Source organism: Macaca fascicularis, chromosome 16 (assembly GCF_037993035.2).
Source record: "Macaca fascicularis isolate 582-1 chromosome 16, T2T-MFA8v1.1".
NCBI classification, from domain to species: domain Eukaryota; kingdom Metazoa; phylum Chordata; class Mammalia; order Primates; family Cercopithecidae; genus Macaca; species Macaca fascicularis.
In genome coordinates, this window is record NC_088390.1 from 75,189,452 (window position 1) to 75,313,769 (window position 124,318).

Consider the following 124,318-nt stretch of genomic DNA (forward strand, 5'->3'; position numbering starts at 1 on the left):
TGAGGCAGGAGAATCGCTTGATTTGCTGGGAGACAAAGACTGATCGTTCCATTCCACTCCAGCCTGGGAGTCACGGTGAGATTCTGTTTCAACAGCAACAACAACAACAACAACAAAAAACAAAAACAAAATAAAAAACCAAAAACTTCAGTACACATCTCTCATAGTCTCCAGCACTCTTGGAGTGGGACTTCACTCTTCATTTACTGACACTCTGGTTTTATGTCACTATGGTAAGGCAAGATCAGGATAGTCCCAGGACAATTACATTAGAGTTGCACAAGTTTACAGGGATCAATGAATGAAGACCAGTATTGGAAACATACATGATTGCTATGTTTGGATTACTGTATTATAGTCAAGTTTAGGTGGCAGTAAATTGAGAGGATGCTGATACCAGGGTACACATAGTCTGGATCAAAGGCTAACAGCAAATAATAGATGCTTTTCCTTAAGGGATGATCCGATGATCATCCGATGATCTTGGTCACGTGACCTGAAGGTTCCAATTCAAACCTAATTATATTGTCTCCTTTAGCTCCTATAATTTTATTTTTACAATTCCCCAATAGTAGAACACAGAAGTATATATTGTCTCGGTTCTTAAAGCAAAACTTTCTTAAAGTTAATTTTGAAGCAAAATAGGATGATCCTTTTGTTCATCTTATTTTCGGAATGACATAAATTTGGATTTGTTAACTTTAAAATTGCCAAACCAGCTGGAGATGTGAGCTTATTTGTCATTTCCATGCAGCACTGAGAAGCAAAATACTAACGGTAGGGTCAGACTCCTCTGGGTCAGACTCCTCTGGCCGCCAGTCAATGTTAATTAGAGACTTTCAACAGCTGCAGGAAGTCAACAATTTAATAAGAAACATCACAAATACCTAATTTGCTCAGCATGACCACAACACTAAATTCCCACATCAACAGGGAGACAAATACTGATTCAAGCAATGTGAATCAAAGCAGATGCTAGCTGGCTTCCTCCTGTTAAACTGATTCAGAAATGTAGGACATAGTTGTAAGACAAGGTTACTCTTGGTTGCATATCAATCTAGTTAGGTGTTAAGAGGGAAATTTATAGCACTAAATGTCCACATCAGTAAGCGGGAAAGATCTGAAATCAACATCCTAACATCACAATCAAAAGAACTAGGAGACCAAGAGCAAACAAATCCAAAAGCTAGCAGAAGACAAGAAAAAACTAAGATCAGAGCAGAACTGAAGGAGATAGAGACACAAAAAACCCTTCAAAAAATCAATGAATTCAGGAGTGTTTTTTTTTTTTTTGAAAAAATTACAAAATAGATAGACCACTAACTCAACTAATAAAGAAGAAAAGAAAGAAGAATCAAATAGATACAATAAAAAATAATAAAGGGGATATCACCACTGACCCCATAAAATACAGACTACCATCAGAGAATGCTGTAAACCTCTATGCAAATAAACTAGAAAATCTAAAATAAATGGATAAATTTCTGGACACACACACTTTCCCTAGACGAAACCATGAAGAAGTTGAATCCCTGAATAGACCAATAGCAAGTTCTGAAATTGAGGCAGTAATTAATAGCTCACCAACCAAAAAAAGCCCAGAACCAGACAGATTCACAGCTGAATTCAACCAGAGGTACAAAGAGGAGCTGGTACCATTCCTTCTGAAACTATTCCAAACAACTGAATTTGTTGCTTCCTAACTTATTTTATGAGGCCAGCATCATCCTGATACCAAAACCTGGCACAGACATGACAAAAAAAAAAAAAAAAAAAAAAAAAAAAAAGGAAACTTCAGGCCAATATCCCTGATGAACATTGATGGGAAAATCCTCAATAAAATACTGGCAAACCAAATCTAGTAGCACATCAAAAAGCTTATCCACCATGATCAAGTCAGTTTCATCCCTGGGATGCAAGGCTGGGTCAACATACGCAAATCAATAAACATAATCGATTACATAAACACGACCAATGACAAAAACCACATGATTATCTCAATATATGCCGAAAAGGCCTTCGATAAAATTCAACATTCCCTCATGTTAAAAACTCTCAGTAAACTAGGTGTTGATGGAACATATATCAAAATAATAAGAGCTATTTATGACAAACCTATAGCCAATATCATACTGACTGGGCAAAACCTGGAAGCATTGTCTTTGAAAACTGGCACAAGACAAGGATGCCCTCTCTCACTACTCCTATTCAACATAGTATTGGAAGTTCTGGCCTGCACAATCAGGCAAGAGAAAGAAATACAGGGTATTCGAATAGGAAGAGAGGAAGTAAAATTGTCTGTGTTTGCAGATGACTTGATTCTATATTTAGAAAACCCTGTCATCTCAGCCCCAAAACTCTTTAACCTGATAAGCAACTTCAGCAAGGTCTCAGGATACAAAACCAAAGTGCAAAAATTACAAGCATTCCTACACACCAACAACAGACAAGCAAAGAGCCAAATCATGAATGAACTCCCATTGATAAATGCTATAAAGAGAATAAAATACCCAGGACTACAGCTTACAAGAGACGTGAAGAACCTCTTCAATGAGAACTACAAAACACTACTCAAGGAAATGAGAAAGGACAGAAACAAATGGAAAAACATTCCATGCTCATGGATAGGAAGAATCAATAGTGTGAAAACGGCCATACGGCCCAAAGTAATTTATAGATTCAATGCTATTCCCATCAAGCTACCATTGACATTCTTCACAAAATTAGAAAAAAATACTTTAGATTTCATATGGAACCAAAAAAGATCCTGTATAGCTAAGACAATCCTAAGCAAAAAGAACAAAGCTGGAGGCATCACACTACCTGACTTAAAACTATGCTACAAGGCTACAGTAGTGAAAACAGCATGGTACTGGTACCAAAACAGAAATATGGAGCAATGGAACAAAACAGAGACCTCAGAAATAACAGCACACATCTAAACCATCTGATCTTTGACAAACCTGACAAAATCAACCAATGGAGAGAGGATTCCCTATTTAATAAATGGTGCTGTGAAAACTGGCCAGTCATATGCAGAAAATTGAAACTGGACCCCTTCTTTACACCTTATACAAAAATTAACTCAAGATGGATTGAAGACTTAAATATAAAACCCCAAACCATGAAAACCCTAGAAGAAAACCTAGGCAATGCCATTCAGGATATAGGCATGGGCAAAGAATTCATGACTGAAACACCAAAAGCAATTGCAACAAAAGCCAAAATTGACAAATGGGATCTAATTAAACTAAACAGCTTCTGCACAGCAAAAGAAACTATCAGAGTGAACAGACAACCTACAGAATTGGAAAACATTTTTGCAATCTACCCATCTGACAAAGTCTAATATCCAGAATCTACAAGGAAATTTAAAAAATTTACAAGAAAAAAACAACCCCATCAAAAAGTGGGCAAAGGATATTAACAGATACTTTTCAAAAGAAAACATTTATGGGCCAACAAACATGAAAAAAAGCTCTTCATCACTGATCATTAGAGAAATGCAAATCAAAACCACAATGAGATACCATCTCATGCCAGTCAGAATAGAATTGCTAAAAAGTCAAGAAACAATAGATGCTGGCAAGGCTATGAAATAAGAATGCTTTTACAGTGCTGGTGGGAATGTAAATTTCTTCAATCATTGTGGAAGACAGTGTGGTGATTCTTCAAGGATCTAGAACTAGAAATACCATTTGACCCAGCAATCCCATTACTGGATATATACTCAAAGGAATATAAGTCATTCTACTATAAAGACACATGAATTTGTATGTTTATTGAAGCACTATTTACAATAGCAAACACTTGGAACCAACCCAAATGCCCATCAATAATAGACTGGATAAAGAAAATGTGGTACATATACACCATGGAATACTATGCAGCCATCAAAAGAAACAAGATCATGTCCTTTGCAGGGACATGGATGAAGCTGGAAGACATCATCCTCAGCAAACTAACACAGGAATAGAAACCCTAACACCACATGTTCTCACTCATAAGTGGGAGTTGAACAATGAGAACACCTTGACACAGGGAGGGGAACAACACATTCTGGGGCCTGTCTGGGGCTGGGGGGAATGGGGAGGAAGAGCATTAGGACAAATACCTAATGCATGTGGGGCTTAAAACCTAGATGACAAGTTGGTAGGTGCAGCAAACCACCATGGCACATGTATGCCTTTGTAACAAACCTGCACATTCTCCACATGTATCCCAGAACTTAAAGCAAAATAAAATAAAATTTTTTAAAAAGGACATCAACAACAGACATTGCTAAGAACAAAAATAAGTATGTGAATTTCTTGAATGGTAGAAATGGATTTTTTGGAATTCGATATAATTGTAAACAACAGATTTACTTCATAAAAAATATTCAAGTAGAAAGGGAATAATCAATCTTTTTCACTTTATAATTATTCAAGAATTGCTAGAAAGGTTCACATGCCTATCAAAGATGATGAAATAAAATATTATTTGCCTCTATATTGATTCCCTGATTGGGGAACATTGTGGTTTTTTTTTTGAAACATTAGGCTATTTCTGTTTCATGTTATGCATCTGAGTTCCTCACACATTACTTAGATCCAAGGAGGGAAAAACAAGTACAAATTTTTACAAGGACCTTTCCTCCACACATTAAAGGCATGCCTACAAGCTGTATCATGCCAACTCTGGAGATCTTTCTCATGATTGTATTAGATACCTAAAATGTCTACATTATCCTAGCTGTCTAGGAAATGTGTTATAAATGGCACATGTGTAATATTAATTAATTTATTTGGAGGGGAGTGCAGTTAGAAAGGGAAAAAACTCCTTGATAAATTATGAAATTCCTCTTTAACTTTGTATCTTTTTTCTGTTTCTTTTTCACAGTTTGTTCTTGCCAGATGAATTAGTGAAGATTACACACACACAAATGCACACACACACACGTCTGTGTATATGTCCTGGTATATACACATGTAATATGTAATGTTACTTTTGTGAACCAAGTGTCAAATTTCACTCACTGGGTGCTCTTCACTTTTATGGGTCATATTCTGTTTTAGAGAGAAGGATTTATGAAGGAAGTGACTTTCGCTACAGCACACCTGTTGGCTGCCCATTCTCACATGGGCCTTTCTTTCTAATTGCTACTCCCTAAATAGCCTCATCTAATGTAATGCAGTATCCTGTGTACAACTGAAGCTCTCTGATCTCTCCTTGGCTCTGCTTACTAACTTCATTTCCTCAAACTGCTTTTCTCTCTGACTCTGGAGCCGTATCTGTGGACGACTCCAAGTTTTCACCTCCTTAGCTTAACTATCACAAGGGAAGTGGACTCCTGCTTCACTTCTTAATACTGGAGTGCTGAATCTAGGTATCCTCTCTTGGATCACAGGCTCACTGCTTTGAACCAACTGCTAGAGAGAGAGGGGTGAAGTTCATGACTGTCTCAGCTTGCCAGGATCAAATAGAATGCCACAGTTGTTATGGAGGACATGAAATTCCTTCTAGAAAAAGGGCATGGTTAAAGAATAAAGGGGAGGCTGGGTGCGGTGGCTCATGCCTGTAATCCCAGCACTTTCGGATGTTGAGGCAGGAGGATGGCTTGAGTCCAGGAGTTCAAGACCAGCCTGGGCAACACAGCAAGACCCAGTCTCTATTAAAAAAATAAAAGAATAAAGGGAAAAGAGATGCTAAGAAACTAAAAATAACAGCTGTCTACTTGTCTTACTTAAGTTTCAAATATCTTAAACTAAGCCATTGCAAACATTTTTAAATATTCATAACATAAAAGACAAAACAATAATACTGTTTTAGGAAGGAACCTAGAAATTTTTAACGGGTTTTAAATACTTAACTAAATAATAGATATTGATAGTTTAATACCTAGATTTATATGTTACCAAAAAATAAAGTTTTTCTATAAACCACTAACACAGTCTAAGACAAAAGCATTACAACCAAAAGAACTAATTTAACCCTTGATCGTGCTAATGTGAACACATTATTCAAAAATAAATGAAAAGGCCAAATTCTTGATGAAGCTGACACAATACTTAAGTCATTTAAGGGTGGACAAAGATCAAAAGTTTAATTAGAAAAAAGAAAATACACGCAATTTATCCCTAGCGCCTCTAATGTCGAAAATAAGTTCCCCAATGATCAGGGTTCATTTATGTTCATGCTCTCAGGAAAACCAGCTATTAAAACTGTTCTTTGTCTAACTATATCATAGCATGGGTTATGCTTATTATGAACCTTAGACTGTTTCAATTCCAATCTACTTTTTAAATGTTAAGAGGAGATGCTACACTCCTGGGTTCCCCTAGCTCATTTCTCTCCCATCTGTATATCCCAATAGACACTATGTTTAAATCTGTGCCCATGTATTGCTGAAGTCCTTTAGGCATGAAGTATTCCAGTGCTGGGGAATTCCCTGTAAATCTGCATTCTGAGGGTAGAAGGTAGGGGTCCACACATGGCAGAGGGTGTGAGCCATTGGGGATATCAGGGCTAGAGATGCTGGCAGGTAAAGATTGGCAACATGCCAGGTCAACATGCCCAGGCAGGAAGTGATGCTGCTTGAGCTACCTTTTCAGAGCAGTCAAGACTGGAATATCCCCAACAAACCAAACAATCCTTGAAAAATGAGATCAGAATAAGCTAAAGGAAAAAGAATCAGGCTAGGGAAAGAAGAATGAATGGCAAAGCTTAATGACTTCAATGGTAAGAATTTATCAGTAAGAAGCAGAAACAAACCGCTCATGTGGAGAGCAGATGTTGTGGACTTGATTTAAGTAGGACCAAGTGAGGGCAAAAGCTTGCAGGAAGACATATTCAGGACCAGTCTATTAGAAATGCAGTTTTAGTCCCAATACATCCCTTCACTTGTCTTGCCTTTTTCTCTGTATTATTCCCCAGCCACGTTGCTTGAACATTAGTGGTTCAAACAAGGGATATTGTGAACGGTCGACCCACTGAAAAAAAATTGTCCTGTTATTTGCCCTGCCCCCTGTCCCGCAAGTGTTAAGCTGAGGGTGGAGTACCATTCCAGGCCAAGTTTCCTTTTCAAATGTGCCCTTGTTAGCCTTTTTTTTTTTTTTTTCCAGGAACTCTTCAGTTTCTGGTTCACCATACTCACTATACAGTTGTTTTTCCATAATCTCTGAAGATTAGAGTGGGAGGAAAGGACACATTTATCTTGAGACCTAAATCTTTCATTTAAGTTGAGATAGCAAATAACAAGGGAATACAGCATCAGCCTCTTCTTTCTCTTCTCCCCTCTCCACACTCACAAGAGTCACTGCCAACTGAAGTAACTTCTCTGCAGGAATTCTCTTGCTTTCCGCTCCAGGCTCATTGTGGACAACTCCATACTTTGCTACTGCACATGACTTAGAATTCTACCTTGTTATAGTATGCTTCCTTATTACAAGCTTCAGAGGGGATGTACATTGGTTAGGGGCAGATCACATATTTCTTACTTTCCTTCTCTTTATTTCCCCAAAGATTCCTCATAAAGACTTTACTGAACAGTAGGGGGTAACCAAGGAAAGAAAGGCCCCATTCTCCTGTTTCAGCAAACTCCTGAGCATGCATGGGAAAGATTCTTCAAGTCATCCCAGGATAGGGTGGTGAAAACTGGATTTACTCTATGCCCAAGTCTCAAACACAAGCAAAAGATAAAATGCATTTAATTGCTTTAAATTTAAAATTTGAAAGCTAATTTATGTAAGAATCCAAGTGATTTAGTTTTCTTTCAGCGCTTATCAAAGATGTTTAATAGTTCAAATCTGAGCTTTTTTATGTATAAAAAGCAAAAAATAAGTTATACCAAGTTCTTAACCACATGACTACTGAGTTTCCCAGTTGAAATAAGTTAAAAGCAAATACGATTGTGAAGATTTTCTTTCATTTGTTTCTAATATTTAATCCAAAGTTGATGAAACGTTAGATTTCCCTCTTGACCTTGACCTTAGCTCTACTTGGCAAAGAATTCAAATTGTAGAGTATTTCTTGCTGAGGAAAGCGTTCAATGTTTGACTCAAAAATGTACAGGCACTGCAACATTTGGACTTAAGGGAGAAAAGCTCCAGGATACAGCTTGAATAGAAACATGGAATCCAATCACATTTTTGGTGTTCTGGAGAATCTCAACTCTGTATCACTGTTGTCATTAGAGATGCTCAGGACTAGAAGAACAAGGTGGCCATCAACCTTGTCAACATACAGGAAGTTATTTGAAATATTTGTAAGCAACCAATAAAATGGTTTACAAATACAACAAAGTGGATAAAACCCATTATTTCCTGAGGTCCTTGCTCATGATGTTGGGAACTCTCAATTAACCTAAGGAATTGGTCAGCAGCATATGATTTTTTAAATTCTTCTTTCTATCATTAAAAAAATAAGAGTATTAAACTAGAAAAGTTTCTGAGGTGAGAATCCTATGGCAAGTGGCTTTGTTTTGGTTCAGGGTATGTTTTTGGGTAAGAAAGGAAACTTTTTATGCAGTCTGAATATTTAAATATTTAAATTTAAGATTGATAATAATGGATGCATACCAAGAAGAGTATGGAGATCCTGGAGTAGTGACCAAAACAAACAAACAAATAAAAAAAAAACCACACAGCAAAGAATAGAACAAGAAACTCCTATGATAAATTTGATTCTGTTCGTCATCGAGCAATTTTTCTCTTCTCCTATACACTTCCACAGCTGTTCATCTTCCAGATGTTCTCTCTTGTGAAACTTTGTCTTTTAAGGGGTTCATGTTCCTTCAAGATAAATCGTTATTTTCCATTCCCCGAAGTGTTACTTGCTTAAAACAAGCCATTCTTCTAAGCCTCATTTAAACTTTCCTAAATTTAGCACAACTCTTTTGGACACTAAACTGAACAATTTATAAACTTGAAGTCTTGGTGGAAGGCAAAAACTGGCTGTCACTGTGGCAGCCAAATGGACCAATCTCCCTTCTTGCCTTCTCCTGTTAACCTGGGGGCAGGCAGATTATTCAAGCCCAACTAGTAAGATGCTCCTGCTCAAGTCTTTGGAAGCAGAGGAGGGGAGGTAAAGATTAAAGATGGTAGAGATTATTCACAGTAGCAAAGACATGGAGTCAACCCAAATGCCCATCAATGATAGACTGGATAAAGAAAATGTGGCACGTATACACCATGGAATACTACGCAGCCATCAAAAGAAACAAGATCATGTCCTTTGCAGGGACATGGATGGAGCCAGAAGCCAGTATCCTCAGCAAACTAACGCAGGAACAGAAAACTAAACACCACATGTTCTCACTTATAAGTGGGAACTGAACAATGAGAACACATGTACACAGGGTGGGGAACAATACACACTCAGGCCTGTCAGGGAGTGGGATGGGAGGAGGAAGAGCATTGGGAAAAGTAGCTAATGAATACTGGGCTTAATATCTAGGTGATGGGTTGATAGGTACAGCAAACCACCATGGCACATATCTACCTATGTAACAAACATGAACATCCTGCACATGCATCCTGGAATGTAAAATTAAGAAAACAAAAGATGGTAGAGATACCGTTTCATGGTGTCCATACTAAGAGCTCAGCAGCAATGACAGCTTCGAGAATTCAGTGGCCGCATTCAGTGCTGTTGGCGTTGATAATCCTGTGGTAGTTGTCTGGCACTCTGACCTTGAAACAGATTGTCTCTGCAGTGTGACATTGGTTGTATTTCCCAACTATCTAGCTTCTTCTAGTTCTTGACCACATTTTGAGGCTAAGTCTATAGCTTTCCCAACATTCCTGTGAACTCTCTATTTCTTTACAATAACGCCTTAAACAGCTGGCAGATTTGACTCCTATTATTTCAACCAAGATTGTTACACTATCTGCAAAGTAATTCTTCGAGGCTTTGGCTTATGAGTGGGACCTTTCTTGTGTTTCTGGTTTTGGCACCAAGGCATATATGTATGTATTCATGGGTCATTATGTAGAATAGTTGGCTTCTCTTCACAGAAAGTTGGCAGAGAGAAAAGGAGATTAGACGTGTCAGTGTACTTTACTTTCTTAATTCAGATTCTTTTTCTATAAACTGCCCTATGTAGATTAAGGGAATCAGGAAGGCAGAGGGTTATGTGTGCCCACTGACCCTTGTTGGAGCCTGTCTCCAATGAGGAACTCTTCTGATTTAGACATTCTTGTGCTTTTCTTTTCCCAATGGGTATATTTGCATACCATAAGCTGTTCCAGATTCCTGAGATCCTGGTGAGAACCACATGTTGCCTTGTTCTGTGTGTCTTCACTGGGTGTATTTTTTACGGTGCATGCCCATCACTACCCAACCCTTAGCTCCTGTTACTCAGACAGTCATGATTTGTAATAAGCAACTCTGTTTCTCAATCCCAATTGCCTCAAAGCAACACGAAAAACAAGGTTGAGTTGGAGCCAAGGGAGAAAGAAAACCTGCAGTATTGGGTCATGCGATAGGGCAAAACAGGCACGCAGATTATCGCTGGCTTCTTAAGGGCTTCTTCTTCAGATGCTAGGCTGCTGCTTCTTCTCCCCAGCATCTTTTTGACTGGGAAGTCAGACAACAGTTTTGGTGGAGATTACACTCTGGACGCTGCCCTTATAAGACTTCTTCCTTCTCCTGCACGAGCTATGTTTGAGTTGAGGAATGCCTTCACAAAACGGGCAGGTTCTCAAATAGCTCACATTTTGCCAGGCTCTCATGGGTATCTCCTGTGCATTCATAGGTTTGTAGACAGTCAGGTATGTATGGAGAGTTAAGTTTCTCAGATTTTCTATGCTTGTGGACTTCCATGGTTCCTCCATTAAATTTCTTGCTGGTCTGCTTACTGCTCCGAATTGCATTCCATGCCTCCAGTTGTAGAGCTGTGGGTCTTTGCTGTCAGCTTCAATCTGGCATCGCCATCTCTCCCCACCTGTAATGATGCAGGTTCTGAAGCCTCAGTGTGCTGGAAAGGACGAGAACAGCTCCAGGAAAGAAGGCCACATACTCACCACTACTATACCAGATACAGCAGCACCATTTCAAGAGGAAAATCTTCGCTATTTCTTGTCTCTCATTTGTTTTTGTTAGTCATTGTTTTCAGTACCTCAAAATAATTGTTTTAAATAATTTGGTCCAGTTTTGTGCTTGTTTTCTAGGCACAGGAATTATCTGACCTCATGCTGCCTTTACTGGAAATAGTCTTATAATTGTTCTGGGAAAGAAGACAAATGAATTTTTATGGGACTTTCAGTTCTCATATATGAGTGTTTATTATATTTCTCACAGAAAAAATAAAGTTGCTCTTGATAGAATGCCACCACTATGGAGTTATTTTCTGACCTACCTACAGGGGCTATTTTTAAAAATTTCCTTTTCGTTTTGTGGGGAATGTTCCAGACTGATACAGCTGTCTCTCTCTAGAGGTCTTTTGCAGCTGCAGTATTTTCAAGGGTTCATTTGTTGTTAAATCTGGCTGTCCAGAGTAGGTTAATCCCTTTGAGATACAGCTGCAGCGATTTTTAATGGCAGAAAACGCCACTATTTTCTTTTAAAATCATTTGTACAAATGGAGTATCATTTTACATGTTCCTAATTTTTTCTCCATCCTTTTCCTCCTCTCATTATGTGTTTTCTCGGTATTGTTGCTGTTTTAGGTTTTTTTTTTTTTGTCATTTTACCCTTGTCCCAATAGTTTGGTTGTATTTTTTTTTTAATAAGGTATTTGAACTCCTTTTTATCAATATGAGAGGGTATGAATAAAAAAATGAGAACACTATATTTAATAATTCAATCATTTTCTTTTGAAATTCTTCCATGTTTACGTTAAGAGGCACATTCATTACATGGGGCAACTAAGAACTGTGGAGTAACCCACAATCTGCTTTCTGCATCTGATACAAAAATCTCAAGAGAGTAACAGAGAAGGAGCAAATAAACGCCTCAACCTGTGTTTCTCAGTCTTTTAAAATCTGAGATCCCTTTAAATGAGAAAACATACTCTCATTGTGCTATTGATGTTATGTGAAATGTACAACAAAATATAACAACCTCAGTTAATTTGAGAATATCTTAATCTATAAATTTAACAGTTTAACTTTTTTTTTTTTTTTTTTTTTAGACAGCGTCTTACTTTGTTGTGCAGGCTGGAGTGCAATGGTGCAATCTCAGCTCCCTGTAGCCTCAAACTCCTGGGCTCAATCTATTCTCCCACCTCAGCCTCCTCAGTAGCTGGGACCACAGGCACGCATCACCATGCCCGGCTAATTTTTCCTATTTTTTGTAGAGATGTGGTTTTGCCATGTTGCCCAGGCTCATCTCAAACTGCTGAGTTCAAGTCATCTGCCCAGTTTGGCCTCCCAAAGTGCTGGGATTGCAAGCATGAGCCACTGTGCCTGGCCCAGCTTAATATCTTTGAACCTCAATGGAGGAGGAGGTTAAAGTTCTACTATTGCCTCTTGGAACATAGCTCTACTTGTATTTTAATTCACAAATGTAATTAGATGTTCTGCAAAGGAAATGTAGCTAATTTGATTTAAGGCATCAAAGTTTCAAATGCAACGTGAATGCATTGGGAGGGGCTGAGAACCCAGATCCTTACCTGCTCAAGTGACCTGTTAGATTACTACTAACTCTAGACTGGGCGTGGTGGCTCATGCCTGTAATCTCAGCACTTTGTGAGGCTGAGGCGGGTGAATCACCTGAGGTCGGGAGTTAGAGACCAGTCTGGCCAACATGGTGAAACCTCGTCTCTACTAAAAATAGAAAATTAGCTAAAATTAGCCAGACAGGCCGGGCGCGGTGGCTCAAGCCTGTAATCCCAGCACTTTGGGAGGCCGAGACGGGTGGATCACGAGGTCAGGAGATCGAGACCATCCTGGCGAACACCGTGAAACCCCGTCTCTACTGAAAAATACAAAAAACTAGCCGGGCGAGGTGGCGGGCGCCTGTCGTCCCAGCTACTCAGGAGGCTGAGGCAGGAGAATGGCGTAAACCTGGGAGGCGGAGCTTGCAGCGAGCTGAGATCCGGCCACTGCATTCCAGCCCGGGCTACAGAGCCAGACTCCGTCTCAAAAAAAAAAAAAAAAAAAAAAAAAAAAAAAAAAAAAAATTAGCCAGACATGGTGGCTTGTGCCTGTAATCTCAGCTAATTGGGAGGCTGAGGCAGGAGAATCACTTGAACCTGGGAGGCAGAGGTTGCAGTGAGCCGAGATTGCGCCCTTTAACTCCAGCCTGGGCAAAAAGAGTGAAACTCCGTCTTGAAAAAACAAAAAACAAACAACAACAACAAAAGCAACCAAAAAACCGAAAGATTACTACCAACTCTGTACTTACCAATACTCTATACTCTATCCCTACTTACTATTATTGCCATCAAAAAGTAAGGAAACGATTTCAGACTAAGTGCTTACCAATTCCTTGTCCTGGAACCTTTGGAGTATACACTTAAGCAGTGTGGCTTAATAAAAACACAAACAAAAACAGTATATTTTTTGAAGTCTGGGTCATCAGAAATAACTTGCATAGTGGTTTTGAGTGGAGAAGAAATAATGCTATTGTAGTTTTACCTTAAATTGGAATATTTATGTTAATTGCATCATTAGCTCATCGTCAGTAGTATTAGAGGTTCCAATAGCTTAATAGGCCTTTCCTGCTTCTTTAAATTCAAACTTCTCAAACTTTGGTTCTTCTAGAGAGCTCTGGCAAGTTTTTATTGTGACTCAAAATGGCAGCCAACCAGCTCCCTTCTTCTCCAGCCTGGGATCCCTTAGCCCCATCCTGTCATCCCAGGGCTCATTTTCTTCCTTTCTGGATTCTTTGCCAACACTCTTTTTCTGCCCTGCTGGGATTTCTTAAAGGAGCCAGGCTTTTCACCTTTCTGAACTGCAGAATCCCTATTCCCTGAGACACAACAATATTGAGATTAGACCAGATAATAACCCAAATAATAATCTTACAGGGTGCAAGATTGGATTCAGGAACAACAGGGTGGAGGCTAATGCAGAAATCTGGATGCCAGGTGATGGCAATTTGGACTAGGGTGGTAGCAGCAGATAAAAAGAAGTGAATAGATTTGGGATGCCTCTTGAAAGCAAAGTCAACAGTACCATTGGATCACCCAAGGGGACTGAGGGAGAGAGAAATAAAGGATAGTTCCTAGCTTGGCAACTAGGGTGTTTCTATTTACTGAGGTGGAGAAGGCAAAGAGAAATGTTAAGAGTTCTATTTTTGATGCATTTTCTTTGAGATGCCAACTAGATATTCAACAGGAAAAAACATCCAAGTGGTTGGATGTATGAGTGAGGCTCAAAAGAAGGGTCTGTCTGCTATTTGAAAGTTTTGCTTTATTTAAGAGATTGGATTTCAACAATTTTGCCACCCCTCTTCCTGTGTGCTTTCCTGTATTGCAGAGACCTGGAATTTAAGGTGCTACAAAGCCTCCTCTTCTTAGTTTCAGAACCACCACAACCATTCCAGGGAGTCAGGTTTCAAATCAAAGCCAAAATAATCAGAACTTCTAGAGTTTGCTATGTTTTACCCTCAGTAGTTCTCTGACTGGTGGTAGCAAAACAACCTCAGCCAAGTTAGAACTTGGATACATGCAGCCGGGCACAGCGGCTCACGCCTGTAATCCCAGCACTTTGGAAGACCAAGGTTGGTGGATCACCTGAGGTCAGGAGTTTGAGACCAGTTTGAACAACATGGTGAAACTCCATCTCTACTAAAAATACAAAAATTAGCTGGGCATGGTGGTGCACGCCTGTTGTCCCAGCTACTCGGGAGGCTGAGGCAGGTGAATTGCTTGAACCCAGGAGGCAGAGGTCGCAGTGAGCCAAGATCATGCCACTGTAGTCCAGCCTGGGTGACCGACTGAGACTCCATCGGGGGGGGGGGGGGGGGAAGGACTTGGATACACGCTACCTCTCAATCCCAGCACCAAGACTTCAATCACTCAGGCTCCCAAAGGCTAAACTCTCAACTCCAGAACTTCTATTTAGTTTATGGGTAGACCTTGTTTTATTATGCTTCCCAGATACTGTTTTATACAAATTGAAGGTTTATGGCAACTCTGTGAAGAGCAAGTCTATCAACACCATTTTTCCAATTGCATAGGCTCACTTCATGTCTCTGTCTCACATTTTGGTAATTCTAGCAATATTTTAAACTTTTAAATTATTGTTGTATCTGTTATGATGACCTGTGAACAGTGATCTTTGGTGTTACTATTGCAATTGTTTTGGGCCACTACAGACCATACCCATGTAAGACAGCAAACTTAATGATTAAATTTGTGTATTCTGACTGCTCCACTGACAGGCTGTTTCCCTATCTCTCTCCCTCTCCTTGCACCTCCCCATTCCCTGAGACACAATGATATTGAGATTAGGCCAGATAATAACCCTACATGGCGTCTAAGTGTTTAAGTTAGTGGAAAAGTCACATGTTTCTCGCTTTAATCATAACATTAGTGAAGAAGGCATGTTGAAAGCTGAGATAGGTTGAAAGCTATGCCTCTTGTGCCAAACAGTTAGCAAATTTGTGAATGCAAAGGAAAAGTTCTTGAAGGAAATTGAAAGTGCTACTCCACTGAACATATGAATAAGTAAGCAAAACAGCCTTATTACCAATATGGAGAAAGTTTTAGGGGTCTGGATAGAAGAACAAACCAGCCACAACATTCTCTGAAACCAAAGCCTAATCCAGAGCAAGGCCCTAATTCTCTGCAATTCTGTGAAGGCTGAGACAGGTGAGGAAGCTGCAGAAGTAAAATTGGAAGCTAGGAGAGGTTGGTTCATGAGGTTTAAGGAAAGAAGCCATCTCCATAACATAAATAAGTGCAAGGTGAAGCAGCAAGTGCTGAAATAAGAGCTGCAGCAAGTTATCTAGAAGATCTAGCTAAGATAATTGATGAAGATAGCTACACTAAGCAATAGATTTTCAATGTAGATGAAATAGGCTTCTACTGGAAGAAGCTACCATCTAGGACTTTCCCCATAGCTAGAGAAGAAAAGCTACTACCTGGCTTCAAAGTTTCAAAGGACAGGCTGACTCTCTTGTTAGGTGATAATGTCGCTGGTAGCTTAAGCTGAAGCCAGTGCTCAATTACCATTCAAAAAAATCCTCAGGCCCTCAAGAATCATGCTAAATTTACTCTTCCTATGCTTCATAAATGGAACATCAAAGCCTGGATGGGAGAACATCTGTTGACGGCATGGTTCACTGAATATTTTAAGCCCACTGTTGAGATCTACTACTCAGAATAAAAAGATTCTTTTCAAAATACCATTGCTCATTGGCAATGCACTTAGTCAGTCAAGAGCCCTGTTTGAGATATACAAAGAGATGAACGTTGTTTCCATGCCTGCTAACACAACATCTATTCTGCAGCCCATGGATCAAGAAGAATTTCAGTTTTTATGTCTTATTAGTTAAGAAAGACATTTCATAATGCTATAGCTGCCATAGATAATTTTTCTTCTGAAGGAGCTTGGCAAAGTAAATGAAAACCTTCTGGAAAGGATCCATCATTCTAGATTAATTACATTTACTAATTACATTAATAATATTTGTGATTCATGGGAGGAGGTCAAAATATCAACATTATCAGGAGCTTAGAAGAAGTTGATTCCAACTGTCATGGATGACTTCGAGGGGGTCCAAGACTTTGGTGGAGGAAGTTACTGCAGATGTGATGAAAATAGCAAGAGAACTAGAACTAGAAGTGAAGCCTGAAGATGTGACTGAATTGCTGCAATCTCATGATAAAACTTGAATGGACAAGGAGTTGCTTCTTATAGATGACGAAGAAGTGGTTTCTTGAAGTGGAATTTACTCCCAATGAGGATACTGTGAATGTAGTTGAAGTGACACAAAGATTTAGAATATTACATAAATGTAATTGATAAAACAACAGCAGGGTTGGAGATGATTGAGTCCAATTTTGAAAGAAGTTCTACTGTGGGTAAAATGATATCAAGCAGTATTGTATGAGACAGAGAAATCTCTGTCAAAGGAAGAGTCAATTGATGCAGCAAATTTCGTTGTTGTCTTATTTTAAGAAACTGCAACAGCTACCCCAATCTTCAGCAATCATCACCCTGATCAGTCATAGCCATAAATATTGAGGCAAGACCTTCTACCAGCAAAAAGATTATGATTTGCTAAAGGATCAGATGATTATTAGCATTTTCTGTTTAGCAATAAAGTACTTTTTCATTAGGATATGTGCATTTTTTGCACATAATTCTATTGCACACTCAATAAACTAGAGTGTGAACATAACTTTCACATGCACTGGGAAACCAAAGAAACTGTGTGACTTGCTTTATTTTAATATTAACTTTATTGCAGTGGTCTGGGATGAAACCTACAATGTCTTCGAGGTCTGCCTGTAGGTCTCATCTATAGTTTTCTTAGTTGGGAGGAGAAGGATCAGGACTCAAATTTTAAAATATCAAAAAAAGAGTAAGGACATTCTGGAATTTATAAAAAGAACATTAAGCCTCTCATCTTTCAAAATATTGCTATTTGCCCTCTACTGTGTGGTGGTGATGGTTTACTTTCTTCCCTCACTCCTTTCACAGCTGGAAATGGTCTTCTTATTGAAGAAGAAAAATGATGTATCTTGAGGCACTCAGTTCCCACCATTTAAAGACATTGCGTATCACCCCTGTTCTCTTTAGCATCTCTTTTTCAACGTATTTCTTGTCCTCTCTGAGATCTTAGACGATTGTACATATTTTTTTAATTGCAAGAAAAATCCTCCCTTATAGTTTTAATTCAATGAAGTCTTTAAAAGACTTTGTTGAAATTTGCATAGGCCTAGAGAGAAGGAGAGATAAGAAACATGAAAACAGAAAAGCAATTTAAAGTACAGAAACTGGAATAAGCAGGAGCCCAGGACAGAGAGACACAAACCATGTTTCCTTGACCCTTGTTTACCTGGTTGAAAAGTGAAGAGTTGGCTGGATGTGGTAGCTCATGCTTGTAATCTTAGAAGTTTGGAAGGTCAAGGTGGGTGGATCACCTGAGGTCAGGAGTTCGAGACCAGCCTGACCAACGTGGAGAAACCCTGTCTCTACTAAAAATGCAAAAAAATTAGCTGGGCCTAGTGGCGCATGCCTATAATCCCAGCTACTCAGGAGGCTGAGGCAGGAGAATCACTTGAATCCTTGAATCTGGGAGGCGGAGGTTGCGGTAAACCAAGATTGCACCAATGCACTCCAGCCTGGGCTACAAGAGCAAAACTCCATCTAAAAAAAAAAAAAAAAAAGTGAAGAATTGGTTCATTAGGCATCAGAATTGTTTCTACCATGCCAATAAATTAATTTTAATTGCACGTATCTTTCAAATACAATTTGGTATAGTATCTACACAACCAGAGTAAAAAGAAAACAAAGAGAAGTTAAACTAATTTTATAGAATATGAGAAGAAAAAGAAGGGTGGCATAAGATTGGCCATAAGAAGCAAAAGGAATTACCTTTCATGCAGCAATATGTTTACTGCCTTTTGTGGCCTATAAATATAACTAGTTGTGGCATACTGGGGGTAATATAACGCTTTCAGTTCCAGGTTTGCTCACTGGCCTCTGAAATGAAATCTGCCAGCCAGTCATCAACTTTTTACGGTTCACCATGCTCTGTGTCGTTCTAGGTTTGTAATAGTGGATTTCCTTTGCAGATATATCAGGTGACATCAGCACCAGACCTTGGGCTCACATAAAGCCACATGAAAAGTTGGGCAGGCTTTTCCTTGCAAAAGAGCAGGTACAAAACATCAGCTCATTTGACACAGTTGTTAGTCTCATTTTTCCAAAAATGTGTTTGTCTGTGGTATCAATGCTGGTTGGATCCCTAGGCTAAATAAAAATCCTTTTTGGTGCTGAAACTCTGCCTGCCCTGGGATATCTCTCCCACTGACCTCCCAAATACCTTCAGATAACAAAGATTGAGCTAGTTTATACTGTTTCTTTGGATGACAGCATGAATTCTTCTATTGAAATAAATTTGTTTAGCGCATTATTTGCAGATATCTCAGTTGGCCATTGGGAAATGAAGTAAAAAAAAGAAGAAGAAAAAACAGGTGCATTTTGATGTGTCACTGAAGAATTGAGGGAATAGGAGCAGGAAGGGAACCATCCAGGATGTGAGAGAACTTGGAGTTCTGGGAACAGCCAGGGAGCTGCTTGGTGCTGGTATTGCTTTTGTCATTCTTGGTTGCTATGGTCACCCTCTGAAGTGGGTACTGATATCTCCATTTTCTGGGTGATGAAACAAAGTCTGTGTAGATGATAAATGGCAGATCCCAGATTAAATTTAGGTCAAGATCTTAATCACTGTGCCATTCAGCAGCATTTACTGCAAGAAGAAAGTGAATTTTAATCATCCATTGTTTCCCAGAAGAAAGGGTGTGAGCAAAACTGGCAGAGAAAACTCAATCATCTCCCTGACTCAGAAAATCTTGCTTAATTATATTTCACACATGTAGATAATCATGTATCTTGTACTTTTAGAGGATTATTCTAAGAAGTGTTTCTGCTTTCCACCACTTTTTACTGCCTTAATCGTGATGTGGTGTTTTCTTTGTTTATATTTTGGTAGAAGATTGATTAAACCAGCAAACTAGCTTTAATTGTGTACTTATAAATATTCTTTAATCTTCCCAAGTGTTTACATTTTCTCTTCCTAATTTGATTATAAGCATTTCACAAAGCAGAACTACACATCCAATTCATACTGAGTTCCCCAAAAAGTGTTTAATAAATGCTTGGAAGCAAAATGGGCTAATGGAAACTTCATGAACTTCAGGCTTGAGAGAGAACCCACTTGGTTCTGTCTCTTAGAGAATGTCTATGGCAATGACCTAATTTTACTATTATTGATCCTAAATAACCTCAAGATACATTAGAAACTGTGGTCTTATTTTTAAAAAGAATAGTCTGAATGCAAATTTCAAAATTTGACAGATTCAAATACACACCAGTGTTAAATGCTAGTTTAACACACCACACACACATACACACACACACAATTATGGTATTTTAAGATTCACTGTCTGTACGATCTTCATACTACTCAAGATAGTGGTATTAGAATTAAACCAGTAAAAGTTTAGCTCTTTGGAAATAGGTATACATCTTATCAGTACATAAGAAGGATTTATGACTCTGGGATAACATATTCAAAGTGCTGAAAGAAAGAAAAGAAACTGTGAATCAGATATTTGATATCCATCCTACCTACTATTCAAATGTGAAAGTGGAAAAAAATACATTTTCAGATAAATGGAAACTGAAATTATAATTTATTGCCAATAGACCTGCCATAAAACAAAACAAAAACTTAAAGGACGTTATTTCATCTGAAGGTAAATGAGACTAGATGGCATTTCAGATCTTTAGGAAGAAACAAAGAACACCAGGCTTTGTAAAAATATAAGCAGATAAAATAAATGATGCATATATTTTCTTTGTTTTCTTAATTTTGTTGATATAATATGGTTTTTTAAAGCAAAACATATAACATTATTTTGATGGTTTTTTATAATGTACATAGTTGAGATATACAACAAAATGTGGTGCAAGGAAGGGAATAAATTGAAATATACTATTGCAGAAGTTCTTTATTATGCAAGAAGAAAGTCAGTATCAACTCTGTATAGATTACCATAAGTTTAATATGTGTTGTAATTCCCAGAGCAACCACTAAAATGTATGCAAAGAGAAGCTGCTAGAAAGCCAATAGAAAAATTAAAATTGAATGCTAGTAAAAGGCAAGATAGGAAAAAAACAAGGCAATAGTAATAACTACAGTATCTGAAAAAAGAAAAGAGACACAAATATTAAATGATATGATCCTATCAATAACTACATTAAATGTAAATGAACGTAACATTCCGATCAGAAGATAAAGCCTCATACTTGATATGAAAGCAAGAACCAAGTATATGCTGTGTACAAGAGATATATTTGAACCACAAAGACACAAATAGACTGAAGGTAAACATATGGAAAAAGATATACCATGAACAAGATAGCCAGGAGAAAGCTGCAGTAACTATGTTAATATTAAAAAGAGACTTGAAGATAAGGAGGGACACTACAAATGATAGAAGGGTCTATGCGTTAGGAAGATATAACAATTTTAAATGTGTATTTGCCTAATAACATGGTGAAAATATGTGAAACAAAATCTATGACAGAAAAATAAGGATAAGCAGATAAATCCACAAACGTGGATGGAGACTTTAACACACTCTCTAAGTAGCTGACAGAATAATCAGATCTAAAAAGAGAAAGTCTAAATGATGCTGTCAATGACTTTATCCCAATTGACATTTACAGAACACTAAAACAGCAACAGCGAAACACACATTTTAAAAAGTGCATCTATATAGATACGCATAGTTAACACCCAGTATTTGCACTCTGAGATGCCTAGTGAGGTCTACTTACATAAAAATTAAATAATGCAAACAATGGTGAGAGGAGGAAATTATCAGCAAAGGGTTTGAGAGAACTTTTGTTGCAAATGGCAAAGTCGTATACCACAATTGAGGCATTGGATGATATGCATATAAATTATATATATACACACACACACAATTTGATGAGTTTTGACAAATGCATATATTTGTCAAATGCATATATTTGTCAAAAATATATGTATCTGTGTGTGTTTGTCAAAACTCATCAAATCATGCATTTATAATTGTTGACTTTTATTGTATATAAGTTACACTGTAATAAAAATACTCATCCCCTAAAACCCAATGATGAACTCTTGTGAATGTTAAAAATGGAAGGAATAAATGGCTACAATTCATGTCTACAAAAATATAATCACCTTTCATTTAGCACATATTGCATACCTACATAGCCCTATAGGTATTTTTAATGATACTGAGCAGCCATTACTCTTAATCTTCTCTCAATGTACTTTGCCATCAATAAGAATAGTCATTCTTATTCTTAACAATTTTAAGAAGGTTGTATTGATTATAGAGTACTGTATTTTTACTTGATATTCACAAAAGCAGCCATGGGCTACAATCTAGTGGTTCTCAAATTTAGCATGCATTAGCATTACCTGGAGGGCTTGTTAAATACAGATTGCTGAGTACCATCTCCAGAGTTACTAATTCAGTAATTCTGTGTGAACCTCTGGATTTTGCATTTTTAGCAAGTTCTCACATATGGTGATGATATTGGCACATGAACTTTATTTTGAGAACCAATATTATGAAGACTGTGGAGAATAAAGGTGATCATGGGTTTTTCATGTACGTTCAAGACAGCAATTTGAAGCTATACATGGGGGGCAACACAAAGCACAGAGAAATTATTTTTTAGTCCAAGGATCTCCAGAGTCACTCACCTTATTTGAGAGAGACTGTTAGTCAAAATATATTGTTGTTATTTTAAGTATTTAATTATGTGCCTTTTCCAGGAGTGACTCAACAAAGGAATAAACTTCTTTGCTCAAGAAATACATGTCATTATAATATTAATTTCAACATTTTTTCATACTCTGGATGAAAACTCCACTAACATAAAAACCATGTCTTCTTCTTTAGCTTAGTAATACAACTAGAGTAAGCAATCCTAACTATCAATGGTGAATTACCCTATATATTGATGCTCTTCAGTTTTTCTTACTCAGAATGTTATTATTTTTTTCCCCTTATGAACTCACTGTTTTCTTTAAAATCAAGCTTGAATTCCTTTTCACTCATAAGAATCTTCATTAGATAACCTTAGTTCAAAACAGATCTTAATTTTTGTAGACAGCACCTTTGTTGATAGCATGCCATGTAACACTTGATTATATAATATTGTTATATTTTTGCTTTCTACCAAGTATATGTAATTTCACTTCTGATTGAATCGTAAGCACATCAAGAAGCTTCCGGGTTTTCTATGTCCACTGCCTTCTGAATTAAGTTATCAGTAAGTGCTTGAGTCAGCTTGAGGTAGTGGGAAAAACATGGGCTTTGGTATCAGATGTTGTTGAATGCTGGATGGGCTAATGACCAGTTGAGTAATCTTGGTTAAGTTACTTGTCCCTTTGAACACAGATTTGCATATCTAAAAATAAGAAGGGTTTAATTCCTGAAATCCACCCCAACTAGCAGCAATGGAGTACATTAAGTCTTGACAGGGTTGTAGGATTTACTCCAAATGTATATATAAAAAATAAGACTTATATTTCTTGGTATTCCAAATCCCAGCATATTTCTGTATAACACAAAAGTTGAATTAGACAGACAAAGTTAAGCCCAAGCAAATAGAAATATGAGTATTCTTTTCTATGTTAACTGTCTGGTTTTATGGCTGTAAACGTGAAGGAGTGCAGTACCAGGAAGTATGTAGAGTTGGTGTTTCATTGTTATACTTGGTAAACAAGGGTAATAATTAGGCTAATATCCCAAACGTTAGCTTAAATAGTATAGCAGAAAATTCTGTTATGGGTCTTAAAGTCCAGTAATTATGCTTATATTAGAAATTATTTTTAATGAAATTTGTAAGTAGGAGGCCACCGAGTTAAGAAAAAGACACATGAAATAGAGAACATATTTCAAAACTACATATATGAGGTTTATTTCACATTTTATACCTACTCAGTCATGTGACCTGTTGCTACATTTGTGAACTTTCTGAAACCAAGTGACACATATCCACAAAAGATCAGTTACAATATAGACATCTACATTTAAAAGTCCAATGAAAATGGCACACAGTTGGGTTACAGAAATAAAAAAAGTACAATATATTTGAAATAGTAGGTTTTTGGTTTTCAGTTTATGCCTACATCATGGTGTTAGCTGTGGAAATGTTATCAACTACATTGATATCCGATACTATGACCCATGACATTTAGTATTTTTAGCAATAAGAAACACACTTAAATCTATTTCAAAAAGTATGACATGTTAAATTCTTAGGAAAATATCAACTTTACAAAGTATCAAACACCCAGAAGAGTAAACGCATGAATTTCTCAGTCTAGGTTAGAAAAAAATGTTTTAAGATTTTTATTTAAAAAATTTAAACAAAATTTGTTTAGCATATCTACAAACTTATACCATCATATAAAAGTAAATTTGTTTATTCGGTATCACACAGAAAAATGGAACCAGGGCGGCCTGCAGAGATACAGAGGCTGTGAGAGGAGGTTGGCTTAGTCAAATGCCTCTGTCCACACTGACACGGCACTTACCCATCACCCATACCTCCTTCCACCACACGAAGAACCATTTCTGTACTTATAATATAGTTTCTAAAAATAGAACATTGATGCTATAAAAATAAATGTATTAAAAAAGAACACCACGGGTTTAAACAGGAACACAGAATTTGGGGTTTTAAGGCTCTTCCTTGGGGAGGAGCTTCCACTTCACCGAGGAATCAAAATCCTCCTCAAAATCACCCAGCTCCTGCTCCTTGGAGAGCTCCAGGAAAACCTGAAAGGGAGGGAAGAAATAAAGAGAGGAGAATAATGCCATACTGTCTTTGCAGCTCCAAGTGAATACATTATACACATCTACCGTGGATGATATAGAATCACTAAGAGTGACCCACCTGCTCCAGGGTAGACTGTGAGAGGCTGTACTCCTCTAGGTCAAAGCTCTGTTTAACTGCATAGGGATGAACATGTATTAGTTCACATATTTCATATCTAGAGGTCTCATACACCAGCATATAGTGCAAAGGATATATATTTTTAAAATCTTCAATAAATAGGTTAAGGTGATATTCATTCATGTCTTAAGTACATCATTCAGTTAAGAATACACCAATGCATTTATTTAGGTTTGGGAAAAAAAGTGCTTGGACTATGCTTGTATGTGGTGCAGTTTTTGTGAACTGTATTTAAAGGAGAAAATGGTATTGAGTAAGCTTTCTTTCTTGCCTATGAGCCAGTGGGTTTTGCACATTCAACACAGAAAGAGGTGGAAGCCAGGCACATTTTGAAAAGGCTTGCATCAGAAGGTTATAGAGAAGGATTTGTGAGCTGTTTTAGAGAGCAGGTATCTTCACGGACCTCTATCCAAAAACCATTGCAGCTTCCCCTGATTGGGTTAGAAACTGTTCTTATTGACCAAAATAGACTGGGAGAGGCAGTTAGGGCTCTAACAGGAGCTCGGCAGATTGGAAATATGCCACCAGAAGTTTCAGGTCAGTACTGGGCTTGTTGCCAACCTGAAGAGTGCTGTGAATGACCACATGGCCCAGAAAGTTGGATTGCTCAGATCCATCAGAGCATGAAAAGAAGATGCATTACTGTGACCACAGATGCTCCCAAGGAGAGAATCAGACAATTCCTGATGCTCTAGGAAGTTAGACAATTCCTCTAGAACTAGAAGACCTGAATCTCTTCCTTAGGGCAGGGGATAAGCAAGCAAAGATATATCACTGAGCAGTGACAATGAAAATAGCATAACAAGGGGGTTCTGACTAGCACAGTTCAGAGTAGCAGAGTTAATGAGCTAAAATTGCAAGGAAAACATGAGCCTGTGATGACAGATGCAGGGCAGTTAGTTTTAAAATGTGACAGATGCGAGGAGATTGTTTCAACGACCAGACAGGAGTCAGTTTCTTAATATACAGCCTAAGACAGTAAAATAATATGCTGGTCCATGAAAATTTAATTTTACATATATATGCATAGACATTTCGAAGAAAAATTTTCTTAAATGCATATATAAATGAGTTTTGACTTAGGTTGTACCAATATATGTGAAAAATACATGACAAAACCCCACAAAGCAAGTGAAAACAATCACTCTCATTATCTCCTGGCACAGACACAGAGAATCCCTCTAGCTCCTTGATTTTGGTCTTACTAAAATTCAATTTGAGACTGTAACTTTAAAATTTAGTGCATTTTGTCACATTTCATTTTTGTCATAAAGATGATTATTTTACAATTCGAAATTATCTTCTTTCCAGGGTCTTATTTCAAAGTCATATTTCTTACCCTTCTCTAATTTGAAGAAAGCTTGGGCTAAAGGTCTCACATCTTCCACTGGCAACTTATAAACCATCAGAGAGGAGTACCTGAGAGGAAAGATCAATGGAACAGAATAGAGTGCCATATTGTTTTGATTTGTGTAGCTTTGTATATGGGTTGTTATTTCTATAAATGAGAGTCAGTTTGGTGTAGGAAAAAAGGATAAGGTGAGTCGATATTAATCAAAAGGAAGCAGTTCACAAGGAGAACTGGGGGAAGGGAGTGTAATACTCAGACAGTTTAGTGTTGTTGGCCCCTTGGATGGAAGTGAGTAGGGGCTGTCCAGATGATATTTCAAGATTTGCAAAAGTCACCTTCCACCTTATTTTCTAATTGAATACTTGATCTTCAACTTCAGCCTTCAACGAGGAACTTATACTGCATAGTTTCTTAAAGTTCCTCAAATAGGGTGGAAATCTAGATATATTTCCCACAAGTCAAATATCTCTCCTTCTCCTCCATCCTACTCAAATTGCCTACCTAATATAGGATAATGTAATTGAGCCTCTGGTTAGAAGAGCAGGAATTCAACACCAAAAATGTAGGCAACAACAATTGTTAATATTTTGTTTCTCGGATAAATGTTTGTCTTTTCATCATTTGAAAATTAGGAAGATGTACATTTCATTTCATAAGACATCATTACATATGTTTATGGTGCATCATTCTCACCTATTTTGCTTATTCCTTGTGGCTTCATGATGTATTTCTATACAGCCAAGAACTGGACATTGAATTATAGCATTGCTTTTCCATTTATATTACACTGTAGAAATATATTTTCCCATATTGTTATTATTATGACTTATTTCTCCTTGTTGTTATTTTTCTCACCTAACTCCTAAATTATCTATCATCTGCTATAAATTCTAGGTGTTAAAAATGATCCTAAGGCTACTCTTTAATTTTTTTCTGTCTATGAAAATAAATACATCGGGATGGTGCTGTTACCAGAATTTACATAAAATTGGAAATGTTAATTGATTTGAAATAAAATAATTAGGTTTACCTCTTGGTTCTGCCACTTGTTAACTCCTTATGTGACCTAACCTGTCTCTCAGTTCATTTCCTCTTAATAAAGATAGTAATCAATTTCAATTACAAAGGTCCCTGTAAAGGTCCCTCACAACCCTTTTTTGAAGTCCACTCACTTTTTGCTGGAATAGTTATGTCTACACTGAAAAATCTCTGTAAGTTTTGGATAGGATAACACAATACCAGGACAGTCCCTGGCACATAGTGGGACCATGACACTTGCTATATCAGCTCTTACGTCTGCTGTCTCTTCTCTGGTTTACTTCCGGCAGAATCCAACAAATAATCCCTTTCTTTTAGGTTTTCCTTTTGAATGACTATGAGTCAACATAACTGACAAGTAACATTGAACATTTGGTACCATTTCCAAAACAACAACCACGTTTACCTTTCCTGCCGAGCAGCCTGGGGGAAAAGCCTCAGGATCTCCGCGTGGAGGGGCTCCACTTGTGCCAGGTTCTTCACCTTCATCTCCAGCAGGTAATCTTTGCCAAATTTGCTTTTCAGGTGTTGGATGGAACCGATACATCTGGAGGTAGGAGGAGGATGAGGTCATATGAGAAAGGAGAAAAAAAAAATTCAGTATAATGTTTGAGAACCTTGATTTGCTGCTAGCATTGTCTCAAGGTCCCTATTGTTAGACCTGGGCACAGTCATTTCAGCTGTTTTCAGTGATCTCTCCCTGCCCACAGACAACATTTTCCAGCAACGCACCTTGGGCTCAAGTGTGGGTCCAGGACAGGCACTCACCTCAACCTCCCGGACACCATGATGGCCACTCGGTCACACACAGCCTCAGCCTCTGCCATGTAGTGGGTGGTCAGGAGGGCGCCCCTTTCCGTGTTTCTAAAGGTGGCCCGGATGGCCTGCCTATAATGTCAAGAGATGATTTGCAATTTAGGAAATCCTCTAATTAATCAGAAAGAGATAGAGAAAAGAATTTTTAACTGGCATGCATGTGAATAATTAGCAAAAAGAGATTAAGCAAAAGAGGGTTGTTGGTAGGGCAGATAGGATGAGGAAGGGCAAGCTAGTTGAGAGCTGTTAAACTGGAATCATGCATTGGAAGAGGGGTGTTTACAGAACACAACATTCATTACAGGGTTGTATTCAAAAAGAAGCGCTAAGCAAGAGAGGTTTGTTTATGAGAAGTCTGTGTGAAGGGGAACAGAATGACATAAAATTTAACAACAGCATCTCACGACCTAGTGAGAAGAAAATAAATGCACAGTAAACGCACACAATGACAATCACCTTTATACCTTAATGAGAACTACTGTTCTCATGCTCAGTACGGAACACTACGTGATTGTGATCCAGAAATGCACCTAAAAGATCAACTGAGCACTTATGAAACTCAAGAGTGAGACCTACGGGCCCTAACAATGGTAATTCTTTCTTCAATAAGAAATGTTTATAAAATATTATCAGGGAAAGATTTTTTTTCAAAGTATTGGTTTTACAAGTGACATTGATAGTTTTTTTTTTTTCCTCCACAAAAAAGTTTAAAGGACAATTTTTACAGAAGAAAAATGGTTCACAAACTCCATGCAAGTCATCCACGCTGGCCCTGACCGTGGTAATGTTCCTCACCACATTTGCTGCTGCCCCTCGGGGTCCATCCCGGTTGACGGCTCATCCAGAAGTACCACTGACGGGTTCCCCAGGATGCTCAGGACAAAGCACAGCTGCAACGGGAGGAAGAGCCTATCTGGTTCCCATCTATGGCACTTGCAGAGCAACACCAAGCCCTGCCCGTACCTTTCGTTTTATTCCCTCTGACAAGGTCTTCACAGGAGACTTCAGCTGGTCCTGCAGCTTGAGCGCATCCACTAACCTGAAGGAAACAGGAGAGCTGTACAGTCTTCTTGACAAGGCGGAAGTAGATAAGAGGATAACCCAAGCAAGGGTGGAGGAGCAGAGCTCAAAAATGCAGTTCTGGAAATACATGTGGTGGTGTTGGGGGCAGTATGGGGGAAGGAGGGGTGATATTACTGGCTGACTTGCTCCTCCACAAAAGATAACGTTGCCTTTTGAAGAAATAGGACATGTCATTATATCCAAATAGTTGTTCTATGACAGTCCAAATTTTAGTATTTTCTATACATTTTAACAATGAATAATTACTTTTTAAATTTTAAATTTTATTATTATTATTATTTTTGGGGACAAGGTCTGACTCTATCCCCCAGGCTGGAGTGCAGTGGTGCAATCTTGGCTCACTGCAGCCTCTGCCTCCTGGCTCAAGCCATACTCCCACCTCAGTCTCCCAAGTAGCTGGGACCACAGGTGCACACCACCATGCCCGGCTAATTTTTGTTTTTTTTTGTTGTTTTTAAGAGATGAGGTTTCACCAAGTTGCCTAGGCTGGTCTGAAACTCATGAGCTCAAGCAATCCACCTGCCTTGGTCTCCCAAAGTGCTGGGATTAGAGGCATGAGCCACTGTGCCCAGCCTTTTTAAATGTTCTTATTTAATATGAGAAAGAAACTTAACACTTTGACATCCAGGAAAGGAGTTTCTAGTTGTAAATCTACCCAGCGTGACCTGGGTCAGCATTCAGAGTCTCCCATCCTGAATTTCCTGTGAGGGTCATCACTCCCAACCTTCCCCTCCACCCTCCCTTGGGTATAGAACAGATGTGGCTCCTCTGTGTACCGTGTGATGGCAACCTTGGCATCCCCTTTCCTCAGCCCTTTCACGGCGGCGTACACCTCCAGGTGCTGCCTCACTGTCAGGTTGGGCCATAGTGCGTTCTCCTGAGGGCAGTACCCCAGGAACTCCAGGGCATCCCCTCCACTGCTCCCTTTCAGTAGCACCTGCAGATGAAAGTTCCCTCTCAGAACCTACATTATGCACTACTTCTTTGATTATATCCATGACATCTTTCTCTTCACAAACCTAGAAAAACTAGAGGAACTCTAGGACCTCATTGGATTTAATAATCTGTAATCATTTTGCATTGGAGAAAGGCTGTCAGAGAGCAAATACATGAAAATAAGTGTGTCCACAGCCAACAATCCAATCTCAGCTGAAAAATCCAATATCCCATAAATGTGGTGCCTGTCCATCCTGGCCAACAGTTGATATCAATTTTTTAAAATCACTGTCAAAATGAAACATATTGATTGAGTTACTATTTAACTTCACTCATGGATCAACATCTTTTGAGTACCTCCTATGTAACGAGTGCTATGTTGCCTGTGGGTACAGTGGAGGGTGGAATAACTAGTGCCTCTGTTATCAGGAGTTTTAATTCTACTGAATGAATCAGGCAATAAACAAGTAGAAAAATCAATACACAGAGTAAAGACAGATCAAAAGTTGTGCTGTTGTGGAAATTCAGGAGGCTGGGGTAGAGAATAACTGGGGAAGTGACAGTAGGTAGGGTAATTAGAAAGAGCCTGTCTGCTGAGGGGCCATTTCAACAAAGAGGAGAAGATGCTAGTCATGGAAAAAAGGCAAAAGGCAAGGAATTTGGGGCAGAGCAAAAAGCAAGACCAAAGCCCTGTGCAGGGATGAAGCTTGATGTGGAAGCTTGACGGGGAGGACAAAGATGAGGCAGGAGGGACAGGGAAGCCAGCTCCTGCAGCTACCCGCAAGACAAGGAGGGTTGTGTCTTTCCAGCCATAGAGCAGCAAGTGGTCACTGAAAGTATTTAATCAGGAGAATGTATGGATTAAGACAAACTCACACTGGCTGATCCAATTAAGCTCATTTTGTGATCCTTAAATGGCTGGCTTTCTAGTTCAGATCAGACTTACCTTTTAAAGGATTTCATTCCAATGTATTAATGAGCAGTTATCTCCTTCCTCCCATGCTTAATGAGGAATAAAATACCGACTTAGAGCCCAGGTGGTGACTGAGTTGGAGGGTGTCCATGATTGAAGTTAAGGACTAAGTTAGAATTGGCCAAGCCACCAGCAGAGAGGCATCTTCATGAACATCCGCTCTCACAGTGGCTACAGAGGGATTGTGAATGTCCGTTTTCTCTTCTTTCTTTAGTGGGATATTTGTCAATAGCATTCCAAGCTGTCTTTTCCTTTCTTGGCTTGACTACTAGCCCCTTTCCCATGGTACAGTTCGACAGGTATCTGCTTTATATTCTGTTCTGTACTTCCTCTGGACATTCTTTGTAAAAGCGTTCTTAAGGTTTTCTATTCTCTGCCATAGAATTTGGGAGAAAATGTTTTATCTCTACCACATGATGTCTCTCTTAGATAAACCTGAGTTCTTTTTCTGTTTGCCTAGCCACCTTATACAACTAAATTGTAAGTACAATTAAAGTCAATTTCACCTCCTTGTTTCTCATTTTTGATATATTTCTTGAAAACACTCACAAGAAACAGTTGCATTTGCACAGAAATGTATGTTCCAATAACTAAGCAGTTTGTGAAGGACAACTGTCTAATACAGGTTTTTTTTTTTTAAGTTTTACTAAAGAGTAAATATTACATACTGGAAAGACAATGCTCACTAAAAGTGCAAATCCATGTGACTGATGGCAGTATAAATAGGATTTTATGAATTCTGGCATTAATTTCATCTCTGATGCTGGACATTCTCTTAATGCCTTTAATAATTACCCCTTGAAGGTGGCCGCAGCCTGTCTGCAGCTGCTGCGGTGAAGATGCCATCTGCAGCAAGGGAGATGTCTTAATGCCTTTAATAATTACTCTTTGATGGCAGTGGCAGCCTGTCTGGAGCAGCCACAGTGAAGATGCTGGCTGTAGCAGGGGAGGTGTGACTGGGGCTGTGTACTCCGGGGGGCTGGTGGGCGCCAGAAACAGGTGGGAGCCTTGCCCTTTACTGAATTGGGGCATCCTTTACTGAATTTCAGGGGCTGGTGCATGCTCCAATTTTGGAGCAAAGTTGTGGCTGAGCCCAGGTGCTGTTGCAACCCTGCTGGGTGTGTACACACCCAGGGTGGCACCAATATGCCAACCTCTTGCCGCCTCAGCCCCCTCTGGACTTTAGGCCCTGACAAGTGTGAGAGGGAGGCCAGGAGGGTGCTGAGGGCAGCTTGGCACAGACCTGCAGGTGCCCCTCAGCACAAACAGCCTGGGTGCTATAGATGGCATGTTGATGGCAGGAGGCACACAGGCTCCTGGGTAGAAAGGGGTGGTTCTCTGGTGAAACTCCACCTTCAAGCTAAGGAAGGCCTGAAGTCTGGGGGCCAGGCTGCCAGTTCTAGGTGGAGTCTGTGGCCCAGAGTGAGAACTTATGGTGCTTTTTCCAGGCCTGCCCAAGGCTACTCATGGACCAGTTGGCACACACTTCCTCATTTCTGAGCCCATAAAAATCCCAGACTCAGTCAGATTCACACAGACATAGGGACTACCAGCTGCAGAAAGCTGCTACCCACTTTGGGTCTCCTCTCTAGTAAGAGCTGGACACTCATCAAGATGACCTGCCTGCAAATAGGAGACCCACTTTGGGTCTCCTGAGAGCTATTCTGTCACTCAGTGAAGCTCCTCACCTCCAGTTGTCCACATACTTCATTCTTCCTGGACATGGGACAAGAACTCAGGACCTGACAAATGGTGGGACTGAAAGAGCTGTAACACAAACAGGGCTGAAACACGCCCCCTGCTTGCCATGTTGTGGGCAACGAGGAGAGAAGAGCTGCATCCCTTCAGGGATCCCAGGCTTAGGGGCTCCCCGAGCCAGGGCTGTGACACCTTCTTTAGGACTCTGTGGTTCCTGGCACTTCCAAGCTTCTGGGTGCCACCACGTTTTTCGGTGCCTGCAGTGGAAGCTGCTTGCAGTATGCCTGGTCCAGCCACAGCCTTACACGGAGCTGGTGCCTGTGCCTGTGCCTGTGCCTGGAGCTGCCTGCCCTGCCACAACCAGCATGCCTGGCTGTGTGCAGCAACCAGACCCCATGCTTGCTCACACACCCATCACCACTCTGTGCCTGGCTCACTGTTGGCAGGCTTGGGATCTAGGCTGGTGGCATGAACAGAGTGCAGCCTGCTGAGCTGAGTGGGCAGAAAGAATGCAGTGGGTCTGAGCCAAACTTGGGCAAAGGCACCACCAGCCACAGAGGTTTTGACTGGAAAAACGACACCCTAAGGATTCTGTGACACCCTTTCAGTGCTTAACTTTTATGTGCATTTATGTGATAATTCATGAATTTATTCTCCTGTGTATTCATTAATCACTTCAGTTATCTAATGATTAAGTGACATTTGTTGTTTTTAAGGTCATCAAATCTTATAAATCTATTTCACCATTAAATAACATATTTTCCACATAATTCACCTACCTGTCCAGCAGTTGGTTTTGTGTCTCCAGTTATCACCTTAATGGATGTGCTTTTACCAGCTCCATTGTGTCCTAATAATCCTAAAACTTCACCTGAAAAAAAGGTTATACTTAATGTTTATCTATTTTAATGGTAACATTAAGAGTAAAACATGGTTGAAGTCTCACTATGTGACAAGCATTTGCTATTAGTTGTCATTTAGTTGTCACAACCACCCTGAGAAGTTATTGTAGCGCCTTCTTATGCCATTGGGGCAGAAGCTCTCAATGATGGGGTTGCCTGCGCAAAGTCACACTGATGGGAAGTGGCAAAACCACTCTTGGAAGCCAGGTGTGTCATATTCTCTCTCCTGTGATCCTAACTTTGGTGCAATATTGGCACAAACTGAGGTCATCTAACACTTGCTGGCCAAGCCTTCAGAGTGTGCTAGCACATCTTGTCCATTAACTTGTGAAAAACAATGAACATTAGGTAATCAATTGTGTTCATTTAATAGAAATGTTATGACTTCAAAAGTTCATCTTATTAGAGAACTTATGGTTTCACTGTAGATGTGACTAGGCTCCTCTTCATGAGGTGAGTTAATTTAAGTTAGAAAGGAAACATGTAAAGGAGGCTATTATTGTCACTGTCCTCTGGGTCTGCATGTGAACCAAGAGGTGGTATCCAGAATAATGCTCATTAGGAATCAGGAAGCTCTAAGGAGGGCTCTGAGCCAGCCGTGGAAGATCCCCATGGCCAACCTTTTCTAACACAGAAGGAGACATTTCTTGTGGCTATCTTATTCTTCCTCTTGGAAAAACAGCCTTTCCGCTTCCCCACATACTCCTTGCGTAGACAGCTGGCAATGATGACTGGCTTCTGTAAATGACAAGAAGTTATGTCAGACCTTAATTTTCTCCATTAGCTTTGAAACAAAATTCCACCTTCTCATTAGTTGGACCCTTTGTTGCCCCAGTCATGCATCAAAGAAGACCTTCTATTTGGTGACATGCTTCTTGGCCATGTCCCTAGCCTAACACTTGGTTTTGGAGAGGAGAGATTGTCATTTTCCTCTCCTACAAAGGCAGTTTTTTCAGGAGCACATTATTTTATACAGCTTGCCTGTCTTTCAGAACAAACAGGAGCAATGAGACGTAGAGAAGCACTGATTATCCTCAAACAACAAAACAAATGCTGTGGGCTGGACCTGACCCTGAATTTGTACTGTGCACTTTCTCCAACAGGCAATGATGTTTGTTGCTTAGTTCAGTTTCTGAAATTCTTTCTTGGCTTTAATAATTTCTATTGCACTCTATTTTTAATTTATTCTAAGAAGAACAAAAGAGTTAATGTGACTTTTAGTCTGCTCATTTAATTGTAAAAATGATGACTACCTACTAAAATAGTGATCCTCATTTGTAAGGAATAGAGAAACTCAAAATCATTAGAGAATTAGACTGGTAGACTGACTAGTAAAAAAACCTTTGTGTAATGTTTTACCTCATCAAAATTAGTAGAATTCAAGGCATTTGCTGTTCTCACTCTTTCCATCTGAACATCTTCATCTTCTCCTTCTGGTTCTTCTGGATTTTGACACACATCACTGCTTCTTGGAGAAATTCTAGAATCAAAACCATCCATTAATAATTGATTTCTGGCTTTCATTTTTGTGTCAAAAGTTGCATTCTTTAAAGCTTATGTTTGAGCAGTATGAGCAATTAACAAACCATTATAATCTCCCTTCACAACTCCCATCCCCTTACAACCTCCTTGCTTATCTTATCTAGAAATATGTCTTTTCAGTATCAGTTTTAACTTGAAACCGATTAGCTGACAAAGAATTTTTATATCATAACTCAATGGAGTAATTTTTCTGGGAACCATAGCTTTGACACCAACATGTTGACATCATTATGTTTTCATGAGGAAAATGGGCCAGAATATTTGTAATCAGGAGTTTCTAGCAAAATACAAGTTAGATGCTTGATCCCTCATTTCTTTGGAATATGTGGCATATTGACCTTTCCTCTCCATTCTACGTCTGATCATAGCCAGGATATACTTATTCTAGTCTCTCTTCCCTTGAGTGCCTCCTTCATACTGATCTCAGAAGATTAAAGGTCTGCTCTCATCTTGGCAGTCTCCCATCCAACTTTCTGTAATAGCGAAAGATGAAACTGATGTGGTACGGGAGATACAGAGGGAGTAAGATGCTTATGGTTGCTCTTATTTGTATGGTGCCAAAAATAGTCTCAGCTTTTAAGTCCCATTAATAACCAAACCGGTCTGTCATCGACCGGCTGGGATGCTCACTACCAGGAAAAGAACACAGCTATTGCTGTCCTTGGCCAGTGGATCATTCTGTTCCTTCCTCCTGGATGGACAGCATTTCTCCCACTGGCATTATACTGTTTGTTAGGTGGGACCGGCCACATTTAACTTTCCCCAGTGCTCCACTGTGGACAGTGGCAGACAGAGCCTTAATACTCCATGCTTCAGGTCTGTTTCTTCCATTAGATCATAACCTTCTTGGGTTTAGGTATCTGGATCTGCATTATTTGTATGCGTCCATGGTTCCTACTCCAGCCTATCCTAGCACACGGCACCTCTTTGTTAATGAATTGATTTATGCATGAAAAATATTTTACGATATTGATCAACAAAATAAAAATCTGATTTGTTTTTTCCAACCTAAAGAAAGGATCCTTTCTCATTGATTTCTTTCCAAACTTCCATTCCAGACATCGAAGAATAAAAAGAAAAATGATAAAATGAAGGAAAGGCTAGGAATAAAGAGAGACACATGATTAGAAACATAAAAAGATAATTGTTCAATATCAGAGATGTGCTATAAATAACTGAACTTCTACAAAAATGCATTCAGTGAAATAATTACAAATTTCTAATAACCTATCTAGCAAATTGTGAAACTATCAAGTTCATTTTCAATCTTTTTTATAGAAACATAGGAAACAACTATACTTATGTGATATCATTACTTTCTCATCTTCTCTAACAGTTGTACAGTGTCCTTAAAATTTGGGAGGCACATTAGCTAGCCAGTTGATCTTTGTAAAAATAATTCTTCCAGATTTTACAAGCATTATATCTCCTTGGGCTATAGATATCTATATCTTTACCTTAATAAAAATGTTTCACAGTGTGTACAGGAATGAAAATTATTAAAATTAGTAAAAAGCGATAATTTTTAAAGAAGAGTGTGTTCTTACAATTAGGAATACCAGAAATGGCTGTACATCCATTCGTTCTTCAGACAAGAGAGAAGAAAAGAGAAGCTGCAAAAGAAAAGACAATTGCTAAACTGGGAGATTTTTGTTTCCTGAAATTTGTCCACATATATGTGAATTGGCCCTAAACAGCCCTGCTAACATTTGACCATGAATATCACGTTAAGTGCCCTTTCTAAAGTGTAAAGCAAGGGGCTATCTTCTTTCCTCCCAAGGTCTATGAACTTTCGTTTGAAGCAATAGGATTTATCAATTACTAATCACATGGCAAGAGAATCCTGGAGATCCGTGCTAACCTCCCCAAACAGTGAGAGACAGTGTTCATTCTTCTCACACAGAACTTCACACACCTTCCTGTGCCTATTGTTTCTCTTTGTGAGGCCCCCTTCTCTACCTTTCCCCTTCCCATAGATACCTCTTCACTCATGTACTGTAACTTCCTTTTGCAGAACTATAGGTATCAGTCAGCCAGAAAAAAGGACTTTGCTTATATTGGGTGCTTCCTTAGAACTCTGAAATCCCAAAGATTATGGACATTTCATTTACTTCCTTCTAAAGCCGAGCATATCAAGGAGGAAATAAGTCCCCACATGAGTGTAAGGACTACTCTATTTCCCACCACCGCTTAAACCCTTCCTCCCCATATATTAAGCAGGACCAGATTTTCCATTACCAGTCAGCTGGAACATATTGTCTTATCTGGGAGAAGATCAATTGTATTCCAAGAGGTAGAAATGTTTGAACTCCATGCACTTTAAACATGTTGTAGTAGACCTTCAACACTGGGCAAAGTTTCACAGTTGGTCATCAGTTTCAGGGGACTGGGACAGACTGTGTCATTACTTACATGAGAAGATAAGAACAAACAGCCAATCATTGTGGCAGGTGGTATTAAAAAAGTGAAGATAAATGGAATATCACTTTCAAAGACATTGAATGCAAATCCAGCCACAGAGAATACAGTGATCTAAAAAAAAAAGCAAATATGAAGGTTAATCACCCTGAATTTCAATGTAAGTTCCAAATCGAGAGGCTCATCTTGAAGATATTAGTAATTTCAACTTCAATCTTGCTAACCAAGCTGAAATCAGTATATCTCCATTAACAGTTTATTTTAGTGACTTAGCCAAATTCCTTTGGCCTAGAATTTCACAAATGAGATATCACTTGATAAATATAGGATGTGATATGTAGAATTTCTTTCTGTTTTTTTTGTGTGTGTGTGTGATGGAGTCTTGCTCTGTTGCCCAGGTAGAAGTGCAGTAGTGTGATCATGGCTCACTGCAGCTTCAAACTCCTGGGCTCAAGTGATCTTCCTCCCTCAGACTCCCAGAGAGCTGGTACTACAGGTGCATGCCAACACACCCAGCTAATATTTTTGTATTTTTAGTAGGGATGGGGTTTCACCATGTTGCTCAGGCTGGTCTGGAACTCTTGGGCTCAAGTGATCCACTGACCTAGGCCTTCCAAAGTGCTAGGGTTACAGGTATAAGACACACCCAGCACCCATACATATAATATTTTAATTAAAGTAGATAAACTTTAAAAAATAAAAGTAGATGAGTAACAATCTAAGAAAAAAATTGAAATTGATATCTAACAGGAATAAAACAACAAAAATAAAAGGTAAGACTTTTGGTAACTATACCAATGGGGAAACAAAAGTATTTAACAACATGGAATGGCTTAAGCAGAAGTACTAAAATAGAAAATTTAGGGATAACAGGAAGTGATAGGTACACTTGAAGCCCTGATATTTTACCTTCTAATACACTGCAATGACTACTTAAAAGTTTTTGTACTTTTAATTTCTCTGTGTGCAAACCATCACCTTTATGGCTATCAAAGTATTCTTCCTGCAAGTTTATCTCTAATCCTATTTGTGTTCTGCACTATGAGCTTTTAAATTCTTCAGCACATCATTTAAGGGCAGCCAAGATTTTATTTTTTGCCATAACCAGGACCATGGCCATTGTGCATCTTGTTTTTAGTCTATATTTAGGCGAGATTATTACCAGTTCCTAGGATCAGCATGGGCTTTTCCTCTGCTGGGTTTCTGTTCATTATTTCTATTTGTGCCTCATACTTCTCTCAGCTGAAATTTTACTCTTTTTCAGATTTCACCTTTTAAACAAAATCTCTACTTTCATTTTCATAAATGAATCTCTGTTTTTCATGGACCTCTTTATTATTCAGTTGTATAATAGACTCTTAAGATGGAAAATAACTCATGACTGTTTTAATAAGTGGTTGCTTACTCATCTGTTTATCTTTTGGGAGCTCTTTCAGGATTGAAACTGTCCGTTTAATCTCTTTCCTCCCATTATCAGTCTTAACTTGGACACACTGCAGAAGTCAACAATTATTTATTGAATTAATAATTTGCTTTTTGGCATCCTGAAATCATAGGAAATTAGAATAGATACTCTTAAATTATACACATTTTCCTCCTAATTTAGACAAAAGAAGGGAGGCTTTATGGAATTAATTCTCATTAGGGAGTTTGGTGAAGCAATTTCTAGTTTTAACCATGCTAGTAACTGAATTTGTACTCTTGTGTTTATTATAGACAATAATATCATCATCCTACAGAGGGCAAAATTTAAAGGATTAGCTCAGAATTGTATATTAAATATATACAGTATACATCCACAATAAACATACTTACAACATAGAAACAAAATGACCAAATGCCACTATTTTTTCTCCCCTTGTGAAAGATGAAGGAGATCACGTATGTCATGAAGATAAGGGAAAAGGAATAACCGACAGCACATGGGATCTAAAATCAACAGGAATGTGAAGCTTAGTTAAATACAAATGCAATCAAGGAAAACATTTGGGATTCAAAACATTGTCATAGCCCAGGATTTTATAATTCTTTAATTTATGACCGTATAAATATTGATAGAAATATTTCAAATTTTCAAATTAAATCACACAATGATTTTGTGAATATTGTCACTTACTTGAATATTGTCACTTACTTGAATAATATGAATTATTGTAAGTAGCATGTCTTCGAGGTTTGAAATGTAGCTCATTAAATATATAAAAACGAAGACCAAGAAGTACAGGGAAACATCCACCAGCGCCTGCCCAAACCAGTAAGCAGAAGGGGAGAGTCCCGAAATCCGTAGCTGGGACCGAGCTCTGTTCTAATTAGCAGACAGCAAAGATACAGAGTTTGTGGCTTAAGAAAATGTGGATTATGCAAGGAACTATTCAAGCAAAATCTTTATTTGTAACAATTCTAGATTATGTCTACAAATGTAATCTGGACTAAGGGATGTGGATAGTTACAAACATAAATAACCAGTCTGCTGCTTTAATGAACTACACTGATGTTCATCACACACCTGGTAGAAATATGTAAAAGAAGACCTTAGAATAATCAAAGCATTGAACACTGCAGCAAACAAAATAGTGATTTAATGCCTTACAGGGGGATAGGGGTGAATGGGATGGACAGCTTATTCCCTTAAACAACTACATTCTCATCACAGTGATTTCTCTCTCTCTTTTCTCTCCTTCACACACACACACACACACACACACACACACATAATTGCTTTATCCTTTAATTGGAATAAAAGAAATTGGGTTGTTCTGCCATAGTCCACATTCAAATATTTATCACTCATTCAAATATTTATGTGTATCTACATAAATATAAATACATTTATAAATGTAAATGTATTTTACATTATTTGTCATTCTCTAAATAAACATACTAAATTACATATTTTAAAACTACTTATGAAGTGATATGGTTTTCAGTATAATCAATAGGTTTATACATGAAACTATTCTAACAGTTGTGAATTTTTTTTCTTTTAAAAAATACTTAAATTCATTTGTTGATGGGCTTTGATGAGCTAAATGATGCTCCTGCCTGAGACATAATTTGACCTAAAGATTCATATCAGAGCCTGCCTACATCAGACACAGGTCTATGCCGGTAGTTGAACTGGTAAAGAATTGATGATTGACTCAACACATGAGTGGAGGCAAGAGAAGAATTAAGGATGATTTTGGGATCTTTAGGAAATGACTGAGCATGTGGTGCTGCTATTTATGGAGAAAGTAGTGAGGTGGGGGAATACATTCAAGTAGCTCTACATTCCGTTCTGTTTTGGAAGCATGAAACTTGAGACATCTGTGTTGCCTACAGTGGAAATGCTGAGAACAGAGTTTGTATCAACATTGGAGGTCAAATTAGATACAATTAGAGATCTGGGGTAGAGTCAGATCTGGGAGTGACCAGCTGGTAGAGGGGATTCGAAGCCATAGAGCTAGATGGGTTTGCCTAGGACAGAATGGCATCTAACATGAGAAGACAGCCAAGGGCCAATATCTGAGGATTTCCGAAATTAAGAGATTACATATAGGAATGAGAATCTCCAAAGAAGACAAACAATGGACAGTCTTAGGATAAACATGGTGAAACTACGGCATCACAGAAGCCAAAGAAAGAGTTCATGTTTCCTATGGAGGAAGTTTTAAAGTTTGGATTTACACCAGAATGACTTATAGTTACATCGTACTAGTAAATAGAATTTCTTGAGATTCCTGCATATTCCACATGAAAAGGGAACATTACGTAAATCTTATGCTTTTTGTGGGCACTAGAGAGACAGAGAAAACGAAACAGATGAAGATGACACAGTGAAGATGCTTACACAAGTTTTCATAGATTTTTTTCATGAAGTCACAAAAATGGGAGTTGGCCTGGGTTGATTAATCATATAAATTCACCGCCTATGATTGCCACTCAAAATCTGGCTCCACTGCAGAACTACTGAATCAGAATCATCTTTTAAACAAGATGCTCAGGTAATTTGTGAACGCATTATAGATTCATTTGGATTAATGAGTGTCTGTAAATAAACATTTGTAAGTTGTCAGTTCAATATTGAAATTTTCTCTTATCTTTTCAAGTTCTCGCATTTCCAAAAATATCATTTCCATTTATTTCAACAATCTCTTTTTAATTTTGGGGGCATAATTCTCAAACAAGAAAAAGTACCCATATTAAGTATATAGTTGAATGAGGTCTGATGAATGCATATGTTTCTGTACCACCATCATAGGCAAGGTATAGAACAACCCCTGAAGTTTCCCATGATCCTTTGCAGTCAATAGCCTTTACCACTGGTTACAGGTGACCCCCCACACCCCGAGCCTGCCTTCTGTCACTACAGATTAATTTTACCTTTCTAAGAATTTTATATAAAGTAAATCATCCTAATTAAAAGTACCTAATTATTTGTGGTTATCGTTCCCTCAGTGTAATGGTTCTGAGACTCACCTGTGTTGGTGCATTTATTAGTTGTTCCTTCTGTTATAGTGCTGAATAGTATTCCATTGTATGGCTATATCAGAATTTGTTTGTCAGTTCACTGCTTGGGGGACACTTGGGTCTTTTCGAGTTGTTGGCTGTTATGACTAATGCTGTTCAGAACGTTAATGCTCAAGTGTTTATGTGGAAAGATGTTTTCTCTTCTTTTGAGTAAATACTTAGGAGAAGAATTGCTAGGTCATAAGAATAAGTATATTTTTAACTTTATAAGAAACAGCCAAATTATTTTGCAAAGTGATTGTACAATTTGCAGTCCCACCCACAGTGCATGAGAGGTCCGGTTTCTCCACATCTTCATAAACTCTTGACATTGTTGGTCATTCTAACACTATTAGTTTTATTGAGTGTGTAGAGCTATCTCATTGAGGCTATTTTCCTGATTACTCGTGACATTAACCATCTTTTCATGGGAATATTTTCCATCTGTACATCTTCTTTGGTAAAGTATATACACAAATACTTTGTCCATTTAAAAAATCAGGCTATCCTCTATTACAGAGGAATGAGAGTTCTTTACATATTCTTGATACAAATCTTTGTCACATATATAAGTATTGTGAATATTTTTCTCCCAGGCCGTGGTTTGCCTTTTATTTTATTTTATTTTTAAATTAATTAATTAATTTATTTTTTGAGATGGAGTCTCGGTCTGTTGCCCAGGCTGGAGTGCAGTGGCACAATCTCAGCTCACTGCAACCTCCGCATCCCAGGTTCAAGCGATTCTCCTGCCTTGGCCTCCTGAGTAGCTGGGATCACAGGCATGCACCACCACACCTGGCTAATTTTTGTATTTTTAGTAGAGACGGGTTTTCGCCATGTCGGCCAGGTTGATGTCAAACTCCTGACCTCAGGTGATCTGCCCACCTCGGCTTCCCAAAGTGCTGAGATTACAGGCGTGAGCCACCAAGCTCAGCTGCCTTTTATAATTTATTGGTGTTTTACAAAGAGCAGAAGCTTTTAACTTTGATGAAGTTCAAGTTATTTTTTTAAAAATGCTGCTTCTTCCCTATCTGAAAAATATTGCCTATCACAAGATCTGTGATTCATTTCAAATTAATTTTGTGCATGGTGTCACGGATGTGAAGAACATTTTTTTTTCTTTTATTCAGAATGATATCAAATTGTTCCACCACAGTTTGCTGAAAAGTCTAATCTTACCCCCATTTAAGTTATTTGGTAATTTTATTGAAAATCAATTGATATATGTGTGGGCTTATTTCTGAAATGTCTATTTCATTTAAAATATCTACATAATTATTCTTAATTAATACAACACATTCTTAATTACTACAAGTTTGTAGTGAGCCTTGAAATCAGAAACATATTTTCCAGCTTTGCTTTTTTTTTCAAAGTTGGTTTGTCTATTCTAGTTTGTTGGCATATCCAGATAAAGTTCAGAATAATTCTCTATTACCTATTTATCTGTATATTTCAACTTATAAAACTTTCTTTTATTTTTATACCTTAGAATTTATGTCTGAATTGGCTGCTCAGTTAAGCATGTATAAATATTCTTATGAAAAATCCTGTAAAATTACCTTCTGCTTCTGACTATGCCAAATAATGGAAGTTGCAATTACTCATTATTACCTTATAATCATCGATGCTGCTCATGGCAATGTAAGGTGGGCAACTCGATGTTAAAACCAGCCAGAACATGATATATGCCAGGAATGCGATTGGATTGTCCTGTCCATTCTGAAAAATTCAAAGAATACAATGAACTGAATGAAGAAATTTAAAGTTCATTTTCTGGAATACAGTTTTAAAATTTTAGATTAAGTTTACATAATTCTGCCTTAGGTCCCTTTTGAGATTCCCAGACTCTTTCATTATCCTTCCAGTTTTGACACTTAACTTTTGGCTTTATACTCAAATTTACAGATAAGTGACTGAAGAAAATGAATGCACTGATAACATCTGGAAAACAATAAGAGCAAGATTTTTCTCTTTTCTTGCCTTATGATTCTAAAATGTATTTTGGTGCTAAATAATAAATTATAATTCACAGTTGACACATTCAATTTCTTAGCTGATCTTTATCTCAAATGTGGCAGCTTGACTCAAAAAATATCTGACATTTTATGGCTACAGTGATAATAAGCTAGTTTTTTAGGTATGAGACCTGATAAATATTGGTTAAAGATGCAAAAGTAGAGATGAAAAACTAGAAGGGAGAGCAAAAACACCAAGAAAACCTTTGCCCTAGTTCCATCTGTTGTTGCTCCTGTTTGTAACAATCTTTAAGGATAAAAGACCACAAACTCCCTTGAAAGCCAGTCCCATGTTATTTTCATGATTCACATAGTTGCTTCTTTGATTAAACACATCACTGAAGAAAGTTCTAATCAGACTCTGGTGGTCTTCAGCTTGGTCACCAGAAAGACACTTGCTAACCATAGATGATAAGATTACAGCTTGTTGTCTGGTTGCTTCCAGAACGTCCTGAGTACTGGGTAGGTTTAATACTTAGTGGCTTAACTACTAAATATATATACACAAATGGTATATATACAAATATACACATACTTTGTCCATTTAAAAAATTAGGTTATCCTCTATTACAGAGGAATGAGAGTTCTTTACATATTCTTGATACAAATCTTGTCACATATGTAAGTATTGTGAATATTTTTCTCCCAGCCTGTGATTTGTCTTTTATTTTATTTTTAAATTAGTTAATTAATTTATTTTTTGAGATGGAGTCTCGGTCTGTTGCCCAGGCTGGAGTGCAGTGGCACAATCTCAGCTCACTGCAACCTCCGCATCCCAGGTTCAAGCGATTCTTGAACTCTGGGCAGGATAGAAGCAAGTTCTGAAACTCTGCGAAACTCTGACTTTGGGGGCAATGAGCAGGTAAAGCAGAATAGAGAATAAAATGAGTTGCTGGGGATATTGGTTAAAGTGACTATATCAGGCACATAAATACAAAGTCAGCTGAGCTGGTTGGTATCTAATTAACTCTAGTTGAACAGGATATCTTGATAGACAGAAGTCTGAGGCAATTTGCCCAATTACTGTATACTGCTCTCAGAAACCAGAAAATTGAAAGATGTTAAAAATACATGATCTTTGTGTTCAAAGAACTCTCTGAAAGGGAGAAATGTATGTATACAATAACTAAAAATGAATCATTACGAACTGTGATAGTTATTCTGGTTCTAAACTTAAAGGGCTGTATACATTTCGATTACTTGGACCTTTTTTAAAAAATAGATTCCCTCCTCTCACCATGCCCATGAGGAAAAGTGGTTTGATTGGTTTGAAGTAGGCCAGGGGAATTAATATTTTTGACAGGAATCTGCAGTAATTCTAATGTAGACAGTCTGCAACTCTAGCCTGAACTTTGTCATGAATTTCTTTTGTAAAATTTCTAAAAATAATAATGAAGCTCCTTCCTTCCTTTATTCTTTCCTTCATTCTTTCCTTCCTTCCTTCCTTCCTTCCTTCCTTCCTTCCTTCCTTCCTTCCTTCCTTCCTTCCTTTATTCTTTCCTTTCTTTCTCCTTTGTTTCATTTATTCACTATTCTTGTGCTGGTCACAGTGCTGTATGATTTCATTTTTATTGCTTCATATTCTCTTTGAAAAAATGTTTTGTTCGTTTTATTTTACTTTAAACAAATTGAAGCTCTGAAAAGGCATTGATTTTCCAAAGTCACAGAACTAGAATGAGTCCAAATGTTAATTTATTATGCAGTGGTTTACTCAATAAAAACAAGATTCCAGCCCTTAAAAGGGTGATCTGGGAGATTCCTGTTAGAGGAAAGTCAGGAATTGTACGATTATATATACTTACCTCCAAAAATGTACTTCTTTCAGTTTGGATATGTACTGATGGTTTAACCATTCCAAGTAGCCCATTACTAACAATGTCCATAAGAACTGGGAAGCAATTCAATCTTTTGGCATTGCATGCTACTGAAAAGCTGTAATTCTAAAATATAACAAGTAAGGATGTAAGTTTTCAAATATCTTCATTTTGTTCTCTAAAATAGTCAAAATTTGACATTTAAGAGGTTATACTTTTCTTGTGGTGTCAAATAATCAAAGTAAAAAGCCAAACACTGTGTAAGTAAAATCAAACACTGTATAAGTAAATCAAAATATGTATATAGTAAAACTAAATCATGTAACTGATATTTAGGACACCAGATGTCTTGCTTGAGGTTAGCATCATATGTTCAGTGTTTATTGTTTAAGAACAAAACAGAAGTTTTGGAATACATGTATTATAAAATCTTTGAGGGGAAACAAGAAATTTTTGAACTTACACATGGTCTTGATAGTAGGTATTCTAGAGTAGGTATTTTGCTAATAGTTTGTGCCAGTAGACAATGATGGATATATGAATTATTTATGCCAGTGAATACAATTCACTAAGTAATAAATGAAAACAGTATTTGCTTTCCATTTTTATTTCTTGAGTTGAAGGCCTGAGTATATTGATATTATGTTAGCTTTTCACATTTTTCAGAAAGATTATTAGAGACCTGCATACCTTTTCACTACCACACACTGTGATGGCTCCATTATAAGATGGGTCATCTGTGCCGTTTCTAGTTCCAAATGCATCCACTTCTAAAGCTATGTTCTGGTGCTCCACAGAATGTATGAAGTCATCAATGCTTGCCCCTAAGGTGTAGTTAAAGATAGTAGGTATCACAAAACTAAAAAAATTAATGTCAAGTTGTGTAGTCAAATTACAATTAATGTCATTATGTGATGCAGTAATATGGACCATCAGGATATTTTCTACATAAAATGCTTGTTAATGTGAATTAAAATATCTATTTATTTCTCATGGAATTCCTTTATGATATTTTTATTTGCTTATGATTATTATTAATGTGAAAGATTTTCTTAGTTCCAAATGTCTTTCAAAATAGATTTCTTTCTAGACTCTTGCAATGAATGGCCATAACCAATAAGGCTTTAATGATACAGAAAACTTCTATTGATTAACCACCAAGTTTGCTAAAAGCCATTTTACTACTGCTAGATTATTAATTAATTTTCAAAATTTTCTTGATACAGGAAGACAACATGTAGACTAGCAATGTGAGGAGCTCTGCAGACCTTCTCCCCAGAAAAACAATAACATAAAAATTCCTAAAAAACCAACAAATTAAATTTTTTTGAAATTGTTCTAAGAGCATACAGAACATGATGACACACTTATTTAATAAAATTTATTAAATCTCAGTAAGAGCACTGAGAAATTGTGGCATTTGAGCCACAGCCTGATCCCTCCACTCCCCACTTGCTTCTCAGATCTGTGTAACAGAAGCTTCACTCTGAAAGGGTGTCGGCAAGCACGCAGGGATCCTTCTTCCCCAAGTCCAGTTCAGGGCTATAGTATCTTCATGGGAGGGGCTTCCCATCAACTTTTCTCATTTCCCCACATCTATGTTGCAGAAGATCAATACCAGGCAAGAGGGGCTAAGAGATCTGGAGTTCTCTTCCTCCACCCATTCCCTGATCCTAAGGTGGAAGCTCTACCCTAGGAATAAGAGACCAAAAACACCGGGACACAATAATCTTTGTGCCATCTCACGTGTAGGACAGAGTTTCCATTATAGGAGAGGCAAGCTGAGAAGACCAGAGGCCACTATCCCTGCCAAGTACCCTGCTCATAAATCAGGGGCTCCACACCAAGAGAATCAGGCATGATCCATGCTTCCAGCTCTGAAGCAATGGTGAGATTCTTGTTTCAGGGGCAGCGGCAAGCCATAAGAACAGTACGTGCTGAAACTCTCCCTGAAGAAACTGACTTTAGTTGGAACAGAGTTTGGGGAAGTTCAGGCCTAAGAGTGCACTAAAAACTGTCAAGATTTTGTTGGTAAGCAATTGACAGGAGATTGCAATTTACTCGGTTAAACCGTACACCAGCTAAAAGTTTACTAGAGAGAGCAGCAAACCAGAGAGTTAAGAAGAGCCCTTCTGTGGAGAGGACAAACCTCAATAACTGGCCTAGAAGACTTTTCCTACAAACAAGACCATATTTATAGTAGTGCTCCCTTATCCATGGTTTCACTTTCTGCAGTTTTAGTTACTTTTAGTCCACTGCAGCTCTAAAATACAACATGAAAAATTCCAGAAATAAACATTGTGTAAGTTTTAAATTGCATGGCATTCTGATCAGATGGATGAAATCTCATATCGTCCACTCTGCCCTGTGGAGGATATGAATCAGCCCCTTGTCTTGTGTGTCCACACTGCATATGCTACCTACTCATTAGTCACTTAGTAGCCACTTCTGTTATCAGATTGACTGTCAAGACATCACAGTGCTTGTGTTCCATTAACCCTTATTTTACTTAATAGTGATCCCAAAGCACAAGAGGAGTAATGCTGGCAATTTGAATATGTCAAAGAGAAGCCGTATATTGCTTCCTTTAAGTGGAAAGGTGAAAGTTGTTGACTTAATAAGGAAAGGAAAAATATTGTATGCTGAGTCTGTTAAGATATACTCTGAGAGCAAATCTCTTCTGTAAATAGTGAAGAAGAAAAAAGAAACTCATACTAGTCTTGCTGTTGCATCTCAGACTGTAAAAGTTATAGCCACAGTGCATGATAAGTGCTTAGTTAAGATGGAAAAGGCAATACAATTGTGGATAAAACACCTGAACAGAAACGTGTTCTCATGGATGGCCATTAGGTTTGCTACTATCTATGGCTTCAGACATCTGCTGGGGATCTTGTAATGTTTCAGATGAGTGGGAATTACTGTAATTGGATCAAACTGTGGAGCAATTTATGCACGTGGGCATTTTTGAAAACAATAGGCCAATCAGCTTGCTACTGGTGGTGACTAATAACTGAATGTTATACCAGTGGAGTTAGCCAGTTTAATGGAGAGATCAGGGAAAGACACAAAGAAAGGTCTGCTAAATCTATTGCCATCTCAGGGGAACAATGCACATGGCCAAAGTTATGCCTCTGAAGAACAGCATCAGAGTTGTATAAAGTAAGGGAAATGAGCAAACAATAATAACAAGCTTCAAGACAAGTTGGCGATCATTATCCAAAGTTGTTACAATGTATGACTTTAAATGTCCAGTTTTCAACCAAAATTATGAGACATGCTAAAAAATAAGAAAGTGTCACCCTTATACAGGAAAATGGTAGGCAACAAGAACAGCTTTTGGAAGACTGAGATAGCAAACTTGAAAAACAAAGACTTCAAGGCAGGTATTGTAAGTATGCTCAAAGAACTAAAAGAAAGCAAGTTTAGAGAAGTGAAGAAAGGTGTGATGACAATGTCTCATCAAATAGACTATACCAATAAAAAGTTTTTTAAATAATAAAGAACCAAATAGAAATTCTGGAGTTGAAAGTACAATAATTGAAATGAAAAATTCACAGAAGGAACTCAACAGTAGATTTGAATGATCAGCAGAATTACAGCAAACCTGTAAACTACAGACATGAAGACAGATTAAATGGGAAATTATGCAATCTGAAGAACAACAACAAAAGAAAACAGAACCTCAGAAAAATGTGGGACATTATTAATCACACTATTTCATATGCAGTGGAAGTACCATAGGGAGAGGAGAGAGATAAAGGAAGAGAAAAACAACCACTGAAGAAATAATGACTGAAAACTTACAAAATTTGATTAAAAACTTTATACATCCAAGAAGTTCCACCAACTCCAAGTAGGATATATGCAAAAAGATCCAAATCCAGGCACATTAGAGTAAAAACAGTGAAGACAAAGGCAAAGAAAATGTTTCCTTAATGATGTATCAGGAAACACCAATAAGAACCCAGCTGATTTCTCATCAGAAACAAAGGAAGCCAGAACACAGTAAAATGACATATTCAAAGTGCTGAAAAAAAAATTCAGCAAAACTAGCTTTCAAAGATGAAGGTGGTAATAGGTATGATGTATACTGTTTGAGTGATGGTTACACTAAAAGCCCAGACTTCACCACTACACAATATATCCATGTAGCAAAACCACACTTTTATCCTCTAAATCTATAAAAATAAAAATAATAAAGAATAAAAAATGGTGAAGGTATAACTTTTTTTCCTAGATAAACAAAAATGAGGAATTTGTTACTAGCAGACTTGCCTTATAAGAAATACCTAAAACTGAAAGCAAATAACCCCAGATGGCAATTTGAATCCAAGTGAAAACGCCAAAGAGGATCAGCAAACACAACTATGTACTTATAATCGGTAGTACAAATGCATATTTCCCTCTTGTATTAACTCATTTTAAAAGCAATTGTATAATGCAGTATCATATAATTTTATTGTTGAGGCTGTAAAACATAGACATGTGAAATATTTGAAAACAATGGCACAAAGGAGGCAGGTGGAAGCCTAGCTGTACTGGAGTAAGGACATCACATAGGATGATAATATGAATTCACAGGAACAAATGAAGAGAACCAGAAACGGTAAATAAACTTAATTTCAATGAGCTACAGACTCTTTCGTCTTATATAGCTGTATTCACTCTTCCCTGTTTTGATGTTATTATTACACATATTATTACACATCTAAATGTTTTAAAACCAGCAATACATTGGTACTATTATTACTCGATATGATTTCATATCTTTTAAAGAAGCTGAGAGAAGGACAGCAAGTATGTATTTGTAGACTTTGTTACATTAATCTTAAATTTGTGTAAACTTTAAGTAGGTTAAAATAAGATGTATATTCTAGCCCCAAAACAACCCCAAGAACATAATTCAAAAATATAATAAAAAATCATTAAAAGAATTAAATCATTAAACTAGAAAGTACTCAGTGCCAAAGAAAACAGTAAAGAAGAAATAGAGGAACAAAAAAGACATGAGACTTTCAGAAAACAAACAATAAACTGGCAGATATAAATCCTACATTATTAGTAAAAATATGGTTTGTGAATAAAATAATACACACAAAAGGCATAGATTGTTAGGTTGTATTTAAAAACACTATCCAACTATATACTGCTTATAGGAGACACACACTAAATTACATTTACAGGAGACACATATTAAATTTCATTGAAACAAATAGATTGAAAGCAGAAGGTGGAACAAAAATACATCATGCAAGACAAGACCGTGGGAAAACTGGAGTGGCTCTTCTAATATTGGACAAAATAGATGAAAACAAAAAATGTTACTAGAAATAATAAGAGACATTTTCTAATGATACAAGGGTCAAAACAAGGTCAAAACAGCAGGAAGTTATAACATTTATAAACATATATGCACTTAACAGAGACTCAAAATACAAAATAGCACTGAAGAGTGAAATATACAAATTTTCACTCACAACAGCAGAAAGCATATTCTTCTCAAGTGCACAAGGAACATTCTCCAAGATGAGCTAAAGGCAAGGACATCAAACAAGCCTCAATACTTTGAAAAAAGTTGAAATTTTATAAACTATGATCTCTGACCACAGGGGAAGAATTCAAACTTCAACAACAAAATCTTAGAAAATCACAAATCTTTGGAAACGAATCTTCTCCTAAATAACCAATGAGTCAGAAAAGAAATCACAAAGGAAATTAGAAAATATTTTGAGAGAAATGAAAATTAAAACATGATATACTGAAACTTATGCTATGCAGCGAAAGCATAGCTTAGAGGGAAGTTTATAGCTGTAAACACCTATGTTAAATAAAAGAAGAAAAATCTCAAATCAGTAAGTGAAACTTCTGTGTTAAGACACTGAAAAAGAGAGGAACAAGCTAAGCACAAGGCAAACAGAAAGAAATGAAACCAAGAATATTGGTTTGGAAATGAGTGACATAGACAATAGAAAAACAATAGAGACAATTAAGCTAGAAGTTGGTTCTTTGAAAGCATCAACAAAATTGATGAACCCTTAGCTAGGATGACCAAGAAAGAGTAAAACAACATGAAAATTACTAAGATCAGGAACAAAAAGAGGGTATGAATACCAATCTTATAGATTAAAAGATAGCTACACTGGTACATTTCTACCTAATAAAGAAGAATTGTCAATCCTTCACAAGGTCTCAAAAAGAAAAAAAAATAGACGAAGTGCAGGGAACATTTGCCAACTAATTATACGCAGCAAATATTACCCTGATATCTAAAGACATTAGCATAAAATAAAACTACAGACCAATATCCCTTATGAATAGAGGTGGAAAACGTTATCAACAAAACCCTAGAAAACCAAATCCAGGAGAAAATGGAAAGGATTATACACCACGACCAAGTAGAATTTATCCTATAAATGCAAGGTTGGTTTAATGTCTGAAAATAACGTGGTATAAAACCCACATGATCATCTCAGTAGACACAGAGAAAACATTTGACAAATCCAACATCTGTTCATAATGAAAACAGACAAAATAAAAACCTAGAAAAAGACATGTCACATGCAAAAAAGCATTTAGAAACACTAGATGACACTTCAGCACTATTCTTTGTGTCATTTTAAACAGCAAAATCACCACAGAAAAAAACACATAAAAATGTGAAAAATGTAGCATGAAAGAGATTGCAAAAAAGCATTTGTTTATAGTACAAGAGCTAACACAAGAAAGCAGTGTCATTTTGTTCAATCTCAGTTGAAAATGTGTACATCAGGTGACTAAAAATGTTCACTTCTCTGAGCATATCTGTAAATATCATGAAAGTGCAACAGATATGTAGTTGGGGGTTAGCAATAAATTTCAGTGAATAGGCAAATTCTTAGATACAGAATCTGAATATGAGGACCTATGGTATCTGATAAAAGAATTTTATCTACAATATAGAAATAACACTTAGAATTCAATAAAAAATACAATCCATTTTTAAAAAAGAAAACAGACATTTCTACAAAGAAGATGTACAATTGATCAGTTATCACACGAAAAGATACTCAACATTACTGGCCATTAGCAAAATACAAATCAAAATCACAAGATACCACTTGACATACACTATGTTGCATGTAATAGAAAAAACAAAAAATAGGTGTTGGCAAACATATGCAGAAACTTGGAATCCTCAAAAATTGCTGGTGTGGGGCCAGGCACAATGGCTCACACCTATAATCCCAACACGTTGGGAGACCAAGGTGGGCAGATCACGAGGTCAAGAGATCGAGACCATCCTGGCCAACATGGTGAAACCCCGTCTCTACCAAAAATACAAAAAAAATTAGCTGGGTGTGGTGGCGCGCTCCTGTAGTCCCAGCTACTAGGGAGGCTGAGGCAGGAGAATCACTTGAATCTGGGAGGCAGAGGTTGCAGTGAGCCAAAATTATGCCACTGCACTCTAGCCTGGCCATAGAGTGATACTCTATCTCAAAAAAAAAAAAAAAAAAAAAAAGTGAATATAAAGTGGTACAGTCACTTTGAAAAACAGTTTGGCAGGTCCTTCAAAGGGTAAACATAGTTACCACGTGACTCAACAATTCTACTTTTAGGATTACACCCCAGAGAAATGAAAACATAAGTTCAAACAAAAACTTGTACATGAACATTCATAGCAGCATTTTTCATAATATCCAATTATTGGGAAAAATATATCCATCTGCTGATGAATGATAAATAAATTGTGGCATAACATCAATAAAATATTACTCAACAATAAAAATGAAGTATTAATACATAGATAAATGCTACAACACAGATCAACTTTGAAAATATGCTAAGTGAAAGAAGTCAGTCATCAAATATCAGCTATTGTATGAGTCCAGCGATATTACATGTTCAGAATAGACAAATCAATAGAAACAGAACGTAAATTTGTGATTGTTTAGGACTGGGGGGAAGGACTACACGGGAGTTATTGATATTCAGTATGGGGTTTCTTTATGGGGTGATGAAAATGTTCTAAAATGGATTGTAGTGATGGTTTCACAATTCTGTGAACACGCTAAAAACCATGGAATTGTGCATTTCAAATGGATAAATGGTATGGCATGTGAAGTATACCTTAATGAACCCGTTAAAAATGCTATTTTGGTACAAACTCTTTCATTTCGCAAGTTGCCACCAGATGTTCCTCCTTTAGAAAATATCTAATTCCTGCTTCTTTGGGGGCCTGTATTTATTATCTTTAAGTTTCATAAACTGTTTTTTTAACACATGCTGAATAACTGAAAAGCTAGTTTCTTTCATGATTATGTTTGCTAAGTACTGCTCTGAACAGTAAATGTATTTGGAAATCAAGTATCCACCATTTTACCTGTTTTATTGATGATCAGTAACTGAGTGAGAGGGTCATGTGGTTGTTGTCCAGGAGCAAGGAAATACAAATGAGGAGAAAGTTCCCAGGTGTAGCTGTTGTAATATATATTCACCATGGTATACTCCACAAGAAGAGGGCAAAATCCAGCCATTAGAATTAATAGCCTACACAGAAGAAAATTGCCAACGTGAATGCAATGTCATTTCCTAATCGAACACTCTCTGAGCAGTTTATAATGTAATGGGATAAAGAAATTATAAAAATTAAACACACAATTAACTGTCACATTTATTGAGCCATTTTGCCTTTTGCTACCTCCAAATCCAAGGTGATAAACCATAGATTTGTCCTTTGTTCATTTCCCCTGTTGCTTTCTGGCCATTGAATATCCCATTAAAATTCATGAGATATTTGTCCTTCGGAAGTCAAGATTCGACCTCTCTCCTGTGCTTCCACTGTGATGCTTTCCCTTTCTGCTGCCTAATTCACCATATTTTTGTGTTTTTTTGCTTGCCTTTATACCTTAGATTTGCTTTTTAATGCGTTGACTTAAAAAAAAAAAACCTATGGCCACTCTGATACTTACAGTGCTAAAAGAGCTTTTCTTTCATACTTTAACTTTAACAAGCGAACTCTTGCAATTGCGCAGATTTGCTGTCGCCAGAGAGCCACACCACCTATTGTCTTTCTCATCTTGTTAAGTGAAGAGAGGACTTGTTCCATCTCAACAAGCCTTTCAGTGTCATCAGCTTTTTCCACTTGTACTTCTCCCAAAATAGGAATGTCTGCAAAACATAAAATAAGCAACTCATATGTACTTTATACGGCTTACTATAGGGATTTGCTCTGGTAAGGAGATCATGATTAGGCTCTTCTGTGTTACTATAGGTATAATGTGGTTTTGCTGGTTATTGCCTTAAAATAGAGAAATAGATGAAAGATTTATTTCTTGAACAAAAGGGATAGAAAGGAGACCTTAGGTAATTTAAGGTCAAGATAAATAGGCAAGGTCTTCACAGTGCTTAGGAATGACTTGGAAAATTAGTAAAGGAAACAAATATCTTACATGTTCAATTAAGCTACAAATTGACATGCTCTGAACAGGGAGTAAACTGTAAATGGCAAGCTACAAACTGGGAGTTAGCTATAAATTGTTACTGCAGATATTTCAAAACTATTCAGTTTTGAATAGTTTCTGAGACTGCATTATTTTGTGTGTTCTCTGTAATCTCTGGATACCCAGGATACTGTCCATCGTATAATGCTAAAATAAGCCTAATATCCAACCTCAAAAAGCACACACCCGTAAATGTATAAGTACAATGACAGGACACAACAACACACTGTGAATGAAGATATAAGGATCTTAAGATAGTGGTCAAAAGTCTATTTTAAAAAGTAGTTGGGCATGTTGGTGGGCGCCTGTAGTCCCAGCTACTTGGGAGGTTGAGGCAAGAGAATGGCGTGAACCAGGGAGTAGAGCTTTCAGTGAGCCGAGATCGTGCCACTGCGCTCCAGCCTGGGCAACAGAGCGAGACTCCATCTCAAAATTAATAATAATAATAATAATAATTCAGGGATATTCTGCTTCTCATTAGTTGCAAGAGACTGTCACCTGTCTTACCAAGGGAATAAATATTAGTTATTTTTAATCCATCAGATTGGCGAGTGCACAAAGAAACCTAAAAAATCTAACATGTACAAAGGAAGGAAACATTTTTAGGGGGAGAAGTTTCCTGTGGAAGCTTTCATCTTTAGGGAAATGGCAGAAAAAGGAGAAAACCACCATAGGTAGTCTAAATGAAAGCAGCCCAGATTAAACAAATTCTATGGTTATATGTGGGCTGAAATAACTGATTAGAATCATGTGGTACCTAAGTCACAAAATGAGTTTACAGCATCTACCAACTTATTTTCATGGAGCCCTTCCTAAGTGCATAGGACCAGTACACCAGTAGCTGGGGGCAGATACTGAGAAACACGGAGAGAGAAACACAAGAAGCTGCATAGTGTCTTGAGCAAGACATCATCAGGGTTCATGGGTCTTACCTTTTGTGTAATACATTAGTCCACTAGGGTCCGGTCACTGAATGAGAGAGTGGAGAGATATATACTAATAAATAAATAAACAAAAAGTGATGGCAGGCTGAAAATCAGTGAGATTAATCGTTATCGAGATATTTGATAGTAGGGCTATGGAGAAATTAATAGAATTTTTCCAGTGCTATAATTCAAAGTCATGTCTAAGGGAAAGACCTGATTCTACCTTTAAAACATTCGAAGCTGGAAGTGGGCTGAATCTAATAAAACCTGTGCTAAAGCTCAGATACTTGCCAAATACAAATTAGATGAGTTCTGCCATCCACATCAGCATCCTCGCAGAGGAAGAGTCATGCCATTTTCTAGCCACTGTTTACCTCAGTGTTCCTGTTTTGTTAAAGTAATGTCCATGATAAAATACAAATTTCAAGACATATGAAGAAGCAGGGAAATATAACCCATACGGAAGAGGTAAAAAAATCAGAGTCAGTTACTGATAAGGGTCATCAGTCACATGGCCCACATGTTAGAATTAAAATACATGAGTTTAAAAATAACTTTGATAAATATGTTATAAGATCTACTGGAAAATATGGACACTATTGGGAGCAGATGAGAAATAGTAAAGAACTGAAACTCTAAAGAACAAATGAAAATGTTAGAATGAAAAAGTACGGTATCAGAAATAGAGAGTTTATTAGGTTCGGCTTCAAAACAGTCTGAACACAAGAGAATAAGTTACTTGTGACCTTGAAAATAGGTAGATAGATATTGTCCAATTTCTAACATAAAGAAAAAAAAAGAAAAACCTGACACCAGAGAATCTGAGATCTATGAAAAAGTATAATACATCTAATTAAGACTTTGTTCTTTATCTTTGGCCTACAGGAATTTAATAGTTTCATTTTTAAAGTATTGTTTGGGGTTCTTAAGTGTTTTAGATCTGTGGGTTCATGTTTTATATAAATTTATGATTTAGAATAAATGTTCTATCTGAAATTGCCCTTAGAAGCCTAGGGCTAATATGAGTGCAGTGAGCCTTGGATATAGAAAAATGGATTATTTTTAACTACAAGGCAATGTTGACAAGGATGTGTTTCACTTTTCCACAAGCTTGTCTAAGAAGAGCCTTAATCATGAACCCCACATTTTGTAATCCATCTTTGGAACAGTGTGCTCTTGAAACATATGCTTTTACACAGTAATTTTCATGTATTTTATTTACCTGATTCATTAATTGTTGATTTTCCTTCTAGCTTCAGGAATACTTCATTCAAAGTTGTCATGGAAACACCATAATTCTCAATTCCTAGGTCAGGATAGCTATCAAGATCCTTGTAAAGTTCTAAGGAATCCATACACAGCAGTGAATTAAAACAAGAATCGCAAGTGAACTGGAGACAATTTTTCAAACTAATAAGCACAAATCTATGAAATTATACTTGTGATATGTCAAAGACATTTGAAAATTAGCATTTAATAATAGATCAGCTTATTCTGCAAATTCTATATATTATTTTCTGTTGTACATCATGTGTTACAATCCACATATTTCTATATCAATATTAACATATTCATTTGCATTTCTAGTAAAGTTTAATCTTAGTTTTTTCTGACTTCTTTTTAAAATTTAATTAACTGCGAAACTCTGGGTTTTTCAACTCTAAGCCTAATTAATTCAAGAGTCTTTTCTAGAGAACAGATATAAATGGGAGCCACTTATGCTGTAACTGACAAAAGGAAAGGAATTGATTTTTTGAGAATTAATTGGATGGTGCAGAATCTTCTATAGTTTAGAAAATATTTGTTAAAGAGAAGTCATAGAATATAAACCATTTAAAAGTTTTCTGTTTCTAACAATGGAAGATCACAAGACCTAACAGGCAGAGAATGTGGAATTGAATCGGGGAATTTTCCTGGAATTGTGACAGTGGTTATTTCCTCTAGCAATTTTATATCTATTCATTCTTCAGTTCGTTCATCAAAAGATACCTATGCATCCGTCATTGTTCATGAAGCAATGAGCAGTACCCCAGCCTGCACGGATTTGAACTATAGTGGTTAAATTGAGCTTACATAAAAACCTAATTCTAACCCTAGGGCGATTACAGAAGTCCTGAGGCTTCGATCTCGAGCTCCTGCTTGGGCAAAAGGATAAGTTAAAAGCTTTTGTCTTGACTAGAATGCCACATACAGAAAGGTAGAAAAGAAGTAAGATTTAATATGCGCCATTCTTCATTCTACCTAAAACGTTTACAAATTTTCTTTAAATTGTTATGACTGTTAAAAAGTGCTAATTAGAGTTTGCTTAACACTTTACCTGATGATTCTAAGGAATGCTTGTGTTGTCACCATAAAATGTGTATTTGAATGAATGTATATGTCTTTGTTAACCACATATACAGCAAGGTTAATTGTTTCAACCACTAATGCGGGTCTTCATAGTGCCCCATTGTTAAGGAACAGGTTCCCTGAACAACAAACATAATTAGTACGTTTTTATGCATTAGCCTGAAAAACCCAAAGTTATTGCAAAATTCTCACCGAGAGAGAGAGCGCCACATCACAGGGCTGTTTAACGTAGTGCGTAAGCCAGAGGTTTTCTACCATTTGGGTTTGTGTACATTTATGAATACTAGAATATTATGTCACACACTGCTAGGGAAGAAGGACTAAAAGAAGCCCTCTAAAATGCCCATGCATTACAATACAACTATTAGAATATAATTCTATTTCCCACTATACAGAAAATAATTCAGTTATTGTACTATTCTTTTGATTATGTTTCAGTACCTGAGCATACTGTAAGACCTCGATAAATGTTAGTTGTAATAATAGTAATTATGATGATGATGACTATTATTTACATATTTTATTTCACAGTGTTCATATACATTACCTGGAAATTTATTTGTTCTTTCTAAGGGTAATGTATAAACAAGTTTTCCTTCACTTTTGGCTGATAATTTGGCATCAGGGATGTGCTGTTTAACAAGTGATGTTATGTTTTCCTCAACACATACTTCATTTAACTGCAAGCTGGCATTCAGAAAAAAAGACATATGTTTGACATAGTCTCCAACAGCAAGAAAATAATTAGTCTCTATAAGACAAAGAAAATCAATTAAAATCTCATGCCAGAAATAGGTCAGACAAACATGAAATAAGAGGACACAAACCCAAGAAATAAGAGGACAAAAACCCAACCAAATCATATAAATGTGATGGACAAAAGAAAAGAATGAGCTAATGAGAGTTACTGGTGAGGTTACTCAGGGGTGGTGCCCAGAGAATTCTGATATTGATTCAAGTCTCTGAAGAGAGAGTAGTCACAGACCGAAAATACCAGGGTTGCAATAGAGCAAAGGTCAGGACTATGCAAAATGGATAACGTAGCAGATGATGTTCAGTTTTACGTTGACTAAATAGAATTGTTGTATTGCTTCAAAAGAACAGGAGATTTGTGATAAGTATAGATGCCAAACAGTTTCAGTTATTCAGTTTAGACATCCAATGCAAATTTACTAAGTTCTTAGTATGTGACAAACGTCATACTAAGTGCAGAGGATACAATGTTGACTAAAACAGCATTATTCTGCTCTTATGGAGTTGATTGTCTAGTGGGGGAGACAGGAAGAAAACATGTAGACAACTAGATGAGTAAAATAATTATCAATAGTAGTAAGTGCTATGAAGGAAAGTGGATTATAGACAGAAACTAATAATGAATGAATATGGGTTTGCTTTTCTTGTAATGCTAAGCCCAGAACTTTGACTAAGGACAAAGAATCATTGAGAAAATCAGTTTATCCATTGAAAAACACCACAGCTATTTCTCCATTATAGAGAAACAGACAAACACAATAATCTATTAATTAAGGTTATAAAGTATACAGTGGGCAAAATATCAGTAGTGACTTGGCTTTGAAATATAGTTTTGGCATTTGGAATGTGTTATTCAACTTACCTAAACAGTTACTTTATTAGAGGACTGGAATAATGATTCCTAGCACCTAGGGTTATTCTAACAACTGAATAATAGCAATGTTTATCCTTAGCCCTTAAAAATGATAGCAATTTTATTTGACCAAATGCATAAGTCAAAAATTATTCCACTGACACATAAGGCATGTATGAACGTAAAAAATATATGCTATTTTTTAGAAGTAGTGAAATCCACGGAAGGAATGATGCAAAAAATGTCATAGTTGTTTTCCATGACGCTGACTCCTGAAATGAAAACAATTTAAGAAATATTCCTTGGCCACTTGTAGGAATTGTGCTGAGTGCTAGGGGGGAATGAATGAATCATGTAGAAAGTCATTCCTTGAGGAGCCTACAGCTTGAAAGGGGAGGTTATAAAACTTTTCCTGTAAAATGTGTACTAGATAGTACATTTTCTAGGCTTTATAGACTATTAGGACTCTGTTGAAACTCTTCCACTCTGCTGTTGTAATGTGGAGGCAGCCAGAGCAGTGTGTAAAAGAATGGGCATGACTGGGCTCCAACCAAACTATATTTACAGGAAGAGGAAGTAGGCTGGATGTGGCTCATGAGTTATAGTTTGTTGACCCTTTGATTAGAAGAAAATAAGGCAATTGCACAAATAGGAGTCCATGAAGGGACTCGCAAATTGGGCGGGGATCCTGACTAGCACTTTTTATTTTGAGAACATGTTATGTTTCCATGCAACGTGCCAGGCAGTCTCTTATTTATTTTTCTATAACCTTTACTTGTAAGTAGGAATTGCTACTCTCACTTTGTAGGTGAAAACACTGAATTTCAGATAGTTTAATTAATTTCCAAGAAGAGATTCAAGCAAAGTGCTATAAGAAAAAAAAAAATCGGGACATTACACAGAAGTGGAAGATTAATAAACTCTACGTGAGATATTTTTCAAATAACTTTCTAGGACTTAAACAAGTGCAGATGAGTTAAGGAAACTGTCATCCTACTTTCTTTGTCTTGTCATCATATGTTTGTTTTCTTTCTTAAGTATAGATGGTATAAATTTACAAAAACAACCAATCATATAACAAAAAGTAGTTAAAAATATGGATTTGACTACTAGATTTAGAAGTTAAAAATATTCAGGTTCAATTTCTGATTCCAGCACTTCTTAACGTAGGGAGTTTGTAATTTCATCCATAAAGTAAAAGTAACAACACTTCTATTTTAAACAATAGAAGATTTAGGAGGGGAAATAGAGCAAGGTGGCCAGATAGAACCCTCCAGAAATCCCCCCCCCCCCTCTGCAGGAACACCAAATTGAACAACTATCCACACAAGGAAGCACCTTCATAAGAACAAAAAATCAGGTTAGCAATCATAGTGGTTTTAACATCATATAAGGAAAGAAGCACTGGAGAGGATAGCAAAGACAGGCTTGAATTACTGACACAACTTCCCATCCCTGGCAGCAGCTGTGTGGCACAGAGAGAGAATGTTGTACGCTTGTGGGAGGGACAGGACAGTGATTGTGGGACTTTGCATTGGAACTCAGTGTTGCCTGTCATGGTGAAAAGCAATGTAGGGCAGAATTCAGCCAGTGCCCACACAGGGAACATTTAGACCAGCCTTAGCCAGAGGGGAATCATTCATCCCACTACTGTGGACTAAAGTGCTCTGGGGATCGAAACAAATTTAGGACCACAGGGACTGCAATTCCTGGGCAAGTCTTGATGCTGTTCTGGGCTCAAAGCCAATGGACTTGGGGTGCAAAAGACCTAGAGAGACACCAGCTGGAGCAGCCAAGGGAGTGCCTGCTTCACTCTTCCCCCAACACCAGACAGCGCAGCTCACTGTTCCAGGGGAGACTCCCTCCTTCTGTTGAGGAGAGGAGAGAGGAGTAAATAGGATTTTGTTCTGCAACTTCCATACAAGCTCAGCCACAGCAGAACAGGACACCAGGCAGAGTTCTGAGGACCCTATTCCAGGCCCTTGCTCCCAGATGACATTTTTAGACATACCCTAGGCCAGAAGGGAACCTACTGCCTTGAAGAAAAAGACCCAGTTCTGGCAGAATTCATCACCTCCTGACTAAAGAACTTTCGGGCCTTGAATAAACACCAGCAGTAGCCAGGCAGTATTTGCCACAGGCCTTGGGTGAGGCCCAGGGCTCTGCTGGCTTCAGGTTTGACTTAGCACATTCCCAGCTGTGATGGCCCTGGGGAGAGACTTTCTGCCTGAGGAAAAGAGAGGAAAGAGTAAAGGGGACTTTGTCTTGCAGCTTAGGTACCACAGTAGAGTAGAGAGCACCCAGGTGGACTCCTGGGGTCCTGGATTCTAGGCCTTGGCTCCTGGATGGCATTTCTGGACTTGCCCTAGGCCAGAGGGGAGCCCACTGCCCTGAAGAGAGCTACCCAGAACTGGCAGCATGTACTACAAGCTGCCTGAAGGCCCTTGGGCCTTGAGTGAACATCAGTGGTAGCCAGGCAGTACTCACTGTAGGCCTGAGGCAGTGGTGACTATGGGGAGAGACTCCTTCTCCTTGAGGAGTGGGAAGAGTGGGAAGACTTTGTCTTCTGGTTTGGGTGTCAGCTCAGCTGCAGCAGAATACAGTGCCATGTGGATTCCTAAGATTTCTGACTCCAGGTACTTGCTCCCAGATGGCATTTCTAGACCCACCCTGGGCCATGGGGAAGCTTGCCACCATAAAGGGAAGGACACAAGCCTGGCTGTATTTGCCACCTGCTGCCTGAAGAGCCCTTGGGCTTAAAGTGAACACTGCCGGTAGCCAGGCAGTGGTCGTTGCGGGCCTTGGGAAAGACCCAGTGCTGTATTGGCTTTAGATCTGACCCAGCATAATCCTAGTGGTGGTGGTCACAGGAGTGCTTGTGTCACCCCTCTGCCAGCTCCAGACAACTCAATACACACACACACACACACAAACAAACACACACATGCACACACTCCATTTGGAGAAAGTTAAGGGAAGAGAACAAAAGTCTCTGCCTGGTAATCCAAAAAATTCTCCAAGAACACCAAAGTGGTACCTCTAAGAGTCTGCAAGAATCACAATGTTACTGGGTTTGAGGGTGCCCCGTAGTGCTGATACAGCTGCAATGACCAAAGACTTAGACCATAACGTTCTATTCCCTTTGAATACTTGGAAAGCCTTCCCAAGAAGGATGGGTACAAACAAGCCCAGACTGTGACCTAACTCCTCAATGCTCAGACATTGATGAACATCCACAAGCATCAAGACTATCCAAAAAAACATGACCTCACCAAATGACTAAATAAGGTACCAGGGACCCATACCAGAGTGACAAAGATACGTGACTTTTCAGACAGATAATTCAAAATAGTTGTTTTGAGGAAGTTCAAATAAATTTAAGATAACACAGAGAAGGGACTCAGAATCCTATCAGATAAATTTAACAAAGAGATTGAAATAATGTCTAAAAATCAAGCAGAAATTCTGGAGCTAAAATATCAATTGACATACTGAAGAATGTATCAAAGTCTCTCAATAGCAGAATTGATCAACCAGAAGAATCAATGAGCTTGAAGACAGGCTATTTGAAAATACTCAGAAGAGGGGGCGGAGCAAGATGGCCGAATAGGAACAGCTCCAGTCTCCAATTCCCAGCGCGAGCGACACAGAAGACCAGTGATTTCTGCATTTTCAACTGAGGTACTGGGTTCATCTCACTGGGGAGTGCCGGACGATCGGTGCTGGTCAGCTGCTGCAGCCCGACCAGCGAGAGCTGAAGCAGGGCGAGGCATCGCCTCACCTGGGAAGCGCAAGGGGGAAGGGAATCCCTTTTCCTAGCCAGGGGAACTGAGACACACAACACCTGGAAAATCGGGTAACTCCCACCCCAATACTGCGCTTTAAGCAAACAGGCACACCAGGAGATCATATCCCACACCTGGCCGGGAGGGTCCCACGCCCACGGAGCCTCCCTCATTGCTAGCACAGCAGTCTGTGATCTACCGGCAAGGCAGCAGCGAGGCTGGGGGAGGGGCGCCCGCCATTGCTGAGGCTTAAGTAGGTAAACAAAGCTGCTGGGAAGCTCGAACTGGGTGGAGCTCACAGCAGCTCAAGGAAACCTGCCTGTCTCTGTAGACTCCACCTCTGGGGACAGGGCACAGTAAACAATAACAAAAGCAGCAGAAACCTCTGCAGATGCAAACGACTCTGTCTGACAGCTTTGAAGAGAGCAGTGGATCTCCCAACACGGAGGTTGAGATCTGAGAAGGGACAGACTCCCTGCTCAAGTGGGTCCCTGACCCCTGAGTAGCCTAACTGGGAGACATCCCCCACTAGGGGCAGTCTGACACCCCACACCTCACAGGGTGGATTACACCCCTGAGAGGAAGCTTCCAAAGCAAGAATCAGACAGGTACACTCGCTGTTCAGAAATATTCTATCTTCTGCAGCCTCTGCTGCTGATACCCAGGCAAACAGGGTCTGGAGTGGACCTCAAGCAATCTCCAACAGACCTACAGCTGAGGGTCCTGACTGTTAGAAGGAAAACTATCAAACAGGAAGGACACCTACACCAAAACCCCATCAGTACATCACCATCATCAAAGACCAGAGGCAGATAAAACCACAAAGATGGGGAAAAAGCAGGGCAGAAAAGCTGGAAATTCAAAAAATAAGAGCGCATCTCCCCCGGCAAAGGAGCGCAGCTCATCGCCAGCAACGGATCAAAGCTGGACGGAGAATGACTTTGACGAGATGAGAGAAGAAGGCTTCAGTCCATCAAATTTCTCAGAGCTAAAGGAGGAATTACGTACCCAGTGCAAAGAAACTAAAAATCTTGAAAAAAAAGTGGAAGAATTGATGGCTAGAGTAATTAATGCAGAGAAGGTCATAAACGAAATGAAAGAGATGAAAACCATGACACGAGAAATACGTGACAAATGCACAAGCTTCAGTAACCGACTCGATCAACTGGAAGAAAGAGTATCAGCGATTGAGGATCAAATGAATGAAATGAAGCGAGAAGAGAAACCAAAAGAAAAAAGAAGAAAAAGAAATGAACAAAGCCTGCAAGAAGTATGGGATTATGTAAAAAGACCAAATCTACGTCTGATTGGGGTGCCTGAAAGTGAGGGGGAAAATGGAACCAAGTTGGAAAACACTCTTCAGGATATCATCCAGGAGAACTTCCCCAACCTAGTAGGGCAGGCCAACATTCAAATCCAGGAAATACAGAGAACGCCACAAAGATACTCCTTGAGAAGAGCAACTCCAAGACACATAATTGCCAGATTCACCAAAGTTGAAATGAAGGAAAAAATCTTAAGGGCAGCCAGAGAGAAAGGTCGGGTTACCCACAAAGGGAAGCCCATCAGACTAACAGCAGATCTCTCGGCAGAAACTCTCCAAGCCAGAAGAGAGTGGGGGCCAATATTCAACATTCTTAAAGAAAAGAATTTTAAACCCAGAATTTCATATCCAGCCAAACTAAGTTTCATAAGTGAAGGAGAAATAAAATCCTTTACAGATAAGCAAATGCTTAGAGATTTTGTCACCACTAGGCCTGCCTTACAAGAGACCCTGAAGGAAGCACTAAACATGGAAAGGAACAACCGGTACCAGCCATTGCAAAAACATGCCAAAATGTAAAGACCATCGAGGCTAGGAAGAAACTGCATCAACTAACGAGCAAAATAACCAGTTAATATCATAATGGCAGGATCAAGTTCACACATAACAATATTAACCTTAAATGTAAATGGACTAAATGATCCAATTAAAAGACACAGACTGGCAAACTGGATAAAGAGTCAAGACCCATCAGTCTGCTGTATTCAGGAGACCCATCTCACATGCAGAGACATACATAGGCTCAAAATAAAGGGATGGAGGAAGATTTACCAAGCAAATGGAGAACAAAAAAAAGCAGGGGTTGCAATACTAGTCTCTGATAAAACAGACTTTAAACCATCAAAGATCAAAAGAGACAAAGAAGGCCATTACATAATGGTAAAGGGATCAATTCAACAGGAAGAGCTAACTATCCTAAATATATATGCACCCAATACAGGAGCTTCCAGATTCATAAAGCAAGTCCTTAGAGACTTACAAAGAGACTTAGACTCCCATACAATAATAATGGGAGACTTCAACACTCCACTGTCAACATTAGACAGATCAACGAGACAGAAAGTTAACAAGGATATCCAGGAATTGAACTCATCTCTGCAGCAAGCAGACCTAATAGACATCTATAGAACTCTCCACCCCAAATCAACAGAATATACATTCTTCTCAGCACCACATCGTACTTACTCCAAAATTGACCACGTAATTGGAAGTAAAGCACTCCTCAGCAAATGTACAAGAACAGAAATTATAACAAACGGTCTCTCAGACCACAGTGCAATCAAACTAGAACTCAGAACTAAGAAACTCAATCAAAACCGCTCAACTACATGGAAACTGAACAACCTGCTCCTGAATGACTACTGGGTACATAACGAAATGAAGGCAGAAATAAAGATGTTCTTTGAAACCAATGAGAACAAAGATACAACATACCAGAATCTCTGGGACACATTTAAAGCAGTGTGTAGAGGGAAATTTATAGCACTAAATGCCCACAAGAGAAAGCAGGAAAGATCTAAAATTGACACTCTAACATCGCAATTAAAAGAACTAGAGAAGCAAGAGCAAACACATTCGAAAGCTAGCAGAAGGCAAGAAATAACTAAGATCAGAGCAGAACCGAAGGAGATAGAGACACAAAAAACCCTCCAAAAAATCAATGAATCCAGGAGTTGGTTTTTTGAAAAGATCAACAAAATTGACAGACCACTAGCAAGACTAATAAAGAAGAAAAGAGAGAAGAATCAAATCGATGCAATTAAAAATGATAAAGGGGATATCACCACCTACCCCACAGAAATACAAACTACCATCAGAGAATACTATAAACACCTCTACGCAAATAAACTGGAAAATCTAGAAGAAATGGATAATTTCCTGGACACTTACACTCTTCCAAGACTAAACCAGGAAGAAGTTGAATCCCTGAATAGACCAATAGTAGGCTCTGAAATTGCGGCAATAATTAATAGCCTACCAACCAAAAAAAGTCCAGGACCAGATGGATTCACAGCTGAAGTCTACCAGAGGTACAAGGAGGAGTTGGTACCATTCCTTCTGAAACTATTCCAATCAATAGAAAAAGAGGGAATCCTCCCTAACTCATTTTATGAGGCCAACATCATCCTGATACCAAAGCCTGGCAGAGACACAACAAAAGAGAGACTTTTAGACCAATATCCCTGATGAACATCGATGCAAAAATCCTCAATAAAATACTGGCAAACCGGATTCAGCAACACATCAAAAAGCTTATCCACCATGATCAAGTGGGCTTCATCCCTGGGATGCAAGGCTGGTTCAACATTCACAAATCAATAAACATAATCCAGCATATAAACAGAACCAAAGACAAGAACCACATGATTATCTCAATAGATGCAGAAAAGGCTTTTGACAAAATTCAACAGCCCTTCATGCTAAAAACGCTCAATAAATTCGGTATTGATGGAACGTACCTCAAAATAATAAGAGCTATTTATGACAAACCCACAGCCAATATCATACTGAATGGGCAAAAACTGGAAAAATTCCCTTTGAAAACTGGCACAAGACAGGGATGCCCTCTCTCACCACTCCTATTCAACATAGTGTTGGAAGTTCTGGCTAGGGCAATTAGGCAAGAGAAAGAAATCAAGGATATTCAGTTAGGAAAAGAAGAAGTCAAATTGTCCCTGTTTGCAGATGACATGATTGTATATTTAGAAAACCCCATTGTCTCAGCCCAAAATCTCCTTAAGCTGATAAGCAACTTCAGCAAAGTCTCAGGATACAAAATTAATGTGCAAAAATCACAAGCATTCTTATACACCAGTAACAGACAAACACAGAGCCAAATCATGAATGAACTTCCTTTCACAATTGCTTCAAAGAGAATAAAATACCTAGGAATCCAACTTACAAGGGATGTAAAGGACCTCTTCAAGGAGAACTACAAACCACTGCTCAGTGAAATAAAAGAGGACACAAACAAATGGAAGAACATACCATGCTCATGGATAGGAAGAATCAATATCGTGAAAATGGCCATACTGCCCAAGGTAATTTATAGATTCAATGCCATCCCCATCAAGCTACCAATGAGTTTCTTCACAGAATTGGAAAAAACTGCTTTAAAGTTCATATGGAACCAAAAGAGAGCCCGCATCTCCAAGACAATCCTAAGTCAAAAGAACAAAGCTGGAGGCATCACGCTACCTGACTTCAAACTATACTACAAGGCTACAGTAACCAAAACAGCATGGTACTGGTACCAAAACAGAGATATAGACCAATGGAACAGAACAGAGTCCTCAGAAATAATACCACACATCTACAGCCATCTGATCTTTGACAAACCTGAGAGAAACAAGCAATGGGGAAAGGATTCCCTATTTAATAAATGGTGCTGGGAAAATTGGCTAGCCATAAGTAGAAAGCTGAAACTGGATCCTTTCCTTACTCTTTATACGAAAATTAATTCAAGATGGATTAGAGACTTAAATGTTAGACGTAATACCATAAAAATCCTAGAGGAAAACCTAGGTAGTACCATTCAGGACATAGGCATGGGCAAAGACTTCATGTCTAAAACACCAAAAGCAACGGCAGCAAAAGCCAAAATTGACAAATGGGATCTCATTAAACTAAAGAGCTTCTGCACAGCAAAAGAAACTACCATCAGAGTGAACAGGCAACCTACAGAATGGGAGAAAATTTTTGCAATCTACTCATCTGACAAAGGGCTAATATCCAGAACCTACAAAGAACTCAAACAAATTTACAAGAAAAAAACAAACAACCCCATCAAAAAGTGGGCAAAGGATATGAGCAGACATTTCTCAAAAGAAGACATTCATACAGCCAACAGACACATGAAAAAATGCTCATCATCACTGGCCATCAGAGAAATGCAAATCAAAACCACAATGAGGTACTATCTCACACCAGTTAGAATGGCGATCATTAAAAAGTCAGGAAACAACAGGTGCTGGAGAGGATGTGGAGAAATAGGAACACTTTTACACTGTTGGTGGGATTGTAAACTAGTTCAACCATTATGGAAAACAGTATGGCGATTCCTCAAGGATCTAGAACTAGATGTACCATATGACCCAGCCATCCCATTACTGGGTATATACCCAAAGGATTATAAATTATGCTGCTATAAAGACACATGCACACGTATGTTTATTGCAGCACTATTCACAATAGCAAAGACTTGGAATCAACCCAAATGTCCATCAGTGACAGATTGGATTAAGAAAATGTGGCACATATACACCATGGAATACTATGCAGCCATCAAAAAGGATGAGTTTGTGTCCTTTGTAGGGACATGGATGCAGCTGGAAACCATCATTCTCAGCAAACTATCACAAGAACAGAAAACCAAACGCCGCATGTTCTCACTCATAGGTGGGAACTGAACAATGAGATCACTTGGACTCAGGAAGGGGAACATCACACACCGGGGCCTATCATGGGGAGGGGGGAGGGGGGAGGGATTGCATTGGGAGTTATACCTGATGTAAATGACGAGTTGATGGGTGCTGACGAGTTGATGGGTGCAGCACACCAACATGGCACAAGTATACATATGTAACAAACCTGCACGTTATGCACATGTACCCTAGAATAATAATAATAATAAAAAATAAATTTAAAAAAAAAAGAAGGAAAAAAAAAAGAAAAAAAAAGAAAATACTCAGAAGAGACAAAAGACAAAAGAATTAAAAAGAATGAAGCATGCCTACAAGATCTAACAAATAGCCTCCAGAGGGCAAGTATAAGAGTCATTGGCCTTAAGGAGGAGATAAAGAGATAAGGATAGAAAGTTTATTCAAGGGATAATAACAGAGAACATTCCATGCAAATAGAAAACAAAAAAGAGCAGAAATAGATATCTTTATGTTAGACAAAGTGGAGTTCAAGACAAAAACCATTAAAAGAGAAAAAGAATGTCACTACATAATGATAAAAGGGTCAATTCAGTAAGAAGATACAACAATTGTAAATATATGTGCACCCAACACTGGAGCACCCAGATATGTAATGCAAATGTGATTAAGGCTAAAGGCAGACAGACAGAGAGAGAGAGAGAGAGAGAGAGAGAGAGAGACCCAATATAATAATAGCTGGAGTCTTCAACACACTACTTTCAGCACTGGACAGATGATCCAGACTGAAAATCAAAGACATTGGACTTAATGTGCACTATAGACCAAATGGACCTAATAAATAATTACAGAATATTTTATCCAATGGCTGTGGAATACACAGTCTTCTCCTTAGCACATGGATCATTCTCAAGGATAGACGATATGCTAGCCACAAAACAAGACTTAATTTTGTTTTTCAAATTGAAATTATACCAAATAGCTTCTCTGACCACAATAGAATAAAACTAGAAAGCAATACAAGAGGAACTTTGGAAACTATACAAACACATGGAAATTAAATAATATGTGTTAGAATGACCAGTGGGTCAAGGAAGAAATTAAAAAGGAAATTGAAAACTTTATTGAAACAAATGAAAATGGAAACACAACATGCCAAAACCAATGGAATACAGTGGAAGCATTACTAAATGGAGAATTTATAGCAACAAGTGCTTATATCAAAAAGACAGAAAAACTTCAAATGAACAACCTAACGACATTTCTTAAAGAATTAGAGAAGCAAGAGAAACCAAACCCAAAAGTCACAGAATAAAAGAAATAATAAACATCAGAGCAGAAATAAATAAAATTGAAATGAAATAAACAATACAAAAAGTTGAAAAGTTTGAAAAGTTAAACAAAATGGACTAACTTTTAGCCAGACTAAAAAAAAAAAAAAAAAGAGCAAAGACAAAAATAAATAAAATCAGAGGTAAATAGGAGAAATAACAATTGATGCTGCAGAAATTCGAATGATCATTAGTGGCTACTGTGAGCAACTGTATGTCAATAAATTAGAACACCTAGGAGAAATGGACAAATTCCTAGACACGTACAGTCTACCAAGATTGAACCATGAAGAAATCCAAAACCTGAACATACCAATAACAACTAACAAGATTAAAGCCATAATAAAAAGTCTTCCAGCAGAGAAAAGCAAGGAACCTAATAGCTTCACTGCTGAATTCTACCAAATAGTTAAAGAATAACTAATACCAATCCTACTCAAAATTATTCTGAAAAATAGAGGAGGAGGGGATACTTTGAAACTCATTCTATGAGGCCAGTATTGCCCTGATCACTAAAGACACATCAAAAAAAAGAAAACTACAGGCCAATACTACTGGAATATTGATGTGAAAATCCTCATCAAAATACTAGCAAACTGAATTCAACAACACATTAAAAAGATCATTCATCTTGGTCACGGTTGGATTTATCCCAGAGATTCAAGGATGGTTCAGTGTATGGAAATCAATGTGAGACATCATATCAACAGAATAAAGGGCAAAAAAGATATGATCACTTCAACTGATGCTGAAAAAGCAATTAATAAAATTCAACATCTCTTCATGATAAAACCCTCGAAAAGCTGGGTGTAGAAGGAACGTGTCTCAACAAAATAAAAGCCGTATATGGCAAACCTACAGATAGTATCATACTCATTGGGGGAAAGCCTTTTCTCTAAGATCTGGAACAGAACAATTATGCCCACTTTTACCATTGTTATTCAACATAGTACTGGAAGTCCTAGCTGTGGCAATCAGATAAGAGGCAGAAAAAAAGGGCATCCAAAATGGAAAGGAAGAAATCAAATCATCCTTGTGGGCAAATGATATGATCTTATATTTGAAAAATCCTAAAAACTATACCAAAAAGCTATTAGAACTGATAAACAAAGTCAGTAAAGTTGCAGGTTACAAAATCAATATACGAAAATCAATAGCATTTCTATATGCTAACGCGAGCTAGCTGAAAAAGAAATCAAGAAAGTAATCCCATTGACAATAGCTACAAATAAAATAAGATATCTAGTGATAAACTTAACCAAAGAAGTAAAAGATCTCTATAGTGAAAACCATAAAACATTGATGGAAGAAATTGAAGAGGACACAAAAAAGGAAACATATTCTATGCTCATGGGTTGGAAGAATCCGTATTGTTAAAATGTTCATACTACCCAAAGCAATCTACTTATTCAACACAATCTCTATCAAAATACCAATGACATTCTTCACAGAATAAAAAACAAACTGCTATTTATATGGAACCACAAACGGCCCAGAATAGACAAAGCCATTCTCAGCAAAAATAACAAAACTGAAGGAATCACATCATCTGACTTCAAATTATACTACAGAGTTATAATAACCAAAACAGCATGGTACTGGCATAAAAACAGACACATAGACCAATGGAACAGAATAGAGTATGCAGAAATAAATCCATACATCTACAGTAAACTCATTTTCAACAAAGGAGCAGGAACATACCTTGGGGAAAGTCTCTTCAATAAATGGTGCTAAGAAAACTGGATATCCATATGCAGAAGAATGAAACTAGACTCCTATCTCTCACTGTTTACAGATATCAAATCCAAATGGATTAAAGACTTAATTATAAGTCCTCAACCTAGGAAACTACTACAAGAAAACATTGGGGAAACTTCCCAGGGCGTTGATCTGGATAAAGATTTCTCTACCCCACAAGCAGAGGTGACCAAAGCTAAAATGGACAAATGAAATTACATCAAGTTAAAAAGCTTCTGCACGACAAAGCAAACAATCAGTCAAGTAAAGAGACAACTCATAGAGTAGGAGAAAATATTTCCAAACTATCCATCTAACAAGTGATTAATAATCAGACTATATAAAGAGCTCAAACAACTTAATAGGAAAAAATCTAATAATCCAATTCAAAATGGACAAAATATCTGAATAGATAGTTCTCAAAAGAAGACATACAAATGACAAACAGGCATATGAAAAAACCCTCAACACCACTGATCATCAGAGAAATGCAAATCAAAACTACAGTGAGATATCATCTTATCCCAGTTAGAATGGCTTTTATCCAGAAGACAGGCAATAACAAATGCTGGCAAGGATGTGGAAAAAAGGGAATCATGGTACTCTGCTGGTGGGAATGTAAATTAGTGCAGCCATTATAGACAACGTTTGGAAGTTCCTCAAAAATCTAAAAACAGAGTTACCACCCGATCCAGCAATCCCACTACTAGGTATATACCCCAAAGAAAGGAAATCAGTATGTCAAAGAAATATCTGCACTCTCATGTTTATTGATGCACCATTCACAAGAGCCAAGACTTGGAAGCAACCTAAGTGTCCGTCAACAGACGGTTGGGTAAAGAAAATGTGTTACATACACACAATGGAGTACTATTCAGCCATAAAAAGAATGAGATTCTGTCATTTGCAACAACATGGATGGAATGGAGATCATTATATTAAGTGAAATAAACTAGGCACAGAAAGACAAACTTTATATGTTCTCATTCGTTTGCGAGAGCTAAAAATTCAAACAATTGATTTCATGGAGATAGAGTAGAAGGATGGTTACCAGAGGCTGGGAAGGGTAGTGGGGTTAATGGGTACGATAATATTGTTAGTAGAATGAGATCTAGTATTTGATAGCACATTCTTCACAGATTATATTACATGTGAATATAATTATATCACTGTGACATTCTTCACAGATTATATTACATGCATAATATATTAATATGACTATACAGACTATATTAATATGTGCAATATATTGTTGAATACAGTCAACATATATTAAAATAACTAAAAGAGTATAACTGGAATGTTTATAACACAAAGAAATGATTAATGCTTGAGGTGATGAATACCCATTTATCTGGATGTTATTATTATGGACTGTATGCCTGTATCAAAATAGTTCATGTACCCTATAAATATACACACCTACTATGTACCCATAAAATTAAAAGTTAAAAATAGAAGATTTAAGTAAAATAATGTTAAGTATCATATCTGAGTCACTCAATAAATTACAGCTAGAATATGCTGCTATTCAAAATAAAGATAATAAAATGAAGAGGATGGACAGGAGGAGAAGAACAAGAAAGAGGAAGATCTAGGAGGAGTGGAAGCAAGTAGCCGACATAAGAATATATTAACACCCTGGGTGAGAGATGAAGAAGGTGTAAAATACAAGTGCATCAGTTGAAAAGGTGCCCTTAATATATACCTCCGTTAATAAAAACTGTGTTGCAGATATATATTTTTAAACCATATTTATCTAAACTTTTGTTGTTATATTCTCAATATCTAAACTCTCCAGATCAATATCTCTTACATATACATACTAACTAGGTAGACACACATACGTATATATGTTTATACAAACACCTGTGTGTAATAATAAAAGTTTTTCTTATGTGTTGTAATGTTTTGCTTCAAGCATCATGCCTTACACTAGACCAGTTCTCATTTACTCCCAGTCTTCTTAAGTGGCCTTACCTTAAGTGATATCCAATCCCCCATTTCTTCTTTAGAAACAAAGAAGAACCCGCACACTTTAGCTTCCCTTGGGAGAGAAATACTTTCCTGTCTGAAAAAGAAGAGCAAAGAAGAAAGTTTGTTAAAAAGTGGCCCATTCATTTGCAAGAAACGACAGATAATCATCTATATAATCAAACTTTAATTCAGGAGCTTCTAAGGTTTTAAATGCAGGGCTTGATAACAACTCAATGAAATAGATACATTTTAATCTCGTTTACACACCGTGTTTTGCAATCCATCCCATCAGGGAGGTTAAATTTTGTGGATATATGTTCTAATATAGAAAATTATCCCATTATATATTTTAACAGATGAAACATTAAAAATCATTTGAATATTTCAAGTGGATTTCCCTCAATTCTGAGTAAAAGGATTGATCTCTTAGAATCTAAACTTCACTTAGTTTTCAATAAGCGAGTTTCCTGGCAGATCATGCTTCTATGTGACCAAATTACACAAAATTCTACAAGATACACTGAAATGGTTGCAAGAGGCTTTGTGTCCAGGTTAAATTACCACCAGCCGTCCAATTTACCAGATACAGCTAGATTGCCGAGTTACAAAATAGAACTGTTCAGAGAACAATCCATATTTTTGAGATCTCTTAAAGTCCTCCTCAGGGTACTTAACAGAAACCAGTGATTACCCGCCAGGATGTCAGCCTCATCCATGAACTGGGTGCTGAAGAGGATCACGCGGTCTGTTTTGCGTTCTTTCAGAAGGTTCCATACTTGATGTCTTGAAAAGGGATCCAATCCAGCAGTTGGTTCATCCAACAGGAAAATCTATAAACAAGGAAAGTATATAAAGCGGTTTTCCACAAAGGTGAAGTTCTTCCAGAAAACAGTGCAAAAACCATATGAATTATATGGAACAGAACATTATGGTTAGGATTTAGATACTCTATGTAATGTTCTATGATGAATATTTTATAGCACATGTTGTTTGCAAATAAAATATTTGAACGATTACCAAAAGTTCCCATTTTTTTAAATTTGAATTCACCTGCAAATTCAGTGTGACTCACCTGAGGATCTCCTAAAATGGCAATCCCAAAGGTTAGCTTTCTTTTCTGTCCACCACTTAAGTTTTGAGCAAGAACATCCTGAATATTTTTCATTTCCAATTCCAGCAAAACTCTCTGTATCTAACCAAAAGACAGTATTTATGTCATACACCAAAATTTATTCCTTTTTTAAAAATTTATAAATACAAGGCTGTAAAGTGTAAATGGTTAAAAGCACAAACACTGGGCCAGGCGCAGTGGCTCACGCCTGTAGTCTCAGTGGCTCACGCCTGTAGTCTCAGCACTTTGGGAGGCGGAGGTGGGCAGATCACGAGGTGAGGAGTTCGAGACCAGCCTGGCCAACATGGTGAAACCTCATCTCTACTAAAAATACAAAAATTAGCCAAGCATGGTGGTGCGTGCCTGTAATCCCAGCTATTCAGGAGGCTGAGGCAGGAGAATCGCTTGTACCTGGGAGGCACAAGTTACAGTGAGCTGATATAGGGTCACTGCACTCCAGCCTGGGCGACAAGAACAAAACTCTATCTCAAAAAAAAAAGCACAAACACTGGAGCCAAACTTCCCGGGTTTGAATGTCACGCACATTAACTAGTAAGTTGGTCAAGTTACTTGCTCTCTTGAACCACATGTATAAGATAGGGATAATAATAGCACCTATCTTATAGGGTTGCTATGAAGAATAAATGATTTATTAGATTAAAAGTTAAGGATATGCTTGGCACATTGTAAATTGTATGCATTGTTAGCTATTGTTTAAATCGGATTTTCTTGTCCAACAATTGTACAACGATTTGCACACAAATAATTTAAAATTAAAACTCAGTGCAAACAGGTTTTAATAATCTCATTTTGACCAACACATTAACTCTAACACATTTATGTACCTCTTTTTTTTTTTGAGATGGAGTCTCACTCTGTCACCCAGGCAGGAGTGCAGTGGCTCAATCTCCGCTCACTGCAAGCTCCGCCTCCCGGGTTCACGCCTTTCTCCTGCCTCAGCCTCCTGACTATCTGGGACTACAGGCACCCACCACCATGCCCGGCTAATCTTTTTGTATTTTTAGTAGAGACGGGGTTTCACTGTGTTAGCCAGGATGGTCTTGATCTCCTGATCTCGTGATCCGTCAGCCTTGGCCTCCCAAAGTGCTGGGATTACAGGCATGAGCCACCACGCCCAGCTATTCATGTACCTCTTTATCCACTTCTTGTGGCAGAATCCCTTTTATTTTAGCAAAGAGTCTGAGGTTTTCTCTCACAGTGAGGAAGTCAAATTGCACATTGGATTGTGGGCAAACTCCAGTCAGCTTGCTGAGATTTTCTAGGTCAGCCACTTCTGAAAGCTTATTGTTATAGATGGTTACTGAACCTGTAACAAAGGAAAAGTTAATATCAAGATAAGGCTTAAGATATTTCTTAATAAAATCACTGATAATTAAATGTTGTATGTATGACTTTATCTTCATAGTTTATACAATTCAGGCATTAGAAACTTCTACTTTAGTTGCATAATATACTGAAAAACTGTTTCCATCTGCAGCTTTTCCCATCAAGGTGTAGTCTCTTTGTCTACCCCTCACATTTAGCTTTGCCTGTATACCCCGTAGGATGCTAGCAAATGTGATACAAGCAGAGTCTGATGAAGAGCTTCTACCTAGTGATTTGTCTTTGCTTGCTGCTGGGATCATGTGGATCATTGGGTGAAGAATCCTAGTGGGCCTTCTGAAAGATGTATTTCCATGTGGGAAGAGACAGACAACCACCCTAACAGAAGTCCCAGATATGTGAGTGAGGCCATGGTAAATCATCCAGCCCCAGTCACGTTGGTCCAGAATAGAAAAACTGCCCAGTCAACCCACAGAATCATGGGGAGCAATAAGACATGAAATCAACTTAAATGTCTATCAAAGACAGGCTAGATAAAGAAAATGGGGGTATGTATACACCATGGAATATTATGCAGCTATAAAAAAGAACGAGATCATATCTTTTGCGGGAACTTGGGTGGAGCTGGAGGCTATCATCTTTAGCAAACTAATGGAGGAACAGAAAATGAAATACCATATGTTCTCACTTATAAGAGGGAGCTAAATGATAAGAACTTATGAACACAAAAAAGCAAATAACAGACACTGGGGTTTACTTGATGAGGGAGGGTTGAAGGAGGGAGAGGAGCAGAAAAGATAACTATTGGGTACTGGGCTTAATACCTGGTTCATGTAATAATATGTGTAACAAACCCCCATGACATGTGTTTATCTATGTAACAAAGCTTCACATGCACCCCCAAACCTAAAATAAAAATTAAAAAAAAATTAAAAAAAACCTTATTGCTAAAAAAAAAAAAAAAAAGAAAAGAAAAAAGAGCTGAAAGATACAAGCTGGAATGCCAAATGATAACTAATGACCATGAAAATAATTATTATGAAGTACTCAGATTCCATATGCAGTATACCAATTAAATATTACATACTTCTGTAGAATATTACTATTAAATGAAATTCAGTTTTTCCCTAGATATGTGTGTTTGTGATTACCACTTGAAAGAACTTTATATTAACAGCTGATTTATTTGTCAGTTGACTTTGAAAACAAACTAGTTTGTACCTTTGGTGGGAGTGGACAACCCACTAAGAATGTTTAGCAGTGTTGACTTTCCAGCTCCACTGTGACCAAGTATTGCAGTGATTTGGCCTTCGTAAATGTCAAATACCAGATCTAGGAAGAAAAAAGGAAAGGAAAGAAAGATAAGATAAAGGGATGAAAAAAAGAGGTGGAGAAAAAGGAAGAAAAACAATTAAAACCACAGACAAAATTCTATTATGGAGCCAATGAATCATTATTTATTTCCTTGAATGGTTGTCTTTTCTATATATAAATATAGTGAGTTGTTAAATTCAAAATAAAACATTAAAAGTTCCCTCTATAAACTTATTTCTCAAAATAGCTTCTTTTGAAATTTTGAAATGACTTAGTTTAAGTGAATGAAACATGTCTATATAATAGGTTCATTGACATTTCCTGCATATGGTAGGTCAATGTTAGTATTTATTAAATGGAAGAATAGATGAATGGTAAATTATTACATGACTAAAATTCCTTTGAGGTAAGTGACATTTTCACACAAAAGAAAAACATACGGTATCTACCAATAGCTTTTGGATTACAGAAGACAAACTTGAGTTTGTAGAAAAAAAAAAAAAACCCAGAATATCCTTAGACTACCTCAATATTACCCAGTATTGATTCTAAATACATCTGTATCTAAAACATATTCATTTTTTTCTAACTTGTATAAAGTAGAAGCAATATGTTAGAAAAAAAATATTATGTAGTTCAAATAACTCTTTTCAAGCCTGAAATACCGCCACTGATTACTCACTGAAAGTGAAGCTGAATTAAAATCAGGAAATCAATATTAATACAATAAATATTTTCTCTCTCTCTCTCTTTTTTTTTTTTTTTTTTTTTTTTTACCTTTCAAGGCTTCTATTTTATCAGGCTTTCCTTTATATTCTTTTGTAACATTTCTGATTCTGAAAAAAAAGAAAACATATTTCCAAGTGACAATTTCCTATACAGTTTGTAATTTCCAGTTTGGTAGACAGGATTGGACGAATCTTATCTTCAAGGTACATGAAGATCTAGGTCTTCACTGTCATGCAGTCATAGTTGTGTGACAGAATCAGCTAGAATACTGCTTGCCAACCCTGTCTGCACATTGGCATCATGTGAGGAGTTATAAGAATTTAACTGTGCTTGGGACCTATAAGCAAAAGTTCCATAGATTGGGGTAAAAGCTAATATTAGTATTGGAGAACAGGATCACCTCTAAGTTGCAAAGCTAAGGAAGCTAGACCAAGAGATGACACGGACATCAGGTACCCAAAGGCTCCTGTGAACCACTGGCACAGGTTGGAAAGATCTTTGGCTATCCTGATTCAAGGTCTCCAAGGGTTCATTAAGAGCTACAGTAAGAAGGACGATCAATGTATCATAATAGCAAGAGCATGAGGTTCACAGTACTGCCCACCTAAGCTTATCCCATTACAACCACCTAGGGCTCTGTTACCTTAACCAACGTATTTATTCCAGGTCATGAAGTTTCAGGTTTCACAACCTGAAAATTTGCAGGGCTTTAGGACTGTGTTGGAAGGTAAATGAAATATTTCATCTTGCATGTACAGTGCATATAAGATGACATTGGTTACATGGTGATGATGGCTATAGAAAGGAATGAAATAAAGGAATGAAATTAACTTATGCTGGGTACTATTATAGGTCTGGAATCTGAGGCCCTTAAATCTGCATGGTTTTATTTTACCAGGTAAGTGTATAATCCATAAGCCAAATCAAATTTATGTTTCTTATTTTATCATCTACTATTCATAAAATATTCAGTCTCTATTCATATAAAGCTGTTTAATTAGATTTTTTATTTTTTATTTTTTTGAGGGAGAGTCTTGCTCTATCATCCAGGCTGGAGTGCAGTGGCACAATGTCGGCTCACTGCAACCTCTGCCTCCTGGGTTCAAGCGACTCTTGGGCCTTAGCCTCCCAAGTAGCTGGGATTACTGGTGTGCACCACCATGCTTGGCTAATTTTTGTGTTTTTAGTGGAGACCAGGTTTTGCCATGTTGCCCAAGCTGGTCTCAAACTTCTGAGCTGAAGTGATCCACCCGCCTCAGCCTCCCGAAGTGTTGGGATTATAGATATGAGCCACCACTCCCGGGCAAAGCTGTTTAATTAGATATTCTTATTTTTAATTCCATTTTACCATCATTCCATAGCACCTATAATTGGGCAAGGTGTTAAAGAGATCAGAGAGGAACAAAAAGAAACACACAAACACATCGAATAAAGCCACTGTTTTGCTCTGAGCTGCTCTGCTAGAGTAAACCTAGCTTAGTTATGGAACAAATAAAAATATGGAAGATAAATACGGAACAGGCTAAAATAACAAAATGAAATAGCCTCTTTAGAAGTTCAGCAACCTGGGATAATCTGAGACATTTCGCAGGGGGCTGGCACAGGCTGGTCATTGCGATGGGTATGACTTGGATAGTCAGGGATCTTAAGGATTTTCTTCCTATTTTCTCATATCTAGAAATAAAAGTCACCAGCACCAAACACAATGGACATTTTGTTGTCACACAGAATGAGATAAGCTTAACTCTGAAGGGCGCCTCTTCCTGAATTCCCTTTGTATCTACCTCTAGGCCTTTTCTTTGTCCTTCTTTCTTACTCTTTCATCTTCTTTTAAAGGACAAAAAATAGAAGAAAAATGAGAAGTTCAAAAAGTGGAGAGAAAAGGCCAGGCACGGTGGCTCATGCCTGTAATCCCAGCACTTTGCAAGGCCGAGGCAGGCAGATCACCTGAGGTCGGGTGTTTGAGACCAGCCTGACCAACACGGAGAAACCCCATCTCTACTAAAAATACAAAACTAGCTGGGCATGGTGGTGCATGCCTATAATCCTAGCTACTTGGGAGGCTGAGGCAGGAGAATCGCTTGAACCCAGGAGGCAGAGGTTGTGGTGAGCTAAGATCGCGTCATTGCACTCCAGCCTGGACAACAAAAGGAGAGAAAAAGGAGACAGATGAGGTGAGGACAAAGAATGAATGACTGAGACCTAGTAAAGCAACGAGGGAGGCTGAGGATGAAGAGAAACAAATAAAAGACTGAATCCAAGCAAGGGTTTTGCTGAATTATCTTAGCTGGTAAAATTTAAGCTTTTATTTAGTGTGAATGTCAACAATGTTAGGCTGTAAGGGGTTGGTAAAGGGATCTTTCTTTGAACTCAAGGTGGAAAGTGATAGAAGCAGCGTAGGTGAGGACAGGTGGGAACTGTCTACAGAGCACAAAAGGGAAAACTGCCTGCCTCAGGTGCTAACTCTTAGCTTCCTGCCTTTTTGCCCTGTTCTCCACCCGCAGCCTTATTACCTAATGGCTTCTTTCCCATGGAATTCTGGAGGCACTGGTTCAAAAGAGTCGTGAGATGAGGGATCGGCATCCATTTCATCTTCAAGGACCACGTGATCAGCCTTTTGTGTTTGAGACCAGAATGAGGACTTCAGGAAAAACAAAGGTGAACGTCGATGTCCATATTCATCTACATGGCCAGAAGACAAATATTGGTTCAATCACCACGTTAGGGAGAGAGAGTGACAGTAATGTTACATGGCAATGCAGCCCCTTTTTCGCTAAACCTGAACATATGGTCAACACCAGGTAATGTACGTTTTGATACATGTAGCTTCATAAGGAAAAAAAAAATTACCAGATGTCTCTATTATAATAGATCCTATAGGAAGCAATGAAAATGTGATTTTTAAATATTTCAAAAGGAATTTAAATAAATGTTTTAGGATTTCTTAACCTCAAGAAAGACAGATTGAATTGTTAATGTAAGATATGCAGGCATGCTGAATTCTGTCTGGAACACCAGGTGTCATTACATAGGCAAAGAAAGAAGAAATTGAGAACGACTATTGGATACCTTAAAAAAAAAAACCCAAGAGAAGATAGAATAGGATTTAAGAAAAGTAAATGACACATTTGTAAGAAAGAAAAAGAACACGATAAAATAATTAATTGAAACTTAAAGTGAATACTTTTAAAGCTATTTTGTATTTCTGCTTTATTTCATCCCCAAACCATAATTTTCCTCTTAAGCAAATTTATGATCTGCTTTAAAGACATATGACTCGTAAACATCTTGCTGGAAACGAATCCAGCTGTTATTAGTATTCTATCGTCACTTCTGTTTTTCTTCATATTAGGAAGCATTATGAAACGGAAGAATCATGCTTCACTGGTATTCTCCAGCTGACCTCCACTGTAAGGTTATGGGTTTTCAAGCTTCTGTGTACTTCTCACATGTTCAGTCCTTCATTCATGCAATAAATATCTTACACTCTCTCTATACCTGCCATATTGTATGTTGTTAGTACCTATCTCTCCCTTTTGACAAAAGAAAAATCTAGCAAATAAAAGCATGCCACTGTAACTAGATACCTTCTGCCACCAGATTTACCATGAAATTATTCTGTCATTTTATCCAGTTAATTTTTCTGTCATTCATATTTATTATCTTTGAAAGCATTTTGAACACAGTCACCTCTGGTCTTAAATTCAAGCTTAGTGAGCAGATAACAACTAGGAAGAAAATGGAACAACTCACTTATTTGGATGAAATAAATTTTCTGGTTATAATAATAAAATACTATGCTTTTGAAATTGGAAAAAGCATGGATGTGAAAGATATTTTTGTGATATAATGTTAAGTAAAAAATAAAATGCAGACATGAAAATGTAACAATATGTGATATAACTTGATAAAACATATACAAAGAGAATATTTAAAGTAATATCATTAGAATACGTTTGAAACAAGGACTAAAAAAAGATGGACTATATCACATAATGCACATCAAAATAAACTTTAAATTCGTTAGAGAAAACAATTACCTAAGAGGATACTAATAAGCAATTGTAAAGACAGTGACATCTGTTTGTGGATCCACTGAGAATAAACACATTGGGAAAACAAACAAAAATGAAAAATAATACAATCAGAATGTTTTATTAAGTAGAAAGAGAAAAGGAAGAATTAGTAAGTACGAGGGACACAAGAGTAAATTTCCTGAACTACACAGCACACCAGGGATATACAGTATGATAGAAACACAAAAAACAGTCAATGAGATTTTGCCATAAAAACAAAAGTGGAACAGAGAAAATTTGTTTAAGCATGTGTCTTAAATAAGCAATGTTAACAAAAGGTAGAGAAGCTTAAAATATTAGTAGGCAAAAAAGTAATTTTTCTAATCAGTTATGTAATTTTTACCTCTACTGGAAAAAATCAAACGAAAATAGACCATATTCAAACAATTCTAATTGTATAAGTGTGCTAGCCAACAATAGTGGATGCTGACATCTTTTGTTCTGGGTTCTTTTAAAAGGCAGAGACAGTAATTCTTAAAGGATTATCTCAACAACAACAAAAACAAAAACAAAAACAAAACAGGATGAATTTCCTGCCTCAAGATGTGGTTTTCTGTCTTCCTGCTCACCCTTTCCCTTCTTCTCTTTCCACAAGTGTGTATTCATTGCTTTTTGAATAAAGGGCCCTTGGCATACTGTCTTAAATAAATAGAAAATGCAGAAGGGAGAATCAGGCCCTGCCTTTGGTTATAAAAGGAGGGAGAAAAAAGTGAAGCAAGCCGGACACTGCAGCTCATGCCTGTAATCCCAGCACTTTGGGAGGCCGAGGCGGGTGGATTACCTGAGGTCAGAAGTTCGAGACCAGCCTGATCAACATGGGGAAACCCCGTCTCTACTAAAAATAGAAAAATTAGCTGGGCATGGTGGCACACATCTGTAATCCCAGCTACTTGGGAGGCTGAGGCAGGAGAATTGTCTGAGCTGGAAAGGCAGAGGTTTCAGTGAGCCAAGATTGTGCCACTGCAATCCAGCCTGGCTGACAGAGCAAGACTGTGTCTCAAAAAAAAAAAAAAAAAAAAAAAAAAAAAGAAATAGTGAAGCATACAAGTTTCTACTGAGTCTCTAGGGTGCATCAGACACTGTGGTGGGTGCTTAAATTTCATCTGTGAACAAAACAAATCCCTGCTTTTGTGAAACTCATATTCTTGTATGTTGCAAGGTGATACAAATGAAAATTTATGATATACTGGCTTTCCTATTGTGAAATTCTGGGGAGATTTTTAAAAATGTAGATGCATTGATTAATTAAATCAGAATCTCTTCAGGTTGAACTGGGCTTAGAATTGCTTTAAAATTCTTCACATGATTCTGTTGTCCAGCCAGAGCTCAGAACCATTGAGCTAAATAGTTAGACATAAGCAGCTATAAATGTCCATGATTACCAGACTTGTTTAGGAACTATCTTTCTAAGATCTCCTTAAAAAAAAAAGAAGGTTTATACTTAGAGTAAAGTGAAGTTCAAGTGAAGGTTAGTGATTCTATAAACAAAATTCAGGCTTTAGTTCTGACAAGTCAAGTAGTGAGAAAGAAATGAAGAAATAATTTGGCCAGTGGCGACGAGATTTTTCCTCCCTTTCCTGTTGATACACAAAGTAGTCCTTAAAATATAAATACTGTGTGTATTAGGAGATTCGTCTTCAGAAATACAATTATTTAAATGATATTTGATTTTAATCATATCACTACTCACTTGGCAAAATTTTTTCAAAGTAAATCGCCAACGCCAGATAGAGGCAAGTATCAAATGCCAACATGAAATTTGTTGCTACAATGATATTTGAGCCGTCCAATGGATGAGGAAATGCATTAGAATTCAAATCATAGTCCAAGTGTAAAAGCTGAAAATTGAAAAGTAATTAAGGGAAATTAGGTTTAAGGTTTATATTTAAACAGTTAGGTTTAGCATAGGAATAAAAGGACTACTAGCTGCCTCGTACTGAGAATAGAGTTATATAGGGAGATTGCCTCCTTTATGGTTCTCAAATTTATGCCTTGGAAGGCATGGACATATGAGCAACTAGAATGCAATTTAATAATTGCTATGACAAAAATATGTTCCAAATGAAACTGAAACATTAGGAGGAAGTAGGGAAGTATGGGAAGAGATTACATTTGAGATGGAACTCAGATGAACTTTTACCAAATAGGACACAGTCAAAAGATGTGGTGATCCATGTAGATTGGTGGCATGAGGGAGAATTTCTGGGCAAAAGGCACTGGTGTGTTTAAGGAGAGCCAGAAGTGGGCTCGTCTATGATGTTCAAGTTAATGAGCTCTTTATAATTAATAATCCTTTTGTTAAACACTAAATAATGGATATTTAATGGTTGACATTTCCATTTAATTAGAAGGCAGGGGGAATTCAATAAAGAATGATGTCAACAGAAAAGACATTTTATGAACAGAAACATAATTTACTAATGAATTTTCCAGATGTTTTAAATTTTCAATTTAATTTAATTTAGTGATTTTTAATCATGTATTCTCTTCAATTACTAGGTAAAAATATGAACTGGGATAGTTATTTAGAATTAGATTTGCAATAAGTCCATATTTAATTAATGGCCTAAGAAACTACATTATATTGCCTTTAAATAATTGTATGTTGATCCTCTTTTTTTCACTTTCTAAATGTCTTATTTTGCTGGGCTAAATAATTTCAAAGCTTTTAAAAGTTCTGTCTTTGCAACTTTACAACAGCCTTTGCTAGAATTTTAAGGCTTACAATGCTGAATTTGTAAATGATTACTTCCAGTCTACTGAATTCCAGAGAGGACAGATGTTTCAGAAATATCATTAGTAGACATTCAGATGGTGTCTCACCTGGGCCATTCCAAGCATGAAGGCAAAGGGACTAAGCAAGCTTAAAATCCACTCCAAGGATGCAGGAAGGTATCTGTACAGTGCTGTGAACCCCAGACTGCCCCAGAAGACAGTGAGGAGGAACACGACCAGGCCAGTGAGGAAAGATTTCTTTACCAAGATGCTCATTAAGAAAGCCAAAGCTATCTAAAACGAGAGAAGATCTAGTTGGCTTATATTTCTCTAACATTATTACTAGCATAATAAAATTGATATACAAAATTATAGTTATTATTTTGTGTATATAACAGTTGCATATTATAGTTATTATTTTGTATATAACATACAAAACTATGTTCTGCAAATTGCACTAAAAATTGACATTACAAAATACCTCAAATCAAATTATACCTGTTTATAGATTTTTTACATGCAAACAGAGTAGACAGAAAAAAGAGGCATATAGAGTAATCAATCGGAAACAAATACTTAAGTTTTAGGCTATGAGGTAGATAGAGAGATATTTCATTCACTAACTCACCAAAGACAATCCATACAGGAGAAAGAGGCCGAAGACCACCATGAAGCCAGACAAAATGATAAACAGTGTAGATTTTATAACAAGTGCCAAGAAAAGGGCCATAATGAAGATGAAACCAGCATAGAGCAAACCCCAGGAGAGCCTAATGTGGAAACAAAATGTTATTTTAATATTTTATGTTCACTTGAAAAGAAAACCTGAAATGGATTCTTTTTTTTTTTTTTTTTGAGACGGCGTCTCGCTGTCACCCAGGCCAGAGTGCGGTGGCGCCATCTCGGCTCTCTGCAAGCTCCGCCTCCCGGGTTCCCGCCATTCTCCTGCCTCAGCCTCCCGAGTAGCTGGGACTGCAGGCGCCCGCCACCATGCCTGGATAATTTTTTGTATTTTTTGGGAGAGACGGAGTTTCACCTTGTTAGCCAGGATCGTCTCAATCTCCTGACCTCATGATCCACCCGTCTTGGCCTCCCAAAGTGCTGGGATTGCAGACGTGAGCCACCGCGCCCGGCCCTGAAATGGATTCTAAGGTAACTTTTCATTCACTTATTCATCCATTCATTCTCTCTTTTAACAGGTATTTATTGAGTGTTCTCATTCACTTATTCGTCCATTCATTCTCTCTTTCAACAGGTATTTATTGGGTATTCTACGATACATAAATACACGGTAAAAGTTTTGGGCAGAATTCTTTAGGAATTAGGAATATTCTTTGGGAATTAGGAATTGTTTTTCCTAGAATTGATTTCAGAAATACACTCACACATACATGCACATTGTTCTAGGGGGTGGCGGCGGGGGGAGGAATTAGGTTTCCAGTCTAATAGATTTTGGATCGAACAATTTATTCGCTGCGTTCTTGCTCTGTAACCTTGGGCGACTTCTGTAACCACCCTATTACTCCTTTATTTCTCTGGACACCAGGAATAACACTGCAACTGTGGGCTCAATAAGATGATGGCTGTGTAAGGCACTGTCTTAATACAGGGTACCCCCTCAGTGAACCTCAGACCCTTCTGTCCTCTCTGGAGTCTCTCCATGTTCAGGACCATCACAAGTTTCCTCAGATATAAGAAATTCTTCCTTACGTGTAATTCCGTCATGCCGCTCCCCCCGCAAAAGCTGTTGTCATCTTTCTCTGGATGTGTTCACTGAAAAGTCTACATACTTGCCTTTAATTCCCTTCATTGTTTTTGTTAAGAAAGAACTATTTTTATCCCATTTCTTTTATATCAGAATAATTCACTTTCCTTTCCTCATCAATTTCTTTTATTTTGTTTTACAATATTCTTTGAAAACTATAATGAAATAATAATTTTAAAAATAAAAAGCAAAACAGTGGCAAAACCAACACAATAACTCACACACATAGCAATTAATATGTGTTGAAGAATATTTTAAGAGCTTAGCAAGCATTAATTTATTTTATTCTCCCAAAAGCCCTATTCAGGAATACCTTTATTTTCCTCATCTTATTGATAGAGAACCTAATGAACCAGTGTGTTGTGTAACCATGTTTCAAAGTTCAGGGGTTTTGGCTCTAGAGTCTTTAGATTTCACTGCTCTGCTACGTCTCCCTTAAGTATTAATTCAAACAAGAGGTCAATATTGATTTATAAGATGTTAATACTGGAAGGAACTCTTCCAGACTCCTAATTTATTGCCCTGTGCACAGCCCATCTGCCTTCCTAGCCTCTGTGTTATTTAATGTCCTACCCCCTGTAAACATCACCTCCATGCCCTTTCAGTCAATTATTCATAAGTTCTCACACAGAACCTTGTCCATTCTTGCAATTACCCAACCTCTGACATTTTAAACCCACACTACCCAGCCCCTATTCACCATCCTGTTTCGCCAGCTCATTCCCTCAGGTACACCCACCATGTTCTTCAGTCTCAAAGGAGCTCCTGGTCCTTGGCTTCTTTTTCCCTTCCAATTCCCTCCTAGCTCACATCCCACCTCTGTCTGGCACAGATACCAATGTCTATCTTGTTTATGCCTCTCTTGCCATGGTCATTCCTCATTATGCCTTCTTCACAATCACCCAGTAACCTAACCCCAGTCTTCTTCCTTAACTCGGAGAAGCACAGTAACACGCAGCCTCAGCCTGGCAAACATTACACCAATGACAATTTATACCATTCATGGGGATAAAGGATTTTTATATTTCTTTCCTTGTTACTAAAGAATGTTTAAAAGTGGCATTTTCTTATTCATGGCAACAAATTTTTTTAAATGGACACTGATGTGTGACAGTTGTGACATTATTTTTTCTGTAAAATTCTACACTTGGCTCCTTATTTGTTTTCTTAAAGTTTTTTTTTTATTTACTTTTTAGGTTTCTTTAAAAGATTATCTTCCTCCTTTCTAAAAAAGTCAATATCATTCATAATGGAAGTTGTATTTTCTTAAATGTTAGCACGTTCTGTCCCCTTTTATCTTATTTCCTATAGCAGTTCCTTCATGGTGCAGTGAATCTGAAATAGATTTAGATATAATTGGGTCAGAGATTGTTAAATATATTAAATAACCAGCCTCTCTACTTAGTCCTGTAAAATTTCGAGAGGCAAAATACATTTCCCTTTTTTTTTTTTTTTGTCCATCACTGCAGAGCATTTCTCCCCACTGAAATTAACTGAGTGGAAATTTGTTCATGATCTGAAATTATTCAGTGTAGGTATCTCTTATTTGTACCCCTTGGTTGTGGAGGAACAGGTTTCAATAAAGATGCATTGAAGAGGCCGGGCGCGGTGGCTCACGCCTGTGATCCCAGCACTTTGGGAGGCCAAGGCAGGTGGATCACGAGGTCAGGAGATCGAGACCATCCTGTCTAACATGGTGAAACCCCGTCTCTACTAAAAATACAAAAAATTATCCAGGCGTGGTGGCAGGCGCCTGTAGTTCCAGCTACTTGGGAGGCTGAGGCAGGAGAATGGTGTGAACTCGGGAGGCGGAGCTTGCAGTGAGCCGAGATGGCGCCACTGCACTCCAGCCTGGGTGACAGAGCAAGACTCCATCTCAAAAAAAAAAAAAAGAAAAAGAAAAGATAAGATGCATTGAAGAGTCTCAGTTTTCCTGAGTTCCTCCATTTATTTATTTGTGTTGCGTTTGACTCACCAGAATGCTGAATCCCGAAGACCCATCATTGTCATCAAGCCCTTCATCCTTTTTCTCTCTCTTGTGACATTAACAGATGCATAGTAAATGAACGGGGAAAAGGAAATAATGCAGGAAAAAAGGTATAAATCAGTTATAACTCCTGATTGACCAATGAAAGAATGCATCTTCATATTTTTTCCAGTAACTGACATCAGCTCCTCCATCACTGAGTGATTTGTTGTGATCTGAAGAAAGGCATTAATAAGCAAAATTTGTATGTTAATGAATAGCATGCTGTTTTCTTTTAACCGTCTATTTTCCTATGGATGTATAATTGGCCTATTGGGATTTGATGCTAACCTGTATTTCCAATTCTATGTCCTGCCATTGACCCACTGAGAGCTTGGGTCCAGACAGTCTGAGTGACTCACCGTTCTCAGAATTCGCTATGTGTTTCATTACCTCCCTGCCTAACACTACTTTATGATTTGCTTGGCATGTCTTGTCTGAATTTATATATTCAGTAAGCCACCCCTCATCTCAAGCTTCAAGCTGGAATGTTATTTCAATTAGTCATTCTTCCATGGCATTCTAAGGCTGAGAAGGTTTTTACTCATTTACTTATGAAGACCTGATTTATAGTTCTGTACTAGTCTACTTCTGTTCTAATAGTTTTCTTATATGCCTGGCTTCCCAACAAAGTTGAGTCCGTGAATGAGATGCTTTTTCTTCTGTTTGTATCTACATTCCATGGTATATAGAAACTTCAGTAAACTTCAGAGTGAGCAAATGAAATAACAAGGCTATCCACTTATATTTTCTTTAGTGAAACTTTTGATGCCTCTAATATCATTAACTGGCATTAAACATTAGTTTGCATTGAACGTTTTGTACTCACTTCTATAATAGCGGCATTAATGGCAGCTTGAAGAGCCACAAAACCTTCCTTCCAGAATACTGAAACTTCACAGTAAACATCTTCATTTGTTTCATAACAATGAGCTTTGTGAAAAAACAAATTATAACTATCATTACATCACTATCTATATTATTGAAACATGATTTCAATACTGATTATAGCAAACAGTGGACTTTACAATGGCCCCAAATTCCAAATGTTCTTATTTTGACTCAAAGCTTATGAAAACATAAGTTATAATAATGATTCTCAAAATGAATCAGGCAGACATGAGGCGGAGTGCTCTCAGGAAATGTTTTACATTAAATTATAACACTCTAAACTTTCTCATACCATGTCCTGTGCTTTTCTGCTGATCAAGAATTTTGTTGATCTCTTCTCTCTTCTGATTTGTATTGTGAAAACTACATATTTTAATGTTTTTCAAAAGTTCACAGAGCCTAACATGGATTGAGAAACACTGAACTAAAGCGTTTTCTAACACTGGATATAACACAGGCATAATAGGCAAATGGAAGTTCAAGTAAGATTACTTACTATGCTTAAATCATGCCAATCAGAATGTCTTTGGAAGAAAAGGATTTATTCAAAAAGAGCTATCAGTCCATTTAATAGTAAACTATATTAAAGAGATATCCTTGAATAAGATTAATTAAAATTGAGTATAGAAATTAAATGCCTATTACATGAAACATGGTTTTAATAAGATCTTGAAATATTTCAAATATACAAATGATATAAAAATACAATAAAAACACAAGGACCCACTGCAAATTTGCAAAATAAATGCATCATTTCAAATACAGTTAGAAACTTTTGTGCACTTCCCCAGCACCAAGTTGCTAACTAGCTAACTGCTTTCTTGAACATTGTGTTTATACATATGCCACTATATATCTCTAAACTACATATGTAATTTAAAAAATTAAACTCTACTAATAATTATTATGAACTATGCTCATTTATTCCGTATTATGATTTTGAAATGTATATAAATGGCCCCATTTAATTTTTTCTTCATTTTTATGGTTATGAAATCACATTGCAGGAAGGTAAATCAATATATTTATCCATTTTCCTGTTGATGATAATTTGTTAGTTCCTTTTTTCTTTTTGTGATTACCAGAAAAAAAATCTGCTGCTATAAAAATCTGTATATACATCTTCTTGTAAATATATCGATATTGGTCAGTATAGTCTCTTATATGTTATAGTAATAACCCCTAAATCTCAGTGATTTATCACAGTAAAAGTTTATTTCTTACTCAGGCTACACATTCAGCAGAGGTCTTTGGTAGGAGGGTTGTGGGGTGGTACTCTATTCACATCAAATTTAGGATCCTAAGATGGAAGGCATTTCCTCCAACTGTTAGTGGCACTGTCTGTATTATACTTGACTCCTTAGTTTGCGGAAGCAGGTGAGAAAAGGTGAAGAACTTATACTTGCGTTTAAATGCCTTGGGTCTAGCTATCTTATTAGGGCTACAAAAAGCAATTATTCTATGTCCTCAGGAAGAAGAGAATAGGCTGCAAATCTTTAACACAGGTATGAGAGTTTCACTAATAAGATTTCTATGATGATGAGTTATAGGTTATGTGCACATCAACTGTAAAATAAAATTTCTCAGTTTTTGTGGAATTTAAAAATTTTGTAAAGCTGGGTAGGTGTTCTCTTTGCTACATGTCCTTGTCCATACTTTGAATTGTTCTATTTGCTAATTTTTGCAAATCTTATGAACGTGAAATGATATAACATGTGGTTTCAACATGCAGTTTCCTGGTTGCTAACGTGGAGAAACACCTCTCCTAGTGCTTATTCTTGATCTGTGTTGTTTTACGAAATTATTTTTAATTATGTTGTTTTATGAAATTATTATTTTTGTATTTTTGATCTTTTTCCTATTTATTCAAAGTAAATCTTTACATATTCTGGAATTACTTTTTTGTTAGATTTTTCTTTTTTTTGGAGGTGGAGTCTCACTCCGTCACCCAGGCTGGAGTATAATGGCACGATCTCTGCTCACTGCAAGCTCCGCCTCCCAGGCTCAAGCAGTTCTCCTGCCTTAGCCTCCGGAGTAGCTGGGACTACAGGCACACGCTGCCACACCTGGCTAATTTTTGTGTGTTTGTGTGTATTTTAGTAGAGACGGGGTTTCACTATGTTGCCCAGGCTGATCTCGAACTCCTGAACTCAGGCAATCCACCCGGCTTCGCCTCCCAAAGTGCTAGGATTACAGATATGAGCCACTGCGCCTGGCCACTTTATCACAATTTTTGCCTTTATTTTTCGCTATCTCTATGGTGTGTTTTGATAATGGGAAGTTCTTACAATTTATATCTAGTCAAATTTATCAATATTTTAATTTATGGCTGAGTAGTATTCCATGATATATATATATATCATATTTTCTTCATCCAGCCCTCTGCTGATGGACACTTAACGTTAATTCTCTATCTCTGCTTTTGTGACTAGTACTGCAATAAACATATGAGTGCATGTATCTTTTTAAATATAATGTTTTTTTTTTCCTTTGGGTAGATACCCAGTAGTGAAGTTGCTGGTTCAAATGGTAGTTTGTTTTAATTTCTTTGAGAAATCTGCATACTGTTGTCCATAAAGGTTGTACTAATTTACCCTTCTACTAATGATATATAAGTGTTATCTTTTCTTCGCATCCTTGCCAATATCTGATTTTTTTAGACTTTTTAATAATTGCCATTCTGACTAGGGAAGATGGTTATCTCCTGGTTTTAATTTGCGTTTTCTGATAATTAGTAATGTTGAGCATTTTTTTATGTTGGTTGGCTGCTTGTATGTCTTCTTTTGAAAAAAGAAGAATTCAAACAATCCAAATAACACCATTGAAAAATAGGTAAATGGATTATTTGTTTTGCTTGTTGAGTTCTTTGAATTCTTTGTTGAATGCATAGTTTGCAAATTTTTTTCCATCTGTAAGTCGTCTGTTTACTCTGTTGATTGTTTCTTTTGCTGTGCAGAAGTTTTTTTTTTTTTTTTTTTTTTTTTTTTTTTTTTTTTTTTTTTAGTTTAAGTCTCATTTGTCTATTTTTGTTTTTGTTGTATTTGCTTTTGAGGACTTAGTCATAAATTCTTTGTCTAGCTCAATGTCCAGAAGAGGTTATTCCTAGTTTTTTCTTCCTGAATTTTTATAGGTTTGGGTCTTATGTTTAGGTGTTAATCTATCTTGAGTTAAATTTTGTATATGGTGAGAGATATGGGTCCAGTTCTATTTTTCTACATAAATTCAATTTTCCCAGTACCATTTTTAGAAAAGGATTTTTCCCCCAGTGTATGTTTTTGTTTGACTTTGTCAAAGACCATTTGATTGTAGGTATGTGGTTTCATTCTAGTTTGTCTATTCTGTTCTGTTTATCTATACGTCTATTTTTATACCAGTGTCAGGCTGTTTTAGTTATTATAGCCTTACAGTATAATTTGAACAATTGAGCTTATTTAAAGAGAAGTTTGTTCTATCTTATCCATAAACAACCTTGTTTTCTTTTAACAATCATATATTCCATATAATATCTATGTGTGTACATATGAATACATATTAAATTTACATATATAAATATATATCTATGTAAATATATGTCTATAACTATATATAGTGACCATTTATCAGTATGTTCTTATGCCCAAAAAGGAATATTTTTTTAAACGTTGAGGGACATGTGTACATCATTATGACAGTTAGCGAAGCTCTAATTTGGCATACTAACCTCTATTCCCACACATGGTTTATGACATAATTGAAATAGAGAGCAGTGAAATTTTAGAGCCAGAAAATTACCTGTGTGGTCCTTGTGTTCCTTTTTTGCTGGCATTTCGTGTCCTAGCAAGAACTTCAACTGATATGAGTATGTATTAGTAAAGATGACTCTTACTATTTCTTCAGGATAATTTGCTGTGAATTCTTTAATACTTTCTTCATCTGGCAGTCCCAAGACCTCTTTACCTTTTGTTACAAGAAGGGAATATTATTGTTAATAAATTACTAGGAGACACAACTTCAGGATGTCATGTTGAATTGCTTTTGCTAGAGTTTTCTATGGAAGTAAAACATAATCAAGTATTAACTTTCAGAAAGGTAGACTAAAATGTTGGGTAGAAGAGAAATTTCTAAAGCTCCATCTACATACAATCAGAAGAAATACATGAAAATTAGTTATTTTATTTTCATATGTTGTGATTACTGAGCCAATTTCAGTCACAAAGTGTCATACTATACCAATTAAACTGTTAAAAAATAATTAACATTCCTATAAAGTTGAAATGGTAAATAGAGAGAGATAGATATTTAAATTGCAATTAGGCACTGTTTTATATCAGGCGGACATGCCTATACAAATTTATTTTTCTTTAATAACCTTGATGGTATGGTTAATAAGCTAAAAAAGGTGATAAATTTAAAAACGTGTAAGAAACTATGTTGACATCACTGAAAGAATCCCTCTTTTCTGTAGGTATTGTGTCCAAGGCCACATGGCTGTTTTATTAATACTGAAAAATGAGACGAAATACAAGAAAAGTTCTGGATTGGGGTGGAAATGTTGAAGATGAATGTAGAGGGAGCAAGCAGTATGTATTTTGATAGAATTAATTTTATTCTCAAACTTATGTCATCATGAACGAATACCTTTGTTACTCAATTTCTATGTTTGTAAAATAAATGTAATAACCATTATTATTATTATAGAATATTAATAGAGTACAGAATATAGAATAATATCATTACAAGATATGCTCTTTTTACAGAATACAGTTTTTATAAAAATATGCCATATTGTAGCATTTAATGAATATTTATTATTATAATTGCATGTGGTTTGGAATGAGGTAATGTTGAGAAGCTCAAGTTTCTGACATTGGGAATCGTTATGGATGTCTGTGAAACAGCAAGAGCAGACACATCTCAGGGCTGTTTAGGAGACTGGACCTTAGGTAGATAGTTCATATCACATTATAATCTTGAATCAGAAGTGGATTCAGTGTTGGTAGGTAAGATGCACAGCATAGTCATTAAAATGTATGTGGAGCTAGCGGTGTGATGCTTGGTGAGGTGCCACTGGAAAGCAAGTTTTGGATGGCTCACAGGAAGGAAAAGTCCAACATACTCTGGAAACTGTGGCCACAGAGACTCTAAATAACAAGTGCATGAACTGGATTACTGGATTACTGGATACAGAATCCAGTGAAGGGGTCAGAATCCAGGCATAAGATTAATAATTACTTAAGCTGGAGTGGAATTTGGACAGAAGTTGACAAAGAAAGGAAAAAAAGAGGTTATGCAGGCTCCCAGTGACTGGGTGGAGCAAGATGTGTAGGTTTTCCTTAGAAGAACGCCCTTGGTGGGAATTATGTTGCTTAAAATGAATACTCAGTTTTAAAAATTGAGATGTAATTCACATACCATAAAATTCACCCTTTTAATAATGTCCTGGTTTTTAGGATACTCACACAGTTGTACAAGCTCAAAGTAACTTTAAAATTATAACTCAACTCATAATAATTCAATTCATCAGATAAAATCTCACTTTACATCCAACCATCATTTCTGATTTGAAGCTGCTGCCTGATACTGACATCCTGTGGATATAGTCTGACTGTTCCTGTACCTCTATCTCCATTCATTAATGAGAATCTTCTTTTAGTATTAGCATAGTTGGCTTTCAATCAGCTGGGTTTGGTATAATCCAAAACAGAATAACTAACCTCCTATTAACTTTATTGACAAATACATTGCTAGCATTATTTTTTGTAGTTATTCTGATTATAACAAATATTATACAGAAAAATCATGCCCATATGAATGTGTGTCTGATCCAATAGGATACACCTATCTGCCATTCTCTACAAAATTCTTAGTAACCATTACAGTTTTACTAGCTGATGTAGAAATCATCCTCCTGTTACCATTACCATGAGCATCTCAAATAAAAAACTTAAAACTTATACTCATTATAGCACTAATTTTAATCTTTATCTTAGCCCTCGACCTAACCTGTGAATGAATGACAGGGCAACCACCACAGGTTTCCCTTTGAAGTATGCATTTATAGTTGTAAAGGACATATGTTGTTTTCATCTGTTGACATCCAGTTCTTTTTCTAGTAAAAACACACTGTGATCCATTTGGGATACTTCCCTTCCTTCACTCACATATCCTGTGGTTTTGATGTGGTCCATGACCTGGGAGCTCAACAAGTGGGCAATGAAAATACTGCATGTCCCCTATCCAAAGAGATGAGTTCTTGGTGAGCCAAGATCAACACTAACCCAAAGTCACCTATTTGTTCCTGTGGATAAAATCCTTGAAGTCGGCCGGGCGCGGTGGCTCAAGCCTGTAATCCCAGCACTTTGGGAGGCCGAGGCGGGCGGATCACAAGGTCAGGAGATCGAGACCACTGTGAAACCCCGTCTCTACTAAAAATACAAAAAATTAGCCGGGCGCGGTGGCGGGCGCCTGTAGTCCCAGCTACTCAGGAGGCTGAGGCAGGAGAATGGCGGGAACCCGGGAGGCGGAGCTTGCAGTGAGCCGAGATCGCGCCACTGCACTCCAGCCTGGGCAACAGCGTGAGACTCCGTCTCAAAAAAAAAAAAAAAAAAAGGCCGGGCGCGGTGGCTCAAGCCTGTAATCCCAGCACTTTGGGAGGCCGAGACGGGCGGATCACGAGGTCAGAAAATCGAGACCATCCTGGTTAACACGGTGAAACCTCGTCTCTACAAAAAAAAAAAATACAAAAAACTAGCCGGGCGAGGTGGCGGGCGCCTGTAGTCCCAGCTACTCGGGAGGCTGAGGCAGGAGAATGGCGTAAACCCGGGAGGCGGAGCTTGCAGTGAGCTGAGATCCGGCCACTGCACTCCAGCCTGGGCGACAGAGCGAGAATCCGTCTCAAAAAAAAAAAAAAAAATCCTTGAAGTTATTGTGAACTATCAGAAATGATCTGTAATCTTTTCACTGGAGTTGCTAATCTAGGAGGGCTTAAATCTGGAGAGTCTGCAGACCAACTCTGCCTCTAGGAGAACCAACCTGTGAATGAAGCCAGCACACAAAGCTATAGATCTGAGGGGCAGAGACGTACCTCCGTTGATGATAAACCTCTATCCTGCATTAATACTCTGCTCCTTTAAGCTAGACAAAGGATTCTTTTTCTTAAGACAGATTGAGTTGGCCTCTTACTCTCAAACGAAATATTTGTGAAAAATGTAGTGTTATTTTTTACAGATTATTGTTAACTAGTCACCCTATTGACCTATCGAACACAAGGTCTTATTTCTTTGAACTGTAAAAGTTTATTGTTGCATAAATTCTTATTCTTATTTTGCATATGCTAATAATAAGGCTAAGAGAAGCTGATGGCTTTCAAAATACACTCCAGACACATATATATTACAGCAGTTCTCAGTGGACTCTCAGAACTACTTTTAATCAAATGTCCTCTGACTCTAAGCTTAGTTCTCTTGCCTTTGTACCAGGCTGCATCTCCTCTAATTTCAGAACATTGCTATAAAAATGATTGATACAAAACTTATTGTTACAAAAATGATCTTTACCCTTCAGCTTTAAGGTACTTGTTAAGTAACCTTAACCTTCACTTGACTTAACAACTACTTAACCTTAACTCGTTAAGCACCTTAATGCTGAAGGATGAAAATCTGAAATATGGAATACTCAAAGGAACATTCGAATAGAGCAAGGACATGTTTTTGGTGTTAAAAGGTAAAGTTAAAATTCCTATAATCAAATTTAGGAAAGGAAGAGACTGGTTGTCTTTGTCTATAAGGACAAGAAACTATACTACACTACAGCAACGATGTCATTTTGGTGACAATGCTTTCACAGTCACAGTGAGTGGTGAGATGTTACTTCCGACAAAGGGAAGATATATTCCCAATTTATGTACTTCAGAAAGTTTGACCATTAAGATTTATCAAACTGAAATACAAATTAAATGCATAAATTTGCAGTCAAATTAACCAAATATTCACACCAGACGTTCCTCTTAAGTAACTAGAAAACTTACCTGCCAGGAAGGGAGCAGAGGCTACTTTATTCATTATCTGTTGGGTTGTGTTGGTGACAGGTGTGTATGCAACAGAAAATCTGGATTCATTAAATGTATCTACCCGTCCCAGGTCCATGGTAAGCAGTGAAGAAAAATCATTTACTTGATGACTATGAGGATATATATACAAACAAAGTAGCAGGAGAAATGAGTTCAGCCATTCCTATATAATACAGGAGAAAGGATAAAGAAAAGTCTTATTTAAAATTAGTCATCCACAATCATTTTGTCGTAAAGTTTGTCTCTTTTATACTTTTCTAGCTTCAATATATCCCATATTATAAACTGTTTAAAGTCTGCTGAAAGTCTATGTGTTTTAAGAGATAGTTCCAAGGCATTGCTAGCTTCGTAATGCTATACGTTACATGCCAAGATTCTGGAATTACAAACTCAACAGTATACCAGTTTGTAAGGGCATTCTGATAATTCTAATAATAAGATAGTGTCTGAGGGATAGTATCTTAATTAGTTATAAATCCTGATCACATGCGAAGTCCCAATAAGAAATCACTTTATTTCCAAAATGCATGATCTTAGGGAAAGAAAACTTTAAAATGTATGTATAGTGGAATTCCAATTTAGTTAAAAATGCTACTTAGCTATATCTATCTGATTTTTAAAATATATCAAAGTTTAATCAAGATTTTTTACATGGTAAGATTATAAGAGCTAATGCTAATTTTCCTCTTGGACTTAATACAATTTCAACTTTTCTATTTTTTTTTTTTTTTAAGAAAACTAATTGTTTCAAGAAGAGAAAGAGATCCCAAAGAGAAAATGCCAGTTGCCATTGTGGTGGGTTGGTTTGTTTACCATATCTTTGGAATGTCAGTATCTTAACCCTAGTCTCTATGAGTGGGGACACTAGTAAGAAATGTGACCATTGGCTTTTAAAACATGTATTGGTTTCTCAATTGCTACCAGATTCAGTGGTTTCAGACCTCAATTTATGAGCCCATGTCAATTGAAATGTCTTCAAAAACAGATTCATGGCCTGAAGAATAGTATTTTCTGTTGTATAAAGGTGCTGTATTTTAGTGTTTTTGGTGTGTCGGGGGAGATACATGTGGCATAGATAACCTCCCAGGCAACAGGTATTTTCCTATCATAAATAGAGAACAACATATATATTGAGTCATACCATTAAGGACTCTCTTTTCATTCTCCATTTTTTCAGAAAGTTCTTGCATAATAAGGCCCAAGTTTGTTGACACACACTGATCTCTCTCTTCCTCATCTTGTCTTGTTTAATGAAAAAGAAAGAAGATAAAATTAATATGAAGTTCTTAATAAGAAGAAATATCCTGCAAACAACAAAAAAAGAGTCACTGAATACTCCAATGTTGCAAATGAGTGCAAAGAGTCTGAGTGTTTCCCAGTCAGCATTGCATTACTCCCATGCTCTCCTTCCTTCCCCACTTGTAGACTCTGTTCCATCATTTATTTGTGATGCCCTGTGTCAGTTATCAATTTACTGTCTCCGCCCTAAATTCACTCTGCATAGCCTGTTCTATAAAAATGGATCTGAATCCTTTAAGTACTTTCCTTTGCCAGCGGGCATGATGCTATACTGTTTCAGCAGAGAGGATAGTAGAGACACTGCAGGTATCTGATGCCATCCAGGTATCAGAATAGTTCATTTGCCGAGTTTCTATAGAATGTATTTTTCCCCACTGAGTAAATTGTTTTCTCCAATGCAAAGTACCTATAGTGTGCAGGATTCACTGTGTGTTTCCTCTAGCTCTTAACCTGGGTAGCAGTAGTATATCTGGGAGCCTCCAGATAGCTACAGCCCTTTCCTCAAAGCTCTGTTTCCTTTGGCCATCCTGTTGCAAAAGCAGTGCACTCCAGTACTGGTGTCCACAGCTTGCCATTCAGGCTTCTCTGACATTCAGTGGGTTTCAACCACACCTTATCCAATTATGAGTACCTTATCTCCCCATGTTTATTCTTCTTTGGATATTCTCCCTCAACCCTAGGAAGGCCTCTTGAGCCCTCAGTCCATCTTTATAGTTATTCTCCTGCCACTATTCAATAGTACGTATATTGAACTTACTTTGTTTAATTACTGGGTAGTTTCTGTCCCCTGATTGCACCCAGACCAACACCTACACATATACCACTCTTTTTTTTTTGTTGTTTTTTTGAGATGGAGTCTCACTCTGTCGCCCAGGCTGGAGTGCAGTGGCGCGATCCTGGCTCACTGCAAGCTCTGCCTCCCGGATTCACGCCATTCTCCAGCCTCAGCCTCCCAAGGAGCTGGGACTACAGGAGGCTGCCACCACGCCCGGCTAATTGTTTGTATTTTTAGTAGAGACGGGGTTTCACCGTGTTAGCCAGGATGGTCTCGATCTCCTGACCTCGTGAACCGCCCGTCTCGGCCTCCCAAAGTGCTGGGATTACAGGCGTGAGCCACCGCGCCCAGCCACATACACCACTCTTAATTTCAATAAATACATCCTTGAACACCCAATTTAATGTCTCTATAATATTTAGCTTAAGAACCTGAATAATCTGTTTTAGGAATTGATCTATCTAAGACAATTTAATGGGATCTTTGTTATTTGTAGCAGAAATAACTGCACTCTTTACTAATTTTGTGGGATGAAAGAAAATTTTCTTTCCTAACTGAAAGAAATCACACTTTTCACTATCTCTCTTTGAAAAATTAAAATCTTAAGATAGGATAATCACCATAGTTTGGGCTGGAAAATTGTAAAGAGCTTTACATTGTCATTTTAAAATGTCATTTTAATCAAATGTCATTTTAAAATGACATTTATTTCTTGTTTCCATATTTAAGAATTTATGTTTATTATGCAGAGTCATCAGGAAAAATACACACACATATTTGCATATGTATCATCCCTGTGTATGTGTATATATATACTTCTTTCTAAAATCATTGTAGCAATTTGTACTATGATAAGAAATATTTCGAAATTCATCTTTTCCACATTCTTATCTATAATGATATTGATATTCTCTACAAGATTTCCTGAATTTTTCTTTCACTTACAATGCGTAAATTCTCAAGAGAATAGTGCTGCTTTCCTAATAATGAGAGAAAGTCAGATAATCTATAAAATTATAACTTTTGTTGGGTCTACCAAAGAGATCACAGGTAACTAGGTAAACTAAAGTCCAAAGGGTAAAAGCCTTCTCCAGGGATGAAAGAAACCCACGATTGGTTTCAGAAGTGGTAAAGTATTAGAGAAAAACATGGCTACTATAAAAGCAGGTAGGGAGAAAACAGCTGAAAATGTTAAATTTTTAATGGCTGAGTGTGGACGCTAGTCCTGGTACCCACAGCTTGCATGTTTGTTTACAATTACTGGGACCCCAGCACTTACTTGTCAACTCTTTTTTTTATAGGTTTCACTTAGTATTTATTTAAAAAATTACAATAGCAAAGACTTGGAACCAACCTGAATCCCCATCAATCATAGACTGGATAAAGCAAACGTGGTACATATACACCAGGGAATACTATGCAGCCATAAAAAGGAATGAGATCATGTCCTTTGCAGGGACATGGATGAAACTGGAAGCCATCATCCTCAGCAGAATAACACAGGAACAGAAAACCAAACACCTCATGCTCTCACTCATAAGTGGGAGCTGAACAAGGAGAACACATGGATACAGGAAGGGGAACATCGCACACTGGGGCCTGTCAGGGGTGAGGGGAAAGGGGAGGGAGAGCATTAGGACAAATACCTAATGCATGTGGGGCTTAAAACCTAGATGATGGGTTGATGGGTGCAGCAAACCACCATGGCACATGTATACCTGTGTAACAAACCTGCATGTTCAGCACATGTATCCCAGAACTTAAAGTATATATGCAAACAAGAAACCTGAGAGACCCCCAGTGGCTCCCAGGCCACAAAATACTCCCATGTCTCAGAATAGTTTTTCCAAAGGGCAAATCTAGAAGCCTTGGTGGAAGGACAGGAATCCCTGTCAGCCCCACAAAACAACCTGTTTTTGCATCGTGGGGAGGAGTTAAAGCAAAAATCAGCAGCTAATGGGAGGCAATCTGTAAAGCACCAATCACCCCTTCCCCCAATCCTTACTACTGTTCCAAGTCAACTTCTACTGCTGCTGAGTTATGGGCAGAAGCAAAAAGCCATTTTGTGGAGGGAGAGGAAGGAAACCACGTCGCTCTATGATAAGCCTTGCACCTAGTAAAAAGCAACAGCCAGCTACCACTGCAGGTGGGGTGGGAAACTTCCAGTCCCCATTCCCAAGCAAAGATAAGTTGCAGCCGAGATTTGCAACAAGGACCCAGCATGGATACGAAGCAGAGACAGGCTGTCACCACAGGAGGGGAAAGGAAACTCTCACAGGTTCAGAACCTCTCAACAGATACAAGGTGGGAATCGGCTGGTATGTAGGGAGAAAAACATGTTGAGGAAGCCTCACCTCAAGGGCCAGATCTATAGTATCTAATACTGAAGTTGGAGCAAGGAATCTAGAGTTCCTCCTACCTATATCTCAAGCACTGCACTGAGCAAAAAGCTATAGCAGTCTATGGATGGGGGAAGGGTAAGAGAATGGAGAGGGTCTCCTTTATGGCTTGGGTGCACAAGGCCTTTGAAAGTTGAGGGTGGAACAGGAACACACAGAAAACAACGTACAGCTTCCCAGAGCCAAATTATGCACAAACATAGAGTGTGTAGGGTATCTCATTATTTAAATTTGCATTGTCTTGTTTTTCATAGAATTTGAGCATCTTCTTATATGTTGAATGGTTATTTAGACTTCTGGAAATAGATTTTTGTACTCAGTTGATTTTTTTTTTTTTGGTCATACCTATTTGTAGGAGTTCATGATGTATTCTAGATATTGGTTTACTGCCAGTTATTAATTTTGTCAATCTCTCATTTTCTTTTATTGTATTCAAGTTTAAGTTTTGTTGTAGTCAAATTAAACAACCTTTTCCTTTGTGATTGTGTATTTGGTGTGTGTATGTCCTGTTTAGAAAGCACTTTCCTTTTCAGAAATCATAAATACACATTCCTTCATATTCTTCTAATAATCTCAAGTATTTTTCAAGAGTACATGAAAGATGTACTCTTTCATATGTCTGAGTTTATTTTGTGACCTGAGTCGTTGGTGACGAGTTTTTTCTTTCTGCAGTTCTCAAGCAAATTGTTCCAACATGAACTACTTTCTGGTTCCTTCTTTCTGTATTGATTTGTTATGCCTTTTCTCTCAAATAGCAGATATGTGTGTGTTTGTGTTTGTGTGTGTTTGTGTCTGCATATGTATATTATGTGTATATGCACTTTGAAGTATCCTATTTTTCAATTAATCTCTTTGTATATTTCTTGCACATAGTCTACTTACTAGTAGTTACTAGAACTTCATAATAAGCCTTCATAAATGCTAGAACAGGTTCTTCATCTTATTTTTCTTTTCAAAATTGTCTTGGCTCTTCTGGGAGCTTACTATATGTGACAGAAACTGTTAGCTTTTTACAAAAATTTGTTTGTTTGTTTGTTTGTTTATTTATTTATTTATTTATTTATTTATTTATTTGAGATGAAGTCTCAATGTGTGGCCCAGGCTAGAGTGCAGTGGCACCATCTTGGCTCACTGCAACCTCTGCCTCCTAGGTTCAAGCGATTCTCCTGCCTCAGCCTCCTGAGTAGCAGGGATTACAGGTGCCTGCCACCATAAAATTCAACATCCCTTCATGTTAAAAACTCTCAATAAACTCGGCATTGATGGAACATATCTCAAAATAACAAGAACTTTTTACTACAAAGCCATAACCAATATCATACTGAATGGGTAAAAGCTGGAAGCATTCGCTTTGAAAACTGGCACAAGACAAGGATGCCCTCTCTCACCACTCCTATTCAACATAGTATTGGAAGTTCTGGCCAGTGCAATCAGGCAAGAGAAAGAAATAAAGGGTATTCGAATAGGAAGAGAGGAAATCAAATTGTCACTCTTTGCTGATGACATGATTTTATATTTAGAAAACCCCATCATCTCAGCCCCAAAACTCCTTAAGCTGGTAAACAACTTCAGCAAAGTCTCAGGATACAAAATCAATGTGCAAAAATCACAAGCATTCCTATGTCCAACAATAGACAAGCAAAGAGCCAAATCATGAATGAACTCCCATTCACAGCTGCTACAAAGAGAGTAAAATACTTAGGAATACAACTTACAAGGGACATGAAGGACCTCTTCAAGGAGAACTACAAACCACTGCTCAAGGAAATAAGAAAGGACACAAACAAGTGGAAAAACATTCCGTGCTCATGGATAGGAAGAATCAATATCATGAAAATGACCATATTGCCCAAAGTAATTTATAAATTCAATGCTATTCCCATCAGGCTACCACTGACTTTCTTTGCAGGATAGAAAACAACTACTTTAAATTTTATATGGAACCAGAAAAGAGCCCACGTAGCCAAAACCATCCTAAGCAAAAGGAACAAAGCTGGAGGCATCGTGCTACCTGCCTTCAAACTATATTTAGATTTATTAGCATGAATTTAAAATATCTATAACTAAAAATACTTTTGAAAACCTATTACATATGGATGTATTTTTTTCTTCTATTTTTAAACTTCTTTTTATTTTTGTTCATTAGTCTTGCTAGAATTTTGAATTTATTAATGGCCTTTTAAACAAAACAGAAGTGTTACTGTTTCATCATTTTGATTATTTAGTTTGTTTTCTAATTTTTAAATTTATCTTCTTACTTTTTATGATTTTATGTATACTCTTTTTGGGGTTTGTTTTGCTGCTTTTTCCTTTGGCTTCTTGGCTGAAATAGTGAACTAATGTTAGCAGAGTGGCTGAGAAAATGGATTCTGGAGTTCGGTGATTGATTGCATCAGTGACCCAGTTATCCACCTGTGCCTGTGTCCACCCTTTGTCTGGTAATTTTGGAGTTTTTATCATCAAGGCAGGCCAGTACTTGGGCCAAGAGAAGAAGGGAGGTGTGATGACGCACAAGTTCTGAACCTCAGCCTCCTGAGACCTTGAGTGTATCTGTTTGCTTTTTTGTGTTTCTTCCATTGCTGTGAGAGCAGACCTGGCCTAGCCTACTGCAGAATGAAACCACGCTGAGTCCTCTTAGTCATCCAGTTGAGAGTGCTAGCCAGTCCCCTCCCAGAGATACGATCAAGCCTGTCCAAGATCAGCAGTCTCTTAGCAGCCACTGCACACACCGCAGCTACAAATGCTTATTGCTGCTTGTTATTGTTTGGGTTTGTTTCCTTTTTGCTGTGTAACATAAATGTGACAATAAACAATACATATGTTACTTAGGATTGCCTCTTTAGCATCCACTATATTGAAGTTTGTTTGTTTTTAGTGACTTTTTGTTTTTGATTTCTAACAATTATATTGTGATCAGAGAAATGACTTCTCAGTAAGATACTGCTTCTTTAAAATCCCTTAAGACTTCCTTGGTGGTGCAGCATATTTTAATATTTGAAAGTGTTCCACGTGCACCTAACCTGTAACTTACTGTTTAGGTGAAGTGTTTTGTACATATCTATTCAATCTTTTTCATTGTGTTCTTCAGATCTTCAGCATCCTTTCTAATGTTATATTTACTAGATCAATCATTTCATAACAGAGTTCAATTAAAAATTTCCACTCTAATAATAGGTTTGGCAATTTGTTATTATATCTCTGTTAGTTTTCAGCATGTGCATTTAAAGCCTAGGTGGCTAGGTGCATAAAACATTGCTTTTTTATGTTTCAGTAGTAGGTTGCTTCTATTTCTGATAATAACGTGGAGACACTAGGTTTCTATAGGTTAATATTTGCCTAATGTATCTGTTTCTATCTCTTTGTTAACCTTTTGCACCTTTTTAAAAATATTTGGTTAATGTATAAAAAAACTCATCAATGCATTATGTTTAGAAATCTAAACTGATAGATAACTGTATTTTAAGAGATGCATTAAATCATGTATGAATTTTTGTCTTGGATGATCTCTCATTGTATCTTATTCTCACGTTAAACCTACTTTTCCTTTGCTTCTAGTTTTGTCTACATCTTTACCTTCTATTGAATTGAAAATGTTTTCCTCCCCTTCTCCATTTCTTCTCCTGTCCCAGAGATATAAAAGGTGGTTATATGTCTTTTACGGTTACTCTTAAATACTTTTCTAAGGAACTATAACTTATTTTATGAAAACTCAAAAGTATTTATTATCTCTGTTCTCTTCTTACAAACAAATGCCTTCTAGATATTTTAACACTCTGCTGAATTCCAACCTAGTCATCCTGGTTATTATTGTGTAGAAATGTGATTCAATTTTCAATTTAAAGGACATACAAAGTAGATTCATTTTTTACCATCAAATGACAATTAAATTTGCCAATGAATTATGCATTTCTGTAGAGAGGCTGTGATATATCTGGGCTTGTGCACGAGGTGGAATGTAGAAATTCCTCCTGTACAGGGGTTGGATTGGCTGCAGCTGCTTTAAGAACCCAGAAACTTTTGTCCTCTCCATAGGCTAGCTCACTGTGAAAATATCCCATGGATTTTACCTAAAATTGCCTACAGAGAGCAGCATTATACTTCTATAGATAATTGCATCAGTAGCCAGAGAGGAGAAGTACAGCAGTAGACTACCCTCTACCCTCCTGGTAGGAGTAGCACATCACAGTCTCAGCATGTTCAGTCTTGAGCAAAAAACATGATTTGAGTGTTTGTGAGTAGATCTGTATATGGGGGGTGATTTTATAGGGGAATTTATGTACACATTTTATTGCAGCAGGCACATAAAATACTTCCCAGAAAAAGATTCAGTGCATAATAAGAACACCACATCTTTCCATAACTTCACTCAACCACTGCTACACAAATACAATTTGCTAAGCCACTTCTGAAAACTGTAGCACTTGAGTACTCTCAAATGGTCTTTGCTGTGGGAGAAAACAGGGTACCTAAGCTGAATTATAGAAAGTAAAGAGATTCTGGGAGGTACCATCATCAGTTTTCTGGGAAGCATGTGAAGGACATGACTTGGAAGAATGGGTATAGACTTTTGAGCACAAAGCCAGCAGCTCCACCCTGAAGACCATCATTTGGCTCATAAGTCCTGACTCCCGAAGCAAGTGATCCTCCTCCATATGCATGCCATGTTGGCCATGTGGTCTCTATGAACTCCTCCATAGTGATGAGAAGTGAATGAGCCCCAACTGAAGCCATCATCCCATTTATGGGACAGGATCACACCAACAGGGTGGTGCTACTTCCTAGAGCCAAAGCTCAAGTAAGGTGTCCAGGGGTCAGTTGCAAGAGAAGGCACATTAGTCATGGCAGTCTCAGAGAACACTGCTAGAAGAAGAACCTACACATGGCCATGTAATGAGGCTGAAGGGGAAGCCTAAGTAGAAGCAGACTAAGTTAAGAGGTCAGAAAGTCCATGGAAAGAGAAGAGGGAAGGACAGTTCCAAGAGTAAAGCAGCCTAGGTTAAGGTGCAGAAAATTCAGCATGGATACTTTTAGGAGAGCTGTGCTAAGGCTGCACAGGAACATGAACTGGCCAAGAAGATGATCTCCTCACTATGGAATCAGCCACAGTCTTAGGTAGCATGCGAACTCCAGTCTGACTCCAATCCCTTATATCTTCCATTGTAAATTATTATTGCCTACTTTGTTTCTTTCCAATTTTTATATGTTTGGCAGTTTACATAAAGACTAGCAAAAATATGAATTCTTTATTATACATATGGCAAATAGTTTCAAATTGTAATGACTCATTTTTATCCTTTTATATTGTTGTAAAATTCAGGACAAAATATATTCACGATAGGAGCATGAAAATTCTTTTTACCAAAACAATGTACATTTTAAATAACATTGTGATAAAGAGAAGCTACATGTTTCACATTCTGATTCAACTCACTGCATCCAGTGAGTGAAAGATCCTAGAAAGAATCTTATGTTTCTAAAATTCTTATAGTCCGAGTGAGAGATAGGAACAATACAAATATTTCTGTAAGTGCTCTTGGTAAACAGTCTCAAAATCAGAAGAACACTTATCCAAAAGGCTCTAAATTATTGTGCAATCAAGATAGATAACTTTAACTTCAAAAACAGCTCAGTCTTCCAACCCAATTCCTAAAACTGTAAGATGTTCACAAAATTTTTATAGCCAATTTAAACTTATTTCTACACTCAGTTATGTTTAAAACAACATAATGGTTGCATAATTTTTAAAAAACATTCTAACTCAATATTTTTATCTATCTAATATTAATTACCAGATATAAAATCTTCAAAATAGCCCAGTATTTTTCAAAATAATTTCTCCATAGATGATTTTCATTCAGTTTATAAAGCTTTATTTACAATTTTGTCATAAGAATAAGAAAAGACAAAGCCTCTGAAACAAACACACACACAAAAACAAAATACAAAACAAAACAGAAAAAAATACAATGAACTTACTTCTGGGAAAATTGAAGCAAGGAATCTAGAGGTATGTTTTATCCACTGATCTCCTTGTTTAGAAGAAAATTATTCATATTTTCTCCTTGTCTCTACCACGTATCTAGAATTTGCTTTGAATGTTTGACTTCTGTGAAAAGTTTCTGTGAAGACTGCTTTCAGAGTGGAAGTTATGATCTCAATTCTGTTGGCCCTGCCAAACATCGCATTCACGTGATCGTGCTTGGACTGTTTGTCTTCTCATTGATATTCGGCCAGTTCCTGCAGAGCAGTGGCATTTATACTGGGTTGCCTGGCTATATCATATTATAGGGAGCAATTTCTTTTTTATGTCCAAGATGGTTGTGGCTAATATCAAAATTTAAAGTGCTGTCTTTAAGCCACGAGAAAGTAAACAGCTTAGTCAGAGAAAAGCTCTTCTCTTTACCCAGAGCTCTAGTCTGCTTAATTGACAGCTTTACCTACATAATCAAAATTTTCATTCCTCTGTTTCCCAGCTTCATTTTCACTCAGTTCAGACTGTTTTCCAATTTATTTGACCCATAGATTAAGCAGAAATGTGCTTAATTTCCAAGTGTCTGAGGATTTTCTTATCTTTGCTTATTGATTTCTAGTTTAATTGAATTATACTCAGAAAAAATATTTTGTATGTCAAATTTGTTAAGGCTTATTTTGATGACCCAGGATATGATCTATCTTAGCAAATATTCCACAGGCACTTGAAAAGTTATATTTTTTGGTATTGAGTGGAATATTATATAATATCTATTATATTTAGTTGATTGGTGATATTGTTCAGTTTTTTTCTATATTTTTCCTAATTTTCTGTCTCCTAGCTCTGTTGATTACTAAGAGAGGAATGTTGAAGATTTTAACAAAAATTAGGGACTTTTAAATTTCTCCCTTTAAAACTATCGTGTTTTCCCTGATGTATTTTGCAACATTTGGAATTGTTATGTCTCCTTGGTGAATTGACCCTTTTATCATTATGTAATGTTAACCTTTATCTTTAGTAACTTTTGTGTTCTAAAGTCTACTTTGTTTGATATTAATAATATAGCCATTCTTACTTTCCTGTGATTATTGTTTTCATGGTATTTTGTTTTCATCCTTTTATTTTTATCTACACACACACACACACACACACACACACACACACACACACACAATATGCTTTCAGAGTGGCAGTTATGATCTCAATTCTGTTGGCCCTGCCAAACATCATATTCATATTATGCGTGTGTGTGTGTGTGCGTGCGTGTGATATATATATATATATATATATATATATATTTTTTTTTTTTTTTTTTTTTTTTTTTAAGATGACTGTCTTGCTATGTTGCCAAGGCTGGACTTGAACTCCTGGGCTCAAGTGATCTTCCCATCTCAGACTCCGGAGTAGCTGAAACTACAGATACAGGCCACTATACCCAGCTCTAAATTGTATTTCAAGTGAGTTTCTTGTAGACGGCATATAATAGACTCATGTGTTTGGTTTTTAAAATCCAATTTGACAATGCATGTCTTGTGATGGGTGTGTTTAAATTATTTTCATTTTATGTAGCTATTGATTTTTTAAATTCAGGTCTGCCATTTTGTTATTTGCTTTCTTTTCTCTCAGGTTTTAATTCTCCTATTTCCCATTTTCTGCTTTCTTGTTGGTTATTTGAAATTATTTTTTAGTATTGCATTTCAACTTATCTATTATGTTTCTTAACTATATCTATTTGTATAGTTATTTTAGTGATCACCCTCAGGATTGCAAAATACATACTTACCTTGACATGGTCTACCCAGAATTAATGTTTCTTCATTTTAAGTAAAATATGTAAACCTTACTATTATATACAGACAAAATAGGAAGGAGGTCAACAAAGGTGCTGCTCAGTAACTACAACCAGAAGGGAAAGAAATAGAGGAGTAAGAGGCTCAATATGGTCTCCATCACCCCAATAAAAAGTCATGATCTCTTGCTCAGCTCCTAGTCCTAAGCTACTTTTCAGATATAGAACCTATTGATTGAAAAACTAGTCAGACCCCTAGAAGAAAAGATCTTACAACATCTTGACAAGTGTATACTGTGATGATTATACTTCCTAGTCCTCCCTCAAAGGGACCTACAGCCTTTTACTTGGGTGATTATACACTGAAGAAAGAAAAATCCCCAGACATGTCAAGAGTTGTTGGGCATAGAGTCAGAGTGGACATTGGTAACAGGAAACCCAAAATTTCACTAAGGCCTTACAGCTAGATTGAGAATATAGAGCCAAGGTCATAAATGGAGTCTTGGTTAACAAGCAGCTCGGCATGGTCTCACTGGACTTCTGGACATACACAGTGGTCATTTGTCTATCACCAAATGTGCTGTTAGAGTTGACATATCTGGCAGTTAGAATAACTTCCATGCTGAGTCCTTGGCCTGTAGGGTGAAAACTATCATAATGCAGAAGGGAAAGTGGACACCTTTGACAATTCTCCCAACTTTATCCCCAACCATGACACTTAATCAAGAACAGTATTCCACATGGGGAGAAGGAACGCAGAGACCAATGCCACCATTATTGACATAAAGATGAAGGGTAGTGGTGCCTAGTGCACCTTAATTTGCCAGCCTGATCCTTGCAGAAGCCAGAAAGATTCTAGAGAATGCCTAGACTATCTCAAGCTCAAACAACTAGTGGTCTTAGTTGGAGTTGCTTTGTCAGACATGGTATCTATTCCTAGAGCAGGTACATGATTTTTAGCTAGTGATTAGTTAGATGCATTCTTTTCTATACTGATTAGAAAAGAACACCAAAAACAGTGCACAATCAGATAAGTTGGGTAATATTATTTCTTTATGGTTTTCCCTCAGTGCTCTATTGACCCCCTAGCTTTTGTTATAATATAGTCTTAAGAAGTCTGGACCATGTAGACATCCACAGAACATCATATGGACACATTGATGGCATCATGCTGATTAGACAAGATGAGCAAGAGAAGACTAGTATGCTGGAGGTTTTGGTAGGACACATGTTTTAGAAAGTGAGAGTTAAACTCTGTGAAGATTCTGGAGGCTTTCACTTCAGCAAAGCTTTTATGGATCCAGTGGCTAGGGTTGCTTTGCCTATCTCCTTCAAAGTGAAAGACAAATTACTATATCTTGCAGCCCCGACCAATAGGAAGAAAGGTCAGCATCTGTGATGTCTCTTTAGATTCTAATGGCAACACATTCAATGGCTGGATATGTATATGTATATGTATAATATATATATCCATATATATTATATATACTGACTCATAAATATACATTGACATATATACGTGTGTGTGTGTGTGTGTGTGTGTGTATAAAGACTTTGGGGTACTGTTGGGAAGGAATGACTGGTTTTGAAACGTAAGGATATGGTATTTAGAAGGGGCCGGGGCAGAATTATATGGTTTGATTTTGTCCCCACCCAAATTTCATCTTGAATTGTAGCTCCCATAATTTCCATGTGTCATGGGAGGGACCCAGTGGGAGGCAACTGAATCATGAGGAGCGGGTCTTTCCCATGCTCTTCTCATGGTAGTGAATAAGTCTTACAAGATCTGATAGTTTTATAAAGGGGAGTTCCCCTGCACATGCTCTCTTGCTTGCCACCATGTAAGCTGTGACTTTGCTCCTCATTTGTCTTCTGCCATGATGGTGAGGCCTCCCCAGCCATGTGGAACTGTGAGTCAATTAAACCTCTTTCCTTTATTAATTACCCAGTCTCATGTATGTCTTTATTAGCAGTTTGAGAACAGACTAATACAGATACCATCTCACACCAGTCAAATGGCTATTATTAAAAAGTCAATAAATAATAGATGCTGGCTAGACTGCAGAGAAAAGGGAGTGCTTCTACACTGTTGGTGGGAATGTAAATTAGTGCAGCCACTGTGAAAAGTAGTTTGGAGATTTCTTAAATAACTTAAAAAAAGAATAACAGAATAACCATTCAACCCAGCAATGTCTTTACTAGGTATATACCCAAAGGAAAAGGAATCATTTTACAAAAATGACACATGCACTTGTATGCTCATGGCAGTGCCATTCACAATGGCAAAGACTTGGAGTCAACCTAGGTGTCCATCAACAGTGGTTTGGATGAAGAAAACTTGATATATATATATACACCATGGAATACTACACGGTCATAAAAATGAATGAAATCATGTCCTTTGCAGCAACATGGATGCAGCTGGAGGCCATTATGCTAAGTGAATTAACACAAAAACAGAAAACTAAATACTGCATATTCGCACTTACAACCAGCAGCTAATCATTGAGTACACATAGACATAAACGTATTTTGACACATTAGTATTCCCACTTAGATTTTCTATAATATTTAGCCATTTCATTACATCAATAAATAAAAGCCTTTAGAAATTGATGTATCTAGCACAATTAAGGGGTAGTTTGTTTATTATTACAGGAGTCATTTCATTTACACTAATTTGATGTGAGGAGACAATCAAATTCCTTTTTTCCTATAAGAAAAACTTAATTCCGGGAGGTTTAGGCCGAAGAATCTCTTGAACCCAGGAAGCAGAGGTTGCAGTGAGCTGAGATTGCACCATTGCACTCCAGCCTGGGCAACAAGAGTGAAACTCTGTCTCAAAAAAAAAAAAAAAAAGAAAAGAAAAAGAAAAACTTAACCCTCCCATTTTTTTCTTTAAAAACATTACATTATTGAAATAGAACAGTATTTTCAACCTCAATGTTTCCGTGCTTTTTGACAATGTAAAGATTATATCAATAATAATATTGACTCCTTGTGCACATGTGTGAAACTATGTCTAGCTGATGTATCCAGAAAGAAATTGCAGCAATATTGAGTATAGAACTTCCAATTGCAACCTCCTTCTTATTGTGGAATAGAAATGTAGTTCCACCTTCTCTGTTCATAACACATAAGAGTAGATAACCAGATATGAGGTGATTAGATATATAAACTGATTTCACAGTTACCATGGAAAGACCATAGCATGTCTGCATGAGGTGGGGGAAAGAGTCTCCCTCTGAACTGAGATTTGAATAGGCTTTAGATAGACTAAAAACCCATGGCCTGTCTTCTTCAGCTTCCTGTCATTGATCATCTGGGAGAATCAAAATGGCCTGGATTATAAAGTGATTACAATTAGTAGGGCAGGCATACAAAATAAAAATGGGGTGAGTGTGCTTAGATGGGAAAAACTGGGGTGGAGAGAAATGATATTTCCTGTTTTGAAGTCTTAGTTCATAGCAAGGCTGAGGATGCAGGTAATATGGAACATGAGCCACACTAGGATATATATCCTCCTGCACAGTCTTCCCCATCAGTGCTGTTTATTGCCTTAGGCACCATCCTAAGATGGTAGAGATCTTAGGATGATAGAGATAGCAAATAGAGCTATAGATATGAAAGAGAGAGAATGAGACAGATTTACATTAAAGAATTGGCTCACATGATTGTAGGGGCTGCAAATCCTACATCTGTAGAATTTGCTGGCAGGCTGAAAATTCAGGTGAGAGTTGATAGTCCACAGGGCAGCAAGGTTTCTAGGTTGCAGTCTTAGGAAGAATTTCATATTCTTTAGGAAACCTCAGTCTGTGTTCTTAGGGTCTTCAACTGATTGAACGAAGCACCCACATTGCAGAAGGAAATCTGCTTTACTCAAAGTCTGCTGGATAAAATGTTAATCCCATCTAAAAAATGCCTTCACAGCAACATTTAGACTACTGTTCAGCTGAGTAGCTGGGCACCATAGCTCAGAGAAGTTGACGTATACAATTCACCATCACAAGGGAGGGATTTATGTATACATTTTGTTGCAGCAAAAACTTTACAGTTTAACATTTTATACTATTCCCAGAAGGAAACGTTTCAGTGTGGAGTTGACTATTGGATCTTTTCATAGCTCAGACAAATCCCATACAGCTTTGATTTGCTGAGCCTCTCCTGAAAACTGTACAACTTAAGTGTTCATGAAAGGTTTTAATTGCTGAAGAAAATAGACTGTTCATATGAATTACAAAGAAAAAGGATTTTAGAAGGAACATTGGTATTCCGGGAAGCAGGTTGGGGCAAGGCTTTCATAAATGAATCAGAAGTGTTGGGCATGAGGTCAGCATCTCTGTCATGGCCTATGTCAGTTGAGTCTTAAGTCCTGATATTTGAGGGAAGTGGCCTCCTCCTTTTACATCACGTTGGCCAAGAATGGTCTACACAGTCATCATGGAATATTGCATAGAGGTAAGGAGTGGACGTGCCCCTGCCTGAAGCGCTTATCCCATTCATGAGGCAGGATGACCCTCAAGGCAGTGCTAATTTCTAGAGTCAAAGCTCAGGTAAGGTATTTAGGGGGCAGTTGCAACAGGAAGCACATCAGTCAAAGCAGTCTCAGAGAGTATTGCCAGAGGAAGAATCTACACCTGGCTGTTTAATGAGGTTGAGAGGCAAATCTAGGTCAAGCAGGCCAAGTAAAGAGGTCAGCCCAGCACTTTGGGAGGCGGAGGTGGGTGGATCACCTGAGGTCAGGAATTCGAGACCAGCCTGACCAACATGGTGAAACTTTGTCTCTACTAAAAATACAAAAATTAGCTGGGTGTGGTGGTGCACACCTATAATCCCAGCTATTCAGGAGGCTGAGGCAGGAGAATTGCTTGAACCCGAAAGGCGGAGGTTGCAGTGAGGCAAGATCACGCCACTGAACTCCAGCCTGGGTGACAGAGTGAGACTCCATCTCAAAATAAATAAATAAATACAAATACAAATAAAAAAGAGGTCAGAAAGCCCATGAACAACATTTGGAGGGAAGAAGTTAGCCCAAGAATAAAAGCATTAGGTCAGGGTGTCCAAGATCCCCAGGGATTGGTCCTGGGTGTGTAGACACTTAAAGAGATTGTGCAGGGCTGGACAGGAGGGTGAACTGGCCAAGAAGGTGATCTCCTAACTGTGGAATCAACCACTGCTCGATGTCCTGGATAACTGAGTCTGACTCCCAGTGGTTAGGCTTACCATTGTAAATCAGCCCTGAAGTATAAACAAGTCCATTAAACTACCCCTCCTGTTTACATTTCCTTTTATTCCCTGATTCATGTAATCTCTGTAGCTCATATCTGAATAAAAAATAATAAAATGGACTTGTTATCATGCATGTCGTGTTTAATTCTAACTGTAAAGTTTCTGATTATTCTCCCGTCATGCTGATCTTCATGTCAGAAGAAAATGCTTTGCTGTTCACCACGAGTGCAGAAAACTGCTTACTAGAAATGATTCTAAAGAGCAAAGGATTTATATTTGAAATAATACGGTTGTAATGAAAAAGTACATATTTCTCAATTTCATTCAATACATTGCACCCATAGAGTAAAAGATACAGAAAAACTTCTATGTTTTAAAAATGTAAGGCTGAGAGCAAAAAACAGAGACAATAAAAACCCTTCTCTAAATATGATTGGTGGAAAAGTCTCAAAGCAATAGAAAGTATATATAAAATGCCTGTGAATTGCTGTGCAATAAAATCATATATATATGTGTGTGTGTGTGTATATTTGTAACTCAGACTTGTAAATGCAGCCACATTCATAGCCACACATCAAATGCATCAAAAAGATTTACTAAGTTCTTCATAATAACCCATAAAATCTCCAACTTCTTCACATATTCACATTTTTTGTCTTAACATGATATAATAGTTAAAAAAATCAAAAATTAATTACTAACCAAGTTTTTTTTTTTCTTGTAGACTATATCAGTCATTATTCAGAAACATTAATTCATTGTTTTAAAAATAATTTCTCTAGAGATGTTTGGCACTTAGTATATGGAATCATTTATAATTGCATAATAGAAACAAAACAGAAAAAAGAACTTACTTTTGGGACATCTGAAGAAAGTGACCTACAAACTCTGCTTTCCAGAGAGATTGTGATCCTTGGCCTGTTGAATATCAAATTTACATGATCGCTCTTGGGAAAAATTCCTTTTTTAGTGACTACAAGCCAGGTCCTGTGTCAGAGAAGCGTCAGCTGTACTTGGTTGACTGACTGTATTAGTTTGTTCTCATGCTGCTGATAAAGACATACCTGAGACTTGTCAATTTACAAAAGAAAGAGGTTTAATGGACTCACAGTGTTGAGTGGGTTGGCGGGGGGGCTCAAAATCATGGCGGAAGTTGAAAGGCATGTCTCACATGGTGGCAGACAAGAAAAGAGAGCTTGTGCAGGAAATTTTCCTCTTATAAAATCATCAGATCTCATGAGACTTACTCACTATCACAAGAATAGGATAGGAAGGATCCATCCCCATGATTCAATTACCTCCAACCAGGACCCTCCCACAACATGTGGGAATTGTGGGAACTACAATTCAAGATGAGATTTGGGTGAGGTCACAGCCAACCACATCACTGACTTTCATCATATTATAAAGAACTATCCTACAGAGAGAATCTGCTTTCTGTCTCGAATAATTTGTTTATTCTGGATATTTCATATAAATAGAGTTATAAAATATATGGCCTTTTGTTGTTGGCTTTTTCATTTAGTGCAATGTTTTCAAGGTTCATCTATGTTAGAGTATGTACCTCTGCTTCATTCCTTTACCTTATTAAATAATATTTGATTGTATGGATGTACTACATTTTGTTTAATCTCTTATCAGTTGACAGGCTGTGGGATTTTTCTACTTTTTGGCTACTATGAATGATGATACTATATGAACATTCACACACAAGTTTGTGTGGGCATATGTTTTTATCTTTCTTGGGCATATACCTAGGTGGGGGATTGCTGTCATATGGTAACCTTATGTTGAACATCCTGAGGACCTGCCAAACTTTGCCAAAGTGGTGGTACCATTTTACATTCCTACCAGCAATACATGACTATTCTAATTTCTCCACATTCTCACCAACAATTGTTATTTTCTGTCTTTTTGATAACTATCTTAGTAGCTGTGAAGTGGTCTCACATTGTGGTTTTGATTTGCATTTTCCTAATGTCCAGTGATATTGGGCATCTTTTTATATGCTTATTGACTGTTTGTACAACTTCTTTGGGGAAGTGTTATTTAGATGTTTTATTGAAGTGGATCCTTTTTATTTCATTTCCTTAACTAACCACCTAGCTAAAATATTGAGTGCAATGTTGAATAGAAGTGGATAGCAGACATCCCTTTATTGTTTTTGATCTAGAGGAAAACATTCATCTTTTGATCAGCATGTTTTTAGATACAGATTTTCCAAAGGTTTCCTTTATTAGGTTGGAAAAATTCCCTTCTGTTCCTACATTGCTGTTGTTCTTATCAAAGAATGTTGAATTTTGTCAAATGTTTTTCTGTTTCAATTGAAGTGACTGTAGTTTTCATACTTATTTTATTTTTAACTTTTTTTTTATTTCCAAAGGTTTTTGGGGGAACAGGAGGTATTTAGTTAGATGAGTAAGTTCTTTAGTGGTGATTTGTGAGATTTTGATACACTCATCAGCTGAGCAGTATACAGTGAACCCAATTTGTAGTTTTCATTCTTCTCCCCCTTCCCACCTTTCCCCCCTGAGTCCCCAAAGTCCATTGTATCATTGTTATGCCTTTGTATCCTCATAGCTTAGCTCCTACTTAGGAATGAGAACATTCGAGGGTGGGTTTCCCATTCCTGAGTTACTTCACTTAGAATAATAGTCTCCAGTACCATCCAGATTGCTGTGAATGCCATTAATTCATTCATTTCTATGGCTGATGAGTAGCCAATCATATGATGGAATATATGCCATAGTTTCTCTATCCACTTGATAAATAAATCCATCATTTATCCCAAATGATGAACATTTGGGCTGGTTCCACATTTTTGCAATTGTGAATTGTGCTGCTATAAACATGCGTGAACGGGTATCTTTTTCATGTAATGACTTTTCCTCTGAGTAGATACCCAGTAGTGGGATTGGTGGATCAAATGCTAATTCTATTTTTAGTTCTTTAAGAAATATCCACACTATTTTCCATAGTGGTTGTACTAGTTTATATTCCCACCAGTAGCGTAGAAGTGTTCCCTTTTTACTACATCCACATCAACATCTATTTTTATTATTATTACTATTACGGTCATTCTTGCAGGAGTAAGGTGGTATCACATTGTGGTTTTGATTTTCATTTCCCTAATCATTAGTGATGTTGAGCTTTTTTTCATATGTTTGTTGGCCATTTGTATATTTTCTTCTGAGAATTGTCTATTCACCTCCTTGGCCCACTTTTTGATGGGATTGTTTGTTAACGCATCTGATTTTGTCTGATATTTATTTTATTAATGCGATGTATTATATTGATTGATTTTTTGGATATTAAACCACTGACATTTATGAGATGGATCCCACTTGGCCATTGTATATGATCTTTTTTGTATGTTGCTGAATTGTTTTTGCTAGTATTTTGTTGAGGATTTTTGCATCTATACTCATGAAAGATATTGATCTGTCGTTTTCTTTTTCTCATGATATCTTTGTATGGTTTTGTTATCAGAGTAATACTAGCTTTATAGAATGAGTTGGGAAGTTGGGAAGTATTACTTTTCTTGTATTTTTTGGAAGAGTTTGGGAAGAATTGGTATTAATTCTTATTTAACTATATCTTTGGATTTACCAGTAAAGTCAGCTGGGCACGAACTTGTTTTCTTTAGGAAGTTTTAAAATTACTAATTTAATCTCTTTATGTTATAGGTCTGTTCAAGTTTTCTATTCGACTTGAGTCAGTTTTGCCAGTTTGTGAGTTTATATGAATTTATCTGTTTTACCTTAGTTATCTGATCTGTTGGCAAACATTTACTCATAGTATTCCCTTATAATCATTTCAATTTATATAAGATAGTGATATCCCCTCCCACCTCCTTTTAAATTTTTTTTTTGTTTGTTTAGACAGAGTCTCACTCGTTGCCCAGGCTGGAGTTCTGTGGCATGATCTTGGCTCACTGCAACCTTCACTTCCTGGGTTCAAGCAATTCTCCTGTCTCAGCCTCCTGAGTAGCTGGGACTACAGATGCCTGCCACCAAACCTGGCTGATTTTTGTATTTTTTGTAGAGATGGGGTTTCACTGTATTGGTCTCAAACTCCTGACCTCAGGTGATCCACCCTCCTCGACCTCTCAAAGTGCTGAGATTACAGATGGGAGCCACCGCACCCAGCCCCACCTCCTTCTTTAGAAAACCACCACCCACCTGCCAGCCAGTACTGCCATATCCCCCTTTGCTGGTGCTCTTGCAGAGCTCTCCAAAAGGACTGTAATCCTAGGGGTAGCCCTGGGCCTAGTGGCCTCCATTCTCCGCCTGCCAAGTGGTATTGATAAGGGCTGGCCATCAATTTGTGACTTAACAACACCCAATCAGGTATGGGATCCATTTTCCCAAGGGGGAAATCTTTAAAAAGCATGAAAACTAATACCCTGTGGGCTAAACCTTATACAACAGGAAAATAGAAATAGGATATTGCTTGGAAGATAAATTTACTTTTCTTTTTTTCTTCCATTGACTACACCTGCAAGTACCCACTTCCAGAGAAATCCTATGAAGTGAGTGGACATACTGGCTTAGCAACAGGCTTGCTTTTTTCTCAGCTCATGATGGAGTAGTAGCCAGCCAAGCAGCACACATAAAATCTGTTTCATGTCTTTCCTTACCTTCTCCGCCTTTTTCTTACGCTCACTGCCCTAGGCTTACACCTTCCAAATGAAGTTGAATTATTAGCTAAGGCTCAGCTGTCTGTGGTTGTCAGATGGGTGGGATTGAACAAAGTGGAAGACAAAGATCTAAGGATGAGAAGACTACATGAAGATAAGATCTCTAGTGCTGATGGATAATCTGGGAGTCTTAGACTTTTAATGATGATTTCAGTAGACAGAAACTTGATGTGGTTAATTAGAAAGGGTTTGCTTTCTTTCATTTTTTCTTTTTTTGAGACAGAGTCTCACTCTGTCACCCAGGCTGGAGTGCAGTGGCACAATATTGGCTCACTGCAACCTCCACCTCCCAGGTTCAAGCAATTCTCCAACCTCAGCCTCACGAGTGATTGGGACTACAGGTGCCCGCCACCACGCCCAGCTAATTTTTCGTATTTTCAGTAGAGACAGGGTTTCACCGTGTTAGCCAGGATGGTTAACCTAAATGAAGTCCTAAATGAAGGACTGGGCAGTGTGGTTCTAGGAAAGCATGAAACTAGACAGGGAAGAGTAAAAATTCAAACTAAGCCAATCATAAAAGAGACTCTTCTCTTGGTCAAACTCATTATGATTTACTGTGCATCTATTAGTGAGGGAAGAACTGTAAGCCATTATCCAGCCTCTAGTTACAGTCTTATATTTTATTATATGTAAACAGAGATATTAAAACTGAGTTTATATTCTATACTGCATTTCCCAAAAATAAGTGTGCAAAAGTTTACTGCGACTTGAGATAAATGTCTCTCTATTCTGTAAGAGCAAGTAATAAAATCTGTCAGGTTCTACATTTGTGAAACAAGTAAATTACAGTAGGATCGCTGAGGTCCTTTATTTTTATTTTTTAAAAGACCGAGTCTCACCTATTGCCCAGGCTGGAGTGCAGTGGTGCAATCATAGCTCACTGCAGCCTCAAACTCCTGAACTCAAGCCATCCTCCCACCTCAGCCTCTTGAGTAGCTGGAACTACAGGTTCATGCCACTGTGCTCAGCTAATTAAAAAGGTGTGTGTGTGTGTGTGTGTGTTTTGGTAGGGATGGGGTCTTGCTATATTGTCCAGGCTAGTCTCAAATTCCTGGCCTTAAGCAATTCTCCCACCTCAGCCTCCCAAAGTGCTGGGATTACAGGCATGTACCCAGCCTTCGAGGTCCTTTTCTGCCAAGAATTCTAAGATAATTTTGTAGCGCTGGCTTCAGTGCACTCCCAGGGTTCATGTGAGGAGTCAGTGCTGAGTCAGGATCTTTTTTTCCCTGTAAGCTAACACATCTGCTTCAACATTAACCTTTCCTGTCAAGACAACTCAAGGAATGGCTTTTTACAGTGCCACCCCAGAAAGAGAGACCTCATTTTATTTTCAACAGTCTTTGCCACACTTGCTTTGTCAGAAGTTTTGCTGATTCAGTATATGCTACAGTTTGTTGAGGTCTTTATTTTTCCCTCACAGAAATAATCCACAGATTATTATGTGACCTTACTGAGGCCTGTGCCGTCTTGAAAATATTCAAAGGGACATGAACTTCAAACAAAATGTATTCCATTGTCTATAGGCATTTCTATTAATTACTGAACATTTGTATTGCTAATTTACTAGATTTGTTCTCAAAGGACAGTTTTTGCAGGTTGGCTGATTGTGCTAAGCACAGAAACCAAAATTCCTAAATAAAGGAGATCAACTGTTCTGAATTCCTCATTTTTTTTACTCAAGATAAAATTATCAAGCAGTTGGTTTAAGTAACATATAAATATAGCGGATTAGGCGAGATTTTGGAAATTTCTGGAAATATTTTGGGTTGTAACACTTGGGGAGTGGTACTGCCATCTGGTGGATAAGAGACCAGGGATGCTGCAAAATATTTTACAATACACAGAACAGCCTCCCCAACCACCACTCCAACAAAGAAGTTTCCAATACAAAATGTCAATCATGCCACTGTTGAGAAACTCACATCTCATATAAGAATAAACTAAGTATCATTAAAATTATTTCTTTATAATCCTTGTAATATTTTCATCTATTGAGGCCTCAAAATAAGTTATTCTTACCTTCTATTTCAAATACTCCAAACATTTGTGCAATATAACTTTTAATCGAGGTGGGGATATTTCTTCCTAGTTTTTTAATATTAAGTTAAAGGATAAACTCATTCAAAGGCATTGTGTCTTGCGTTTGATTGTGTCCAAAGAGGGGTTTGGAGGAGATACTAAAATATTTCCACCAACTTATGATAAGAATTTCATTTCAAGACAGTGATTTTTTTTTCTTTTTGATGGAGTCTCACTCTGTCACTAGGATGGAGTGCAGTGGTGGGATCTCAGCTCACTGCAACCTCTGCCTCCCGGGTTCAAGTGATTCTCCTGCCTCAGCCTCCCGAGTAGCTGGGACTACAGGTGTGTGTCACCACACCCAGCTAAATTTTGTATTTTTAGTAGAGACGGGTTTCACCATGTTGAACAGGATGGTCTCGATCTCTTGACCTCGTGATCTGCCCGCCTCGGCCTCCCAAAATGCTGGGATTACAGGTGTGAGCCACCACACCCGGTCAAGACAGTGATTTTAGCACAAGATTTCAACTCTTTTGCTTTGAAATTTCCGTGAATATAACTCAGTAAATCAAAACGAGAAGATAATTTATTTTAGCACTAGTAATAGGCAAGTTACTATTGCTTGGCTAGACACTTTCAGGTTGATGCAATGTGAATACACTGAGAATGAAGGAAGTATCCACCAGCCAGAGAGTCAACACAGATAACCACGTGGGAAGACAGTAGGAAGGATCACACTTGCAGAGTTCTGCACCAGGTAAGGATTGGCAATAGGAAGCATGGAACAGTTCAATTGCAATTGCATCAGTGCCCTGCATGCTTGAGAAATTCTTACCCTAGGTTTTTGCTTTCATTGTTTTCTTGGCATGAACTACTCTACTAGTCAATGTAATGCTGACTATCTGTTGTAACAACCCCTAAATCTCAACAATCTCTATATCTTAATACCTCACGGTGGTCTGTGGCAGTTCAGGTTTTATTCATTTTTTTCTTTTGTTTGTTTCTTTAAGTTACTACAGTAGAGGACACCCACTTTCCTTCCCCATGGCCCTCCCATCTTCAAAAACAGACACAGAGCAACAAGTCTTCATGTTTCAAATCATTATGACTCCCCTTCTGCCACCATGCTAAGAAAGCTCTCTACATTTAAGGGATCAGATGATTACATCAGGCCCACACAGATAATCTTTCTTTCCTAACGTCAAAGGTGTCATGAAACATAACAGAGACAACGGATCAATATTGTGTCATATTCTTAGGGTCCAGAGATTAGACAGGCAGATCTTTACTGGGCCATTTTGGAAATTCTGCCTCTCACAGCACCAAATATAAATAAGAATATTTGTTGGTAATGTTATTATGAATATTGCATAAAATAATCAATATATGTTCACAACCCAATTATAATGTGTATTCTTAGTCGTATAAATAATGATAATATTGCCATTATCATACTATGCTTCCAAAATTACTATAGCTCTAGAATTTTTATGTGGCTCAAGTTTACTGTTTCAGTTT

The 124,318-nt window shown here is 37.5% G+C and overlaps 1 protein-coding gene across 7 annotated transcripts; it reads right to left on the bottom strand.

Moving 5' to 3' along the window:
• Positions 1 to 23,566: 23,566 nt before the first annotated feature.
• Positions 23,567 to 109,223, bottom strand: ABCA8 (ATP binding cassette subfamily A member 8). 7 transcript variants are annotated; one of them, XR_012426073.1, is made up of 39 exons: positions 109,070 to 109,223; positions 99,762 to 99,862; positions 98,579 to 98,783; positions 94,345 to 94,509; positions 90,512 to 90,615; positions 89,632 to 89,858; positions 86,520 to 86,661; positions 86,000 to 86,185; positions 84,867 to 85,014; positions 81,614 to 81,782; positions 79,149 to 79,207; positions 78,279 to 78,389; positions 76,865 to 77,040; positions 75,675 to 75,794; positions 75,294 to 75,432; positions 74,606 to 74,696; positions 59,008 to 59,147; positions 57,334 to 57,453; positions 54,655 to 54,853; positions 54,066 to 54,232; positions 46,397 to 46,530; positions 45,695 to 45,832; positions 43,489 to 43,596; positions 39,524 to 39,694; positions 39,205 to 39,318; positions 37,384 to 37,503; positions 36,519 to 36,584; positions 35,980 to 36,071; positions 34,789 to 34,909; positions 34,050 to 34,167; positions 33,307 to 33,398; positions 29,697 to 31,202; positions 28,801 to 28,876; positions 28,633 to 28,727; positions 27,790 to 27,909; positions 27,428 to 27,568; positions 25,972 to 26,051; positions 24,573 to 24,628; positions 23,567 to 24,454 (listed from the first exon to the last, which is right to left on the bottom strand). XR_012426073.1 is itself a non-coding variant. In XM_065531906.2 (39 exons), the coding sequence occupies exons 8-39, from the start codon at positions 86,165 to 86,167 to the stop codon at positions 24,356 to 24,358; spliced, it is 3,909 nt and encodes a 1,302-aa protein (XP_065387978.1). In that variant the 5' UTR covers positions 86,168 to 86,181; positions 86,520 to 86,661; positions 89,632 to 89,858; positions 90,512 to 90,615; positions 94,345 to 94,509; positions 98,579 to 98,783; positions 99,762 to 99,862; positions 109,070 to 109,223; the 3' UTR covers positions 23,567 to 24,355. The 7 variants fall into 7 exon arrangements, 5 of the variants coding, with proteins under 5 accessions (XP_065387978.1, XP_045230438.2, XP_005584850.3 ...); XM_065531906.2 differs by having other exon boundaries at positions 29,697 to 29,857; positions 86,000 to 86,181; XM_045374503.2 differs by having other exon boundaries at positions 29,697 to 29,857; positions 76,931 to 77,040.
• Between the last annotated feature and the right edge of the window lie 15,095 nt (positions 109,224 to 124,318).

Excerpts from the sequence above, each read along its gene's own strand:
- ABCA8 (XM_005584793.4), bottom strand. The coding sequence starts at position 99,857 with ATGAGGAAGAGAGAGATCAGTGTGTGTCAACAAACTTGGGCCTTATTA. Across the intron at positions 94,510-98,578 it reads CTCTGCTCCCTTCCTGGCAG|GTAAAGAGGTCTTGGGACTG; the intron begins GTAAGTTTTCTA and ends TTGTAACAAAAG. Across the intron at positions 75,433-75,674 it reads CCATTTTAGGAGATCCTCAG|ATTTTCCTGTTGGATGAACC; the intron begins GTGAGTCACACT and ends CCTTGTTTATAG.